This window comes from Coloeus monedula (genome assembly GCF_965178545.1).
Source record: "Coloeus monedula genome assembly, chromosome: 1".
NCBI classification, from domain to species: Eukaryota; Metazoa; Chordata; class Aves; order Passeriformes; family Corvidae; genus Coloeus; species Coloeus monedula.
This window is the reverse complement of record NC_138781.1, coordinates 79,303,444-79,447,622: the sequence shown is the minus strand read 5'-3', so window position 1 is coordinate 79,447,622 and position 144,179 is coordinate 79,303,444. Positions and strand designations below refer to the sequence as shown.

General features: G+C 36.3%; 1 protein-coding gene across 1 annotated transcript; it reads right to left on the bottom strand.

The window, feature by feature from the left end:
- Positions 1-63,491: 63,491 nt before the first annotated feature.
- LOC309572095 (cadherin-10) lies at positions 63,492-124,132 on the bottom strand (the record flags this gene model as incomplete). Its single annotated transcript, XM_082280105.1, has 11 exons — positions 63,492-63,985; positions 64,846-65,097; positions 66,996-67,104; positions 73,446-73,567; positions 75,840-75,976; positions 77,414-77,667; positions 80,563-80,750; positions 85,803-85,970; positions 86,577-86,696; positions 98,539-98,833; positions 123,902-124,132. The coding sequence occupies 11 exons, from the start codon at positions 124,130-124,132 to the stop codon at positions 63,492-63,494; spliced, it is 2,370 nt and encodes a 789-aa protein (XP_082136231.1).
- Between the last annotated feature and the right edge of the window lie 20,047 nt (positions 124,133-144,179).

Here is a 144,179-nt window from a genome sequence, read left to right as displayed (position 1 = left end):
ATGGAGACAAGCGACAGCTTATGAGCTACTTCCACCAGGGCAGCTACTCTCTTCTCTTGCCAGAGACAGGCTGGAGAAGTTACTGCATATAGAGCTACTTCCCTAAAATATTCTCCCTTCTACTAGGAACTTGCAGTCCTTGTTCCAGAGATGGTGCCTTTCTTTAAAGGAATTACTGAAGTGCTCAGAGAGCAGCACATCTATTTATGAAATGCCTTTACCTAGTATTGTTTCATCTCTCTCCCTTCAAATCTCAGATATATGTATAGTTATGTCTTTGGACCAAATGATGCAGCACAAGAGAACAGCAACTTGCAGATTCCCAACTTTATTCTGGACCTGTGAAAAAATAAACTAATTTTGTACTTCTAATGTATTATGGTTTTTTACTCTATTAACTTCAGAATATGTTTTGTTAGTTGGAAATACCTCACCCAGCTTGAAACACTGCCTTCCCTCTTACAGAGCTATAACTGTTGTCTTCTGTATTTCAGCACTGGCTTTTACTACAGTGCCCTTCTGACTGCCGGAGTTTATTCCCTTGCTATGTTGCACTGCCTGTTTCCTTGGTCACTCACTGCTAAGGTGTTGCACAGGACAGCAAGGGTTATTCAACTGAGACAGAAAAAGAAGAATCATACTTATGTGGGACTTGTAACTGAAAGAGAAAGTACAATGCATTTAACTTCATGGAGTACAAAGAAGCTACAGTAGTTATGCAGAATTTGTAGCCTTAAAGGTTAAGTCTGAATGGGATGGGAGTGTGATTGTTTTCCTCTAGATGGCAGTTTTGGCAAGCTTTGTTTTAGCCATATAAGCAAATAGAAGGCTTTTCAGGACAAATTACCCAGTTTAGTCAATACCTTTATCCTACTAAATTCTTCCACTACCCCAGCTGTGCAAGCATGCATGAGAGTGTAGACACCAGTGTCTATGTTTAATCACGAAAATAAGGTAGTAATTAAATATTTTGTAGACAAAGATCTTAAAAGCCTCTACTAAAACTTTATTCTGTGAAATAGATCAGGAATATCTTTCTCGGAAATGTGCATATAACTTATCGTCAAGGGAAAAGTCAGAGGAAATCTTAGTTTTCAATCACTTTCTGAAACTGTTTAGCTGCTTATTAACTTTTGACAGGTAGTTAAGCCATATATCACAATCTTCAAATTAATCTCTTTTTTCAATTGCATCCCAAAGGATGACAGGGTGAAACAGGGTGAAACAACTGCTTTGGAGCCTTCAGTTATTGCTTCTGAATTTACACATTTTTGACATACAAAATTCTTGCTTTTAGGGGTTTGTCTAGTCGAAACATATATTTGCATATATTGGGGACAAAAGGTACTTAATTTCTTAAGCAATGTTAATGTTCTTTTAATAAAATTTAAATGTACTATATATTTACTCCTTTGCTTGCCACTTTTCTTGTGTGTATCTACATTTGCCTGAATAAATGTATGTGTGTGTGAGGAAAAGACAATTAAGTGACGCAAAACTCAGCCTACAGAACAACTGTTTTGGGTTTTTTTTTTCTCAAAGGTGAATAAAACTTGAAATTAAGATTTATCTTTTTGTGAAACTTCTGTGACATTGCCTTTATACATTATTTGTGAATGTGAAATGACGCTGCTAATTTAAGTAATATATTGCCAGCGTTTCAAAATCAGTATTTGGCAATATTCATTCCACACACAGTAATGAAAATTCAATTATATAGTTTGCAATGCTCTTTGAATTAGACATAATAGTCACATCAGCTTTTTATACAGGGCAGCCAGGGAACATATTTTCTAGAATCTCTTCAGCTGCAGAAATGCATCGTGACTGAAATGTTGCTGGAATGGATATTGATTGCTACACTTGCCACCATTTCGTGCAGTAATATCCCATGCACACTCCTTTGTACTTGTGTGTCCAAAGTATAATTTTCCATTCACTGCCAATAACCAAACCCACAGTTCCTGTAATCGCTAAACTCTGGGTCTTTGTGATGGTACAGGAAGCTATTGATGTTGTTTACAGGCTCCCCAAGAATAACTAGTAGAAGTCTAAAGAATATGCTTTGCAATATTGACAGGCTTTTGTGCAAAATTATTGTATTCAAGAATTGCAGACCACTTTTTAGAGGGCAGAAAAAAAGAAACAGCAATGTGTTCAGAGAAAATTCTTAATGGTTTTCAGGGAACAAAGCAGTTACATAATATCTTTACATCATTCAGTGCTCAGTTTGTGTGTTGCCTCCACAGGTGAAACTGCCTTTTCTCAAAGTTAGTTTTTAGTAAAGTGTTCTCTGTTTTTCCAGCTTTTTAGCTTTTTCTCTAAACCCATGTTCCATAATGACAATTACCACAAAGCACGTTGTCGAAAATGGTGTGGAAAGTAATAAATTTGTTGCTTACAGTACCATGTTTAGTCCCTCTAAAATGTGATGAAAATTAGCAAGTTGAAAAAACAAAATTAAATGCTCATGGATTCTCAGTTTCTCCAGTAAAACTTTCTTCTCAGGTATGATTTCTATGTGGTGGTAATGCCTGAATGGGGAAAAAAATAACAGAACTGTAAATAACATAATATCTGTAATTTTGTTCAGCAGGAGTTCTCTTTAACGACTGCTTTTATATGCTGTCCTATAGCATAAGATAAGTACTTTGGCTTATACAAACAAGCACTAAGCTAAAAAAATGGAGAAAAAGAGGATTTATGTCTATTGTTTACTGGTGTGAAACATGTGCAACCTCCTTGTCACTGCAACCACGTCTTTGATTTCTGTCAGAATTATTTCCTGACACTGAGGGTTAATCAAGAGTCTTTTTAGAATACCCAGGTGTATGCCAAGAAGTACTCAAATGTTCAACAAGACATCTCTGTTATGTTTGTGTACTGGGTTTGTGTACACAGTCTATTTTTAGTTTAAAATACTAAAAAGATTTCTTTGGGATATGTTGATTAACTAAACTCTGCTTTGGGAAGAGCTATATTTGAAATTTTTTTCTAAAAAAAATATTTAAATAATTAAATTTTCACCATTGTCCTGTATATAGCATGGTATTTCTGAGTACTTGAGGGCATGGAGTAAAAGCAGGTTTTAATAGTGTCCACTGTGTAATTTTTTACTTTTATGCCATCAAGGAGCAATAGTTTAGCCTGCATTCATGATGACAATATTTTAGTGCCTCAAAAAAGGCATTACCTGTTGCTATCATTGTGTTACCTGTCATCTGTCTATCACAAAAATATAAGCCCTTATCCAGGAGATCTCTCCTCTTAACAATTTCTTACTTCTACCTGTTTGTCATATGCTATCTGTTGCAGTTTTTCTCTTGAAATTTGAGAAATTGCCACTCACTCTGAAGCAGAGTGATTGCTCCCCAGCAACCAGGGTTTTATTCAATTATTTTAAGGCATTATGTCTCATGGTAACTAGATAAAAAATTTACATGTGAAAGAACTCATCTATTCTACAGTATATACTGAGTCAGTCAGTACATGAAACATTATTTTTATTAAAATCACATGGTTTTTTTTTCTCTAAGAAGTGATCTAAAATGTTTTTATTGTGCACACATGGGAAAATGAGTCAGTTCCAGAATACTGCATGAGCAAAAATTGCATTAGCAAGTTCATAAAAGTTGCTGCACTGCACAGAAACAAGTCAGGTGCTTAGGAATAAGAAAGTCCATATGGAAACTAATGTTAGCAGTTAATGTGGAATAGTACTGTTTCTTTGCAGTTTCTGGCTCAACTTCAGTTCTATTGCCTGTTTCATACTGCTTTCAGGGACTTGGCCACTGAACAAGGAGAACTAGGAATTAGGTCACAGGAGGAGGGTGAGGAAAGGATATTCTAGGAGATAGTAAGCAAGGAATTAAGAAAGGTCTGTTGTGTTGCAGCTCTGAAAGAAATGGCATGTTTGCCCATTATCACACAGATGGGTGCTCAAAGTCTTGTAGAAATAACACTGTTGTCACTGCAAAAATACTCCAGTTCCCCAAAGCCTTTACAATGAGAAGATAAATGAAAGGAGGGGTTTGTCATTGTTTTCTTAGCAATATTAATATGCTGGTGGTTTGGGTGATGACTTTTTGTAGTTTATTTTTAATAGAACAAAATTATGCTTTTGAGGACAAATACTGTTGCTGTTACCGCGGAATCTTAAAAGCCCTTTTGCAACAGAAAAAGGAGCGTGATCGGTTAGTTCTTGCATAGGTGTTTGTAAACAAATTAAAGACAAGATTTAGGCAAACACAGGAAAATAGTCTGCCATTGTGGTATTTCTGCTCAAACTGCAGTTTTAAGCCCATATAATTTTTTTATTATTGGATTAGCATGATGTCTGCCAAGCAGTCCAAGTATGTGATGACTATCCATCTTTTCTTGTGTATATACATAATGGTTGACTAATTGAACTTGGAAGTAGGTTTGAACTCAAAGGCAATGTAGTTGTAGAAGCTTGTCTAAGAAAAAAAGCAGCCTAGAATTAAACTTCATTAATACATTTCTCACCAGTGGCCTTATGTAAAGTTGTGTGTGAGGGGCAGTTTAGTTGCTGGCATGAGCAGAAATGCACAGTAATTCTAAGCAATCCATTAAGGCAACTCTATCTGCAGTTCTAGTGAATTTAGACAGCTATGATGTAGTTAGGGGTATTGGGATTTTTATAACCCATTCTAACACCTCTATTTCTTGAATAGGTTGTAAAGGAATCTTTTATGAGCATGAGTGTTTTCAGTCTCAATTTTGTTGTCGCATCCCAAAATTAGAACTTGAATATTGTCAGAAAGTATCTGCATAATATTATCTGCTACCAAAAATATTAGTAAGGTACTCTGTGGGAAGAGCACTGATGTTAATAGTGCTGAGATGTCCTGATTAATGCCTTCAAAGGCTGAAAAAGGGCATAGTCAATGGACTGTAACTTTTTTCTGGTTTTATAAATCTACATGTTCTCATCATATTTGGCATAATAATCAAACTAATAAAGTTTCCAGCTCTGAAGATAATTCTAGTTCATTGCACTGGAATGGCTGAATCCATAAGCTATCCACTAAAACTAAATCATTAAGTAGCAACTAAAATGAAATATGTTTATAAAGCTATTTTCAGGTATTATCTAATGGATGCATATCATCGTACCACATCATCTTATTTTCTCAGCAAATTGTTTTTAGGGGATATGTGCAGAGAGCACTTATAAAATTTAATGCAATTCAGTGTAATGAAGAAATTTGCATTTGAAGCACAGTCATAAATGTTATGGGACAAGCAGCATTCTATTAGAAGGCATTTCAAATGTTTCTGAACAGCAGCTGAGGAGGATATTTCCTGATGTGGTTCTATTACTACAGCACATTTTCTCTTCATCTGTAACTACTTTTTAAAAATAGAAAAGGCAAAACGGAAACTTCAGTTACCAGAAAATACAAAGGACCTCAATTCATCTTTTGAGAGAAGTAATGAGCAGAAGGCTGCAGTTAGTCATCCACTAAAGCTTTACAGTGGAGAGACTCTGATAATTTGATTGCTCATTTTGAAATAGAAGTTCTCCCTGTCCCCAGAAGGTTTTTCTTTGTATTGGTATCTCTGATAGGTAGTTTGTTTCATGAAAAAGAGGAAATGAATAATGACTCATAAAATTTTCTCTGTCAAAATCTCTTCTCCCATCCTCCTCCTGTTGATGCTTCCATATTTTTGCTGGAAAAGGACCCGATACTCTTCCTTTATGATAACTTAAGGAATCGGGATCTATGACCAGTTTATATAAATCTGTCATAAGTCATTCCTAGACAATCAGAATGCCAGTGAAAGTTCCATGTTGCCATTTTTTTTTAATCTCCAGTAGTCTCTAATATTCTCTCTCTTCTTTATGCCCATGCACATGAGCATCTTGAGCTTTATTTTCGGTTTTGTTTTTCTGATCTTCCCCAAGTTGCTTTGTGTCCCAGAGCCATCTTCCAAAGGTGTATTGTGGCATTATGCCACACTTCACCTCTAGAAAACTACTGCCATGCTGCTACTATCAGAGAACTACTTCCACTAATGTTTAGAAATAGAGTAGAAAAATATACATTCTCTATAACTCATTTAGGCACAAGTGTCAACAAACCATCCTATATCACTCAGAGAAAAAAATGGCTTTTTTGATGAGGAGTTGAGCAGAGAGTCAGGCTATGGAATTAGATTAAATGTGCAATGCTATTTGTGGAAACTGGTTACGTCACCTCTCTGATAACAGCCATCTATCTACAGCTGTCTCCCTATTGATGGTTTCAAAACTGAATGTAGAAATTTGTTTGCCTTCTTCACCATTTGGATGACAAACTGCCCTGTGTTGACTATCATAAGTGACAGCTAAAATTTCAACTGCATCCCCACAAAATTTGCAAACATAGAACACTTATTCCTTAATTCCTGCTGGATTCCTCCCTGTTTCTACAATTTACTTAATGGATCTTGAAAGACCAAAGAGGGGAATTACACTTCAGAAACTGAGTTTATCCAGTATATTAAAGGATCAAGATATCACTCAGGATATAGAATGATCAGTCCAAAATGGTTTGGTGCTTCTGAATTTCATCACCTCAGGAGAACTATAAATCAAAGGCATGTAGCTATAAATGTGTGGTATGGAGGGTATAGACTCCACAACAGTGTGCTTCATCAGCTTATTTGGCACTGTGGCTTAGGTGGAGTGACATTACATAATTCGTGATGACTTTGTTCTGACATCTTCCCGTCATAAAGGATTGAGGGACCAAAGTCACAGAAATGTCATCGGTGATAAATTCAAGCTAGACTTTAATCTTCCTCACTTGAAGTAACATCAAAGAGGAATAACACAGCCTGCAAGACACTTTAGACAACTTTAGAGAAAAAATGGTCCACAACTGACAGATTGAGTGAAAATTGCATTGATAATTTAAGGTGCATTTTCCTTCTGAGCTTGTAAGGATTTCACATATAAAGGTTCAAGTTAACCAGAATTTCAGAAAACATTCAAACCTCTGTAATTTTGCAGTGATTGTGTCTGCTGTTTACCTAGCAGACTTAATGTTAAATGTTAAAAGGTCTTTGAGAAAGCAATCTATTCAGTACCTAATTTGAATAATAAAAACATAATTGTTATTGAGAATAATGCTCCTGATTGCTTGTACTTGAGGCTTAGACTCTAAAATTATACATAAGATCTATTCACTTTTTCCAGGAAAACTTCTAAGAGCCTAAAAGAGAAGTGATGTTGTCTTTGGGCCCTATCATAACCAATGGATAAAGACAGGCAACTCCAAGAAATTAATCACTTCATTGCTAGATTCCAGTGAATTTTTAATGCCGTTTAAATTTTTTTTGTCCAGCCTGGTTTTTAGTAGCAGGGGGCCACAGAGGTGGCTTCTGTGAGAAGCTCCTGGAAGCTTCCACCATGTCCAGCAGAGCCAATAGCTGATGGCTCTGAAGATGGACATGCTGCTGGCCAAAACTGGGCCAAGGAGAGAGGTTGGTAACACCTCTGTGATGACATATTTAAGAAGAAAATCAAAACAAAGTCACAAGATTTTGGATTCTAGTCAGAGAAGAGGAGGAGGTGAGAACATGTGAGGGAAAACAACATGGTGACACCAAGGTCAGTGAAGAAGGAGGGGGAGGAGGTGCTCCAGGCACTGGAGCCGAGATGCCTCTGCAGGCCATGGTGAAGGCCATGGTGAAGCAGCTGTGCCCCTGCAGCCCAGGGGTCAATGGGGGATGCAGAGATCAACCCACAGCCCGTGGGGGAGGTGCCCATGCCGGAGTGGGTGGATGCCAGGAGGAGGCTGTGATCCAGTGGGAGACCCAGTGGAAAGACGGAGCCCTTGCTTCCAGGCTGGAGCAGCCTGTCCTTGGAGGACTGAACCCCATGGAAAGAGAGACCCACAGTGCAGCAGTTTTGGGAGGGCTGTGTGCCTGTGGGAGGGGCTCACGCTGCAGCAGGTGCAGTGCGGCTGCTGCTCCTGAGAATGGAGCCACGCCAGGGAAGTTCATGTAGAACTGTCTCCCGTGGGAAGGGACCCCATGGTCTCACAGGGGAAGGACTCCTCTCCCAGAGCAGTGGAAGGAAATCCCAGTGATGAATTGACCAAACCCCCACGCCCTGTCTCCCTGCACTGTCAGTGGGAAGGAAAGAGAGATTGGGGGGAAAAAATGTGTTTTAAGTGCTTATTTTACTTCTCATTATCCTCCTCTGATTTTGTTAGCAATAAATTCATTTTGTAACTTTAAGTTAAGCGTGTTTTACCCTTGGAGTGTTTTCTCCCGGTCCTTATCTCAACTCAAGAAGCCTTCATTAGTTTTTTTTCTTTTTTTCCTCTGCCCAGCTGTGGCAGGGGAGGGCAAGCAAGAAATTCCTGTGAGTGCCTGGCGTTGGGCCAGTGTCAAACCATGACACAGTTGTATTTCACTCCTCCCTTTCTCTATTAGAAATCATCTTACCTTAAAAAATAGGAATTACAATCTGTGTATTCATCAAATTCTGTTTTGATCAGTACCTGGACAAAGTCTGGAGGGTTTATTTTTAAGCCCCCTGCAGTCGTCTGGCATATTTCTGTCTTTCTTGTCTCATTTCAACAACTATGATCTTAAATCCAACAGTGACGAATGCGTTGAATTTAACATCATAGAAATACTGGTGATCAGATGGTGAAGAATTGGGACTAAGTATTGATGCAACACTGTCTCTAAAACAATAACCGCTATAATGTTTTTTTTCCAAAAGCTGATATTTTTAAAACAAAAAGAGAATTACAGTATAGCTGGACCATGGAGTGTTCAAGTCGACTGCATTTTTTTATATATTGCATAAGTCTTTGAGTGAGATGTCTACAGTATATATTGGGCTTTGTGGTTTTGGTTGGTTTGGGGTTTCTTTTGTGTGTGTTTGGAGTTTTTTAAATTATAATATCCAGTAGAAAATAATATGACATTGTTATATCATTTTGCACACAAGTTAAAAAAAGGCCTGTACTTGGCCAGTACTCAATTTGAACTCATGACCTCATAACCCATGCTCTCCAAATCCCATTATTAAACTTGCAATACATGTGCTTTTCTCCAGTGTATGGGGTGTTATTCCACTGTAGAAGTTCTTTTGCTAAATGACCTATATTATATTGCAAAGAAATGGTTAGAGCCAAATTTTAATATTAATATCCCATTTTTATTTCACTAGCACAGTTGCAATTACTTCCTTTTTCAAAAGTCAGTCTCTGCCAGATTGTTTTTCATTACTTTTTTTCTCATGCTAGAAATTTCACTTTTTTTTCAGATTTAGAAGTGTTATTTTAAGAGATATTCTGGAATATATAGCAAAAAACCTTATGGAAACCTTCAATGTTTTTTCCTTCAATTTAATAACAGGCTTGACTGAATTAGAATGCAATAACACAACTACCTCATAATTTCTCGGCTTTTTTTTTTTTTTTTTTTTTTTAAGTACACAATAACAGAGGATATTTTGATTGACATATCAAGCAGCAATTCCTTCAAAAGCGATGACATCTCTGTTTCTGTACAAATAATGCAAGTCCTGAAAGGTTATTGACATTTCAGCAGAAGAAACAGATTTTGAGTTGCTGGCTAGCAATATGTCCTTTAGAATTTTTTTTTAACATTTTATCAAAGGCAGTGTAATTAACCTTCGAGCAATGGATAAAACCCATCATCATCAATTGACAGAATAACTTTGTCATGTAATTGCTACTGGTCATATAGTGCTCTTTCAATAACACTTTGTTCATTTAAAAGCTGTATCAGAACTCTTGACTACCACCTCAGAGAGAATCTTCCCCTTCCCTCTCTTCTTGTTTTAGAAAAGTGGCGGGTGCATTGAAGTTAAAGTAGTGACACAGTAAAAAAGAAGACAACAAAAATAGCTCTATCATGTGGGGAAAACACCAAAAGTACCAGATATCTGTGAGCTTTGTGTAGTAAAGGAAGAGTGGCAAGTTTTTATTTTGCTAATCTGCTTAAAGTCTTGGGAGAAGAGAAGAAATGGAAAAGTCTTTCCTGGTTTAAATATCTGGTAATGTAGTGTGTATCATTCTTATATATTAAAAAACTATGTTTTCCTGTGCTGCATGATTTATGTCTGCAAAGATGTATTGGTGTTAAAAGGAAAAGACATTGATACATTTCAGTAAGGGAAGGCTAATGGAAGAGTAAACGTATTCAAGCAGAAATCATAACATACTTCACACAGGTTAGTCTAGAATGCTAAATCTTTATAGAATAATATGATCACAGATTGGTTTGGGCTGAAAGGGACCTTAAAAATTATAGAATCCTAGAATGGCTTGGGTTAGAGGGGACATTAAAGTCATCTAGTCCCAACCTCCCTGCCATGGACAGGCACAGTTTTAACGAGTCTCGGTTGCTCAAAGCTACAGCCAGCCTGGTCTTGAACACATCCAGGAATCTTGAACACATCCACAGCTTCCCTGGGCAACCTGTTCCAGTTTCTCACTGCCTTCACAGTAAAGAATTAGATTAAAAAAAAAAAAAGTTATATAATAGAAACATCTGATCTAAACCTGCCCTCTCTGCCCTCTTTCTGTTTGAAACCATTTCCCTTCTTGTATGACTACCTGCACTTCCAAAAAGCCCCTCTCCATCTTCCTTTTAGGCTCCCTTCAGTTACTGGGAGGCCACAATTAGGTCACTGAAGACTTCTGTTTTCCAGGCTGGACAAACCCAATTCTCTTAGCCTTTCCCTCTCCAGGGATGTGATGTGACGTATTTCTTTCTTTTGAAATCTTGCATTACTTTTGTTGATTGTTTCCTTTACTGTTAAAAGGTGTCACTGGTGAGAAAAATTCACTTTCTTGTTTTGGTATAAAGCCCAATTTCATTGGTCCAATGCCTTTCATTGTAGAGAATCTATTCTGTCTGTTAACAAAGGCTGAGGTTGAGAACAACAAAGGGAATTACTCTAGGAGACAAATTTTTAGATAGAAAAATGCAAGATGATATTTGAAAATGCTGATATTTAGAAGGAGTTAATAATTTTTCCAGATATATGGAATTTAAAAAACAAATACTTTGTTGTTTTTTCCCATGTTGGGGGTAAATAAAAGTTGTCTCTGAATGCTTTTTCACTCATCTGAAGTATTGGTACATAGCTTTTTTAGTCCTTAGATATCTTTTCTTCAGTGATCCAGTCTATGACTGCCAACAAGACAGTCTTAATAAAAATAATATATACAATAGCTAATGAAATAGTCTCATTCTTCTTTGCAATTCATGTCTTTTGAGTAATTCATTCTTCATATTGTACTAGGTACATCTTGTACTTGGTACATCTTGCCATTAGCTCACTACACAATCCTCCTGAATTGGTTATATTTACTCTATTTTAATTCTGCTTCCCCTCCATTATCTTCTCCCCTAACCTGAGTTGCACACAGGCTGTGCATCCTAACTTGTAATTAATCTCTTCTTTAAGCAAATAGCTTTTCTGTTCAGTACCTGCTTTCCACAATTTCAGTAATTGCAGTAGTTTCTTTTCATGCCCTAGCATATTTTATGACTTCTTGACAATGATTATTTGAACAGGGATGTCTCCTAAGAATTTATCCTCTCCCTGATCCTTCTTGGACTCTCTGTCCCTGGGCTAAATATCTGCATGGTCACAGCAGTTGCCTCATTAACTCATCTCACTCTGACAGATGCTGTTTTCTTTGTTTTTTGTCTACCGTGGTTCTTCAGTTCCCATAGAAACCTGTTCAGATGCACAGTCAACTCAGCTTGATATTTTAGCTTTCTGTTCTATAGGGACAGAAGTGGTACCCCGAGGTGGGAAGACTTCCTCTGCCTGGCTCGCTCAGCCTCATCATGAGGAAAAGCATACGTCTCCCATGAACTCAGAGAGGGGTTGAGTCCGGGGTAACCAAGAAGTCCTTAGGTTCTGTGAAGTTCATTACGTATCTTCATTTCTTAGATGTAAGCCAAATCACAATTTGTATAAACACTAAAATTATGTAGTGATTCCAGGGCTTTCAAGTTTTGACAGCAGCTGCAGCAATAACAGCTAATTTCATGCCTTTACAGGGTTTCTTTACAACCACTATGAATAGAAGCCGTTTTTTCTAAAAAAAAAAAAAAAGGAGAGAACTTTCTCAGAAATCAATGATTTTAGGTCTCTTGCTTGTGAGAACTTCCTATTTGTCTCAGGTGAGAAAGAGTACGCAGATCTTTTTTAACGTGCCAAGTACAGAGGCAAGAAGTGCAGTGGAACATCATATATAATGTGACATATGTGTCTTTGCCAAATTTATGGTTTTTCAGAATCACAACCAATTTCATGAAGTTAAAATAAAACATTTATGAACCTGGAAGTGTAAATTAAAGCATGTAAGGTTTAGTAGTTTCTCTGCCTCAGCTGATGTCCTGGCACACTGAACCTCAGTAACTCTGTGTCTTAATGTGGCACCAAATCCCACATGCCTTTTCTCACATGACTACCCTGCTGAATGTCAGCAGACCTGTCTGTATCTATGAATGACATCATAACACTTGATTAGCTGGTTTTGATTTTCTTGAGATTTTAATGTTGTGTAAGTACTCTGCATATGCATGTTGCTATAAAGTAGTAATAATTTTTATTCTTCAGGAATTTATTTTCAACTGTTGTTAAAATGTTATTGAAATATGATAATTATGAAGGGGAGGAGGGAAAGTGTTGTATCTAGAATAGATTGAAAAACATTTTTCATCTGCTTACTGTTCCATCTCTGGTTAGATTTCTCTATTCAACACACTGTGAAGGGTGGTCCTGAATACAGATAAGCAGTAATGCATTGGCAGTAAATATAAAATGCAACAAAATAAATTTTCAGTGAGTGGTGCTTGATAAGACAGGATACTTGTTCCTATTCAGGTTCCTGTTCCTTTTTTTTGGTTGAGGTGTTTCAAAGGAATTTTTGGATACAGAATACATAATTTGGGCATACACACAAAAGTCCTAATGAATATAATAATCCTGTAGTTTCTTTTGTTGATCATCTTATCAAAGACTTGCATATGAAAAACAAACAAAAAACCTGTACTAATATCTTGTTTCATTTGGCCTCACTGTAGCTGTCAGGTGAACAGTTCTCTCACCTGTGATCAAGGCTTTGTAATTAAAGTTAGTTGTTTTTATAAATCCATTGATCTCCTGAAAAGAGAAAACAAGCGATGCAAGTAGTTCAGTGATGGAAAATAGGAAACAGTAGATGCCTGTGGTGGTTTAAAACCTGTCTGGAAAATTAAACCCACTCAAGATGCTCCCTTGCCTCCACCCCTTCCAATAATGGAGGAACAGTAGGAGAGATTATAAACTGGACTAACTATTTATTGTACAGAAGAGAGAAAAAGTGTTTTACCCACAAAAGGGTATTCACCACTGACTGTTCCCCCAGGCAGCACTCAGTGTGGTCTCCAACAAAGGCAATATGGTGAAAAGAGAAGCTTCAGCAACTTAACTTCTCCCCCTGCCTGTCCAAATACAACAGGAAGCAGGAACAACCCAAAACCTGGAAGCTAGTTTGTCTGAATAATGAGTCATTCTGCTGAACCGTTGCCTCCACACAGTCTGGCAGAGCTCAGGCCCTTCTGCTGCTCTCCAGTGTGGCAGCAGCAGTGTGGTCCCAGATCCACTCCCCAAGAGCCAGGCAAAAACAGTGAGTTTCCTCCTTTCAGCTCTGGCATCTTTTCCTGACACCAGCAACTTCCTGCCAGAACCACACGCCCAGCAGTGATATGGCTGGTATGGAATTAAACAGTGCCAGAAACTCCACCCCATTTTTTAGCTTTACCCAGGACAGCATCTCTATCTTTGATGAACATCTGCAGATCCTGAAAAACTTGCTTATAACTGCTGACTCATTTTCAGAGCATCTGAGAGATAAAATTATAATTTCTTGGTTTTGTCTCCTTTGCAGCATGAGACAAAGCACTTCTGGGGTTTTATTTGTCTGTTGGATTCTTTATGGTGAAATTATTGAAAAAATATTTGCTACTTAGAATTTGTCAGTCTGCATTTTCTTAGTGTAATTTTAAAGGTTTCTTCTTCTTGAAAAACTAAATAAGGGAAACTATTGAATTGGTGAGAATCATCCTACATTAGACTATGGATCCAATTGCAGAGAAAAAAAGTTGGATATTTTTCCTCTTCTAAGTTTATAAATGTTTATGGCCATGAAGAGAACTGGACCAAGGAACAGAAAGATTCTAAGTTCTTGTGCTGGGTTTGACTGGGACAGACCTAATTTATAGCATGTGGCCATGTTTTTGATTTATTCTGAAAACTGTTGATAACACAGGAATGGCTTAGTTACTGCTGAGCATATGCTCTGTATATGAGTTAAGGCCTTTTCTGCCTCTTACCCCACCCACCAGTGAGCAGGCTGTGAGTGCAAAACTTTGAGAGGGCTCACAGCTGGGACAGCTGTCCCCAGCTGACCCAAGGGATACTTCAGACCATATGACATCAATATCAGCATATACAGCTAGAGGAATAAAAAGGAAGGGGGTGATATTCAAAGCAATGGTCTTTGTTATCCCAAATAACTCCTCCATGTGGTGGAACCCTGTTTTCCTGGGAATGGCTGAACAGCTCCCTGCCAGTGGGAGGTATTGTATTAACTCCTTGTTTTGATTTGCTTGCATGCACAACCTTTGCTTTCCCTATTTAACTGTCTTTATGTCAATTAAGACGCTCAAATTATGAGTTTTCTCACTTTTCACTTTCCGAATCTCTCCCTCACCTTACCAGATGGGGAGTGAGTGGCTGTGTGGTGCTTAATTGCCAGCTGTGGCTAAACTATGACAAGTCTTCAGTACTTCAGTACCTTAAATATTTGGGGATTTTCCTTTGCTTTGGGTTTTTGGGGGTTTTTTGAAACTCTTTTCTAAAGAGTTTCATTTTCTCTCTTTTGACAAGATCAAAGGACCAACCAGTTCACTGCCTTTCTGGCTTAGGTTTTTCCTTAAAATTACTAAAAGTGTGTGGAGTGAGAGAAAAAATTCCTCTATTTAATTAAAAAAAAAGTCATGAGAAGCGCACATGTAAAGAAGCAGAGGTCTGAATCTTTGGGGAAAACCACAGGGAGAATATGAAGTGAACATATTTGAGGAAAAAAATAAGAATGGGATTTTTTAGTGGAAAGAAAAGAGGAAAAATTAGGCTAAGTTTAGGGAGAGGAGTAAAAGGTAAAAATAATTTAGAGATTGAAAACTGAAATTTAATCCAAGGGTATGATCAGAAGTGTGTTAAAGCAGAAAGAAGCAATGGAAACACATGCATGGAAGTGAAGTAGCCTGGGAGAAATGTCTGAAGGGAAGAAGATATTAGTGATGTTGGGACACAGCATGAGTTTGTCAGATGTCACAGTAGGAGAGAAATGAAGGAAAGTGTATTTGTACTTGAGGAGCTGGAAAATGAAATATGTGAGCTTTTAGGATTATAAAGAAATCTCTTACACAATGTAATAAGCAAAATTGTTCTATCCTGCTGTATTTTATTGCAAAATTGTTCTATCCTGCTGTATTTTATTAAGGATTATATATATGCTCTAGTGAACACTTTCATCAGTATTGTGATCCTATCAGACTTACTAAAGAAGCAAAGCGATACCACCCTTCCTTGAACAAACAACATGCTGTAGGGTTGTAAAGAAGTTCAAGACAAACTATTAAAAAAACCATTTTTCTTCTGTGATTGTTAAAATAAATCTGAATTATAGTCTAGCCTGTTACAAATCATTGATTCACCTGTCCATCACTTGTCCATTAGTTAAAAATTAAAAGTCAAGGTAGCATTTATTTCTTTTGCTGTTAGAAGTCAGATGTCAGAATGCAACAGAAAAAAAGAAAGTTTTCAATCAAATATGCAAAATAGCTACCTATTTGAATCCAGGAATCCAGTCCTCATACTTTTCATGATGGATACTCCAGGTAGTAGTTTTACAAATTGGGCAGAATCTGCATTTGTTAAAATTTAGATCAATATTTTAGATTCTTTCCTAGTAATTTTTGTTGCCATCGCATTTGATTGCTTTACTTAAAATTCACAAATGTTGCCAAAGTGATAAAATGTCTGAGAATTGTTGGTGATATGTTCTTTTTTATCTTCTTACTAGTAGTAATCACAATGGAATACACTTTTCAGCTCTTGCTTAATTAGATGTCAGTTACATTGGAATTGTTCTTGAATGATTAAATGAAAATAAAATTTCGTTCTAATGGACTAAGATATTCAAATATATTTTGATGATTAAGGAGTACACTGATGGAAATTATACAATCTAACTAGTTCATGCAGATGCTGTGTCCAGAGTGCATGATACATAGCGGTAAGTGACTATGACATCGCTACTACAGCTTTAATTCATGGATAAGGAAAAAATAATCCCCTGTCAGTTTTGCTTACAATAATACAGCATGTACAATATGATTCTTTATTCTGTCCAAAGTTAAAAACTTTTTTAGCATACAGTTCGGCTAGTAATCTCTTAAGCAGCAAATTATTCCAGGTTAAGCATTGACTTTTTAACTCTTCTGGACCAAGTGAAAATAAAAACTTTATATGAAAGTTAAATAAACTAATTTTGGTTGAAAAAGGTGTTTGGGTCTAGACCTTAAAACAACTACTTCAGTATTATATTAGTGAAAGGAAGGTAAAAACTTAAGTTCAGATTAGGATATGACACAGCTTTCAATGAATAAAAACTTTTAAACTGTAGGTTTTGCCACGTCAGATGTAAAAGGTGTTTTCTTAGTAGTAATTATATACATCCAATCCCCTGCCATTCGGTCATATTTTCAAATCCCTGGTTTGCTGGTTTTATGTGGTGTTTATTTCTCCTTGAAATTTGGAGATGTTAAAAAACATGCAACTTCACTTTAAAGATTTTCAGCAGTTTGGGCCACGGCAGCTTAAATCTCAAAGCTTATACACCCCACAAATACTCTTGAAAGGGCTCTTCTAAAATGTCACTTCTGGTGTAGTTTAGAAAAGGCCTCAGAGCTTAAATGTTCCTCCTCCAGCAGTGACTTGAACATAGAAACTTTTCTTTAATATTTTGTTATCTTCATTATCATCTGGAGAAAAAAAAATTCAGCAGATAAGGATAACTATAATATATCCTACTCTGCTATAAGGTGCAAATAAACAATCTCAAGACTGCAATGAAGAACTTGCAAATATCTTTGCAGTTGGAAATTTGAAGCAAGAATAAATGTTTCCATGATAGAGCATTTAAGCTTGTAGTTATGTTCCCTTGTTACCAGCAGGAGGAAAGGAAAAAGTAAAGATTCTGCCCTCATCTTCCAGTTACATGATAAAGATGCTGAAGAAAGCCCTTTGAGGCTTGTTGAATTGCTGCTTAGCCAAAGGCCTAAATGATGTTTTCCAAACTACCACTAAGGCTTTTACCTTTTTTTTTTGAACTAGTGTAATGATTTAGAGGTCAGTTCATATGAGATATGTCATTTTAATTTGATTTAATGACTCTTGATACTCAAAAACGTTACCTCTGTCATATTTAAGAGAAAATAATGCTTTCAGTATCCATTATTAGAGTTAATCCATTTACTTGAACTGTGATGACTCATTTTTCTCTGAATCCTCTCTTCTCAGCAAGAATGTGGTCATTACAGTGTTTACTGCACACTGACAATATACCAGACTATTTGTACTCCTTCAGCTGAGATGTCAGCAAAATGCATCACTCACACACCTGTGTTCCCTCTCAGCTGGCAGGTTTTTAGCTCTCAGCAGAGCTTAATGATACCTGCTTCAGTCTTGTGATTGCTAATGAAATGGCATGAATTCTGCATTTCTTATGTCAAGGCAACTTGATGCAATGCTGATATCCTTCATTCGCTGTAACTTTCATGTGAAGCGTATTTTTTACAAAACAAATATATCAAAGAAGGCAGACAGATTAGCTGCAGAAGGAAAAATTTCCAAGGAGGGAAAATATATACTGTATTATTAACTCTTGTTTTGACAAAGCCAAATGCTTTCCAGTGAGAAGGAGGAAAGTACAATCATTTATCAGAAAAAGTTGTCTTGTAAGGGTGTTGGCGCTTAAAAAGTAAAAACTCTGTTCTGTGTAGGTTTAAAGCTTTTGTTTTCATGTGCTCCTTGTTGACAAACCTTTCTTCCTTTTGATCTTGTTCAGTGATCTTTCATACAGTCATTAAACAGAAAGCATGTAACATTGAAGAATTAGTTTTACAGACAGTAGCTAAAGGCTTGTTGACCTTGCACAAAAGAAAGTCCAAAAATTTTTTTCATTATATGAAAAAATGTATAGTGCTCTGGAAGAATAACTGCAAACATATTCTTACCATTTCTCCAATGACATTTTCAGTAAAAGGAGCACTTAGAAAAGATGGAAAGTGTTTTGCTTCGACTGGGGAAATGAATACGACATAACTAAGCAAAATTGAAATGACTATAGAACTTCTATTACTACTGCAAAAATTTACCTTCCTACATGGTTTGGTACAAACTCAGATGTGATGTGTGAGAGTGAAGGTTTTATTTGTAGATTAAATAACCCACAAATTGTCAATATTAAACAAGATAAAGCTTCTAATAAAAACAAATTATGTGCCATGAAGGTATGAAAATTATTGGTTAAAAACAATCATGATGTTTTTAATAGAAAGAGCATGAGTACCACAAAATCCCTTTGATATTCATGCTTGCAGAAGTACATATGTAGAATATGCTTCACAATAAATATCTGCAAATATTTCCAAATATCTGCAACTTTTTACTCAGGAGCACCATGAGTTATTTGTGCATATAAAACTGAAACATGAATGACCTTATAAGTGTTTGTGACACAATTAGGCTCATAATAAGCCTTAGAGCAGTACAAAAGGTACTATTTATATTGAATAAATACTATCCTGGTAATTAATTCATGGATATCCAGGTGCAGTAAACAATTACTTTTTAATATGATGGTTATAAGCATGCCCCACCATGTAACATACAACAGTTTTGTCTTGACATCTATAATCAAAGGCAATTTCTCATTATTAAATTATAATGCAACTAATATACCTAATATACCTACATGATAAAAATGCATTCATTAGTTATGCCAAGGCTAGAATGTTGATGGAAAAAATATTAAAAAATTCTATCAGACAAATTTTAAAGCAAAAAAATAATGTGGAGGGTTTTTTAATAAATCAGAATTAGATTCATCCTTACGTTATTCATTACTAAATTATTAATGAAGTTACCTCTGCTTGGATGAAAAGGATGCCAACTGATGAGGTAATTATATTCAACAGATATTACTTTAGGATATCTTGTTAGAATTCAATTTCAAATCTTATTCCAGGAGTCAATGACTTTATCTTTTCTGGGAGAATATTATGTACATTTATAACCTCGCATTTTCGACAAAGGATACAAATGCATTGGAAAATAAGGAAAAAAAAAAGTTAGAAACTCTGAAAACTGATATAGGCATGCACTAATTCAAGTTGTTTAGCCTAATAAATAGAAGGCTTGATCAGGAAGAGAACAGCAGGATTTTAAAAGCATGAATGTGGAAAAGTTTGCTTTTTCAGTTTCTGTTGACATATCAACTAGTATGCTGAAGAAATTAATTTCAAAGATAAATGAAAGAAAGATCACAGTTTATTGTATCTTGCATTTAATATTTACATTTGGGACCTAGGAAAATTCCTAGATTTACTACTGGACATACTTCCTTTAAAACCTTGTACAAGCTACTTAAAGACAATGTTAAAGAATGAAAAAATAGATGTGATCTGTGTATCATTCATCCTTGAAACTAATTTTTTCAGGGTACTACTTGACACATAAAGAGAAATTGTTGACAATAAATGTGCATTTAATGGAATGCAGTAGTTTCACAAAAAATTGTTTAAAATCAGTGTTTCTGCCAGGATATAGGTGATGACTCTTATGGCCAACCCTCTTGTCTTTTCATTTCCAAGAGATTAACTACCAAACACAAGGATTTCTTCCTTTCTTTAACCTTGAATGCCGTACAAGAAAAGAGACTTCTGAGTAGCATTAATGCATAATGTTAGAGTATTTTCTCCTTCTTTAAAGGAGTTAAAATATACCATATAACATAAAGAGAGCATGTAATCAACAATTTTTTTCATACAGTAAATCACAGAAGAACACTTCTGGCTAAAGGCTGAATGATTCTGCTCTTAGAACTGAACTTGCACATGACAAAATACTGTGTGTTAGCTGACGGGGCTACACAAGCGAAATTTTATACCAAATTTTGCTAAATTTTATGTTTAACAAATATTGTTGAAATGAGAGTTACTGACTGAAATGAGAGTAACATGTTAAGATTTTTCAGGCAGTCTAGGTTTTCATTTCACAGTGGTACAGTAGGAAAAAGAGCTACTCAGCTCAATTTTATTTAGTCAGAGCTGTTTTATTTCAGTAGTACACTATTGAAAGCAAACCCAAAACCAGCCTGGCCAACGTTATGCCAATCTAAGCAAGCAAATAAGAAAAAGTTAAAATATTGTTCAGTATGACTGTAAATGAATAACTGATGCCTCACTGTTTTCTAGTGTTTGGGGTGCTCTTTTCTGCTCCCTAATAGCAATAACCAGCAGAATTAAAAGGGAGTTTTAAGAACAGATATGCAGAGGAAGATTTGTTTGGTTTTGTCATGTTACTTAAAGCATATCTTTTATAAGCTATGAAGAAAAAAAGAAAAAACAGAAAGAGTACAAGAGTTATTTTGATAATGTTATCCCTGTGAAAACTAATGAAAATAATTGTTGAAATTCAGTATGGAAACCTCAACTGTCTGACTTCAGAAAAAAAATTAAAGCACTAGTTGAAGAACTCTGCAACAGGAATATGAATAATTTACAATATTTTTCAGGAATAAAAGGAGTTATAGGAGAATATAATAGAATGGCAAAACCCTAAAAGCTGAAATTCAGCTGAGACTGAAATCCACACAGCAGCATTGCATCCTGCTAATATCAGTTCAGAATAACATTAGGGATAGAAAAAAGAATAATTCAGTGTTTGAACTTGAAATATCATACACACTCTAGGAATAAGAACTGTAGAGACGTGGACTTACAGCAGAAGTTTTTTCCTAGGGGAAGTGTACATAAAGATTTTAGAGAATGGTTTCATAATGATCTGATAAAACTGAAAGTTTCTAGTGTTGAGGAACATTACTATTTAATGCTCTTATTTAATAGTAAGTTTAAGCACATTTCAGCAGGTAGTCTGAATACTACCATCATTTATTTCAATCTTAAGTGCTTAATGTAAACCTATTTAAAAAGTCAAGACTGTATTAAAAAAAATCAAAAACAAATTGAGAAATCCTAAAATACTTTGAGGTAGGATGTAGCTGGAATTGGCAGAAAAATATTTAAAATTATAAATGTGTTATTTACTTTAGGATAGTGTTACATAAAGATAAATGTTTTGGTTGTGCTGAAAGACTGATATTTGACAGTCTGATTCAGTAAAAGGACCAAAATTTTTGCAGAATTAAGCCATAGTATGTATCTTTTTTTTTTTTTTTGTAGTCTCTCCCTTATTTATCTAATTTCTGTGCACTGTCACTCTTAATATTATCTTTCCTGAAAGACCATTTACTCCTGCCACCCTACCCCTGCTTTAGATTGAAATGTAAATGAACCACGTACTTCTTTTTAGTTTCAAGTTCACCAGTCAAACTTGAGGTAAACTGATTATAAATACAAGTAAATAAATTTTATTGCACTCTTCAGTGTAGTGATCAAAAGACATAATGATCTATATATGCAGATGTGCAGCTTTCCATGCCCACCTCAGTCATGTAAATTTTGAGTCTATTGGATAGGTCACTGATAATTAAGGCATGACAGATTTTAAAACTGCATGTAAAATGCACTCTGGAAAATTATGCTTTTTGACCTAATAATGTTACATTCTGCTTTATAATTTTAAATGTTTTCGTTGTCTAGCAAATGGACATGAATGAGCAATTTAACAATACATTGAAATATTTTGTGCATGAGGGTTTACTTAATCTGTAAATTGAAATGTCAGAAATGCTTCTACTCCACATTTTAAAAAGTCAGAAGTGATTTTTTTTAGCTCTTATTTAAAAAGCTAAAAATCAACAAAATATTTTTGGGAGATATGAGGATACAACAAAATGCCTGTTTAAGCTAAATCAGCAGTTTCATGGATTTGGCAGATCTTTGCAGTCTCCTGCATCTTTCCTGCTTTATTTTATATCTTTATTGATATCGGTGGAATATATTGTGAAAAACTGCAGAATTCTGTCTATGAGTTCTGATTCAGATTATTAATCAAAGGTCATATAATTTCAACTCCCCTGCTGTGGGCAGGTACCCAGGTTGCTCTAAGCCCCATCTAACCTGGCCTTGAACACTTCCAGGAATGGGGCACTGACAACTTCTCTGGGCAACCTGTGCCAGTGTCTCATTGCCCTCACAATGCAGAGCTTCTTTCAAATACCTAACCTAAACCTACTCTCACTCTGAAGCCACTGCCCTTTGTTCTATCACTACATGCCCTTATAAACAGTTCCTCTTCAGAGTTCTTTTAGGCCCTCTGCTGGGGACCCCAGACTGGACCCAGCTGTCTGGGTGGGGTCTCACCAGAGCAGAGTAGAGGGGCAGAATCTCCTCCCTCACCCTGCTGGCCATGATGCTTTTGATGCAGTCCAGGATAAAGCTGGCTTTCTGGGATGGGAGTGCCAGCTCATGTCCAGCCTCTCATCCACCAGCACCCCTAACTCCTTGCAGAGCTGCTCTGGATTCATTCATCACCCAGCCTGTACTGATACTGGAGGTCGCCCTGACCTAGGTACAGCAGCATGCACTTGGCCTTGTTAAACCTCATGAAACTCCCATGGGCACAATTCTCAAGATTGGCCAGATCCCTCTGGATGGAATCCCATGCTTGAGGTGTGTCAACTGCACCACTCAGCTTGCGGTAATCTGCAAGTTTGCTGAGAGTGCACTTTGTCCTTTTGTCTATGTCACTGGAGATATTAAATAAGACTGCTCCCAACACTCACCCCTGCGGGACACCTGTCATCACTGACATCCATTGGGACTCTGAGCCATTGTCATCAATGTTTTGTATGGATGTGCACCGTTAGTATTTGCAGTTAACACATGCAGCCTTTTGCTTCTTTGCTGCCTTTTTTTTTTTTTCTTCAGCCAAATCTTTAGAAGCAGCTCAGAAAGAGGATACTTGAGAGCTAGCAGAAGAGAGCTATTGCTGTAGGGGCTCCATTTCTGACCACCATTGTAACCAACAAGTTGTCTCCATTTAAGGGAAAGCAATTTTGTCAAGGGGACACTGTTGACAAATTGATTAATTCTAGTAGTGATTCAAATCAGGTTGCCAATCAAGCAGAGGAGGAGGAAAGGCAAAAAGGATTGGAAATGGATCTGTTTGTTTGCCAGTCAAATTCAGCATTTAAGGCTGAGGAACACCATCTGTATCCAAAAAGAGAGCTGGGGAAGGACCCCTAGAACAGTCACAACACCAGTGCATGCACTGTTGAGCATGAAGCCCATTGTCCTGGCAGGGTCTTGCATTTTTGCTATCAGGTAAAAAATAAATGTGTTCCTCACTAGTAACCCTTCCAATGGCTACTGCAGGATATTCCACCATATTTACCCTGCTACTCTTGTATCTTCATTCATTAGGTTTCCAGGCAATAGTAGGTAGTTTTTGGTTTGGATCAGAGACAGTGGTACTAGGTATGTTAGAAATATTTTATAATTATGTCCATTTCAGGCTGTCTTAAGATGCTCCCTTCTTTGTTCTAATTCTTACACATAACTTAGATTTTCCCACACACATTTCCTATCCCATCATCCAACTCCTTCTGTTGGCAGTTCTCCCTCTCTATCTCCTTGATAGACTTCAGTCTAGGATCTGTAGGCCAGTATGCACCAAACATGACATCAACTGAATGAGTCATCTCAATCCTGGAATAATATTCTGGTGGATCATAAATAGTGGTATAGCCAGAAAAAGTGCAATTCACATTGATTTGTCATAGAGTGAGTAGTTAAATTGAGTGTATAATAAGTGAGCAAGAGATGTTTTCTCAGGAAATGCAGCTGACAGGAGGAGGTGAAATAATCTTCGGAAGGAAGTGCTAATTTTTTACACACTTATCTCCATTTTTCCATCATCTGCAACTGTAGGATCCAATTTATAGCTGATATTACTGCTTGCCATCCAAGTTTTACTATAAAAATAAGCTATTTCCTTTTTTTCTTAGCTGCTATATTAGACCAACAGTGAATGCAAATGTTTTGTGGACCCATGGAAATATGAAACAGCCACTTTTTCTACACTGATCCCGAAGCCTTTTTTTTTCATTTTAATTCACAGATGTAGCATATTGCTTTTATGTACATTAATTGTTTAACTTAGTTTAATCCCAGGGAGAAATTTTTAGATATAATAAAGAGAGACACTTGCCATTTATGACTGTAGATTTGATCCCTACAAAATTTTCAGTTGAAGATACAGTAGATATAAAAAAAAAGAAGAGGGATAAAAGTATAAGTTTAATTTTTCCTGATTCTTATCTGAGTAGTGAGTTGAACCTGGCCAGTGGCCTAACACCCCCACCACCTCCTGATCACTCTCCTTTCCCTTGGGTTAGGATGAAAATCAAAGGAAAGTGATAAGTCATGGATTGAGAAAATGACAGTTTAATAAAGAAAGAAAAAGCTGTGTTTGCAAGTAAAACAAAATAAGGAATTGATTCACTATTTCCCATCAGCAGGCAGGTGTCCAGCCACTTCTGGGAAGCAGGGACTCTGCACCTGTAAATGTTTCTTGGGAAAACAGCAGAGATGTGAAAATCCTGCCTTCTTTCCCCTTTCCCTGAACTTTTACTGCTGAGCACAACATCTTATGGTTTGGAATATCCCTTTAGACAGTTTGGATCAGCTGTCCTGGCTGTGCTCCTTCCTGACCTCTTGTGCTGGAGTCTGGTTGCTTTGGGGTGAAAAGTGGGAAGACAGAAAGCCTTGATGCTGTGCAAAACTGTTGAGCCAAAATAATGGTGTGTTGTCAACAGTTTTAGCCACAAACCACAGCACCACATGGGCTGCTATGAAGAAATTTAACGCCTTCGCAGATAGACCTGGTACAGTGCATCTTTTTCTGCTGGAATACTGTACCTATATACTTACTCTGCAGTCTATGTCCATGATGACAAAAACAGGATGGCAGTGTTTAAAGGCAGTGGGGAAAACTGCAAATTGTTTACTCCTTCCAAGTAAAGTATTCAGTAATTTTATATAATTTTTTTTTAATGTATTAGTCATGCTCTTGCTATGTGTTTTGAAATGCAGGATTAGATTTTGTAAATAACAGTGTCATTTACTACATAGCTTTATAATGCATTTCCCAATGCATGTTATGTTCTTTTTTGACCTTGCTAGGTATGTTATTATTTGCCTACCAGCTAACATACAAATTGCTCAGGAATCTATTTAAATTCTGAGATTAAAGCATTTGTCTTATGTTCTTGATTTCCAATTATTATTTATCACTTGTTCTCTATTTCAAATATGCAAGAAGAGACATTCTGACTTCTTTTCTTAAAGACCATAACTACTTAGCTAATATTGTATGAGAGTAATGCCCTTAACAAATTGATAGCTTTATTTTACATTAACATTCCCTCATCTGAAACTGTATCTATTTTACAATCATCTTCTAAAAGCAGTCTAGGAGATGTCAGTATTATTTCACAAAAATGTTTCCTTTACTTCTCCCTTGTCTTCATAAATTTGTGAGTGCAAATTTGTTTCTCTAAGAAAAATTAAGTACTGAATATTGCTCTCATGTTCTGTAGCAGGAGGGGGGGTTCTTAAATTTGTACTTCCACTGCAAGTAAAAACCACCATATATAAAAGAAAAAAAAAAAACAAACCAAAAAACATCAAGTGGAGCAGGACATTGTATTACAGACACACTTTCTAATTTTGATGTATTTTGTAGAATCTTTGAATCATTTTATCTAATAAAAATTCTATTTCTTTTAGATAGTGATAATTTGCCATAACTAGCTTTTGTGATGTTTATTTACTTTTTTCAACTTTTACTACCATCAAAAATACTCCCACTGAAAATACCCAGTTTTTACACACAATAGCTTTCAATAACATATCACCCTCCCTCCTTCCCCTTCATGTTTAAGTTGCCAGCATTTTGTGGACTGGGCTTCATAAAGTATCTGTAACTGGACCTGACTGAATAGGAACAGATAGCTGGTGAAGGGAATTTTCAATATCAACTCTGTTGCCAAAGAAAACATATAATTTAACTAGCTCCACAGAATTATTATCTCCAGATAATCTTTTCAAAATGCTTAATTTCAGTTCTTTCTTGTCATACATGAAATCCCTATTTGTGCTTGGTCTTTGCATATTAAGTGCTTTAAATAATTAATTTTGAGTTAATTATTTTTAAATTGAATGTTACAATTAACCCATCAGCCCAGGTACAAAAATCCAGTTCCATTATCAGTGTTTCCATTTGTTTAAAGTTTATTAATAGAGTTGCACCCTTCCCAGTTAAAATTTTCCCAGTTAAAAATCACAAACTTGCCCATTTTCAAGCTACAAACCACTGGTACACCATAAGAGTTACCTTTCCTGTGTTTACTGTATACTTTTACAAGTGTTTTGAGGTGTGTTGGATGTATTTTAATACTTTTTGTAGGTGTTTCACTTGCATTTTGATTCCAAGGCCAAACCCCCCCACCCAGTCTTAATAGCCAGCAGCTATTTTTAGCTACAGAGCCATTACTCTGCAGGCAAGTTCCATGGCAACCTGAATACCTGAATTTTAATGAAGGCATTGTATTCCCTTATCTCTAACTGATACCACCCCCCTTGACAACGATGAGCCATTGGTGGACGGAGATGATCCATCAAAGGGAAAGCACCAATCGCCTTGGACCAAAGGGGCGGGCTGTGGGCGGACTGGGGGCGGATTGGGGGTGGAGCAAAAACTATAAAAAGGACGAAGCCGAGAGGCGGGCTCTCTTCTCTCATCCCCTCTTGCTCTCTCCAGACCAGCTGTGGGAGACATCGGTGCTGGGCATTAAAAGCCTTACCCCTTTTAAGGGGCTTTTAGTAATTTTTTTAAGTCAACCCAGCACTGCAAGTTTTTTTTCTCTACCTGAGGTCTAGTGCTGTCTCAGCCAGAAGATCTCATATCCCTGCGCTCCTGGGGCATACCATCTACCGAGCCATAGGATCCCAAATTTTTATATTTTTTTTAATTTCTGTAATTTTTCAATTTTTCTGTTTTCAATAAATTAATCTTTTTAAGAGTTGTCTCATTTCTCACATTTCTTGAATAGTTAGTATTTTTATCACGTGACATTTTAATTTGCTATATACATAAGTATATATATCAGAGTGCTATATATCTGTTACATGGCAGAAAGCAATATTAATCAGCTTAGAGAAAATTTAGGCAATTATGAGGACAGCGATAAGGTCATAACAGGCAGTATTCAAAAAGATGTTGGTGACTGGGGTTTTTTTTCACTATCATGTATTTTTCACCATTCTCTCTATGACTCTAAGTATGAGCTGTGATAATAATACAGATTTTTTAAGCTGGATTAGTTTTGCTTATAGATTCATACATATACATATCTTTGCATATATGTTTATATGTGGATAGATATGCACAAATCTATTTATAAGCAAATATATATATGTATAAAAGAGTTGGAATTGTTTGACTCATAACTATATGTGTATATTATAAAGACCAATTTTGGGAAAAACACGAAGTTGTTCTTCTGAAGACAGGAAAATGAAAATTATTTTTTCTATGAATTAAAAAAAATGGAATTAGAGAATTGTCAGGGACACTAACTATCTATTTATTATGCATTTGTTAGTTTAAGCAGGATTTGTTTAAATGGTCAAAAGCACAGTAACTCTGAAACATAGTTTAGATGCCTGAAAGTCCAATAGTCACTACTCACCACTTTGATTTAACCATGTCCAGATATTCATGTCAGTTTTCTGTAGTAGTAGTAGTAAGACTGAACATTACTCTATAATAATTTAGTAAGTAATCGTATGTTGGTTAAATTATACTTTGGGAGAGATTTTATTTCATAGGAAGGAGTATCAAAGCACAAAACTCAAAACAGGGTGAGGTCTTGTAAGCCACTGTAACCCACTCTGTTCCATCAGGGGTGTATACTCAGATAGGGCAGATGGGGACATATCTAGAAACATCTGTTGTCCATCATTCTTCTGCTCAGCAACCCAGATGCTGTTGATGAGTTGTGTGTAAATCATGCTGACAATTTGTTCAACATCTTTCCTGCTGTGACTGAGGTTGTTCTGGTCATACCATCTATCAGATATACAGTACACTGTGGTCCTGTGAGAACGTCTCCAACTGTTTTGTTGGTCAATGAGCAATGGTAGTCATTAAATCAGTGAGAAAGTTTCTCCACCTAGGATATGTCTCTATCTTTCGGAAGGAATGGTTACTTCTTTCCCTGATTCTGTGTGAAAATGAACATTAGTTACTGAATGCTATGCACACTAGAAAAATTCTAAATGGCTCTCTATGCCTTTTCCTCTACTTTTTTACTGACATTGGAAGGTATTTCTCTACCCTTGTGTTTTAAAATTATTTTCATCTCAAGCATGTGACATACAAGTGGGAAATTATGTGTATGTTTTTGTATAAATGTCAGGTTTTTTAGTTTGGAAATGCTTCTGTAAAATCTTTACATTCATAGGAAGGTGATATATACCCCTTATCAGGCTTGAATTTACATCTTCCTAATTTTTTACCCTGAAAGAATCAAAAAGATTCATATGTGTCAGGGGCAGGGAAGAAAAGGATGTTTAATGTTTCTTTAAATTATAGGTTCTCCAAATAATGAGCAAAACCACTGGATTTTAATAGATCAATATGGAGTTTCTATACACTGTTTAAAAGTCTCCTCTATGGTGAGTGAAAAGAAAAATGTGTAGAATGTTATCCTACTTAAAGTCGTGGGAATATATTTATGGATTTCTTATGAGATGGGTAATGCACAGTTCTTGTGTGACAATTAAGAAAGCCTTGCACATTAGTTATGATTGATTTTAGTATACCAGGTATTATTGGATTGGTGGTGGGACTCCCATGGTAAGACGTTAATGAACAAAACTTTCATAGGACGGCCAAAAGAATCAGAGAAAAGCATTATATAATGATCTGAGTGCTCCCTGAGAAGTACTGAATATACTCCTAAATTTATGGAACCCTTAATGAATAGATAGTCCGATAAACTTGCAAGAACATGTAGAATAAGAACGACAGAAAACATATAACTGCAGACAGTGTCTGTATATTGAATGAAATCTAGTCTTTATAATTCAGTTAAATTTATATAAATTAGGCTGTACTTTGATTAATGTAAATTTGCAATGCTTCCCATTTAATTATTTGGAAAAATAAGTTTTTGCACCATTCATAAAGATATTCAGAAGGCCAGAAAAAATGTCAATGATAACATAGTCCCTAAAACTTCACCCCAACATCCTTAAAGAATGCACATATATGGGACTAACATTTTTTAACAAATACCCTGTGCTTATTTACAAACTTTATTTTGATTTGTTAAAATCTGTTAAAAAGTTAAAAATTGGTGGGTTTTAGTCCAAATTTATCCCATTTTATTTCCCCATATTTATTTTTGCTACTAAAACTATTTTTATCATCAACATCAGATGTACTATTTCTAAATAAATTTTAATCTGTTCTAAAATCATTCTAATAAGAAAGGTAGAAAATAATGGTACTTATTCTGAAGGCCCACTATATAATTGTTTTCTACCATGATTCTAATGGATTTAAAATGTCACTAAAATTATTTATTTTGAAAATCAAAAATCAATAGTGATTTGGAGTCCAGCTTGCAAGAAGGAGGTGAAAAAGCAGGCACTTTATACTTTGTGACAGACCTTTTTCATAAATTTATCCTTTTAATAGAGTATTTCATTGCATTGAATAATATGTATGTGAAACAAGATACACAACATGAATACGTCTTGAGATGGAAGATTAATGCACAATTATGGTTATACATCTTGGTTCTGTATCTGAATGGTACACATTATCAAGAAACAGGTAGGAGGACTGCATTCTGCAAACTTTTCTGAAATTAAGAAGCCCTGACTTCCTATGCTTCCAGCTCCAGTCAGACATAATATTTAAATTACAATAATAACAATAATAACAATAACAGCTATAAAAAAATTGCAAAGGAGATTGAAAATAAACTGCATGGAGCAGTGAAGCCCTTGTTTATTAGAACTATGTATATCATATAATGTACTTAATTTCTGTTAAATGGTGCAGAATCCCATGCAATAAAAACATTCATTCATTGAAGAAGGTAGAAAGTGCAGTAGGGATACAACACTTTTGTAAACTTATGTCCAGTAATATACCTAAAAATAGGATGTTAGTTATGTCTGGGAAGATAAAAAAACCCCAAACAACAAAAACCTAACCAACAAAAGCAAGAACAAAACAACAATATCTCCCAAACAAACAAAACCAGAAACTGCCCCCTCCCCCCAAAAAAAAGTAGAGTTTATTTCTGTGTGCTTCTAATTCATGAAAAATGACTCTGAAAGTTTTCACATTCTTTTTTTTTTTTTTTTTTCTGTTCCAAAAACTGTAGTTGGCACACTTTATTTCTCTACTGCCACTCATCTGACCTCTTCAAATGACAGGGCTAAGGTATTTTTACAGTCTTTGTAAGAAACCATCAAGCACCTTATGTGTGTATATTGGGCTTGTGTGGCCAGATTTTGGTAGTGGAGGGACTACAGGGGTAGCTTCTCTGAGAATATGCCAGAAGCTTCCCCTGTGTCCAGGAGAGGCAATGCCAGATGACTCCAAGACAGACCTGCAACTGGCCAAGGCAGACCTGAGCACCAACAGTGGTAGCACCTCTGTGATAACATCTTTAAGAATGTTAAGAATCTTTTGCACCAGAATAACTGGAGCCAGAGAGGAGGGGAATGAGAAAATGTGAGGGAAACAATGGCAGACATGAATCTGTTGAAAGAGTAAAGCATGAAACTAAGAGCTCTTTCAAAGATGTTACTGTCACTTCTGTATTCTGGCGAAAGGGTGCTCAACCAATGTTATCAACTGCATACACCGCAGCTATAGACTCTGTTGTAAATGTGGACTAAGTAACACGTTGTGATTTTACTTACCTTAAAACTTTTGTTAACATTTAAACATGGCCATGAACTGTCACTTGCTGAGCTGAACAGCACCAGTGCAGGCACAACCTGCAGTGAAGTAGAGGTGAATTTCACAGCAAACACAGTAAATTTCTAGAGCCAGGGAAACAGTTGCAGGACAGCACCGAGACCCACATGGAGACAGCAGCTTTCCCTAGGGTGATGTTTTAATGTGAGCAGAGCCAACAATGCCAGCAGCTGCTCCCACTCTTCCATAAGGGGCCCGTAGGGAGTGCAAGTGACCAGGAGTGTGGTGAACCTAGCAGGCAAACAGGGCATGGCACAGCAGCTTGCACAAGTTTGTGCTACTGGGAGGTCTCCTCTCTCACCATCTTGGAGCATCGAACAGAGGCAGTAACCAGACACAGAATTTTGTTGCAAAGGGCACACAGAGGTCTTTTCATCCCCAGTCTCATTAGTGTACGCTTTCTCAGCTATGGTTTTGGCAGGCTGCAGAGTTCATTCTCCTGTAGCTGCTGGCGTCACTGCACCAGCCATGTCAGAAGCCTCCAGCCAGATCTTCTGACGGTAGGTGTAGCTCTCTAGATCTCAGGTTGCCCAGCGTACCTGATGTCTCTCCATGAGGCTGGGGCTGATAATCATTTCTTTTGCAGAAGGTCTGCTGTTGTTGCTGACCTGTGTTGTCAGGTGAAGTATCTACAGAAGGAAGTGAGCAGGCTGAGTAGCATTCATGAGAATGATTGAAAAAGGTAGGCTGTCCTGGGAAATGCTACAGTCTCAGGAGTCTCAAACCTCCACTGAAATGGACTTAGACCCCTGTCAAGTTGTTAGTCAGGGGTCTGTTTGAACATGAAGGCTGGAAGCTGGTCACTGCCCATACTGGGAGGAAGGCTCCTACTGCTGAAAACTTAGAATAGAGTAATAGAATCAGTTCCTTGGTATCTGCACAGAACTCTGGAAGTGCGTGTAATTTTTATTTGAAAACTGAAAAAATCCATTGTGATCAGGGACTAAAACCTAGGTTTTCCCCTCAAGGTGAGCAGTGAGTTACAAAGTAAAATCCTTCATTTTAAATCACATAAATCTTCTATTTCTCTCTGTACCATGATCGTTTCACTAGGCAAGGAGAAGAAGGGATTTCATCCCTGACTGGTTCAAAACAAAATCGAGTCTGGTCTTATTTCCTAGACAAGCAGTGCAATGAATGTATTATTTTTGTACTTTTGTATTTTAAAGATTTTATGTATTTTGAGAAAATTCACTCAGTGTTGAGTATTTGCTATAGTTCTAAGACATATTATTGCTCTTTCTTTATAACAAGAATGGTAATTAAAATAAGTCACTGCTTGAAGCTCAAAAATCAACTAAATTTTGTTTGGAAGCTTCAAATTTTGTATTTCAACAATTGTATCTAAATGTGCTCCAACCCTATGTCAATATCTATGCTGTTTCCTCAGAAAGGCTGAAAGGCTCCTATAAATACCCAGACTGGGATGCACTTGTGGAGTAGGTCAGTCTTCAGGTTATTTCCAAAATAAATGCATGGATCCTAAAAGGGATTAATACAAATCATGAAGCTTAATCTGCATCCCTTCTACCATATTGAAAGTAATTTTGGTTTAGAAATCAAAAAAAGGTGATTTAACAATGTTAATATACTACTTAATTTTTTTTGAAAGCAATGACAATTTCCATTTTCTTCGCCCCAAAACATAGGGCAGTTGAATTAAGAAAACTCATCAGATATGCTAATGTCTGAAAAGACGTACTAATGCTGATACAAACTAGAATGTCAGCAAGCTTATAAGGATAATGACTGGCACAAAATAGTTCCAAATAATTATTTAATTTTTAAATTTTTTTACTTTCTTTTTGCTGAATTTCTAGCATTTTCTTTTAAAATTATTTTAAATAGCATTCATATAGAAGTAAGGGTAATTTTATAATCTCAAGTATTAATTTGGTGTTCTTTTGGCATACTTATGTTAGTTCGTGATTCATTTCTTCAATATAGCCACTGTCAAGGATTTTTGTAGGAGTGAGAAGCATTACTTCCTTTCTTAAAATTCTTATTTCTTTTGCCCCATCCTTTTATATTTCTTGCTATAGCCTGTGAATGCCCTTAGTTATTTGATTCTGTATATGACACAGTAAAAATAAAACTACACTGAAAGGGAAAAAAACCAAAGAAAACAGTGTGAATCTATGGAAGATGGATGAAATAAGGTAACTTTTATTTTTTAAACTCATATTTTACAGCTGATCTACACTAAAGCTTTAGAGTATATTCCAGACTTGATTTTGGCATGTTAATTCATTATGCTTATTTTTTTTCTCTACGGTCTTTTACCTTTTAAAATATTCTTACTATAATACCATTTAGTATTTAAAAAATTCGTCTTGCAGCTAAATTTGAACCCAGAGTGCTTCTTATTCTGCAAAGCATTTAGGCCTGGATTTGAATATGATAGGTTTGAATTTGTTTTCCAGGTTAGACCAGGTCCATTACATTCAGATTACTTCATATTTCTGCCGTGACATTAAATTCTTTGCTGTAATGGTGCTCATTACTTGAAACAATTTATATAAGTATCCTTTCAGCAACACTGTTTTTAATTTCAGTAATGTATTTTTTTTTTTCCTAGGGATGAATGCCAAAGTCTTTATTTCGGTTTTATATTTCCCTGTGAAAGAAATGAAAGCATTTGGGAAATCGTTAAAAGTAGCCAGATATTTGTCGTCGCAGGGTGAAAACCGGTAGGGTTTCCATCACTTGTTCTCTTTCTAGAATATTTAGAAGAGTTTTGGGGGAACATTAATATTTTTAGCATAATATAGGACATAAATGATATAGGTCTAGTTAGGAAACACAAAATTGAGGTTATAGATCAGTACTCATGACAGTAATAAGATTCACAAAAGTTACTTATTTTCCTGCTTTGGATATATAACTGGGGGGGGGGGGGGGGGGGGAGGGAAATACTGGTTTTAGAGGCATAAATCTATTTCTACATTTAGTAGGTTCTGGAACATGACTAATTCCTATTTCTATTTGGTCAGGGTCTTTTATATGTTTTCCTCTGAAAAGTTTGATAAAAAGGATTCTCCAAATAAGTTACAATCAGATTGTCACAACTGTTGCTGTTGGGAAATGTACACTGGAGGCAATTTCATGCAGATCTTGTTTCAATTAAAATCAATTTTTTTCCAGGAATAACTCTGAAGGTGAGAAACAGATGGAAATGTCAAAATGGATGGAAATCCATGGACCAATTTAGTTCTGTGAGTTTTACTGCCTGATACACTGGAGTATAATGTACAATACCAAAGTTCTCTAGAAGCTTGTGATATTTCTTGTTGCCCTCTTGATGTAAAAGTGAATTCCTATCATCACGGGTAATTCAAGTTGAGAGAACCCTCCCACCAAACAAGCCACAAGATCAACAGATCTCTTAATAAAGATAACTTTTTGGTTTTTTTCATATTTTACTAAGAAAAGTACAATTATTCTATCAAAATAGAAAAGGTAGAAGCATGGTCTTTCTGAAATATTCTTTGAAAGATAAGCAGAGCAACTGGAATCCAGAAACTGGATACTTTAAACTTAGAGATAATTAAACTTATACTATTTGTTCTAAGTTCTGTTTAAATGGTTTCAAGTTAACTTTTGGTGGGAGATCTCTATTATCAGAAATATTTGATGGTTTTCTAAAGCAACAAGAATTAAGTAATCAGTGTCAGCCTTCTACCTTTCAGTTCCCATTATAGCTTTTGAACCCATGAACACTTACATCCAAATTTCTCAAAGATTCAAAAGTCATAGAATTAACTTCATATAAATTAGACAATTGGAAGACAAATAAAAAAGATGCAGCTTATGTGACCTCCAGAACAATGCCTGGCCTGTTATGTGGTGTCTCTTGATCAGGAAAGAACATGTGGATGCTTTAATAGAAATGAGTGGAAGACATGTTGGAAGAAATACAGGAAATATGAGTAGAAGGGACAAGGTCTATGAGTAATTTTGTCATCTCTAGGAAATTAAGTTTGATTATTTCATATGCTTTTGCAACAGCTTATTTATTGCTAGGAAAAAAATGTACTAGGGCTGCTTTGAAATGTGAAGTCAGTTACAAGGAAGATTTAATAAGACAGGTACCTTCCACTTCATGAGAATTGTTTTATGACCCTGGGCCTCCAACCATGATTGTCAGCAGTGATTACTCATGTTATGATCTTTATTCTTCTAATAGCCAATACAAGATGCAAAGGACCTAATGGTCAGCAATTTTTAAACACAACCTTTGAAATGTAAAATCCTTTTTTTTTTTCCTAAACTGAGAGTTTACAGATAGAATACTTCTTCCTTTCAGCCATTGTCATAAGAAAATTAAAAAGACTGGTGGCTGTCAGATGAACCATGTTGTGCTTTTATGTTCATTCTGCAACTGTCTTGTTTAGTAATTAGGATTCTTTAATTGGTGAAATATTCCCAGGAGATATGGTTGTACATTATACTACCTACAGCTACACTTAATAGTTATCTTCCCTATGTTTTCTACCTGATTATTTATTTTTAATTTAAATAATAAATAAGTAGTAGTGCTCAGATTGCCAGTGTAAGTACTTAATAGTGTAAGCTAGAAGACATAAACTTGAAATGCTGTTTGTAATATAAATGGGAAGAGAAAATAAATTACCTGGGATTTCAATCAGTAAAAAAACCCCAAAGACTGAAAATGTTACTAGTGTCATCATATCTAGTCCCTTAATTTTCTATCAATCTATAAAGCTGCATCATCTTTCATAAATCTCATGAAAAAAAAAACCAAAACAAAGTCATATCAAAAGTAATGCATCATTAAATGTAGTGCAGTACTGTCCTAGTTTTGGCCAGATAAGGGTTAATTTTTTACAGGAGCTGGGAAGGAGGCATGGCCAGATCCAGACATTATTTGATGCCATCTCATGTCACTTGCAAGGGGCAGGAGTAAGGGACTCCACCCAGGTGGGAGAAAGTGGGGTGTGGTGGGGAAGAACCAGTCAGTATTTTGTCACAGTTTTCCTGTGTAAGTAGTTTCTTACTCTTATACCTTTTGTTATTAATACTGTTGCTGTTACTCTTTGTTATCTTATCTCATTGTTGTTTCCAGTAAATTGTTGTTATCTCAGCCCCTAATTTTCACATTTTAGAGCCTCCAGTTCTCAACTCCATTCCTGGAGTGGGAAGGTGGAGGGGAAGGGTGGGGAATGTGCAAGCAGCAGTTGGTTTGGGAGAGTCTCAGTTGCAGGGAGCACTAAGTTGTGAAATGCCACTCCTGAACCATGACAAGTACAAACACTAGAAGTGTCATCTTACAAGTACTGGAGGTCTAAGGTTCATGTCTATTGTTTTCCACTGCAGTGCTTTTGTGTCTGTAGCAATAAATAATGAGGTAGGTTGCTAAAACATGATACTACTGTCCAGTGTCACCCACTTGCCTTCCTTGAGTGTCAGAAAAAGTTTTCACAGATCTTCAATATTTCTGTAGTCTGAGTTTTGTATATTATTTTGTACTATATTTCTGTGTGCACTTAGAGGTTAATACAGAGAGAAGCAAAATATTGTATAAATAGGTATGAAGGGAAATAAAAAAATTTAAAAATCATTGTGACACTTAGATCGATTGCACTTTTTATTAGTTATATAGACTTTGGTCATAATTATGTTGAAGCCAAACTATTCCACGTATATGGTGTTAAAGAAGGTATACTTATAAGATATTTCAGGGAGCTCTGAATATCTCTGTTTTATTCTTACTCTGGTAATTGTGCTTTAATTTTCAAGTAATTTCATTTCAATGTGTCATTGTTGTACATTTGCTGAATGTGTGTGATGGAAATAAATGTATTTCCATCAACAATCTGGTTTTGGAAACAATTACTGGAGTAAAGGGTGCTTTTGGAGGATAACTTTTAATGGAAGTTGCCCTGAATACACATCAGGTAAGTGTTTTGGCCAATCCAAGTGAAGGATATGTGCTACTCTTAGGGAAATCCCTCTCTTCCCACCTTTATAAAAGGAACCTTAGAAAGAAACCCATGTAGGATGTGTGATGAGGAAATCTGTTTAACAAAAAGCCTTGTAACTGTGTACTCATAATTCAATCACCCATTTTGCCTCTAGAGGCACAGGAAACGGTTCCTACACATCCCTTCAGGGAGGATAAAGTTGTCAAGGAGACTCTTGCACTATATGGCACTATATTACCATTTTCTATAAAGAAACGTTGCAAAAGATTGGCTTATTTCTTAGAAACCTGGAATCTAAATCCTTCTAATCTGTAATAAACTAATAGGCTTTATATAACTGTGAAATGTTTCTCAACATTTTCTTTTTAGATTGCTCACACTTAATAAGAATTTGTGTGATTGCAATTTTTGTTGCTTTTATATTCTTCGAATTCATTGTTCTCCATAAGTCTTGTTTTTAAAAGCCTGGTTTTTTCTTTGCTTTTTTTTATTAAAAGCCTGTTTTTTTGGGGGTTTTTTGGTGTGCTTTTTTGGTTTGTTTGGTTTTGGTTTTTTGTTTGTTTGTTGGTTTGGTTTGGTTTTTTGTTTGGTTTTGGTTTTTTTTTATTAAAGGCATATTCTATCATATTATTTTTTCATAGAAAAGAAGTTAGAGCTGTATTTGAGACTGGAAAAAATGTTAAAATATTTTCTTATTATTATGAATAAAACATGAACGAAGGAAATTATTTAAAAATTAATAACCTGAGCTATCTTGTAGTACAAATATTCAACAACTATAAGGATGCAGTATGGTTCTTCTTTATTGCACATAATCACAAACATCTCTATGCTGTGCTGTACAGTGTTCACTATAACAGCCTATTATGTAGTCAGAAAAGTTCATTCTACCCTTCCATCATTTAAAAATCATTTAAATTCAGTAACCATTACAGAAATGTTTTACATATGTTATTAATATTGTGATAATCATGAGAAAGATTATTTATATTATAGATATATAATTAATATGTCCATAATAATGAAAATATTTTAATATTAAGAAAAGTGCTCCAAAAATGCCACTGTAATATACAGTCCTAGCATTTAGTCCTTACATACATATAATATGTATATATTTTATATACATATGGTATAATTACTGCAATGTAAAAATAAAATTTTGGTCCATAAATACAGCAGACACATTTTTATGTAAAGTGAAGAAGAGTTTGAAAGAATTCCTACTATCCAACAAAATTTAAAACTGCATGTTTAATGATCCATGGTATGTTTAGGTACATATCCTTCACATCTAGATTTCTTCATCAGTGAGAAAATTTCCTAGATTAATGGATTTGTTTAGGTTGGAAAAGACCTTTAAGATTATCATGTTCAACAGTTAAGCCAGCACTGACATGTCCACCACTAAACCATGTCCCTGAGTATCACATCTATATGTCTTTTAAATGCCTTTTCTTTTCTGGTCGCTGCCTTGAGGTCCGTCCACTCAATAGATGTGGGAAGAGAGGTTGCCAGTGACGACTGAGGCACAAATGTTATTGAATACCTCAGCCTTCTCCTTGTGCATTGTCTTTGACCTTAATTTTCTGGCTGACATACCTGTAGAATCCATTATTATTATTATTATTATTATTATTATTATTATTATTAGTGTCCTTTCCTGAGCTCTAGCTCTGCCTTGGACTTCCTGACCCCATCTTTACACAACTGGGAAGCATCCCTATAATCCTCCCAACATATCTGTTCCTGCTTCCACTGCTTGTGCTTTTGCTTCTTGCCCTTTAATTTGTTCAGCAGGTCTTTGCTCAGCCATGCTGGGGTTTTGCCTTCCTTTTCTGATTTCCTACATCTGGGCATCAAGAGCTCTTGCACACTATGGAAATGATCTTTTAATATCTGCCATCTCCTGTTCTTCTCCCTAGTTTCTCAGGGCAGTTTCCCTGGGAGTCCCATTGACTAACTCTTTGAACAGCTGGAATCTTGCTTTCCTAAACTTCAGGGTCCTGAATTTACCCTTTCCCCACTACTCCACTAGTGCATGATCACTGCAGCTCAAGATCCCTCAAATCTTGATGTCACTGATCAACTCACTTGCATTGGTGGCCATGAGGTCCAGTATTACATCCAGTCTTGTAGGGTTGTCTACTATCCAACATAAGAAGTTATCTTCAATTCACTTGAGGAATCTCCTGGATTGCCGACAGCACATAGTGTTATTTTCCCAGCAGATGTCAGGATGGTTGAAGTCCCACACCATGACAAGGAGCTGCGAATGTGATGCATCCTACAGCTGGATCAACAAGGCCTTGTTAATAGGCTCTTTTTGATCAGGCAGCCTGTAGTAGACACCAATCACAATGTTCCCTTTCTTGCTTCATTCTCTAGTTCTTACTCATAAGCTTTTCACCTGCTCATGTCTGTTCTTCAGAGACAGCTCCTTGTGCTTCTTTTAATTTTTTGATGTAGAAGGCAGCCCCTCTACCTTTCCTTCCTCTCCTGTCCCTTCTGAACAGCCTGTAGCCTCTGATAGCCAGACTCTTATCTTTGTACTCATATCATCAAGTTTTAGTTATGGTAAGTAGGTCATAGCTTTCTAGCAGCACAGTGGCTTCCAACTCCTGTTTGCTGATGATGCTGCATGCGTAACCGTGGAGGCACTTCAGCTGTCACCTTCTTAGAGGAATGCACCTTAATTTCTCTGAGGTGTTTCATCAGTATTTCCCTGTTGGTTCCTATTACTCCATGAACTCCATGAGCCCCTAGCCCATCTATGCAAGATTTAAAGTGTGCTCCAGTCTACCCACCATGACTCAGAATAGCAGGCTGAGGGCCCTCAACAGCAACCTGTCCCTCTAGCCTTGGCTTTGCTCATTGAGGAATATTTCACAGACATGAAAGAATTGGTAATATCCTGACTTTATATAGTGTAAAGACCTATTTTTTCAACTCTTTCTAGATTTTAACAATGAAAGGGAACATGAAAGGAAACATGGAATGTGAAAACTGGAATACTGGAACAGAATAGATTATTCCAATTGGAAGGAATCTACAATGATCATCTAGTCAAACTGCCTGACCACTTCAGGACTGACCACAAGCTAAACATGTTTTTGAGGACAGTGTCCACATGTGTCTTAAACATTGACAGGCTTTGTGCATCAACCTCATCTCTAGAAAGTGTTTATTTGACCACCCTCATGCTAAAGAAATGCTTTCTAATATCCAGGCTAAACCCCCCCGATGCTTTTTTTTTTTTTTTTCCCCTACACACCCTATCACTGGATCAGGGAGAAGAGATCAGTACCTTCCTTCCACTTTACTTCCCCTCCTCAGGAAACTGCAGAGAGTGTTGAGGTAGGCCTTCAGCCTCCTTTTCTCCAAACTAGGCAAGCCCAAAATGGCCAGCAGAAAGAAGCACTCCAACTAGCCAAATTTGGTTGATTGGTGGCAATTTGTAGGGATAATGTGCCATATTTTACTGGATAGCCCTCCAGTGATGCTGGAAGCCAAGGTAACAGGTTATCTTCCTCAAGCAGCACATTTCAAGCAGCACATTTGGCCGTGGACAGTCCTTCCCCTAGAAGATGGCTGCTGAGAAGACTTTTTCACCTGTTCAGGTGTTATGTAATTAACATAACTTTAGTAGCTGCTGTACATCCAACACCTTCTGTACAGGCAATTTTGTACATGGACTATCAATTCAAAGAATTTCCTTAATATAAAATTTTTGAACATGCACTGAAGAGGTGATAAGTGGAGAAGTATATCCCACATAGAGGAAGAACGAGTAATATTTTGTCCTTGCTTCACATTTCGTACTTCTACAGGTTGACAGAATATAAAGACATATAGAAAAGTGCTTACAGGTAATTGAGAACTACCTGACAGTACTGGGGAGATTAAGTCAGTGAATATTTGATTTTTAATCTAAAATATGAATTTTGTAATAATACTAAAGAAACTGTAATATTCCCACTCATATATACTAATATTCTGAAGATGGCAAACTATGTGAAATATACTTTTGTCATACAAGGGATAGTAGAGATTCTATGAATGGATAGTTGCAGAAACTGCCTTAGAAGATAATAAATGAATCTAATTTTAAAGAGATGCTGAGATGATCCTAAGCAAGGTACAAGCTTAGCCTACTTTTTCTCTCACATTTTACTTAGAATGCTTTGTGCTAGCTAATCAACTGATATTAATCATTCAGGTACCATGAAATACGTACGAGCCCTAGGGGCAGTACTGTTACATTTATCTTATTGTGACAGAACTGGTGCAGAACTGCCTTAAGATATCTGTATTCCTACAGTGTGTATAATGTCACCTGGAGCTACCCCATGAACATGTGGCAGGCTAATCAATTCTGTGAGCTTGCTCCTTCTCTCCTCACTGGTGCAGGGAGTGTAGAATGGAGGCAGGAAGCGAGGAAAAATTATGACTTTAAAGTAAATATCTCTGGAAGGGTGGAAAAACATAGAAAAACTCTCATTTGAGCTGGAACTGTCATATTTCTACCCTACGCCATAAATGAAATTCTAGGGGCTTTCTTTCTTCCTTTCTTCCTTTCTTCCTTTCTTCCTTTCTTCCTTCCTTCCTTCCTTCCTTCCTTTCTTCCTTCCTTCCTTCCTTCCTTCCTTCCTTCCTTCCTTCCTTCCTTCCTTCCTTCCTTCCTTCCTTCCTTCCTTCCTTCCTTCCTTCCTTCCTTTCTTTTTCTTTCTTCCTTTCTTTCTTTCTTTCTTTCTTTCTTTCTTTCTTTCTTTCTTTCTTTCTTTCTTTCTTTCTTTCTTTCTTTCTTTCTTTCTTTCTTTCTTTCTTTCTTTCTTTCTTTCTTTCTTTCTTTCTTTCTTTCTTTCTTTCTTTCTTTCTTTCTTTCTTTCTTTCTTTCTTTCTTTCTTTCTTTCTTTCTTTCTTTCTTTCTTTCTTTCTCTTCTTTCTTTCTTTCTTTCTTTCTTTCTTTCTTTCTTTCTTTCTTTCTTTTTCTTTCTTTCTTTCTTTCTTTCTCTTTCTTTCTTTCTTTCTTTCTTTCTTTCTTTCTTTCTTTCTTTCTTTCTTTCTTTCTTTCTTTCTCTTCTTTCCTTTCTTTCTTTCTTTCTTTCTTTCTTTCTTTCTTTCTTTCTTTCTTTCTTTCTTTCTTTCTTTCTTTCTTTCTTTCTTTCTTTCTTTCTTTCTTTCTTTCTTTCTTTCTTTCTTTCTTTCTTTCTTTCTTTCTTTTTCTTTCTTTCTTTCTTTCTTTCTTTCTCTTTCTTCAATCCTGTCAAAATATTACTTGTTGTGATGTGATTTTCATGGGTTAAAACAGTGTTCTGACCCCTCGTGAAGATTGTATCTTTATTTTGTTCTTCTAGTAGAGTTTCTTGTTTCTAAATGTGTGTTTGTTCATAGATACACATCTTAATAAATTTGCCGTCTTTTTCAATTCTCAATAACATTGGAAAACTAAAGATGGATTAATCTAGAGTCTGATTTTAACATTCTTTGTCCTTCTAAATGGGACTTGAAAATCAGATTGAAAGTACTTACAATACCTTGCTTTGTTCTGTAACCCTGTATTTATCTGTTTGTTGGTCAGAATAATGTGCACTTATTGCAGAAAATTATGAGCCAAAAGAAATCTTCAGATTGCCACTATGAAACCTATGCACCTTCCATTTTTTTTCTGTAGTTCTAGAAATTGCTTTGTACAGTGATAGAAAAATCTTGGTAAGGAAGAAAATTCAGGACCTAGTTCACAAGAATGAAATGAGTAGAAAGAATTGAAAGAAACTGATTTCCCTTGCAATAGGTTTATACTACTCTTCTGATGCTTTTTTTCTCTTTTTTTCTTTTTTTTTTTTTTTTGCTTTAGCAGAATTAATCTTGATATGCAGTAATTTAGGGTAAGCAAAAATGACATTATAAGATATCATTTCAAAGAATAGCCTGATAAAGTTATACTCTGGCACTCTTTGCTTCAAGCAAGTAAAGATCTGGAAACTAAAGTATCACATTCTTTAAAAAAATACATATATTTAATAGGGAAATTAAAATTCCTTCTCATTCAAATAATGCATATCAATCACATGAAAATTCAAAACTCTTTTGACTGTTCTAATTAGGTATATTGTTCCTATTCAGATTAACACTTCAAGAAAATATTTGGATGCCTCTAATTTTAAACTACTGGATTTAAGCGAAAAACTGAAGGTTCTTTGCCATATAATAATCTCATTGCTGTTCTTGGATCTACACTGTATCGGAAGAAGTGGTATGGTTTAGTGAAGACCTGCAGTTAGTGGAGTGGAAAAGAAAGTGCATTAGACCAGAAATAGTAACCTCTAAAGGAATGTGCCATCAACGCAAAAGTATAGATGTTATATACAGCAGAGTATTTGAATCTCTCTTGTACATATATATATATATACAAACATACAAAAAAAAGAAACATTGTGAATGCACACATATAAAATCACTGTTTAAAAATAGAGTATAGCTGTTCATGAAGCGATACTTAAAATAAATTGCATCCAAATAGCTAATACGTGCTACTTTTCTACGCAGCAAAATGAGAGTTGTCCCTACCAGACTTACAAAGGGTAATGACTTGTTTTCTAATGGTTGATTCAGACATATTTGTAGAGAAATGGCTGAGTGAGCAGGGACATGTGTACATGCCCAATCCAAGATATATTAGTGAACTGTCCTTGACTAGGGAAAAAAGAGAGGAGTAATGCTGATGTGGCAAGCCGACAGGATGTTGGGGAGGGGGATGCTGACCATAGAAAGAGGAAGACTTATGTTAGTTAGTTGCATGCATATTAATCTGTAACCAATCACTTGCTATTAAAGGCCATGTGAACAGTAGCTGTAACCCAATACTACGGGGCTTGGTTATGCTTGCTTGAGGAATTAGGGTATAACTATGGGACTGACAATAGAATAAATGGAGTTCCATCATATCTCTATGAGAAGCATGGTTCATCCCGGCAGATCTCTGGCAATTCATATTAACCATCCAAAAATTTCTCTTAATTCTTCTGATGGACCTTGGTCTAAGTCAGAGCATCCTAACCCTGTCTGCCACCTTTTTTGTTGTAATTTCAATTCACCTAGTTTCTTCATGCTTAAATATTTCTGCAAAGTTTTGCTTTATCTACACTTGGAGAGAAAAATTAAATACTCAAAACCATACATCAAGCTCAAGACTAATTTTGAGATTCTTTTTGAAAATCCAGCTTCTCCTCCAAGTAAGTCTCATTCTATTACACATATCTCAAATATTAACTGGATATTTTTGCATTGCATTACATCTTCTGTGAGCTACTAGATTAGGTCCTGAGTTCATCTTAATCTTCATACAACTGTTCTCAGTTACAAGCTTGCGGCCATTAAAGTTGCCCCTCAACAAAAGCAAAGCACATTTGCTTTTCTGCTTGCTACCTTTCCAATTGTTCTACTGATCCTATGATTTTTTTCTGATCCAAATAGGAAAAAAGAGCTTCTGTTGGGTTGCTGAGGTTAATTTACTCTCTGTTTGTTCCATTCCTCAACAGTCAGTTTGAGTGTCAGAGTAGGCATGTTGGCATGTAGGAGGTATCAGAAGGTTGCAGAATTTCAGGAAATGCACAAGAGAACCTTGTGAAAAATAAAACCTCTGGCTGTGGTGTCAGGAAGTTACTAAATGGACCCACCTGTATTTTTTAGCCGTGATCCATTGCCCTGTTTGCTAGGCAATGATTTTAATCATTGTTTAGTCTAACATAAATAAACATCTGTGGTGTGGTTCAGACTTCTTGTCTGTTCTACCTGTGAGTTCAAAAGGCTCTCATAAATACATCTTTGATTTCATCAGACAGAAGAAAACCACACACCAAACAATTGAGTACCTTGCCCATCTTTATAACACAATGAAGATATTTCTATTGACATCTTTCCTATGTTCATTATCACTGTCATTCTCCTGAAAGGTTAAGGTGTTCACAAACTCATTTGGACTCATTTAACACAAAAAAACCCCCATTTTTCACTTCCATCTGTGCAATGATACTAAATCATAATATACTTCAAATTATGAGGTCTGTGTTAAAAAACAAACCAAAACTCAAAGAACCCAACCAACAAACTGAAATTAATTTCCATTTTTTTCAGAGTTCTGATTTCCATTTGTGTCTGGCCATCTTTTGCAGAGAGATAAAAGCAGAAATGTTGAGGGAGTAGGCAGTAGTGAAGGAGAAAGAGGAGTAGAAGCTATTCCTGTCCAAAATCCAAACAAGAGCACACCCACAGGGTTCCAGACCATGAATAAACTTGGGTAAAAGCATTGTTTAAATAAAAGCTGTGGCAAAAAGAGAATACTCTGATTGTGTGTGGTAGCTGGAGCTGTGTGCTTTAATTCACCACGTTAAGGACTGTTCTGGTCCAGTTATTCATTTGTCAAAGAGATACAACAAAGAAGGTACAAAAAAAATGTGTTCATCACCCATCATGTACAACTGCCTGATGTAGTTGTTGTCTAGTGCAAAAATAAATAAATAAATGAATATATAAATATTTTTTATGCAGAGGTGCCTGTATATGAAGAGAAAGTGGAAAAGTAGTCAATGAAATTTTAGCCAGTCCCAGTAGTCAAGGTAGTAATGCTCATCATCCACAAGGCTTTGGATTGACACATTATTTCCAAGCTTAAAACATCTATTAATGCTTTATTTCATATTTTCCAGAGATATTTTTAAGGTTGTTAAGTTGGCATTTGGACAATTTTGAGGATACTTCTTGTATGCCTCTCATCAAGAGGTAGGTACTTTCCAAAGGTAAACAGGAAAGCTGATAAAGTTGACAACAGAAGCAATGTATAATAAGCTAAGAAAATTCATAGGGAATGTCAGGATTGTCTCTAGGACCCTTAAGTAAGATGTTGTTGTCAGCTGAAAGTGAGCTATGACAATTCTTCTAATTGCTGAAGAGATGCTTCAGGGGGTCGCAAGTTATCACCATAATTTCCTTTTCAATCTATGCAAAATGCATGTATGAACCAGCACATGCACTTGCTACGTCTAATAGGAATACCATCACCATACGGCAGTTTTCCATTACTTCTAGCCTTAAATAGCTAAGTACAATTCTATCCCTCTCTGCTGAAAGACTGCTCAAGTTGGAAAAGCAGAATGATGTGGAAAGAAGGGCTGGAGAGACAAGACTCACAGCTGGAACTTGAACAGTTTGAAGAAAACCAAGTTGGACTTGGTCAGTTACTGAGTTACCTATATTTCAGACTTGTAAAAGATATCTTTGTATCAAGAGTGATCAGTGACTTTTTATTCAGTGATAAAAACCAAAAGAAATTAAGAAGATGGTGCATTTTTACTTATAAATAAAACCAAATCATAGAACCGTAGAATCCTTAAGTTTGGAAAAGACCTCCAAGATAATTGAGTTCAACCTTTGACTGAACACCATAACGTCAACTAAACCACAGCACTAAGTGCCATGTCCAGTCTTGAACACCTCCAGGGATGGTGGCTCTACCACTTCCCTGGGAAGACTGTTCCAATGTTTAACCATCCTTTCAGTGAAGAAATTCTTCCTGATGTCCAACCTGAACCTCCCCCTGCCACATCTTAGGACCATTTCCTCTTGTCCTGTTGCTAGTTGTCTTTGAGAAATGGCCAACTCCCACCTGGCTATGACCTCCTTTCAGCAGTCGTAGAGAGGGATAGGGTCTCCCCGAGCCTCTTTTACTCCAGGCTGAACAACCTCAGCTCCCTCAGCTGCTCCTCATAGGACTTCCTCTCCAGACCCTTCATCAGCTCTGTTGCTCTTCCCTGGACATGCTCCAGCACCTCAATGTCTTTCTTTTGGCGAGGGGCCCAGAACTGGACAGGGAACTTGAGGTGTAGCTTCAGCAGTGCTGAGTACAGAATGACAATCACTGTCCTGGTCCTGCTGGCCACGCTATTGCTGATACAGGCCAGGATGCCATTGGCCTTCCTGGCCACCTGGGCACACGCTGGCTCGTGTTCAGCTGGCTGTTGACCAGCACCCCCAGATCCTTTTCTGCTGGGCCCCTTTCCAGACATTCTGTCCCCCAACCTGTAGCACTACATGGGGTTGTTGTGAATCAAGTGTAGGACTGGGCACTTTCCTTACTGAACTTCATACCATTGGTCTCGGCCCATTAATCCAGCATGTCCATATCCCTCTGCAGACCCCTCCTACCTTACAGCAGATTAACACTTCCACCAAGTTAGTGCCATCCTGAATGGATGCACTAGATCCCATCATCCAGATCATTGACTGGCCCCAATACTGAGCCCTGGGGAATACTACTTTTGACTGGTAGCCAGCTGCATGTAACTCCATTCAGCAGGTAGACTAAATCCACAAGTTTTCCTTTATCCAGTAGGCAGGTCATGAAGTTTTGTTTACCTAAAGTCTTCCAAATATTTATTCCAAACTTTGTCAGCTGCAAACAATATATTGCAACGTATATTTGTTTTGCTGTTTTGGTTTGAAATTAAAAAAAAAAAAAAAAAGAGTCTATAATTTAGTGTCTCAAAACATATTTTATGCAGAAATAATAATGGCCCAATTTTCACATTCTTGTCTGGAAATGTTTTTCCACCCTCACCCTGGAAAAAGAGCAAAAAAGTCAGTGTGAATCCCACAGAATAACAGAAATAACAGATAGGTATATGAGGCCTCTGGTCACCAAAATTCCTTGTCCATATATTCAGGAGACGTTGTGTTTAATCACAAGTTAAACAAAACTTCTCACAAGGGTATTGTGGTCTGGCAAAAACAAGTTTGGAGGAAACATTTTGTATCAGCATTTTACATTTTTCTCTATGCTAGCATTGTATGTTAGTAGATTTCACGTGCAGTTGGTCACAACTGTGCAATTCGTAACCAAAATGTCTGAAATTACCTAGAGAAAACAAAACAACATGTGGACAGTCAAGCCCTGCATGACATCATGCACAGCAGTGGGTGTTTCAGAAAGTCAGAACTCAGGTTTTGACTTTTATAGAGTTCTCCCTCACAAGATGATACCATTCACTTTATAGTGCAAACCCTCACACAGTCCCTGGGAAATAAAGACCTGTTAAAAATGTGTGAAATAACTAATTAGCATGAAAGTAAGGAGCAGTTCACAAGGTATAACATCTGCAGAAATAAGGTGTGAAACACTTTTTCAGAAGGGTAAATGAAATAACCATCAGTGGTTTTTAAAGAAAATTGCTGGCTATTTTCCCCCTACACTGAATTTTGCAAACAAAGGATATTTAAAGAAATAAAACCAACTCGATGTTTATCTGAAAAAAGTATGCCAAATTTTGATTATTTCTTGTTAAAAACACAAAGAAATTAATTGAAATGTGCTTGCTTTCCTTCAAAAATTTGCATGGAAGAAAATTAGATCGGTTTCACTGCTGCAAATGTTATGAAGGCAGAAGCTGAATTGCCTAAATCATGTGTTTTATTGCCATGTTTTAGAAAGCATTTTAGGAAAGATGAGATGCTATACAAAATGATATTTTTTCTCAGCCTGAAAAATATGTGTTCCATGTTCTGCAACAGCTGATGTGGTTCCTTAGAGAAATTATATATCCCACCTTTAATACTGCAAGTGCCACAGTAAAGGATGTCTCACATTTAATGAGAAAGGGATAAGGCTTCAGAAAAGCTTTGAACACACTTGCATCTTCATACTTTGATGTTTAAAGAAACAGTACAGGTTCTTTATACATTAAGTGAACCTTCCCAAAGGTTTTCCACGGAAGGAATGAATAGTCATAGCCTCTGGCATCAGACATTGGATTTGGCTGACCAAGAATGAGCAGCCAAATCTTGAGTAGGATGACATGGCCAGCTGAAAAAGAACTAAAACTGTTCTGAGACTTCAACCCAGAAGAGATGCTAAAGAGACACAATTTTTTTGTCATACTTACAATTTATGTAAAGTATATTGAGAGGTTCCTAACAGAATGTCACTGAAAGTTATAGTATGGGGTTGGGACATGACATTTCTTTTCTATGAAGATAGTATTATTTAATATGAACACAAAAAAAATGAAGAACATTCTAACAGATATTTCTTCAGTATGTAGAACCACTAAACAAACCCCTGGATTTGGTCCTTTTTCTAATTCTTCCTGGTGTTTTATATTTTGCATTGATAAAGTTACTACAGGACATCTAGTCTTGATTATATTTTAAATAAAAGTCTTAATAGGGTTGAAACAACAATTATTACGGCAATAAAATCTTTCATGCAGAGTCAGTTAATGCCATCATTATGTGATTGAGTCCAAAACATTAAGGTGAAAGCAGTTTTGCAGCATTTTTGCATAATATGCCTCTGCTTGAAGCGTCAGTCCAGTTGAAAAAAGATAATGTTTGGAGGGGGAGAAATGGGGGAAGGAAGATGAAAGACATATAAATCAAAATAGGAGGATTTGAAGCCCACATAAAAAAACCCCCAAACTTTTAATTTCCAAATATAGAGCATAGATTTGGTTTTGATTTTACTTCTTTTCAGTTTGCACATCAGTTATACTGAAAAGGACTAGAAATGTTTCACCATGTACTGATGCATTATCCTGAAGCAAAACCTCACTAAATTAATAAAACATACAATAACAGTTCTGTATATGCTAACATAAACATGTTTTAATTCTCAATGTAACTCCTCACATGAAACAGTGTTGAAGTAAAATGTTATATTTGGGAAGTTGTTCACTTGAGCATGAGGATTAACTATCATAAATTCAAATAATGGTTAATTTCGTATTTGTAAAATGAGTTTTTCTATAGAGGAGATTTCAAATGCCCTAATTTGTAGTTTGTGAGCCATTTCCTCTATATATATTAGTGAGATAACAGTATATATGTCTTGTGTAGTCAGAAATCTATGTGATATATTTATTGAGATATTCCATCTTTGTGAAATTTATACTTCTAATGATGTTCTGAAATGTGAACCAGATATGTTTCAATAGAGAGACATGATCAGATCTGTCTTATCAGAGAGGGATGATATACCTACACTGTGAAAATGTTATGACATATACTAAAACTTGTGAAAAATAATTTTTTATATTTCTGTACACTTCTAAAATGTGTCTTCCTAAAACACAATATGAGGTTAACACGGGAGTCAGCAGTTCAGTTTTATACAAGTTCTTGGTGACATCACAAGACCTAATTTTAGGTAGCTTTATTTTTTTTTAGGCTGTAAAAATATCATTGTTGCTTGCTGAATATTTGGATTTCTATTTAAGTATACTCAAGATGATATAACTGAAATATGCTGATATTTGCATATCATCAAGAAAACAGATGATATCTTACAGAGACATTAGAAATATAGAGCTTCTTACTGGAAGTCAGAAATATTTGGTCATATAGAATATGTTTTAGACAGCTGTATCTTGAATCCCTCCTGAATGGCTTAGGTGATATTGTTGAAATGTATACATTTCAGGGGGAGCACCAGCAAAGATCAAAAAATGGATGTTGGGGTTTTAAGAAGTCTAGGTTTTTTTCTGTTAAAGGACTTTTCTCTCGTTCTGTTACTTAGATACAAATCGCTGGGTGCTTAAGAGAAGACAAAAGACCTGGCTACTCTTTTGTTTCACCTGGGTGTGGGGTCAGTTTGCTCTCTGTGTTTGGAGAAAGAAGCTGCAGAGAGAAAAGCTGCTGGTTCCTTTCGGCTGCTTTTCTTTCTGTGGAGAAAGATCCCTGGATCCCAAGCCCACCTTCCCTGCCCCGCTAGAGGCCGGACTGTGGCCGCCCTGCCCTGCCGCTGATTCGAGCCTTCGCTGCGTTGTAGCCGTGCTCGCCCTGCCTGCCCAGACCTCCGGGAGGTTCCCCGCTTGGATACATCGAGTCTGCCATCTGGGATTCGTGCTCATCCCTGCCGTTCCAGCCTGCCGTTCCAGCCTGCTGTTCCTGAAAGTCCAGCCGGACACCAGGGCCAGCTGTTCAGGGGGTTTGTGAAGCCCTTGTTCCATCCCTTCCCGGGATCCCAGGGCACGGGTGCCGCGTGTTTCCCGAGCTCGCTCCGGAGCGCCCCCTGCAGCCGCGGGGGAACCATCGCACCTGCCCTGCTCACCGGGAGCCGCCAGCGCCCCTGCCGGCTGCGAGCGGAACTGCACCCGAGGGGAAATAGCCTGACAGCCGAGAAGGCTGGCACTGGGTTTGTGATTGTTCGCTGTTACTGCCAGAGTTATTGTTGTTTGCTTGACTGGTTATATATATAATAGTAAAGAACTGTTATTCCTATTTTCCCACATCTTTGCCTAAAGGCCCTTGATTTCAAAATTATAATAACTTGGAGGGAAAGGGGTTACATCTGCCATTCCAAGGGAGGCTCCTGCCTTCCTTAGCAGACACCTGTCTTTCAAACCGAGACAATGGACCAAGTTTGTATAATTCTTGCCATTCTTCGTAAGTCTTCTGGTTAAGAAGAACCTGTAACCAAATATATTAGAATCAAGTAATAGCTGTGCTTTGCTATTAACACATATATCTGATTCTCAAAGTAATTATGAAATATTAACAATGGAATTTCCCTGAAATATAATAATAATAGGATGAGATGTGGGTCGTCTTCAGTCATAGTAATGCCAGGCAGAGATACAGATAATTTTAGGTCTTGGTATTCTGAAAGTAATAAGTAAAAAAATCTATATATTGCTTCTAGTTGTTTTTTATGAATCAGGCAACGGTCACAGACTTTGCACTTGAAATTTTCTTTTCCCTAGTCTTGTTTTGCTCCTTATCCACCTGGGACTGATGCCTTTAAAATAAATGAATGGTGCTTCTCTTCAGAATTGCACCAGGATATAGTAGTAGACTCTACTACAGCTTTTTTTCAAATGCAGTCCCCCTCATGCTCAGTACGCAGATTAATTTATGCCCATCTCTGATGAAGAAGAGAGTTAAAAATCCACAGCCCACTGTTTGTCTTTTTAAAACTCTGTGACTGCTCTTCTATACTGAAGAACAAATGAGGGCAAGGTAGACTTTCAGAATGAATAAACAAGTTGATTCTACCTTGTACATACTGGTTTCTCAAAACAAATTTATTTTAATAGAAGGTTTTATTTATTCATATGTTTTTATCTTTGCATGTTCTGCTTCCTTGATTGTGCATGACAAACCCCACTATAGTTATGAAAGAGATGAAACACTCAGAAGTCATAAAGTAAATGGTCCTAACTCAAATTGGATGCTGCTGAAATTACATTAAAGTTGTCTTATGACTTAGGGTTCTATTTTCTTCAACATCAGCAGTGGAATATCAAGGTGCCAAAAGGGACAAGGGCCTAAAAATATTCAGTTAAGTGGTGAGTGGCTCGTTTATGGTTATCAGAACTGAACTGAACCCGTTTGAGGTAAATCCACTGGAAGAAATAAAGCTGAGCCAATGATAGAAGCAAACATTGGCCATTTTTTCAATACAATATTTTATTGCTACATTATTTTAATACTTTGTCCTGTTGTGGTGATGCGATGTTTTTATTGTATCTTCATATGTTCTCTGTACCCCAATGATTCATCTGTACCTTCCCCATTTCTATTCCCAGCTGGTCTGTCCCAGATCCAAGCCGCTCCCCTGGTGCTCTCAATATGGTTATCCCCTCCCCTTGTTCTGTCTCTTTCCCTATCAATCACCCAAACCCCTCCCATTGTTCCTGAAATTTTGGTGTCCATCACCTAAGCCCTCCCAGTTTATCCTTATATGGTCCTTGTCAATCCCCTGAGGTTCTGCCCCTTCTGATACCGCCCCTCTGGAAATCCCCGAAACCTTGACGCCCCATTGGGGCATGTGACCCCTTTCCCTCCACCCCTCAAGACTATTGGCCCATGTGGATGTCCATCCCTGTCCACATCTCACCCCTAAAGATCCCTATTGGTCCCCTGTCAAGCTATCCCCGTTGTAACGCCTCCCTTTATAAGTTGTTGCTCAGGTAGGATCTGGGCTTGTCCTCTGTGGATACCCTTCAATAAAGTTGGATTACCTCCCATGGCAAGCCTCCTCGCTACTGTTTATCTCTCCCTTCCTCGAGGGCTGCTGACTGCTACAGTGCCTGGAGCCTGTACTCCCCTGGGTAGAGCAGAGGCTTCAGAGGAGCAGCTTTAAAGCTCCGTGCCTCCAGTTGCTCCCCATTCCTGCTGCACACTGCTGGAGCCAGCCTGGGCAGTGGACAGCAGCAGTCACTGCGACATCCTGTAATAATACTTCAAAAAACAAACAAACAATTGTTCATCTTTCATTACTTTATAAATAAAAATTAATTTATACTCAATGTCTGGTGGCAGCATGAATTGCTGTTAATTCATTTCACAGCATTTTAGTCCTAGACAAAAACTAGACTGCTCCCCTCTCCTGTCTGACATTTTCCTTTTAAACATGAAATGTTTTTCCTTCAATATCTTATGTAAGATAATTGTTTGTGCATTAAATGGCTTAGATATATATAAACAGGTGACAGTGGCCAGGAGTAGTTATTTTTGGTGGGCTTAAAGGGATTTTTATCTGCACCTCTGAATGTTGATTACTGTCGCTTTTACTTACATTAATTAAATTAAGGGATGCAATCACAGAAATACTTTGTTTTCATTGAAATGGACTGAGCTGACAAATAGCTGCAAAGCTGAAACTTAACTGTGCAGATTCCTGTAAGTTCTGTAGGTTGATTTGTTTTTCCTTATATAAAAACTTTGAGAAAATTTCCTCTGATTTTTCAGTTACAGGTCTTCAAAGTTACTCTCAAATTTGGTTTTAGGCACCTTCAATTAAGCTTGCTAACATTAATTTTAATAGTGTTAAGACATGCTTGAGAAATAGATGGGCTTTTGCTTGTAACAATATGTACTTGATGCTGAAAGAAATAACATCCTTCTGTAACGATGCATAATCAGGCAGGTTTTTAGCTCTGGAACTAAAAAGATTTGAATTCAGAAAGCAGATACACAGGACTGTTTGCTTGACTGTCTTAGTCAAAACCCAGTTTCAGTTTGCAAGCATGTGCACATCTGCAAAAATGTGTACTGGACCAAATGTGGAAGACTAGAGCACTTCATGAGAGCAATTTCTCATTAGGTATTTGATTTTATTCTGACAGTTCTCAATAGCAGGGGTAAGGCCTGTGGTATTGGTCAGAGCATGCCTGTGAATAAAATGACAACACTAAGTCATATTCTTATATGAGGGCTTCTTAATGTGTTGTCAGAAAGGAATAAATACTGAAAAATCACTAAATCTACCTTTAAGAATAGTTAAAATTTATTATTCAATTGTTTTTACGCTATGAACTGGAATTTTAGGGAAATAGAATTTGCTTTTATGTCTCTGCTGATAATAAGGCTTTTCTTTTTTAATGTTTTATAGTTGAAGGTTTAGGGTATTTTTTTTATTTTGCTATATCACAGATAAGAACTCTAAAGTTTTACTAAATATTAATGTAAGATTCTATTTTTTTCAGGAAACAATAATCTGGTAGGCCCTTACTTACACTAAACAAAGAAACAAATTTTCCTTGCATTTTAAATAAGCTAAAACTACAAGGAATCTTAGACCAGTCACATTTGAAAATTATATGTATGAAATGGTTCCTTACACTTTACAATACAAGTAAAACTGAATTTGTAAGGAAAAATCTGATTAACTTTATCATATACTAATGGGAATAATACTTAAACCCAACATTAGCAAAATTGAGGTTGTAAAGACAACTCAGAAAACGCTGTTATTGAGGCTGTGCTTATTCCTTTATTTTATGTGTGTGTTATGGGTGAGTTTTAATCATGTGGTGGTTTTTTTCAGGTTTTTTTTCTCTATAGAGGGAAAGCTGGCCTGCACTTCATTGGTAACTACTGACTTTGTCCAATGGGTGGCCAAATATTTAATTTGCCTTATTCTGCTTAGAACTGGCTATCAAGTATTTTGCTTTGTTACGCTTTGTTTGTTTTTTTTTTCCTGGCATTCCTATTGTGCTTGCCACTATAGAAGACCAATGTTAGAAAATTAATTAAGTAATAAAAATCCTCATGGCCTAAAAGGCTTATTTATATGTCTTTTACAAATAAGATCTGAGGAATAACTACTAAAGTAAGAAAATACCTTCTAGCTGAGATATGTAGTGAATTCTTGGTTTGAAGGGCTGATGATTTTGCAACAAGCTTGGAGCTCAGAAATTCAACCTATATAGGTTATATTTACCAATATTTATTTTATTTTAAGACTCTCCAGTAAAAGTAGAAATCGAAAACTGCTTCCTTGGGAAGTGGTATTTTTGTTGGAATATTTTTACTACAAATGACAATCTCTGTATGAAATGAGGCCAATCTCTACAGAAAATAGTCATTATATAGTAGCCTCAAACTATTCCCAAAACAAGTCTACCCAGTGTGGAACTGACGAAAATAGAGCAAGCAAAATAGGGGAGCATAAGAGTTACCATAATACTTGGAGTATATGGAAATTTGCAATAAGGAAGATTTTTCTCTCTCTCCAATGGGCTAGTGTGGAAGAAGGCCAGACTGAGCCCTTAGCTAAAAAGGAACACTTTTTTACATGAACTGTTTTCAGATGATATAATTAAAGGTCAGAAGACAACCTTCATGATTTTCTTTTTTTCTGTCTTCCAGTCTCATTTGTACAAAGGCTGCTCAGGTCACTGTTTTGAGTTGGTGATGCAGGAAAGTTTATATATCTTTGGTGTAATTGTGCATAGCAGTTTTCTAAAGTTTCTCTGCTGGGAGTGTCATCTAGAAAGGTTACTGTGACATTTCCGAAATTGTGTCTTGTTAATAGGAATGAAATGTATTTGTTTCCCTTTTAATGCATCTATATTGTGTACTTGTTTATCTTTATTGTGATATGCTTATTTAGAACATGAATACATACTTGTATATATACATATATATAGAATATTGATTTTAGAAATAGTATTTTCTTTCGGATATATTTTGCTTTGAATGTAACATAAACAGTAGTAAGTAAAACAATACTTCTCAAACATTAATAATTTGGAGGAGAGAAAGAAGTTGGACAACAGTTTCCTTCCAATATTAGTTTTCAGCAGCCTCTGAGTTATGAACAGATTTTGCCAACTGCCATTACTAAACGAAGTGATGGTTATGGCAACTAATTTATCTATGATATCCTTGACTATGTCTGATGGAGGGAAATATTTTAAATTCCAATTTATATATAGTCTTATTAAACCTAGTGTTTGCTAGCTATTATGCTAAAATGTCTTGGAAAAGTACACACTAAATTTTCTTTGAATAAATTTATATTTTGGCCCCACTTATATTAAAGTGCAACTGTAGTGAAGGGAAGATGAGTTTAGCTGAGTAAAGCTAAAATAGAGCTTTTCTGTCAATACCATCTAACATTTTCCTGGTCTACTTCTATTCTGGATACTGTTAAAACATTTTCTGGCATGACAATTCAACAGCTGCTAGAGATACATCGGAAGAATGTCAAGGATTTTTGATCCACTTGCATTGAGAATTATATGGTGGGATTTCATTCTGGGGACAGAGGGAATGTCATATAAATGAGAACATATTAATCATTATACCACAAATCCAAATGTCTAGATCATCAAACCCTGTCTTTGATGGTGGCCATCTGTGGGTGGTTAGGAAGAGTGAAAGCATAAAGTAAGCATGTAGTGATAATTACATATAAAAGTTTCTTCTATGATCACTGACAGCATAAAATTCCAGGGCTTCTTGATTGATTATAACTTACATGGAGGAGCTCTTGAAACATTTCCTTCAAAAATTTTGTAATCCATTTAAGCAAAAATGGATTATATCTACATGTAGATTAAGCGTCTACAAAATCTTGCAGCAAGGAACTCCACAGTCTTAAGTGTGTTTTGTATCTGAAAAATAATCTCCTTTTCTTCTTTTTGAACCTGATATTTGTTGTTATTATTAGAAGATTCCTGATTCTAATATTCACACAGTGAGTATTAGATCCTCCATATAATTCATGTTTTCATAGACGTCTGTCTCCTATCAGCTGCAATATCCCAGCCTGCCTTGTTTTTTATAAAGAAGACATTTACTGACTTTGATCATCCCTTATCCTCTTCTTTATCTTTGCAAGATGGAGAATAACTTTTCTAGGGGAGGACATGCTAATGACAGCAAATAAAACCTTCAATATAAGGACATGACAGTCAGTAGCATAAATTTTCTTTGTTTTTTTCCTGATAATTCTTAATATATTATTTCCTTTATTTACTTAATACTGAGCTAAGATTTTCCCACAATTAGCTATCATAACTACAAGATCTCATTTGTGAATAACCATGTTGTATCACTTCATCAGTTCACATTCTTCTGAATGGCCTTTTTATTTACTCGTCTTAATAACAGTCCTAAATAAGCTCTCATACCCATTATTCATTTTCTTTGCCAGATCAAAAGAACAGATCTAGAAAAATTCCATTTTTGTCCTTCCTCTATTAGGATTATTTAATATTTACTTTAATTGATTTTTCTGTATTTTGTTGAGAAGATTTTCTAGCTTAATTCCTTTAGGAATGTTGGTGATAGAACTTGCCAAATATCTTTTGGAAAGCTAAGCAGACTGTGAAATCTGAAGTTCCCTTCTCTATATGTAAAAACTGTGACTGCCTTAATCCATAGCCTGAAAATGAAATTCCTGTAGGTGGCAAAATCTTAATTTCTGTCCTTGTGAACAAGCAGATTACCATACTAACCAGAAACCGGCCAATATTATGAATGTTCATTACTTCTGTAATTTTTTACAATTTTGAAATTAATGGGATGAGATACATAATAGCCACGTGCAATATGATGGAGATATTTTTTATGCATCTATGTTAAATACACCAAAGTTCCTCTGTAAATTAAAGTTTGTCAACAGTGTCATGACTTCCAACTCTTTTCAGTTGTTACTGATTAATCGATTTGTATTTGCTGTATTTGCTGTACTTTTTGTAATTGCAAAACATCTTACCTGTTTGGAATAAATAAAACATATATATAACATATATAAAACATACTTTCTAGATTAGCTGCTGACTTTCCTCTGACTTTTTAATGAATATAATAAATTAGAACTTGTTCTGCTTCCCTCAAAAAGTTTTGCTAAAAGTTTCCACACACAGTACCTAGACATGGGTGCAAAAATATTTATAAAATGCTTGTCTTCCAAAACTTAATCAATAAACAATGTACTGGTTTGCAAACATTAATGGAAATGTAAAAAATTATTTTGCCAAATGCAAGTTCAAAATTCATACGATTTCTGGTTTGTAGTCAAAAAACAAAGAAATATTTCAGATTTATTTTCAAATTTTTTTTTTCCTTGTTGACTAAGCTTTACATCAATTTAAAGACAATGAATTTTCTCAAAAAGTAAATGTTTGGTTTGATTTTTTTGGGGGGAAAAAAAAAGAAACTGGCATTCAGAAAAAAAATATTGGTTTAAAAACTCATTTTGATTTCATGGTTGACTATATACTTTTAAAATGGAAACAAAAATAGCTGTGAAGAAGAGAAACAAAAAAAAAATTTAGAAAAATTCTCTCTGGCTTATTTTATTTGCGAATTCCCATGTAATTAGTTCTATCTTCTGTCATGTAGAAAGTCACTTTTCATCCAGCTTCACCATGTTAGAATAGAGTTTAAATAAGCTTCTGAAAAACTGGAAAGACAATAGAGAAGCCCAGAATACTTTTTTTGAAAAATAAAAGTTGCATTCACATGTCTCCTTATATTTCCTATTATCTCCTTATGTTTACTATTTATAGGATGGCTTTGAACATAATAGATAACACTGTTAAGAATGAGTGAAATTGTTTTAGCTTGAACATCAATCTGTGCATCTTGCTATGAACAGATTACAGGTGGGTGATTTCTGTGCTGTTCAAGTGAGCCTGATAATGATAACACAGTGTTTGAAGGCTTCTGGTAACTTTTGTTGTCCTATCTCTAATTCAACTTATTTGACAAAAAGTAAGGAAACCTAAGCTCTTGATATTCTTGTATCAGATGTATGTTACTAACTAGCTTCCTGAAAGAGTCATTGTTTTTTCTTTTGAGTAGTTAGTGATGGGCCAAAAGAGAGCATTTACTTTTTTCTCACTGTTGGATAAACTTAGAGGAACACTGTCAAAAATTTTAATGCTGATAGAATAAGGGCAAACCAGTCTGAAGCAACCTGGAGAAATGATTGCATTTAATTTTCTCCATCATTCATGATGATTCTTGTGGGTCCCTTCCAACTCAGAATATTCTGTGATTAGCATAATGAGCAGCTCTGTAGCCATTAACAAGTGTTTATGTAGTTAACCCAGTAGGAGAAAATTGTAAGAACAGGTTTGAAGGGAAATAATGTAGCAAATTTGGTCCTCATTCTTCCAACTTTGTGTGACAGGTGGAGGAATAATTTAAGAAGTAATAGGAACATCTGATTCAGAGGCAATGAGAGTCACACTGGAAAATGAGTGAGAGGAATGAAAGGTAAACTCTTGGCAGACGGTAATGTAATAGATAAATAGTTTGGCCTGGGAATACTATTACATATGATTGAAGGAGAAATGATGGAAATACGATACCTTGTAAGAGTGAATGAGTGAAAAACATCTGCATATACAGAGCTGGAAGCTGGTGGGTATTGACCTGATCATTTGCAATGTGAGGATTTTGTTGGTTTAAGTGCTTTTTTTGTTCTCTAGGTTTTTTACTCTCCTTAGACTGTTCCTACTATCAACCACTTTCCTTAAGGACCTATGAAATATTGCTATTTACATTGCTGTCACTAACATAAGATCTTGTGCACATCTCCTTCCAAAAAATCCTTTTTTTTGCAACAGACTCCAAGAACTCACTGTCCAGGTCCAGTGGCTGCAATAGTTTTTATATGCTTCTGACTTTTTAAACATTCATAAGGTGTGTCTTGTTGTAAGTAACATGTAAGTTCCACCTGAAATGCAATATTAATGCATTTTCTTTGTTTTCTATGGTCCTGCGGCATTTTTGTCTTAAGAACATATAGAAAATTCATTCAGACTAAACAATACCAGGATTTTGTTTACTAAATGTTGTTACATTTTGTTAATTTTCATACCATGTCATGTGGCTGAGCTTAGGAGGTACTACTTAGGAAGCAGGTATCTCGTTTTACATTTTTTCCACTTCGAATTGTCTAAGAGTTTCACTTTCCAATTCCTCACTACTCTGAGGGTGTAAGAAGACATTGTGATAGAGCCCTTGATTCCTTTCTTCTCACTTTCTATGACATAGGATGCTCGTGGAGATGATCTTTTCCTATATGGCCTTACACTTGACCGAGCTGTTGTGATCCATCCATGGTGTGTAAGGCCATGGAGAACATTGTGGACTATTCCTGTAATATTAAGTACCAGAGCCAGTTGTTTGTGATACATACAGGTCCTAAAATAAATCAGATATAACAATGAATTCTGACTTCCAGAATGCTTTTGTAATGATTTGTCTGCACAGATAACCTCATATTCCTGTACCCACTTCCATTAGGCTGAAGCACTGTATAGTAAAATATTGTATATTTGTACAGGGAAATTCTATTGTCAGAGTAGCATCTATAGTGCTGAAATGAAATTTGTCTTTTAACTTTTCCTTAAATGTACTGAGAAATAAATGTCCAAGGATATGGCAACAAACTTTAAAAAAATTCTGTTCATACTATTTATATAATAATGGTAGTAGTATGTTAATATATGGTTATATACTTTCACAATGTATACTAACATTTTATTTAATAACACATACAGGATTAAATTTAAAACATCAGATTCAGATTCTGCTGAACAGTTATAAAATAACTTCCTTCAACACAGTGATAGACAAATATTTCCTTATAGAAATTAGTACTGTAATATAAATCAAAGTTATACAGTCTTATTTGATGTTTGCTGATATGTATGAATAGTGAGGGAGATGTGTGTATTTGTTTTTTTCTTTCTGGAAAAAAACAGAGATTTTTACTGAGTTATATGTAAAAGTGTTGTCTGGACCTTTTTAACTAAATCTTGTTTTTAGCAAAGAGGTAAAAGCCCAGATGTTTTACTTCCATTTTATCTTCTGTCCTAGTACATACTCAGTTAAAAACCTAGGGTGTCACTGATCTCAATGTTGCTGTAGTCAAAATTAGTTTAAGAAGAGTGTCTTTTATCTATGTACTCAATGGATGGATATTATTTGTTTGCTTCTTCCTATTACATGCTGTTGAAGACAAATGTAGATTTGGAAGAAAAAAAATTTGGTCCTGTTCACTAGGTAATCATAAAGAAGATCAACTGTTTGTATCACCTGTAAGACTTTTAAAAAGCTTTGTAATGCTGATTATGTAAGACATTTCTTAATATTCTCAGATTCATGTTCTATTAAAGAATATAAAAAATCTTTAGTTAATAAAAGTATTATTGATTGAAGTGAAGAAAAATCCATAATAGTCACAGTTTCTTAATAGATCAAATAGTTTAACTTGATATCAAGTCAATAAAAATTTTGTCTCTATTGCACCAAAATAGATTGCATAATGGTACTGTATTCAGCTTTCAACTTCATTGGGTTTTATCAACCCATTAAGAAGAAGAAATGTCCAACTAAAAGAGAATGCAACATTCCACTTTTCAGAGGACTAACATATTTCCAATATCTCTTGGTTTTATGCCAATAAGCAGCTAAGAGAAAGAGAGAAGGAATAATCCTTCAGATGTGTTTCTCCCACACTAGCTAATACAGACCTTGTAACATACTGCTTTGGCTCTGAAATTACTTGATCTCAGCAGCATTTCAAAATTGCAGTGCTTGTCTAGTACAAAACTGGTGTAACCTAAAGATTAAAAGAAGATACATTTCAAAATGCTTTTGGGTACCTATTTTGTTTTGTAATATCTAAAGTATAATTTTGGTTACAGTTGGCTAGTTGCTCAGGTTTCTTTTTACTAGACTTGAGAAACCTAAGTAAATTGAGGGGAGGGGAATGCTGGGTTTCGTGACACGTTTTGTCTTCAGATTGACAGCTCTAAAGGTGGTTGAAATACAACACACAGTAGCTTGTCAGCAAATGATATCTCTTTGGAAAAAAAGAGCTTAAAAATGATTGAGCATCTTTTTACGCTGTATCAGTTGCAATTACAGATCACTTCTGATGATGTAATTATGATTCAAAATGGAGAACTATAGAACAAATAAACTGAGATTTGAAACTAATGTTATATGTTTGGATAGATAAATTGTGCCAGCATATTTTTAGAATAAGGCTATTCAAGTTGACTCAAGATAGTAATTCATCTTTCTGGACTAGAATATGATCAGTTTAGTTAAAAAATAATAACAGAAAATTCTCTTAAGCATTGAACTGTAGACAGCACTTTTGAGCAAGTAAGTGCATAGCTTGTTCCTCTCTCAGTAAGCACAAGCACTTCAGTCTGTGTTGTGTGTAGGGAGAATACTTCAGCACAGAAGTAGCAGTTGGTTGTGATGTCACTGGAGAAATTCCATGTTCTCTTCAAGCTTCAAACTCATGGCTAGAACAGGCAGGCAAGCATTAACATAGTTGTAAAAACTGGTTTATTTTTTAAAAATAAATACAAAAATATAAATATAAAACATTGGCAGATAGAATTTGATGAAATGAAGTTGCACAAACTTTTTTTAAACCAGCTGCATATTACACTTATTAACACCACATGTACATTTTGTTTTATTTTAATGTACAGAACAGGACATACTGGATTTTTTTCTTCTTTGCCATCTTAAAAGCTGCACTTGCAGGGATAGGACATGTACCTAACAGAAGCGGCTTGTACATGAGGTTGCTTAAGGGATTATCACCCTGTTCAAATTTCTGAAGGTAAGATATTGTTTATTTTACTTACTAAAATGTACAACACTGAATTTCCATAGCTTTGGCTCTTGGAAGTTGATTAAATAAAATGTTGTATATATTCCAAGTGGCATCCTACTAGAAAGAATGAATGACATTAATGGACAAGTTTAAAACAAATTTTAAAAGGAAACCATTGTGCTGAGTGGCAGGAAAATTTTCCTGAATGTTAAATACTGTTGAGTGCAGAAGGTGTCTGTAAAATTACTTCCGCTTAAAGGAAAAGACAAAAGTAGCCTACTGTAGGTTAAGAAGTGTCTTTGTCACTTTCTCCTCCACCGTACATCTCAGCTAGCTTATTAAACCGAGGGCCCCACTCTCGCAGGTAATCATAGTTTTGGTCTCCTTCGGTAGTACCTGACTCCAAGGAGCTCAAGGATTCAGCTATGGAATCATTTCCTTCATAGGCATAGGTTGCAAGCGAGTCATACGGCGGCGCAGAGGGATCAGTGTCATGCTCTTTTAGCCTTTGGTTAATGAAATCTCGGACATCCGTGTTGTCTGGGGCCGAAGGAGTCCTCCGTGGCACAAATAATGTTTCAGGGATAATGTCTCGTCGAAGCTTCTTATCTTCAATAGCTGCAGGATTCCTCAGTGTGCCGATATCAAAGGCTTGGGTGTCTTCCTCTCCACCGCCTTCGTCATTATAACTCACAATGTTGTCTCTGATGTCCTCTTTAGAGAGGATCAAAGGCTCCTTCTTTCGTTGCCTCTTCAGAGCAGCAAATAGCACCACTATAACTTAAAGAGGGAAACAAAGAATGAGTAAAGATCTCTATTTAACAATTTCGTAGCAGCAAATCCATCAGGTACAAGAACCACATTTCAGCTACATTTCACCAACTCATTTTTTTGATAACTGGATAAACACCTCTATCTGTATAACAGTGGCACAGTAAAGTCTATATCAAAAAGCTATTTTGCTTTGTGTGCTCTGCTTTACAGGACCATGAGCTTGTCTGCATGCTCTTTCTGTAGCTGTAATGAGCCTTAAATAGCCAGGTCTATTCTGAAGATAATTTTCCTCTTTCAAGCTCAAAGGACATTGCTAAAAAGGGGTTTCAGTTGAATTATAGGTCATTGAGAGTTATTCTGAAAACCACAAAATGGAGGTTTTACAAAATTTTCCTTTTTTTTTTTTCATTACAGCCCTGAAACCACTAGATAGGTAGTGCTTTAATATAGTAAAATTACTGCTTACTGTTCTATTAGATGTGAAATATATACTGCATATTGATCTTTAGTAGTTATTTAAATAAAAAAGAGACTTTTCCTCAAAAAAAAAATTAAAATGAAAGACATGAAAGCAATTTTTGGTTATACTATTCTGAACTTTTTTTTGGACAACTTAATGAAAGAACATAAATGAGCTTCTGGTTGCACACTGATAATTTTAACAGTCTGGGCCTTGAATTCTTATTTACAGTGTTCAATTAGCAGATAAACAGGGTTTGCCTTTGTTTTTCCTTTTTATTTTAAACTGCAGTTAAGTTCTTGCAAAATCCATCATCATTAATTTTATCAACCTGCATAATTTTGTGGAATGAGTCAGGCCTGAAGTATTTGTTCCTGGGCAGAGGAAGATGTGTTTCTCTTCTTACCTAGCAGGATAATGATGCAGAGGAGAATGGCCACCAGTGCCCCCGTGCTGAGGCCGGCAGGGAGGAGCAAGGCCTCAGCGCTGCAGGACTGCATGTTCCCCCGGCTGTCACAGGCGCACACCCGGATGGTCAGCGTGCCTGTGCTGCTCTGGATCGGGTAGTCGTTGTCCGATATCACCACTGGTAGAAGGTAAGTACTTATTTCATGTCGACTGAAGCCATTCCTTCTTGTCAAAATCCTGGCAGTGTTATCTAGATTGATTGAAATGTACTGTTGTAGACTATATGAACAGAAACCACATCACTTATAGTAGATGCAAATCGTCATATTTTATATCACTGAAAAATAATTCCTGATATCATAGTGATACCTCTGTTTTTTCTAACAACATTCCCATTTGATCAGAAAGCTATTTATAATTTTTTAGGTACATCTGGCCTGCTCCTCTGTGCCTCTGCACCACTTTTGCGTGTGATTTGAAAAGAGGATTTCTCAAAGCTTAAAATGCTTTATAGATTAATGCATGCAGTGTGTGACACAGTTACAGTTCAGGGCTGAAACCCTGAAATACAGCGGCCAACTGAGGAAAAATAACCTTCCGCTTTGCGCAGTTCAAAAAGCACTCTGTTCTGGAAGATTCTTTCTATGGATCTTCCGTGACAACACCCACGGGAATGCTATCTGTCAACTCAGTATGAGATTTGCTACACCAAACCACTTCCAACACGCTGTAGAACAATGAATATGTACCTCAGCACATGAAGTAGATTTTTTTTTTTTTTAATAGAAATTGACTTAGGAATTCAGAAAATATTAAAGATGGTAAGTATTCCTGCACGGTTTTGAGAAGTGAACTTACTAAACTGAATCTGTAGCAGACAAATCTTAGTTGTATGCAGGATACTTCAGCATCAAAAGCTGTTCACTGAGTAGCCAGAGGAAAGGGAAGGAAGAGAAGGAATGAATAACACAGAGAGACTATTTCTTCTACTGTTAGAGCCACAATGCTAGAGTGTCAGCCAACACCAGAGTTGTTAACTTTGTAGTCCAAAAGAGAGAAAAAACAGGTTTAGTGTGGACTAAAAGCAAAATTTAATTTTCATCATAGTTGTGGATTGCTTGAGCTATGTGGTTAGCTATCTTGACAGCCAAACTTCAGGCAGAACTAAAATAACCCATTTGCAAAAAGAAAGAAAATAATTACAGACAGCAAGGAAATACCAAGATCTATAACTCTCTGAACTCAGGACCTAATTTAAAACATTAAATCATATATTTTTCATAGACTTCAAGATGTGAAACACAAACTTTTATTGCTTCCCTTCACTGGTTTTGTGTATTTTAACACTATTTGTTTTCAATCAACATCAAAAATTATGTGTCTTATGCATCTTTAAATAGCTCTCCCACAAGTGACTTTATAGGGTACCCAAACTATTTGATTTAATTATTTCACTTTCCCTACTGTTAGAATTTTTTTTTATGCTGTTGTTTGTAGTCTATTACTTCCTGAAATCTTCATCAGGCGTAGAGGATTATTCCCGCTGCCTTTATGCTTTTGACACATTTGAAGGCTGATACCATGTCCCCTCTCATTTTTTAATTCTGTAGTTTAGAGTCCTCTCCATTAGTCATACTGATAATGAAGGCCAAAATTCATAGTCTCACTTCCTCAACAGAAGCTTCTGAAAATTTTCTCTGATAAAGACCAATTGAGGAAGGATCAAAAGAAAAGCCAAAGTGTCTCTCAGAACCATTATTTTCATCAGCGGTCAGAAAGAAGCAAAACAGAAGGCCAGGGCAATCAGAACTACGTGACGATAGGCTAAAGTGAAAAATCTCAACTTGTCAGCTGAAGGAATTTTTGAAAGTTTTTTATTCTTTTGCAGTCAAGCATTTCATCTGTCTCTTACCCCAAGCCAGAACTTTTCTGATTTTCTTTATAATTTGTTTTATCACATTTTTGCCTCACTTACACAGATAAAAATGTAGAAGTCCTAAACCTCAAACATTCAGGTAAAGTATTCTTGATAGTAGCAACCTTCACAGCTTCTCTACATATTGACAGACATCAAAAGCAAAGATATTTCAGGAATGTAGCCAGACAGCAAAGATAAAACTCCTTCCTTGGAACAGGCATGAATTTTACCTTCGTTATCCTGAACAGTGAAGTTAGGGTTAACGGCAGCTAAACTGAAGAAAAATTTTTGTCCACCAAGAGGGTCATCTTTGTCTACTGCACTTATGGTTTGAATAAGCTGCAGGAAAAAAAGCAAGCAAACAAACAACAAAAAAACCCAAATACACCTGGGTTTTTGATACAGCTGTCTGATCAAAGAAGATGAAAAGCATTAAAATAACTTAGCATTCAAACATATTGACTTAATATTTAATTGGTAAAATATAAAAACTAAACAAATGTTCAACAAGTATCTTACATAGTTTTTTTCAACAAGAACATCTGTATTTTTCATGTGGTAGTACATGTGCACCTATATTTTTGTAGCTACAGAGTGGACAAAACTTGCCAAAAATAGTTTCAGCTGTAGCCAGTAGTTTTTATGCTTCATTGTTGATTCATCATTTTAAATTCTCATCAACACCTAAGACAGTAATTCACATTACATTTTCTATTTTTGTGATAGAAATGGTATTTTATCAAAGCAGTATTTTTGATGGGGAAGTTAACATTTCAAATTAAATTTCAACATTAAAGCATCTTTTCTTAAACATGATTTTTCTATTTATTAATATAGCAGAACATACCAACATGATTCCTGAGATGAAAAATGCCAGTTAGATTTTACATATATTTCAGCTCTTGTAAAACACTGTAGCACACCCTAGAGATGCACCACCTTGGAGTGGGATGAGAATCTGGTGTCACAATTCTCAGAGAAAGCTGCACCAGGTCAGTCCCATACTCAGACTCAGAGCTTTGTGCAATGCCTACAAAAAATTTTGGGTATTCTTGGGGTAAGTAATGGCAAGCCCTTTGTCAGCACTTATTTATCTTTCAGGTAAGGGAATATGTGGCTTTTTCAGTGAAATGTCTATACCTAACAGTGGCAAAATACTGTTTCCCAAGCAAAATGCATTTTTTAACTTTATTGCTTAATTTCAGACTGGGGCTTTTTTTATACCATAGCATATAAACTAAATTTAGGGCTGGATTTTTGTGCATGCATGCTTGAATTTTCAGTTATGTTCTTAAGTTTAACTTCCAAAAATAGATTAATCTTTAGTCTAGATGATTTTTATTCTTCATTTCTTATCCATCATTTTAAATTGCACTGCTTTTTCAACCATGGAATCACATCTAATTTTTAACACTGCTCCTTCCCTGTGTACTTGTTAAACCCTGTTTGTTTTTCCTCTTCCAGTTTCTCCAAATACAGCCATTTCTCTTCATATCACAGCTTTTGTCAGGTCTGATCATCTTTAACATCAACAGCTGCAATGCACTCCTCTTTGCCTTAACAAATGCATGACCAACTCCCAACTTCTTTCTTGTCCATCCAGAAAATAGCAGTAAATTTCTTGATCAGGCAAGGATGGGATTTCTTTTAATATAGCAGCTTCCTTGCTTTTTCAACAGGAGTTTTGTCTTTCTCTTCTTTCTTACACAATCCTCCAGTAAGTTTCTAAATGAACAAAACTGATAATGCAAGCATAGAATATTATTTCTTTTTAAAGAATGAATATTTTAATTATTTAGCGAGCAATTAGCATATGAGTTTTGACAGCTATTAACAAAATGAAGTCAGAAAAACACTAGCTTATTTTACTTTACAACTAGAGACCATTAATATGGTCAGTTGCAGGTGTTGGGCTGATGAAAATCAACTGATTTGCTGAGTGTCCATACTCATAGTTTAAAAAGAGTATGTAGAAGGAAGCATTAAATTGCAGTTTGAAAACTGTTTCCTGATAATATTGATTACTATGTTAATGTGATATCTCCTGTTTTAGATGTAGTTTCAAACAGTGTTTTTCCTTTTAGACCTGCCAGCCCTGGGAAACCCCAGTTACCTTGTAAATAAGGGTATAAGACTCTTTAAGTTGCTTATTCTTTCTAGAAATGCCACAGAGCAGTAACTGCAGGGAAGACAAGGATGTTACTGTCTAAGATAAATCAGAAAATTAAGGGCCCGGAAGTAGTCATGAGGATTGTTAGCCACTAAAAAATGGATAAACCAGTAGAAACAAGTTTGTTGTATGGTCTTCTTATTCCAACAAAATTCATCTTTCTGCTTGGTAGGACGTCTTCAAGCATCAGTTCTATCAACTGTTTAGGTAGATGTTTTTATCTAAAATATGCTATACAGTTGCTTTTAAATTCAGGTCAAAGAAAGAAAATATAATGTGCTATTAAGGAAATAAAGCAGAACTGTTTAGAAACCCTACATCAATTTGCAGTTCAAAAATTTTCCTTGCCAGTGTGAAAAAAAAGTAAACCTTTGAGAGTTTCTGAAAAAAGTAAGGCAAAGACAAAATTCTGATACCCGTAAAACCACTGGAAGATATAAGATCTATGGCTATATAGTGAAGAAACTAAAGTAAGAATGAATCAGGGGAACTGGAAAAGAAAGAACAAAATTCCAAGTAAATTGACCACAAACTGTCATTGTCAAAAAAAATGAGGGAGATGCAATAAACAAAGATAAAATAACACTTCAGGATTAAAGGATTTAAGAAATTTCTATAAAAACATCTGAAAAATAGGAAGAGAAAATTGAATGCTAGAAAACAACCTTAAGGAATTTAGTTTTTTAATAGATAGGAATTTTAGCTAATTTTAGAGAGATATTTGGTGAATAAAACAAGGAAATTTCTGGATATATAAAGACCCCAAAAGCCATGTTTAACCAAGATTATGGTGAGAAAAACACCTCTGATAAGGATTGTTATATGGGTCAAATGAGCTGCTAGCATGAAGAGCAGCATAAAAGGAACTAGGTTCAAGAAACCTAGTGTGTTTATATAATCTATGCTGAATTAAGTTATAGGGAAAAGGAAAATAGATTACATCATTCATATTTTAAAATGTCTTTGAAAGAGAATCCATTATGAGCTAGACCTATTTACATAACATTGGGCCATGTGAAAAGGGAGTGGGCATGTACGGACTTGGTAAAATGAAGGCTAATAACAGCAAGATAGTAACAAGCCATTTAAACATCACAATGTACTTGTGCCAGGTGGAGGTGTCCGAGTGCTGGCGCTGGGGCAATGCCGGGGCTGCCCGGGCCGGGCCCAGGCGGTGCCAGCGGCTGCAGCGGCCCCAGCGCAGGGCACGGCTGAGCCCCTCAGCCACGGGCGGGCGGGCGAGAGCCCCGGCGAAAGCCTGGCCAAGGGAGGGCAAAACGCTGCCCGGCAGCCAGGGCTGAGCGGGGGAACCGTGCGGGAAACAGCCCTGCGAGCCTGAGGGGACAGCGGGAGCGGGGACGGAGGCGGGAGAGACCCGGCAGGGATGGCCCTGGGCCAGGGAGAGACCCTGGCGGGACAGGGGCTTCCCTGCGGACCTGAAGGTGATCCCATGAAGTAGATTTATGCTGAAGGACTGCACTCCATGGAAAATACTCACACTGAGGCAGAGAAAGTGTGAGGAGGAGTGTCCGAGAAGAAAAAAGTCAGTAGTGAAGGAGTGAAGGTGAACCTGGGAAGAAGGGGCATATTAAGGGAAGGTGCTTTAGTTCTTCTTTGTTTCTCACCATCCTACCCCATTTTAAATGGACAGTGTATTAAATTAATTTTCCCCAAATTGAGTCTGTTTTGCCAGTGATGGTAATTGGTAAGTTTGTCTCAAGGCACTTTCTTTTTCTCTTTCACCCCCTGTACTGTTAAGGAGGGAGGAAGGGGCTGGGTGGCACGTGGCTGCTGACCAAGGTCAACTCCTGCCGCCTTTTGTTTTTGCAGGTCATTTACAAAGACAGAAGGGCCTCTCTTCTGACGATTACTATAGGGAAAATGAATGTATAGAAAATATATACTCAGCTTCCATGCAAAATCTCTCTAAAGCAGAACTGACTTCTGCTTTCTAAACAGATTCTTGTCTTTTACGTTAGAGGATCTTTGGAGACTGGCAGCTGAGCTGCCAGATGTGTGACAGCTGGGAGCTGACAAAACCAGTGGGATTCCATCTGTCCAGATGCCCAGCTCCTGGCTCTTCTCACCTGGGGGTGGAGGACAGCTGAACTTCTTGGGTTCCAGGACTGCAGAGGTCTGAGTATTCTGCTGCTTTCTTTTCCTGAACTTGTACTGAGTCAGCCTTGTGTAGCTCCCATAAATGCCTGTGTCCTCTTTACGCTGTCACACCAAGACTGTCCTCATTTTTGGGGGGGTCAAAACAATGGCAACCACTAAAATAGCAGTCTGCCAGAGGTGCTGCTTGTGTGTAGCTTGAGCTTTTTGAGATAGGATGCCCTCATTGTTTGTAAGGTCACGGTACGATCTGACATCAGCAGTAATAGCAAGCAGGAAAACAATCACAGACTACAAAAGTCACATTTCTCTCCTGCTATATATTTGCATATATGTGTATGTTTGTATACATGTGTATATGTGCACATACCTAGGTATCATATATAGTACATATAAATGTATATATATATACATTTATATGTGTGTATGTATAAAATTTAGGCTTCTGTACAAATCAAATAAATGGAAAAGTATAATATTCATTACAATGTCTGTCTTTAGCAGATGGCAAATACTGAAATGAATACCACAAAATCTGTGACTGATGAAGCATCGTTAGCTTCAGTGGCCTAATAGAAGATATGAATTTCATGGATCAAACCTAATCATGAAAACCTGAAAGGAAAGAAGAATAGCAGAAATGTGGGAGGAATCAAGCTTAAAGAACCATGTTCAGTTTGGATTGATTAGATTGTCTCAGGACAGACTGAATTTGAAAAATAACAAGTCTTATTTATGATCTGCCAGTAAACAAGAAGAATATAATTACATTCAAATAGATTATTCATGTTATCCTGCATTACATTTTTTTTCTCTTTCTGTGAATTGTTTTCTTTAAGCAATCATTTGCAACTCAGATTTCTTAAAAAATGTTTATATTTATGGCCCTCTCAATAAATTTGGCAGGTTTTTTCTGATAAAGACACTATTGAGCTCTATAACAAATAAGCATTTGTGGATGTGTAAACTTATTTAGCATCTCATTCATTAGTTATAAGTGATTAGTGCTATTTTATTCAACTTTTAAACTGATGGCCTATTCTGAAAGTAAACAGAAAAACAGTGCAATGTAGAAATAACTTTTATATTTACTTTCAAGTTATACTGACATCAATAGTCTAGATAGCACAAAACCACCTGTTCCTCAAAATACATTAATCTGGAAATTTAACTGTTCTATTAACATTTCTTGTACCTTCTAGAACCTGCACAGAAAAAATTCTGAAGCCTCAGATGAGTAAAATTTGTGGATTAATGCATTTTTATATATATGACTTTTTTAACACAGGATTTTCTTTTGTGAAACTGGAAGAGGAAAATTCAGTGTTCTTCTTTTACAATTCTTATTCCATATGGCATATTGAAAATGATTAAAATATTATTTTAGCGTTTATAGTAGACACTTGAACTGTCAAAAATTCTACATTTTTAGCCAGTGATTTCTCTTTATCTAACAGCTTGAATTCTCTTACGACTGTCATGGCAGACAAATGCACTTGCTCAGTACCTTTAGATATTTTATGCATTATAAATTTGGGCCTTAAATTCTTTGTTCTAAGTTCCAACTGATGTCACTTTGGAAGGAAGAATGGCAACCTGGATGTGAAATTTGTAATACAACCTGAATGTTATACCTGTGGGACTCCAACAGTTAAGACAAGCTGGCACTTCTACCACATTCTGTTCAAAGGTACTGAAAGGGTTGCACTGAGGTACTACTGCTACCATTTTAAAGGTTTTATTATTGGCTGATTATGCTCTGGGACATGTAATAGGAAAACATTTTTTTAACAGTTCTAATAAGCAACTGCCTGTTGGGATTTAGGTATTAAGAAGTACAGTCATTTCACTTAAATTGAAGTACACATTGTGTAGCCTCTAAGAACCAAAAGAAAATATTATATTACCATTTAAAAATGTATGTTTTCTTTTCAGAAATTTTTAATGTGATAATGAAAGAGAAATTCAACAATTAAAAAAAAAAAAAGTGTGACAGATTTTATAGTTTGTAATCGCAGTCAGTGTGGATTGAAATATATATGAACTTTGCTATTGGAGAATTACTGAAAATATAGATCAAACTTTTTAGTTACATATAGTGTCCTACTTTGTGAAATTAATGGCAGAGTGAATCATGACCATGCCTTGGACATATCTCATCTGGATTTAACAGCAGTACAGGGTTCTGTAAGGAAAAATGGTGATTGAAACACTGATGTGCTTGTAACATATTGAGATTTCACTCTAAGCCTCATTTACAGAGCTACTTCGCTTTCATTTTTAACATTTCAAAAGCTATTTTGGGTATGATTTTTCCCAAGCAATAGGCAAGAATGAGCTACAATTGAGTGCTGTAGCAAAACTGGATAGTGGGAAGTGTTTATCAAAGGCATACCTGTCCAGCTCTTGCATTTTCACAGACAAAAGTGTCGTAGAATACAGCAAACTGTGGGGCATTGTCATTAACATCCAAAATTCTTACATAGACAGGAACACGAGTAGTATCTTTGGGGTTGTCTGGCAGCATAAGAGAGAAGAAAAATGAGATTATTTTCTTATTAAGAGTTTTCTGTTTTCTTCCAAATTTCATGAGCAATACACATGCAAGATGAAGTTTGAATCTTGTCAATATTTAGCATACAAACCAGTAACAGGTCAGAATAAGTCCTTCTGGAAAATAAGGAAATTATTTGTGTAGAGTAAAATAAATGAAGTATTGGGATCTAGTGAGCAATTAAGTTTTTCATGAAGATAGGGGGCTGCAATTGTTACTAATATATTCAAATGCTGTGTATGAAAAGTATGCCCACTACTACAATAAAAAATTTGATCATTTGGTGGGCTCAAGGTCTTGCAAGGTTTTGATTTCTAATTTTAAAATTCTTTGTGATCTAGTTTGTTTTACAGAGAAAGACATGATTGACTTTGTGCATTGTGTTGGTTTTGGCTGGGATAGAGGTCATTTAGTTGATGACATGCATACATATTTTGAAAAATGTTCAAGTCTGACTTTCCTTTCTTGGCCAACAAAAAAATGAAATTCCAACAAAATGAATGAAAGTAACCCTCCAAGTATTTGGTAAAGAATTTGTTAGAATAAGATTTTTTTATGTTTAAATTGACTTTTAAAATATGAATGTAGGTTTTCAGACCTTAGGTTAAGAAACAAGAATAACCTCTCCCTTGCCAAATGCCAAGATCCTACTATTACTCAGAGTGCTCTTTTGTTAGTTTAGGTTAGTTCAGGAATACAAGTGTCCCTGTCCTCACTTGCTGATCTTGCTGCCATACCAAAATATGAAATAATGCCTGGGTGTAAAAGAGTGCAGCTGTTTCTTGTAATTCTGCTGGATGGTTGCTAAACACTATATGATTTTGCAACATTAATGCAATTGGGTAAGTAACAACAGTAACAGATTGTTCCAAATTACTGATTTCCCCCTGCTTTTCTTCTGCTTCAGATAAAACAAAAGACATTTAGGAGCAGCTGGAATTACATTTCCTTGTTATCAGTAACACCTTTGCTAAAGAGCGTGATGTGGATCTTTTTGACATCCTGATTGTTTAAATTTCCAGGTTTAGGACACAGTTTTTCATAGCCTTCTGCATGTTTGTACTAGCTTTTCAAATCAGTTCTAACACTGCTTTCTCATTGTGTCATGCTTCACAGGTAACATTTTAAAATATTTGAAGGCCTAAATCTCACTCTTCACTTCTTTCTCCAAAACTTACCTACCTCTCTGGAGAATGCTAGCTACTCCAGATATGTCCACAATGAAAATTTGCTCTAAGATTCCTGACAAGGAAATAAGTTTAGCACTAAGATATAGTCATACAAGGATGCTAAGTTTCATCATTATATAAATCTGAAAAGGATTTGTACAACATTGGACAGCAATCTGGATGGTTGCAGGCTCAGGACAAAGCATGACAAGAATAAAAAGGGTTTTGAAAAAAACTACAGGTTTTTTGGTTGGTTTTTTTACACAGAATCTTTAATTGGCAGGACACAATGTTCCATTCAGTTCTCTGCAGTGTAGCTCTTGCCAGCCACACTTCACTGCTGGTCAGTATGTTTTCTCTTTTTTTTTTTTTTTTTTTCTGACTGATACAGAACTAGCCCTAAAATAAGTGACTTTGAAAGGAAGTAATTCTTAGTAACTGATTTCAAAGATCAGACCTTTGTCCCTTAGAAAATGTTCTGTCCATTGATTAAAGCTAATCTCAATAATGTAGTAGGTTTAGGGGGATATATGCTTTTCTCTTTATACTGTTAACATTAAAATCTCTACAGAGAGAGAGATATTTTAAATGGTCCAAGAAATGCTACAGCTTTGGGATCAAACTGGATGGAACTTGTAAGATTGATTCTAAGAGCTGTAGGTGTAGATACCATAGGAGGAGATAATGAAAGTATTTCTAAAGAAATGAAGAAAACAATAAAGACAAAAACACAGGTTACCATGCTAAACTCAGCTATTTAACAGCAAAATCATGTTATTGTCCTCCAAGAAAAGGAATAAAACATAATTACTTCAGTCTTATTATTTAATTGGCTAACATTTCAGAAGTAACTTGGACATTAGAGGTCAGCGATGGATGTAGGTGAGAACAAGAGCAATGAGGAAACAGCTGCTGTTAGCTACCCGCAATTCACTTTTCCAGAACATCCAGTAGAAAGGGGCATGGGGCAAGGAAGGGAGGGGTTTTATTTTCATCACAAAGTTCCAGCTGTAACTTTACAGACTAAGGAAAACTGAAAGGAAAAAGAAAAAGCAAATTGGCTTACTAATCTCAGCTGCTATAACACTAAGATTGTGCCATTGTGATATCTCACGGTCAAGTGGCTTAGAAGTATAGATGGATCCATTTCCAGAATGAATGTTAAATATCCTGTCAAGGTCAGTGTGACGATCCAGAGAAAACCTAAATATAATGAAGAAATAAAAAGCATTGTCAAAATCATAGAAAGTCAAAGAAAACATATATTTCACAAGTCAGTATAGGTTTTATGTTCTACAGTACAAAGGTTAGTTTTGAAAAGACATATATTTAGTTTCTATACACATTTCTGAAAATTCTGAAGGTTAGCTCCATAGAATAAGGAATTAAAATTTGAATTTTAAAAATTTGATACAATTGTGTAGTATTTGATAATTGGAGCTTTTACAAGAATATATGAGAATTATTTTAAAAAATCAGAATTTCAAATGTTAATATAAAGATATTAATTAAATAATTATTTTAATCCTGAAAGGAAAATGGTCTTTGATACAATGTTTCTTCAGACAGAGACTGACAGCTAATTTACAAGATCTTCAAAAGTATTGGTATAAGCTCAGCTTCTACTATTTCACTTGAGATCAAGTTAAAAAAACCTGTATAAAAATAAGTTCACATGCAGAACTTTCACTTTCATGCACAGATGTTAAAGGACCTTCTATATAGCTGCCATACTTCTGCAGGCAAGATGTCCACCAACGTGATATGGTGGTGTCAAACTAGTATCAGAAAATTGCTCTTTCCTCCATTTTTTTTTTTTTTGCTAACATTTAACATTGCCTTAAAATTAGAACTGAACCTTTGATGTGGAATTAAATTTAGGATTTTGCCAAATACAGAATGTTTATCAGAATATGTGTCAGAATTGGGCCGCATTTTTTAAAAAGTTATATAGTACACTTGTACAGTACAATAGAAACAAATGTTTATGTTTCTATGAAAATTTATGAGTGATCTAAACTATTCATCAAGTGGTTTCACTTACAGTACTTAACTAAACTGAGCCAAATAAAAAAAAATGCTGTTATATGAAAATAATATCTGTAAGGTTTTGGTGGCTGCAGTTTGCTCTCTCCACCACACACAGTCAAAGTAAATATGTAAGAAAAACAAATAAAACCCCAACAAACAATTCAACACCAAAATGACTACAAAAACAACAACAAAAAAAGGAAATTAGAACAGCCAATTAAAACTTCTGATAGTACTACTTGGCTTGTATGATGAGCATTTCATTTTACTTCACACATGATATTAATTTTATTGAAGACTAGAATTTATTTCATCATCACTCTAGAAGTTTTTCACAGTGCGAAGCAAGAAACAATCCTGAAGGGCCTACTTGAAATCAAGTTTTCTATGAATTGAAGCACTGGAAAACATTTTGTGTGTCTCTTGTGTGCAAATAAATTGCTGTTGCCTGACATGTTTGGAGGTTTACAAACAGCACCATTCTCAATTCTGTCTATCTCTGGGACACTAATAAATATTAGAAAAAGTCTCTACGTGAAATTCATGATTTATTACTATTTATCTTAATTTCTTTAGCAAATAATGTGTTTACAGACACTGAAGCATTACCTTATTGGACTTGAGGCAGAATCAGGGTCCCGTGCCATTACTGTTCCTATTATTGTCCCTAACTCGATATCTTCATGCACCTCAAAAAGGTAAGAAGACCTGCTGAAAACAGGAGGTTCATCTACATCTTCTACAGAGATTTTCACAATAGTTGTGTCTTTGAAAGGCCCAAGGTAGTAGAAACGTGGGTCCACATGGGTATTTTCAGCTTCTACTTTCAAAGTATAAAGTCGTCTTGTCTCATAATCCAGTGGCTAAAAATGAAAATTGTGATAAATTTTATTAAATTATATTTACAGTTTGACAGATATTGATCTATATACAAAATGGAAACAAAAGAGGGCTCAAGCTTTATCAGACCCTGCCCTTCATTGTGGGAGCACTAACACAATTAATGCATTCCCCACCACAGGACTCACTTTGTCTAATAAGAAATTACCATTGTTTTTGGAGGAAGTATCTTTTCCTAAATATTAATTGAATTATCTCATCACGAATGACAAAAATATTTTCAGTGCAAATTAACCAATTATTCAAGGAATTTTGCAGCTGTTTCACAAGAATATGTATTTGAAACAATCATATAATCATTTTAAATGCTTGAGATATTGTCTGGAAATACAAACATTGCAGAACAAGGTATTTAATACCTGTATTTCATAGGATATACTGAGAACTCCTGGATAATAAAAATGGCCAGAGTATTCTTATTGTCAAGCCTATGTAGCTGGCCTTAAATATCAGGAATGTTTTAGGTGTCTTTTGAGGAAGGTGTGTGTGTCAAAGCTCTCTATATCTAGAGGAACAGTAAGGTTTAATCTTGTTCCTTTTCATTTAATTTAATGAATCCAACATCAGAGGGTTTTTTTTTTGAAAATATATTTGACATTTTTGTCAGTAGTTCCTTTTTAAAATGGAAGGAGGAGCAGTTCACAGTTATAATTAGAAATCATATTGGATAGAAAAGAATTCTATTCCTTCAAATTTTTCTAGCTGTCATAGATGAAAAGCGTTAGCTAATTAATGATTCTAAGGAAATGAGCAAGCTGAAAATCTACCTTTCTGACACAAAGAAGATTTTATTAACTCCCACAGAATCTCAGAGAGATATAGAACTGGTGGTTTTCATTCATCAAAATGGGTGGTTGATGACTTATCTTTTTCTGCCTAGCTGCTTTTAAATACTAATTAATGTTCACGAAAGATGCTGAAGTGACAGGTTAGATATTTAAATACACTATTCAAAAGCAGAAGGATGCAGTCCAGTGAAAAAATGAGTTTCCCCACTGACCCAGACTTGTTTTAAGAAAGTAGTCAGAGCAGATGGGAGAGTATCTATGAATACAATTGAGAAATGCAACTATTTAACCTAGATCTGAGGCTATTGCTGTGTCTGTAAAGTGCATCATTCAGCTGTTAAGGGAGGCTGGCTTCAAGCCTAAAAGCATAGAACACATGCTAGTCCTGATTTGTTCTAATTGGTTTAATTTGACAGAATGTGCACCATGAATATGTAAACTTGCTACTACAACATTCACATCCAATTTGGACATCTCGGCCATCTACAATGCAAAACATGGATATGAAACTTGTGGCTTATACAGGAATTCCAGCACATCAACAGTAATGAATAAAACTCTTGCCCAAATATATGAAATTGTGGAAAATCAATTATTTTGCCTGTGAGAAATTGTATAGAAAAATTTGTATAGAAAAATTTCTTTTACAGCAGATAATAGATTCAGACTTAATAACTTACAGGCTCTGTAAAGGAACACAAGCTATTTGTAGTTATTCACCACTGAAAACAGAAATTACAATTGAAGTGGATAAATAATAATAAAAAGAAAGGGAGTATTTTAATAAATCAATGAACTGAGCATTCTCATCTCCTTCCTTGCTTTTTAGTGCTGGTGTCTGTGGTATTGAATAAACTACTTATTCATCACTGAGAAAGCATCATGAAAAATGCAAATTCTGTCAGACTGTTAATGACAAAATCAGAAGATCTTGTTCATTAGTATTTATTGGTGACATTTTTGGAACTGCTATATTATAATTTAGGAAATTTCTTATGTTTGATTCAGCTACTAGACTTTTTTTTTTTTTTTTCCAAGATGCTATTGATTTAATATAATAGTCTGTGTGAAAAATCTGAAGCAAGAAAGAAAAGAGCATCTCCAGAGAAGCCTTCACAGACTTCTAGGAAAAATATTAGATCTCAAACTTTGTTTTTTTCATTTTTTCCCAGATAAACAACTACACTGACTATGAACACCATAAAACACAGAAATTAAAAAGGAACACTCTTGGCAGAACTTACCACTTCCTTGGTTGCCATTATCAAGAGATGCGGAGTTATGTTTTGTATCACTGTTTATTTCATTATCCTGTGTTTAAGAACATTCATTTGGAAAGCTAATATAAACAGTGCTTTATGTTAAAAATTATGCCTGAATATCTTTTCTTTAGAAGCACATCTCAAAATCCCAAAGACAAGGACCAAGGGGACTTCTGAAAGGGAAATTTTTGAGGAGCAGGAGAGTGGCACTTCTGTGTGTGAGATCTTAGACTTCGAAGACAAGCATCTGAAAGTGCTCTGACAATACAAGACAAAAGGTAGAACTAAAGCTAGCTCTGGAACAGGAACACCATAATTACATACACATTGCTCAAGTTGTAACCCTCTCATATGTTGGAAACAGGAACAAAACCATACAGCTTGCAACACAAGTCTGTTCTGGCATACACTGGTCACTTAAGTAGATGAGAATCTCACAGAGAAGGAAAATCTCTGTCTTTCAGTACTGAGTGAGCTGTTGATTGCTTGCTGAGGAAAATAGGTTAGATAAGTACTAAAGAAGTCTGCATTTGAAATCGCAGAGATAATTAGTGCTAACACACTGGGGCTGGTCTACTTTTTCATACTTTGCTGGCAACAATGCTTTAAACCTACGCTGCATCTTAGAGGTGGTCACCACCTTTTATTTCCAGTTAATCTTTAATAGGAAATAGTACCTTTCAGTCACTGATGGGGGATGCTTGCAAATGTTCAGCAGTTAGCACGTGTTATCACATGATCTAAGAAGTGAACATTTGTGACATAACATTGACATCAAAATCATTTAGCAAATGCTGTTAATAGACACCTTTCTCACAGTGATGATGCCTTCCTGCGTGTCCTTCTGTGTCACAATATCAAACATATCGGTCCCATCGCCATCTATAATTCTGTACTCTACTTCTGCATTTTTTCCAGTGTCCGCATCTGTGGCTTTAACGCTGCCAATGGCTGTCCCAACTGGGGAGGACTCAGGAATGCGGAGATGGATGGTACCTGTCAAAGACAAAGAGCCATTCAGGACTCCCACAAGCTGGCATACATGCATGGAGTAACACTGTGTGACACAACAGCTGATAATATAATTTTGTATGTTTTTTATTCTAGAGAACTTGCTATTTAATATTGAGAAGATGGACAAAATATGAGGTAGAGAACTATGCAGAGGAAAGCTTTATATAGAAGATTGAAAACAAAATTGTAGAAAAAACATTAATAGAAAAGTAGGGTTGAGAAGGACCCTTATTCTGTCTCAGAGTAGAATCAACTATATCTGCACCGTTCTTGCCTTTCTTTTCCTTGTAATTTTCATGTCCTCATTTTTCTTTCATTCCTGAAATATCATCTGGAAAGACTGCTTTGTGTTCTTGCCAGGTTTCACTCTTCTTTTTTACCCCATAATATCTAAGGGTAATCTTCGAGATATATTTTACATGTATTTTGTCATGGAAGCAATAACAAGAATAGAATTCCTTGATTTTTCTGGCCAATTCTATGCAGGAGACTGACATTTCAGCTTTCAAAAATAGATAGTAAGATATCATATTAAATAAATTTGAATAACACATTAATACAGGGGGAGGATTTTTAAAAATCTACAAGCAAAAATTGTGCCTATACTTGCTAAAGCAGTTAATTCATACTCAAATAAGCTGGTGAATATTGCAGTTCCTGGTTTGTGCTACTTTTTCTATCTCAGTTATATCCCTTTGTTGTGGTGTCATACAGCTGATAAAATACACAGGAATAAAACTGCCATCATTCAGACATGCTACAGTAAATTGAAATAAGTATCTTGCCATATATTTTAGCATTCTATGTCCTAGTCTTAGTGTGAAAACTGTAAATAAGTGTTGAGATCTTTGGTCCCATCTGTTGGAACATACACTAGAAAAAACATGTTGGGGACATAATGCACTATGGCAAATTCTCAGAAAAATATTTTAAAATTGATTAAAATCTACTGTTGTCACTCCAAAGATGAAAGTGAAGTCATCAACTCTCTCTTGAGCAACATTTTCTTCTCTGGCCTTAGTTAAGTTTTCCAAGGTTTTCTGTTCTACTTAGAGACTACCTAAGTCAAATGAGTTAGAAGTATACTTTAGTTGACAATAACACAGAAGTGGAAGTGGTAAAGGGCAGCAACCTCAACAGTAAAAAGTTGAACAGGGCACCCAAAAAGCAACACATACATACATTGCAACAAATGAGTAGTACAGAAAAGTCCATTATGGGAGTTATCAGCTTTGTGCAATAAAGAAGAATCATGGGGAGAGAGCAATGGCAAGGCTGTATGGGAAGGTCACTGACAACATGACTTTTAAGATATCTTCAGGAAAGCATGAGCCATTTGAGGGTTATTGGTGTATTACAAGCCAGCTACAGAGTGACAGTCACTATAAAAAATGCCTATTATTCATCGGGTCCTTTGAGATCTTTTTCTGTTTCTACAGAGTTATTTTTTTCTGTTTGATTATGTCATTATTTGACAAACCTAAAAAAAAAGCAAAAATTAAAAAATAAATGCATTCACATTTAGTTTACAATTAAATATTGAATGAAAAATATTGAAATATTGAAAGTCAATTTCTTCATTTATTTTTACTTGAGCAGTTTTTAATATGAAACTGACATATAGCAGCAGAATGAATTCTTTATGGCTGTGTACACCCCACATTCTATTTATATGTGGTTTTTTTTGCTCAGCCACATTTTGATGATCAATCTACTACTTTATCCTGCATTTTCTCTAACATTTTCATTACCTTTCTCTAATACATAAACCTGTATGCTTCACTACTAGAGAATCTCTCTGTAATCACCTAATGGTTAAAAAAAAAAAAAAAAAAAAAAAAAAAAAAAAAAAAAAAAAAAAAATTAGCACCAGTTTAGTACTTAAACAGTAGTGTAGGAGACTATGGTGAAAAACTGGGGTTTTTTTTATCCCCCATTAATATTTTTATATGTTATAATTATTTTTATGAGGTGTCAACTATTCCCCATGATTTTTTCTGCAGTGCTTAAAACTACATCTCCAAGCTATGCCTTGTGGACATTACTCTGACTCCCAGTGCAATACCCAAGTCATTAATTTAGTCTACAGTGATAAGAGCTCATATCATGAACTGCTAATAAGGTAGTGGAAACAGAGAGTGAAAATAACCAGAAACTTATAATCTAAAAGATAGTTTTTAATCTACCCTATCCATTTATAGAAATCTCCACCATAGTATGAGACACTTCATTTTATTATTTTTGTCACTGAAGACATTTAATGCTTTGACTAAGTATGGGATGCAGTGCAGCTTTAGACACTGTATCAGAATACAAACTACACCAAAGTAGAATTATCCTTGCAAAACTCTGCTGTCAGTCTTATTTCTCTCTTCTCAAGGAAAATAGTCAACTCTTGCATTTACTCCAGTGAATGATGTCCTTTAATTTGTCTGTCAGGAAAAGAAATGGGAGGATCAAGGAAAGGAACACTTTTCCATATACTAAGGAGAGCAGAAATCAGCTCGAAGATTAAAGTCTACACACTTGGGATTGCAAATACTTCAGTCAGTCATAAAGAATGAAAAAGCAATCTTATTTTGCTGTTTACCCTTCTTCCCATTCACTCTTGAATAGCCATATAATGTAAAGGTAAATATTATAAAGTACTACAGGCTATAGTCTCACAGGAGACATGGGCTGCCATAAATCAGCCAGGACTGAGTTTCATTCAGAATCAGGCTTCTAAGTCCATAAATCACATTTTGTGTTTATGACTGATCAACACTATCTCCTTACTTTTGAGAACACTTGGAAATATTACAGTTGAAACAGAGATCCAGTGTCTGAGGTCTTTGAAGACCTTTCTGTAGGACCTTGAAAAAGTTTTCAATCTCATCACCACCATTATCTATGTGAGTTTTAGTATATTTTAAAGATGAGAAAAATATTCTGAAGAATCTTTGCTTCATAATCTAAACAACAGAGGAATTAGGGGTTCTTATGTTTTTTGTTTTTTGTTTTTTTTTTTGAGAAAGTACAATACAATACAATATGTAGAATTTTCCACAATTTTAATATGAGTTTCTCGTGGGTGACATTTAAGCTGTTATTAAAAATTTTATTGAAACATATAGGTGTAATATGCTGAGTCCTATGGAAATATAATGGGCGTTCTAATACTTAGTCTGGTAATTTATAAATATGATATGAATATTATGGTCTCATGAACCTAATACATCTATTTTTTTATTAATGCAATAGAAGAATAGTTTAACTTAATCAATTTGAATTCTAGAAGTCTTACTGAACTCTGTTAAGACCATGAATCATTATAATGTCTATCTGCATTTTGAGATTAAATATAAAGATTTTTTTTTAAAAAGTCAATAGCTATTTTTACTTTCATATATCTAGTAAAATGTGTCATCTTTGTAAATGTTTTATTTTTCATCTTCAATGAAACATACATTTATATCTAACAAAGAAATTGTCAGAGAGAAAATAGAGAGAAAAAAAAACAACATCATCAAAAGCCCATGAGAGTAAAATTAAGTCTCCTTAAAGCAAATGACAAATCTGATTTAAACTGGCATTAAAGAAAAATGCAGAGATGCTACATCAAATCCTCCTCTCACTCAAACATTATGTTGGACTCTCAGGTAAGTCATGTAAAAATGGTCCAGAAAGTTGATTCCATCATTCTGACTTCTAATTTAGTACACTCTTAAAGAAACAAGAAAAAAGAAAGAAAAACATAAATATGCACTTTTGAGTCTTTTATGCTGTCTTAAGTTTAATCGTTTTTTTTTTCTGTAAGGCTTTGAACATGACACCTCTTTGAGTAGTCTTCTTCAGTATGTCCAGAAAGGAGTAATACAGCATTCCTCTCCTACACACCAATGGAAATACCATAATCTTCTATATACAAAGGGAAACAGTAAAGATAATAAATAAAAAAGTTGAGGGGAAAAAAAGAAAATAAAATTATAAATTAACAATAAATTCTGCTCAGAACAGAACACTTGTAGAAATGCACAAGTTCTAATTATTCAATGGTGCGTGATTTTTTTATTTCAAGTGTGTAAGTGAAATGACGTGCTGCAAAACGTCTTAGCTAAACACATATATATTAACTGCAATATTAAATTGAACAAAATTACATACTCCAGTTGTGCCATAAAGAGCATAATTTGAAACTGATTCTGTTATTTTGATCCAGAAGAGTGCATCGGTAACTACTGGATTGAGTAGAATTATACAGAACGTATAAAATATGTGGTGAGGATACTCTAAATCCTTTACGTATCAAGTAAGTCTAAATCATCCTGTAAGTATTGCAACTTCAATTTATTCAAAAGGCCTCAAATTTATTTAAAATGCTTAACTGTTATAAGTTTGATGTTACATAGTTTAGTATTTCCATATTAGATAGAGACCAAGAACATTTTAACATTTTAGTTTGAGGATAAAAAGTCTTGACAGCTGTATTATCAAAAGGCAAAAAGCATTATAAAAACCTCCACTAAAGCTGTAAAAAACCCTAAAAAAGTTAAATGTAATTTACTTTAATTTGGGAAATTTTCTATTATGTTTTATAGCTCTTATAGCTGAAAAAGTACAAATCTGTTTGATTCCCTTCAAGTAATTTCTTTTCCACGTTCTTCATGATTAAATACTTAAGCAGATACTTCAATTCAAACATTTCTACATATCTAGAATTACAACATGTTTTATTTTCCAGTGGGAGAGCATGTAGGATTTAAGCAATAGGTATGGAAAGAAAAAACCATTGCTCTAATGCTCTTATGAGTCCACCTACTATTGCTCCCCATATTATTGGGAGGTATTCCAGATTTACTGCAGTTATATTTGATCATGTAACTGTTTTCTAACAAACAAATGTTGTAACATTTAATATACTGCTTTAATAATAATAATCAGCACATAAGCCTTTTGTTTATGTGTGCCCCATAATCTAGATTTACTCTAAATTAAACCAGATGGTGATTGCTTAACTCTTATAGCACAAGTCAGCTATTAAATGCAGCTTACTCTGGGGGAAGCGAGGTGGATTGTCGTTGACATCAGTCAAAGTGATGTTCACGGTGGTGGTCCCTGATAATCCACCCATCTGGCCTCCCATGTCCTTTGCCTGGATAACTACTTGGTACTGCTCCCTGTTTTCTCTGTTCATGTTTGGCAACGCAGTTCTGATGATACCTGAAAGAAATACATTGAAAAACAAAACTGCTAATGATGCATCTTTTTTTTGTATTAGTCTTCAAACATATTTCTAAAATATTCATTTAATGTTTCAAGGTACACATTTCTGTCCATAAGTTTTATCATAGTCTACTTATAATTATAGTCTTTAGTCTTTAGTCTATAGTACAGGCTATGTCTTGGTTGAATACTTAGTTTTAGATCACAGGTCCCTTTCCAGTTTCACGCTAAAAATGATTCAAGATATTTATGCATAAGGTTTAGGAGAAAGATCACCTTCTATTAATCCAAGTAGAATCATTAGGAAAAAAAGAACAATATTTTCTAAGAAGAAACCTTTATTCTTGTCTTTATCAGAAATGTTATTTAGATCTTAATCTATAAATAGTACCGCTGTAAAATCACTTATACTTAATAATTTCAGCTGTAATAACTCTTGATTTTTTATATGTATTATAAAAATTATACATCATGAGAAAAAAGCAAGAAATGTTCTTTCATTTCTGTTAGGCTTTAAAAATAAAATTTTTAGGGGACCTAAGGTCTTTTAAATGAAAGAATTTAAAGTTTATGATAAATGAAAATAATCAAAATTTTCATGACCTGTTTCTGGTTCCACAGAGAAATATGGTTGCCCTTGAAGTATGCTGTAAATTATTCTGGCACTGTTTCCATATGAAGGGTCATCAGCATCAGTAGCTGTAACTTGGACCACAGAAGTACCTGAAACATCCAAAGCCAACTTAGTTTCACATGACACTATGTGGAGATCTTAGAGCATCAATTTCCATTCCAACAGACACCAAAGAAAATTTCAGCTAATATTGATTGGATTTTCCAAATATATTTGTGATCTTATAATCAACATCAGGTTAATTTTGCATCTCCTTCTAAATAAATTAAAACTAAACTTCCCTAATCCCACGTGTGATTAAGATTTAATCAGAAAATGTAAACAATAGCTATGTCTGAGATTAATTCTTATCCTTACCTAGTTACAATAATTTCTTGTATTCACATCCTCTTTTCAGAAGATTTTTTTAAATTGCAATAAATACCCGCTTTCCATTGCCTAGAATGGGTTTGGGGTGTTTTGTGGTTTGGTTTTTTTTCCTTTTGCTTTGTTCAGTAATATCAGGATGATATGAAACTATGCATGCAGGAATATGACAGACAAAGATGATTAAACAGGTCAATGGAAGTTGTGAAAAACAAGTCATCAGTTCTCCTCGCTTTCTAAGTGTTACTATAGATAGATACTACCAGAAGAAACATTTTCATATGAACTTTGAAATCTGCTGATTATTTAGGCTACAGAAACTTTCCTAGCCTTAAAAACCTTCTCTAAATTTTAGTAGAATATACCAGTCCTTCAAAACATGAAATGTTTGCCATTACTGCTGACGATTTTTCCTCAAAATATTTTCTACATCCTGTTCAACTCTTCCATCAGAGGAATAAAGTATGGACAAGAATCTCTCCTACTGTGCATCCATAAAGTGCAAATACTATTTTAAGCATATAGGAAAGAACTGGAAAAAAAAAGGGAAAAAAACATCATCATATGCACATGACCAGCTAGCCATAGGCTAATCTGAGGATCAGAAGACTTTAAAACTTGTTTCTCCGTTTATCCCAATTCTTTCAAAATTCTTTTCCCCACCAAATACTGCCAAATATGAAATAAAGCACCTGTAAATCCAAGGCCCGTGGCACAACTATTCTCTCTCATTGTCTTTCTATACTATATATTTATTCTAACATACATAGAAAAATGAGCAGGAACAAATGCTATTTCTCCATTTATTTGGGATTTCATGACATGATGACAAATATGCTTTCAACTAGTAAATTGTTCAATCATAGCACCAGTATCAAGGGAATGAGCATGTGCCTAACTGTTGAAACAGAGATGAGTTCTCAGAAATTTTCAGTTCTCAACTGCTAGAGAATAGAAATACTTGTTTCAGTGAGTCCCCGAAAGTACTGGTATCTCATAAAGAAGGCAAAACAGGCATTTTCGTGGTTATATTATTCCATATTAAAATGAAATTAATCACGTAGTTAAGTGAGAAAAGCCCCAAACACAAAATAAAGTTTTAAAATATAAAAAAAATGCTACACAGGTATAAAGAAAATAAGTTAAAATAACTTTCTATTGTATTAAAGACTGCTTTAGTGACCATCTGAAACATGGATGAACCTGAAAATCTGAATTTTTTTTTTTAATAAGAATATAGGGATGATAGATCTCTTCTAAAAGCTTTGTCTCTTTACCATTCAAAAATGTCTCATGTATTCTGCCGCACCAAACCCCATTTGTAGATATATGTCTATACAACTATTCTGGTTAAAGGTGAATGGCCTTTTTGTTGAATATATTTAAGTTCTGAGGAGCGTTGTCCTGTTTCTGAAATGCACTTTTGGATCATCCTACTATATACCAAACTGCAGTGCTAGAATGTATACTTCTTCCTAAGGAACATTTTCTCTGAAATAGTAGAGTTGTGTAAAAGAAGGATGAGACAAATCATGTTCAGTAACTGGAGTGCTGCAAGTTTAAAAAAAAGGCAAAAAAACCCCAAGCCACTGAGTACACTGACCAACATGGAATTATACACATAAAGTTTACAACTCCATTTCATATCCATAAAAACAGAGAACAGTCATAATCAAGGTCATGTCACAACAGCATGATGTATTAATCAGAAACCTCTACAGTGCAAATCCATGAAAGGAAATACTTTGTCTCTTTTACATGTAACTGAATAACTTCTTTTTCCTAGTTTTCACATTTCCTTCATTTGTGCAAACTAGACATATCTATTAATAGGTCAATTGTATGAGACTTTTATTTCATTTTAGTCTAAAAAAATAAGGAGAATCAACTTTGAAGAAGAATTTGGAAGCAAACCGAAGAACATGTTTAATAACTTTAAAATATATTAAAATAATTCCATTTTAAATGTAATAATATATGTCTAACAGTTACTGCTGCCTTGAGTGTCATAATGAACATATATTAATTATTACTATCTCAGTACACATGCAATGAGACAGAGCAAATCATATCATCTGTGCTTCTCTCTAGCTGCAATGAGCATGGATGCATATGTCCACCCCAAAAAATCTATCAGACGCTTCTGAGAACTGCAGATTTGAACCTATTTCCTTTAAAGTCTGTGGGAAGAGACTCGTGCTCCTTAATTTCATCACTATCACACTGCAATTGGTGGGTTATGATCAGGACAGTAAAGCAGTACTAAAAGCAGTAAGGATGAACTTTACTTTTTAACGTTACCTCAGCTCTTTGGCTTTTATGGGTCAGGTAGTTGGCAGGAGAAGTGCAAGGGCACCACTACACTTCCAAGTGCCATTCAGGATGCAGAACTCTCCTTTGATCTTGGCCCTTGCTATGAGAGGAAAAGAGATGTGTTCTCTAGGCTTCCACAGGGGGATCAGCAATTCCCTATTAAAAACCTGACAGAAGCCATGTCAAGAAGTGAACAGGAGTAGTGCTAGCAGTGTATCAGTTACATTGTGAACATCAGCTGCTAAACCACCAGCTGGTTTTGCTTTGCTTCAGTACACTGAAGACCACTGATTCTCAATAAAACAAATATATTGTTTATTCTGGTCTGAAACCTGGACCAGAAATCCAAAGGCATTGAAGATGATCAGTTGTGCCAGGGCTTAAAAACTACAGTTTAGAGATCACTTAGTGATCATCACTTGGTCTAGACCTTGCTCTTTTACATAGTCACAGGTTACTTCTGATGAAGGTAGTTGACCTTCAGAATTTAAAGCCTGATCTGAACTCTACTGGAGTGCATAAAGGAGACACTGATAACCTACCAGACAGATGGAGATGGACATCTTACAATGGCATGTAGGGATAGGACAAGGGGAAATGGCTTCAAACTGAAAAAGACCAGGTTTAGATTACAATATAAAGAAAAAATTCTTTATTGTGAGGGTGAGAGTGACTGAGACACGGACCCAGACCAGCAGGGAAACTGAATTGTTTATTCAAAGAAACAAGCTGGTTTTATTTACTTTTTGAAGTCACAGTATTTCCTTACATGGTAATTCTCACTACGTGACCTACCCCATGTTGCCACATCAGCAACACACTTTCTAAATGTCCTTCTATGGGGAGATCAAGCGCTGTTCACCCGTCCGTCAGCTCCCGGCAGGCCCCTCTCCGCAGGGGTCTTCCCTGTGACACCTTCTTACCCCAGGGTCCGGTGGAGACAAGCCTCTGTGTGCTGCCATGCGCTCCTTTGTGCTGCCATGTGCTTCTGCAGGCACGTCCCACAGCCCATAACCCAGTTCTATCTTATCTCTCCCCACATGAGGGTGGTGAGACACTGAAACTGTCTTGGGTAACTTTATGATGTGAATCCCCTAGCACCGCTCTATGCCCAGACATGATTCCTGTGCCTTTCTGCGTCTTTAAAACTGGGTGTGAGAGAAAGAAAAAAAGCCAGACAAACTTTTCAAAGCAGTTTGTGCTCCAAGGACACAGAGATAGTTGCTGCTGCTGCTGCGGAGAGGAGGCAAGCACCTTCCTGCTTTTCCTGGCTCTTGGCTCCTTTTCTTGGAAGAGAAAGATGGAGAGTTAAACTCCTTTGTTTTCCTGGTACTTTGGTTTCTTCTTCTTCTCTTCACCTAACACACCAGCAGACCTTACACTGTGTCCTGGAGGGGCCCAGGCCAACCTGGCTCCGAATAGGAGAGAGAGAGAGACCACACCCAAAGAAAGGACTCTAAAATCTTATCAGGTTCTCTCCACAGAGCGAGGTTTTATTATCTGGCATCATTCTTTTCCATTGTGCATTGTGTCTTTTAAATAAATAGTTTTTTCCTTTCACTTTCCTCCGAGGAAAATTTTTCCTGAACCTGGTGGGTGGGGGTGGCTGTAACCTGCCTTCTATCAGAGGACGTTCAAATTTGGACATTCCTCCAAATTTGTCTCAAACTGGGACAAGCAGGTTGCCCAGAGAAGGTCTGGATGCCCCATCCTTGGCAGTGTTCAACGCCTGGCTGGATGGGGCTTTGAACAACCAAGTGGATGTTGGAACGAGAAGATCTTTAAGGTCCATTCCAACTCAAACAGTTCTATGGCTCTATTAATATGGCACCATGTACCTTATTAATAACACACCAGTGAATTCTGTTATTTTCTCCTTGCATAATCGCCGATTTTACGATACCATGAACTAGAATTCAACAGTGGTAAACCTGGCCCAGAAACAAACAGTCTTTTGTCAGATTATTGTAGCTCTCAGAAGGCATATTTTAACATAACTTTAATTATAGTGTTTGACTCTCCCCAGGGTCTAGGACTATAACAGTAATTAATATATTTGGCCCTTGCTGATGTTTGCTGCAAGCATCTTCAAACACAGTACAAGTATTAATTACTTCGACCTCACAATTCATTTTGTGATGCATACATATTAGATAAAAATCACCAGAGATAATTATCTAGGAAAAGGAATACACAAAATATCCACTGTAGAGCTGGATTCTAAACTTAGATTTTGGTTTCTTTACTCCCAGCTGAGTTATGTGATATTTAACTAGAGCAAGTACCCTCCATAGTAAATTATCCATACAAATAACAAGCCAAATTAATAGAAATTTTCTGCTCTTTCTGGTGGAAAAGACAGGAAATAATGACACCTATTTTCCCCAGAAATAATGACACATGTTTTCCCTTGAAATAATCTATTTCAAGCTGTGGAATACAGAAAAGAACTGAAAAGGGCTGCATTTTCAGAGAACTCAATGTCAGAAAGATCTTTGACTACATGGTACTCATGCAACTTAGAAAACAATAAGTTGTAAACAAGCACAGAAGTGGATAATTTCAACTCTTTTAAGATGTCCTTTTAAAGGAAAAATAATGTTTCATCTTAGGTTTTTTTGCTTTACTTTTTTTTTTTTATTATTTTTTGTCCCATCTCCTTTTGGCAGGATTTGTGTGCAGAGTGAAATCAAGCTTTGTAGAAAATCTAAAAATATAGTAATTTGTGTTTTTGAAATATCATAAGTCAGAAGATGCAAAAGGGTTTGCTGAGAGAACTTAATATGAAAAAAAAAAGATTTTAAAATATCTTTGTTAATAGGAAACCAGAAGGAAGTGTTGTAAGATGAACTCTGTGGCAGAGAGGACTAAGCATTGGGAACTGGTGAACTGCACTAATGAGGGAGTGTATAAGAAGCCAAGGTAGAAAGTTAAGGAGCTCTAACTGCTGTCCAAAGAAAAAGCATGTAAAGAGGTAGAGATGACAGGCCAACAGGGCACCCTGTACATCACATGTATACCCAGAAGGAGGTTACATCTTCCGAAGCTTATATTGATAATTTAGAAGTAGAACACTTACAAGATGAAATAAGGATAAGGAATGATTAGAGGATATATAGGCTGTGAAGATATATAAATATATAAAAAGAAGTCTAAATAAAAAGTTCTGGAAACTTTTCTAAAATACTCTAATAGGCAAAATCCACAGGAAAATCCATCTAGAGGAAAATAGACTATCTGCAGTTCTGAAAAGAAATCTCCAAATGAGCAGAAAGAGATAGGTGAAAAATATGATAGACAGAGCAGAAGACTGTTGTCAAAACCTTAAGAATATTCTGGGTCATAAACTCTGAAAGTAAGGAAAGGAAAGAGTGAAAGAAGATGAAATATCCAGTAATCAGTACAAAGACTTCAGGAGAATAAGTTGTCTTCTAGGATATCGATCCGGCTGCAAGATCCTGAAGTTGGCCCATTTATCTCTATTTTCTATGTTTAATGAGCATCAGAAGAAAGATGAACAAGAACAAAGAATTGTTCTTGTTAAGGCACTCTGATAATAGAAATAGCCATATTCTCAGGTACCCATCTGGTACCACAGCCCGAGGAAGAAATCTGCTGTTTGTGGTCTGAAAGAGGCTGGTGTATGGCTACATCACGATTTGCTACCTTAAAGATAGAGGCATATGGAATAGATAAAGGCTTCATAGTGTTCTTCTGACCTCCTGATCATCTTACAGTTCCTTCTAGTACAGGGCACTTCAGGATGGAGCAAATCCTGTACTCCAAGGGTGCACAGATTTCAATCACTTCAAGTTTTTCTACATAAGCATTTAATTATTTTCTTTGTATTATGTGATACCCTGTTTGTCGTCCTTCTGGTGTTCAGGTAAGTGCATACAGGGTTCATATGAACACCTCGCCATTGTGGCTCAAGTATAGATGCATAGAAATAGACAACACAGTGGCAAAACTGCAGAATTGTTGACTTTCTGGGTTTTTAACACTGCTTAAAGTAGAGATAAGATTAAGCCCATTTGAAACATCAGTATTCAGTACCAGGACTGAGAATGCCAGTCACCAGGTGATAGCAGAGGTTTTGAGAACGCAGTCACAGAATAGCATAAATAAAAGGCACAGATACAAGTTGTAAGTTATTAGTCATATTAAAGACTGACATGGGTTTAAAGTATAATAAAGAAAAAAAAAAGAACAAATATTTATTATCTATAAAACATCACTTGTGTGGTAAAAAATACATATAAAAGATGATGACAACATCTACAGGAATTCAAAACAATGAACAAAGAGAATTATTCTAGTGTTGTGTCCTCCAATAAGAGGCATGACATCTAATGTCTGTTACCATTTATCTGCAGTAGGTCCTCTTTCACCTTTGATAATGAAAGTGACATGTCTTTTATTTTGCTTTTCACCCCATTTTACTACTGCCACTCACCCATCCTACTTATATATAAAAGGGTCTTTCTCTATGAAGTCGGTTTGAATAAACTGAAATTTTATAAAATACTGTGTGGCTATGTTTGTGTGTCTTTCTAGTGGTCCAGCCTTTGTATCTGATTGATAGTTGTGCTAGCTTGAAAAGAAACCAGTGGGAGATCACAACTCACGATTATAATTTAATAGGAAAATTAAAATAAATGCAATAGTACAAGAACACAGACAGAGTCAGGATATAACCTGACACCCTGTTGTGGTGAACCATGACCAACCTGAGGGCCGGTCCCAAAAGCCTTAACAGAGCACCCAAGAGGCTGGGATCTGTGCCTTACCTGTAGCTGCAGCTCTCCCTTCCTCCTATTTCTCATATTCGGTTGTATTTCCAAAGAGTTCTGTGTTCTTCAGCAGCTAATTGGCCTGTGTTACTCCTCCCCTCCTACCACTTTCCCCATGGGCTGTAATCCCTTCTCCCCACCCTCGTAACACCCCCTGGCTGATGTATCATTGGTTACTGTGTGTTTTCCATGCTTGCTTGTCGGGATAGAAAACCAGCCTGGCAGGTAGGTGGCTGGGTCTTTCATCGTGGGTTTCTACCCTGCAATGAACTCTGTTCCCCCACGTGGAGTCCCTCCGCTTTATCCTGCCTCCTCTGTGCGCCTAGCCATCAGGGAGCCAGGCGAACACGAGCAGGTGCTTTGCTGGCTTCCCCCATGCCACCATCGGACTCCATCTGTCCCGCTTGGGGCAGGCAGCAGTTTTCTTGGTACCAGGACAGTGTTCTAGCCACAGGACGGTACTGCAGCAACACCCTGTTAGTCAGGGTGGTGGTAGCAGTCCAGATGAAGTGGTCCTGTTGAAGCAGTGATCCTGTAGAAAGGTCTGGTCTTCACCTGAAGGTCCAGTGGTGTAGCTCTTGTCCTCTGGGAGTCCCATAGGTAAGGGCTGCTCCTACTGTTCCAAACCCCAGATTATATCCAGGTAGGAATGCTTGGCTCCTCCCCCTGGGCAGAGCATCTCACAATGGGTTGATGTAATTCTATGAGTCGTGCGGTGGGTCCCTGATTGCCCATTAACAGAGATATCCCCTGGAGGGAGTTATCAGGGATGAATCATGGTAGGAGATAACAAACACTGCCCCACCTGCTTTAACAGCTTGTGAAGATGATAATACAATACTTGCTTTTGGTTACAACTTACATTGTAACCTAGGACAATAGTAAACTATCAAACTTGGTTGTACCAATAGTAGCAGGAGTGCAAGTCATTCTATAAAAATAATGATGTAGATTTTAGTGGATAATTCTATCATAGAAACACCGAATTGGAAAGGACCCATAAGGATCATCAAGTCCAACTTCCTGCTTCTCACAGGACTATCTAAAACTTAACCAAATGACTAAGAAAAGCATTCAATACACTCTGACACTTTCCTGGGGAGCCTGTTCCAGTGACTGACCAATGTCTCAATGAAGAACCTTTTCCTAATGTGAAGTCTGAGCTTCCCTTGACACAGTTTCATTCCGTTTTTTGTGTGTCCTATTGCAAATCAGCAGAGAGGTGAGATCAGCACCTTCCCCGCCTGTTATGCAGGGACACCTGCAACAGCGAGGTAGTCATGGAATAGATGCACCTGCAGGACTGGGCAGGAACTTGTCACTGTTCTCCCCTATCCCTTAAGTCACTGCACTCAGCTAAGTGGAACAGAGTGAGGATAGGGAATCCTTCACATGATGTGCTGTCTGCTTGACAGGTCTGACCCAGGAAAGGCAGGGTGTGGTTCCAGTAATCTCTCTCTCAGACTCCCAATGTATAGCACAGTGCTATACTGTGTTGACTATGCTGGATTAGGTAATGAAAATATTACAGTCCTGATAGTACCATACTTTTTATAGAACCATATAACTCATACATACTCAGGTAAGGGCCATAGTAATTCAGCTTTGTCATTTCTCTATCTGGGACATACCACTGAGAAAATACTTATATCCTAAACTCTGCTCAATGTTTCCAGACACTTATAGAAAGATTAAATGTTTCTACATTCTCACAGAAGTGGGTACTACAGGAGACATTCAATGCAACAATGCAATAACATCCAAGACTGCAATTTCTATCTGCATTCCTTACATCAAGCCTAACACTTTCTTAGCCCATGGCCAACTGTACTGGGCAAGTAATGGGCTGCTCAAAATAATATAACTAAAAAAAAAAAAAAATAATGTGGAGAGACAAAAATAGAGAAATGCAGGAATTTCTTCCTATTTTCCTTTGTATGGGGAAGTGCAATTGTCATAAAAAAATATAATTGTTTCTTCTTTCATAAATTTCTCATGTAGGCTGCTGTACTAAAAATGCTTGAATTGTACAGAAAAATACTAATTTAAAAATATTTTGTAATTAATGATGTGATAGTATATTATTAATGTACAAATATGTGAAGAATTTTAACATGACTTCACAATCTCTAATTAATTTTCTCAATCTTCTAATTAATTTTCTCAAAAGTTTCATGCAGCTTATTCTTTTAGAAGATTTCTCCCCTTCTACATTCAGCCTTTAGTTTTGTGATTACTGAATAGATTTTTTTAAGTTGGATAATTAAATTAGTGTTATTAAGAAATGAATCAACTTTGATGAATACTTTATAAAATCACGTCATTCTCTCATGGACCACAGATGAACATATACCTCTAGGGATCAGCCATAAAGCTAAAATTAATAAAGGTAAAAGAAAATTCTACCTATCGGGTAGTCAGTCAGTCACTCTAGCAGCTGAATGGCCACATTTATGAAATCCAGGAATATGATAGATTTGAACTGAGTTATAATTCTCTAAATTATTTCCATTTTTTTGGCAGAATAAAGTCCATTTGTTTCAGCACAGCTATTTATGCAAGATACAAGGTTAAAACACTAAGTGCACCCAAGCTTTTTTTTGTTGCTCTTTGTTTTTCTATACATTTTTCTTATCATCTTATCTCTTTTTTGTTGTTTCAATGCTGAAATTTTGCAGTTTCAAAATTTTATCATCTATATACAGATGTACAAATACACTGGAATCTTGGAATCTGAATACTTTAGAATCATTGAAATAATGCCGTGAATGTTTGAGCACACTTAAAGAGAAAGATGATGTTTTTGGAATTGAGACTGATAAAATTAGGAATCTATAGATTATAACTGAATATTATATATTTGCATAATATTTAATGAAAACACTGAGTAACTTTTTTAAATGTTTCCAATCACATTTTAAACAATGCATTCTGTAATTTATAGAAAGAACATGAGAAATAAAGTAGAAACTCTAAGCCATATTTTTTCAACCCTACTGTAATCTTGCCATAGGCTTCTCTAGAAAACGCAGCAATGTTCTGTCAGGATGCACTTTCAAGATGCTCTACCTAAAGCTGTATATGTTTATGGAGATTTAGAACTGATCAGTCCATTAGTAACTTTGTATTACATTTTATTAGATTTTGGAACAGTAAAGGTGGAAGACTTTTCAATTCTTCTCTTTACATGGACTGATTTGATGACATTTCAGTGCAGGCCTACATAATCATCTGTCAGATTTTTTTTATCTTTCTTTTTTTAAAATTTATTTTGCTTTATAATAAAAACGACTTGCTGAATGCTGGAACTTTTAAAAATTATTCAACCACAAACTGAAAGCAGATTGAGATATTAAGAATAAAAAACTATTGGTGTTATGCTTCCATACATTGCTGCACAGATTTGCTGAGGCCATTCTCTTTCAATAGTTTATTTTCTCTTTTAGAGTTTTCTAAGGCCCAGGAAGGTAAGTACTAAATCTTCAATATCTGTGTATATAAAATGTCTCAAAAACTAATCATCTCAACAGGCTAATTTAGTAATCTAAAACACCTGTTTGATCTATTCAGGCAGTGGAAGTAATTAAAATCCTAATAATAGCCAAAAGTTCCATTGAATTTATTGTTTGTTCTCTGAATTTTTAGAATTTAACATTATAGTAGCTACAGTTACACAGTGAATAAATTAAAACTAATTTTTAAAATAAACTTCATATATTTTTAAGTTTTTCAAAATTATTCCTAAAGAATTGTATGCACTAATATCAACAATAGCTCATATTCCAAAATGTTATTGTTTATAAAATTCACCAGCTGGCATGATCCAGGCCACAACTTTGTACTTAAGATAAGAACTGAAAATACATTGCAAACAGAAAAAGATTTACTCAAACAACTGTTTAATATTCTTGAAGGCTTCATTCATGGATGGAGTTAAAGGAGGGTGTGAAAGTACAAGAGGATTTGGGTATACAGCAAAAAAGTGAAAAAAAGAAAATAAAGAGGGTGTCTACCTTCAGACAGTGCATCAACATCACATGAGTCAATATATAATTTTCCTCAGCCACAGAGAGAGTGGAGACAGCTCTCCGTTCAGTTCTTATCACCACTGGAAACTTCCAGTGAAAATGAAAGAAAAAAATTTATTGAGCTTTCAACAGGCTAATTTAGTCATCTTATTCTAACAGTTCTTGAGGAGGAGGATGATTCACCATTACCTACTATCTATTAATATTTATATTCCAAAGAACTGTAAAGCTAATAATTTGGATGTTCCAAGTAGAAATAGATCTCAGATAATAGAAATCTGTTTCTGGATGCAATTTCAATATTTGAACAAACAAGTCAAAATGAAAATTACTTAAGTCATCAGGTAGAATTCTACATGACTGACTTTTGAGAGGACAGGGAAATAATTTGTCAAGTAATGGAGAACAGTGCTTCAGTATAGAGAACTCACCTACTACTGACATTTCAGGAACACTAGCAGTATAAATTTCTTCTGGAAATGTTGGTTCATTGTCATTGATGTCATGGATCTTGATGACAAACTCAGATTCAGGTTCCACTGGTCTTAGAGTTCTTCTGTTGATAGCTTGGGCACGCAGGGTATAAAAGGCTTTCTCTTCCCTGTCAATTCTCCGAGTTGCATGAATGTCTCCTGTTTTCTCATCAATTATAAAAAGAGTACCAGCCCCATCTCCTGACAAAATGTATTTGAGGGATCCATCTCCCTTATCCTGGTCAGAATGAAGCTGAAATGGAAGAATACAGAATTTTGTTTAGAAGCAATGAAACGGATGGAGGTTTTAAAAAAAAATTATTATATGTTAAATTATTCTGTATGTAAAAAATGTGGTTAATACCCTTAAGAAAGTAATTTTCATTCACCCTGACTGACAGACAGTGTTTCCTAACTTAGCTCCAAGCATCTTTTCACTTGACTATTCTGGCAGATTTTGCTTTTGCAGCAACACCTGTTCTCTGCTAAGAAACCTTTGCACCACAGTTCTTAAAGTATATTTTTATGTTAATACTGACCTTTTCTTTCCTTGAAGAGATCCTATTAAAAATTCACAACTGCTGTGCTAGTTGTAAATTCACTAAGCAGATAAAGAACATGGCTAAATACAAGACAATTAAGGAAAACAGAACCACTGGTTTCATGAAATAATAATTTTTTAAAATTTCATTTCGTATTATTTATAGTTCTCCTAGATTGGGGAACATTTCATTTTAAGTCATTATCACTTTCACTCCATCAACTAATGTAAATAGCCTAAAGGAAAAAAATCCCCCAAATTTATTAAGCATTCAATACTGATTTAACACCCATTATATAAGTTGTATAAAGCTTGACTTCTCATATATAACTTGCTGCCCTGACTATCTTTATATAAAAAATTATTCAATTATGGTTTTTTGTTCAGTACAGTAGTGTGGATGATGGCTTATTTGATCTTTTGGATACAGTTATCATAATTTGTCTCATCACCTTGTTGGAAAGGTCTTTCCAATCTCATTGATTTTATAATTAACTGAAAGAAACTGGCACTCAGATTTATTTTCACCATGAAATATATTCTGTTTGTAAACTTACTTTTGACTTCAGCAGAAAGATCAAATCAAGCAGAAGCTCTTTCAACAAAAATGAAATGCAAATATAAAAACTTTTTTTAAAGTCACACCCAAGAAATATCAGAATATTCCAAAAAGTTTGACAGAACTAGTGCATTTTTTATTTCTAAAAATAGTTATTTAAACACATAATAACAACATCGATTAGATCTGCAGTAAGATTATATTCAGTCATGTGAAGAGCTTTGGTTAGTTTAAGCTTACATTTCAGATCATGAAAAATGTCATACATGCCTCATAGTATAAATATCCCCCTTGCTATGCAGCCAAGAATATATTTCTCTTTTTCATCTATGATCCCTTTGTATTGTCTTCCATAGCACCCATTTAAAGTATTAGAAGTAAAAATATTCAATTATTATATACTATATTATTTTGAATGTGTCTTTCCTTGTCTTTTGTGCTGAAACCAAACATACAGAGTGGACTGGTAGGATAAGCCGAAGTCAAACAGTAAACTTCTATGTTGTGAAAAATTTTCAAACACTGAACATTTCCCACAGACTTGAAATATGTGGAACAGACAGAAGTCACCAGGAATCTTGGATCAAACCCTTCATGGTAGAAATTTGAATACTGTTATGTTCTGAACTTTGATTTTCTACAAAGTATTTAGAGCTATTAAACTTCGCTTACACTACACACATGTATGTTTACTTTACAAAGTGAGTATCTTCTTACTGTTTCTTTTCATTCTACAATAAATTAAAAAAAATAGGAAACTCCACCAAAAATAAAGAGTAGGAAGGTAGATGTTAAGAAAAATCTTTTGCAAATAAATATATTTCTTTCTTTTGCTTCTATTTCTCTTGATGACTTCAAACTGAAGATTTCAAGCCATTCTCAAGCCTCTTTTGAGGAATGAATTTTTAAAGTGAATTTTAATTCCTCAGTCTCCTCCCTTGATGGTCCACAAAAACTGTGACCTTTCACGCCTCCAATTAACCCTTTCACCCTTCTTTTTAAGGGACTCAACAGTATCTTCCAGGCTGTGTCCCATTTTAAAAGGTCATTTAGTGTAAGTAGTCGTTAAGTGTTTTCTCCTCCATGTCTTCATAGAATATAATTTCATCTTCTAAAACATTTTGGTCCTAGGAACTTGCTGCTGGTCCATGACCACTCTATGAAATATTTTCACAGCAAGAGTGATGAAGAGCATGATAAGAGGCTGCTCTTCCTTAGATGTCTGAAAAAAATATAAAATAAGGTCCTGTTTGAGAGGGATCTTTAAATGGGCACATTGCAGTTTTCCCATATGCTTTCCAAAGCCAGGCCTCGTAAATTCTCACAAAAGTTGACAATAATGTATTGATGCTGCAATATCTGTTCTTTGACTCAGAAACCAGTTAGCAGTCTGGCAAAATCCATTCTAATAAACTATCTCCAGAATAGCATAACTCCATGCAAACAGTTCCCACCAAGAGTGTTTGGACAAATTTAACGTACAAGTGATGCATGGAAATTGTTTTGGAGAGTGATAGTTAACAAAACCATGCCAGGAATTTGTAAAATAATTTAGCAATCCCAATAATCATATTCTGGTGCCTTAAAATGTTGCCTGGCACTACAAGCCTGAACAGAGTAGTGAGGAGAACTAAATCAGAAAACTAAGAAAATCCCTGAACTAAAAACTATTAAGCTTTTGAACGATTGTATTTCGATCCAATTCAGCATGAAAAGATCTTTTAATATACTTATTTGTCTAATATGTAAGGTACTATCATTTTCTATGGCTTTCCACTGCCTCTCCTGTAGCTATGTGTAAATCTTAGTAAGGTAATTTGGAAATTATTTTTTATGCCCACAAAATCATTAACCTATTACCTCTGCCAAATTCAAACTTTATACTTGTGCGGGTTTTTTGGTTTGTGTGGATTGTTCGGGATCTTTTGTCTGTTTGTTTGTTTTTTCCCCCACACATATATTAGCCAAAAGTCTGGAAAGGGAGCTGAGTAAAAGACTGAAACATCCACATAAAGACTTCTAGGGAGATGAGAGTTGAATTTCACAGTAACATGTTTAAAAGGAATACCAACCTTCATAGCTTAGAAGAACACTTAAAGCTATAACACTGTGTTGTTTAAAAAAATGTTAATAATGCCTTTGGCAATCCAATTTAAATTGTATGCATATACATAAGAGTCCAGAGTTCTTGTAGAAAAACTTCAAATTCAGAATAACATTTCCAAAGGTCTTTTTGGGTGATCAGGAAACACAAGCTATAGATACAATGAGCAAGTCTTCCAGATATAATTCAAGGGGTGAAAATGCACAGTATATATAAACAAGGAAAGAGAATGCCTCTCATTTTGGTTTTTTATCTCTTAATTCAAGCTAGATGTTACCAGAGGAATCAAGGTGACTAAAGGCTGCCCAGTGTGCTTCACAGCCCTTTACAGTGAATCATTACCCAGCTCTGAAATTCATGACCAGTGTGTCAATCAGCGCTGCAGAGCTTTTTCATTTTACTCAAGTACTAAAAAAATGTTCTGCGAAAATATTTCTCTGCTACTTTTAGTATAAAGTGTTTCCTATAGTTATTTTGGCTAATGGGCATCTGTGATTCATGTCAGCCAAGCTGAGAAACGGAAAGACATCTGTTTCGTTTAGCAATTTCATTGCACAAAATGATCAGCTGTGAAGATGTGGTTTTGTTTTCATATCTGTCACTGATATTTTGCAAACTCCTATTTCAGTGAATTTCTTGCTGTTCTTCTACAGAAATACTTCCCTTTTCAGCTGCACTGGTATATGTATTTTAGGTACATTTTTTCTCACTTTATAGGAAATCAGAATGTCAGCTGGTATTATTTTATATAGCCCTGTTTCATCATACAGAAATTGCAATTACCATGAAAGACATTTTTACATATCTTCTATCTAAATTGGTTGAACAAACTTTTTAATCCAGAAGGATTTCATATAAATAGAAAAGGAAGGTCTTGTTAAACAGAAGATAATATTTACAGAGGGCCACAAAATGGAGTGTTATGTGAATACTTAAAAATGAAACTGAATTACCGATCCAAGACAGAGATAAAAACTGGTTTTAAGAGACAGATATACTTTTTCTTCAACTGCAGGAAAAAAACCCAGAGTTAATTAACATATTATATTCTTCTTTAGGGTAAGTGCAACCATAAACAAAATGAGTTCATGAAAAGATACCCCAATCAAATTCAGCTCAACAACTTTTTAGATCTGTAAAAGACCTTTGTAAAAATACTTTCAAAGGACTTTAGTTGAACAACATAATTATTCCGCTTTGGAAATTACTTGAAAATTACAACACAGGAAATCCATGTTAATTGGCATCCAGTGATTCAAACTAAACCTGTCCACTCAGGAATTTAGGGTTTCTCCCCACCTTCCTCCATGAATTCCACTAAATTCTGAAATCTCCCAGAATGAATATAAAGTATGTGGACTTTTTTTCTAATAGCATACAAAGTGCTAACCCTATTTTCACCGAAAAGCAACAAGATGCTACTGTGAAAAACAGAGAGAAGATTGGGCTAGTCAGATCTATTTTATCACACAAGCTACTTCTGGAATTCAAAATGATTTATGACAATGCCAGATAAAGACTTTAAGATTTGTCACACCTATTTCTATTTCAATTTCAAATTCAGAAGTCCCTCTATGAGTTTTTAGTGATTGGTATTCAAATAATTAGACAACAGATATGACTGTATTAAGAAACTTCCCTTTAGTTAGAAAACTTACTGTAGGCATTAATACAGTTCAAGTGCTTTTTAAATCTTAATTTAATAGGCTATAATGTATAGGACATTTTCCAATACAGTTTAAAGTTTTTGCAGCCTTTGCAAAATGACAGACTATTTTAATACTAGCCTATTAAATGCACTCTTACTCTCTTACTTTATAGTAGCCATTTTAAATTGTATAATGTAGCAATTTTTTTTCTACTTTCTTCTGCAATGTGTCGACATTTCAATTTTATCCAAGTATCACATTAACAATGAGACCTCAGTACACTCTTAAATTACTCTATCTTTTAGATTTTATTCAAATAAGCCTTGAATGTCTCCTCATTCTGAGGACAAATTGTAACCTATTAGCTTTTTTCTAAGTAATTATATTAGCAATGTGAAGCCAAAACACACCGTGGAAGCATTTGCCATTTCACTCAGTGTTCTAGTGCACATTTAATATTAGCAGCTTGACTGGATATTTAGTTGAATAATAATGATTTTCTCTCTAAACATTGTCACAACAGTTGGCAGATTTGACATGAAGTCAACAAAAAATAATTGATATAGAGTTTCCACAATGGATATATTTATTTTAAGCATCATGAACTGAACTGTTAAATGATGCAGTTGTTTAACATTAGCTGCACTTACTGTAAAAGATTTTCAGTAAGTAAAGCTGTAAAAGACCAGCTCATATCCTGTGTGGTATTCCCTCAGTTGGCAGATTTAACTGGCATGGCTTTAAGCCACATTTTACTCACCAAAGAGGTTCACTTATTTAAATTTATCTGAAAGGTAACCTTTTAAGCAACTTTTTTCAGTGATTCTGTAATTTGCACTAGGTTTTATTGAGACATGTCACACATTAAATTTTCTCACTCAGTTATATTGTCCGTTTGCCAGGGCTATTCTACTGTGTGTTATTTAAGAGAAAATGGGCAGAAAAGGAAAAGACAGATTTCAAAAAATGCTTTGTGAGACTGGGAAAGGTAAGGGGTGAACAAACTAAAATGGAAGCACAACAAGTAATGTAAGATGAGGAGTATTCTGAAATTCTTTTGCAAGAAGCAGAAATGAAAACTCCAGTCTGCAATGCATTTTCAGACTGTATTTGCTTAACTTGATTCACTGTCAGAAGGAAAGATAAAAATATTTTCCACCATTTTTATTGATAAAGATCACAGCAGTTCCTTGTTGTTCAAAATTTGTGTTTGTTCTTACCAATGTTTTAAAATGGTAAGAGATAAATTATAATTAGTAATTTTTTTTAGCATTTCTTTCCACATCCCTGGATGTAATAATATCTATCACATAAATAGAAATATTATTTTCACAGCCCCCTACAATCTTCACTATGGATATAATCTTGAGAGTTCTCAGTTTCCAGAAACTAACCATACAGCAAATAGATTTTTTCATCAGTAGATTTATATCTTTTTCCTATTACTGTAGCTTATTCTAAAGGGAAAAGTCAGAGCAGGTAGATGGTCTTGTCACTGACAAAATATTCTAAGATTTCAGGTGAGAAAGGCAGGAGTTTTTTTAAAGACACATCATATGAGCAGCAGCAAAAGGTCTTTCATAGATGCACTAAGTCAATATACCAATACCCAAACTCCCTCCACAAGCCGAGATCTTTAGCTGATGTTCAGAGAGTTAAAACAAGAAAGTTTCAGCTTCATTAGGTTGTGGCAGCTTCCACTCCAGAAGACACAGAAGCATTGAGCTAAGATGGAAGACTAATTGAATGCCATACACCAAAAAGTTATTTCATAAGCCAATATTCATGTTGTTTCCAAATTTTAATGTAATAAATACAGCCTGTACATCAGGTAAAGACAGAAAGCAGAGAAGTGCCAGTGGACCTGAAGTGCCCTTACTTCCTGGCACCTCCAATAGATGTCCGGGTATGAATAAGCAGAAGGGAATTCTTGTGTTAAAAAGAAAAAAAGAAACCTGACCTATGGCAGTTGTTCAGGTCCCCATTCATTAAAACGCTGGACTGAACAAAGAAACATTGTTTGGTTCTCCTGCTGCTGAAATCAACTTGGCACAAGCCTACATTTCTACTTCTATGAGTAGACTCTGTACACTATCCTGTGGTCTCAGAATGAAAATACATTTGATAAGATTTTCCTCAGACTTGGTTGGAGGTTTTTTTAATATCCATTTTTTTTATGTGTTATGTTTTTTGGCTGTTTTTGACTAAAATAAAAATCTGCACTAAATATTTTATAAGGGATTAAGTAGTTTCCAGAACAATCTCCCTACTCCACCAAGGAACAGCCTAGGAAGGCAAATATGCTAAAACAACACATACTTTTCTTTTACTGAATTCACAATAGCTTCATGTATTTTAAAAATTAGAGGTTTGTCTGTTTAGTTTAAGGGGTTTTTTTTAGGAAAAGTCACCACTTATCCTTATACTCTCTACATTAATCAAAACGAAGTGGTTGTAAGAACCAGTTGTCAGTTTGGAGTTTTTTTGCAAAGAAGAATTATTTTATTAAAACGTATATATGTTTTCCTAAAGTAGCCTAGTTATTAACAAAATAACCATTAAAACAGAGTTATTTTTTATATATCCTAATGTACAGTTTGCACTATACATATAAAGCATTGAATTTTTTAAAGCAAAAGCAGAACATGTTTAAAATATTGATGCTTAGTTTATTTCACCTACTGCTGGAGGCCACTTAAAAATATGTTACACAAGATTGTCTTTGTTTCTGTCTGAAATCATTGTAACATGTAAAATGGTAAGAGTTTGAAGGTTTTCTGCCTTTGTGATGCATTTTCTCCTCATGTATACTCTCTATTTATCACACAGAACTGACTGACAATGTCTGTCAACCCAGGAAGTGGAAAATGTCAACTTCAGCAAAGGCTGTATATCAGAATTAAGGAACAAAAACCATTTTAATCATCTCCAAAACAGTGATATCCATGATAATATAGTAGTATTATTAAACTCAATCCCAAGGAAGGAAAGAGAGGGAAAGAGAGAGAGTTTACGTATTTTTTCATACCTTTCAGGAGACTTCTGATGAATCTGAATTGTTACTATATCTAATCATAGCAATTAAAACAATGAGGGATAAAGATGTCCTGCATCAATCCTGACTTCATTTATATCATGTTGAAATCAGTGAGACTACAGCTGGGAGAGAAATCTTATAACCCTAAACTGGTAGTCAAGGTATTAAATGTGGATTGGTGATAGAAGAGACGGGGAATACCTTTAAACTCTTAAATGCAACTCATATTTTTGTTTTTCTGTCAAGTTTTCCTCTTCTTCTACTAAATTATTAAATCTATTGTTCTAGGGAATAGTATTCTCAAGAAAAATCCTATCTATATATCAGTTACTAAATAAAGAATTGTAATTTAAATCATTACATAAAGTTACATTGCAGAATGGTTGTGCCACTGCTCAGTCACCCTCACAGGGCAAAAGTGTTTGCTGATGTTCAGAGGAACCTCTTGCCTTTTGGTTTGCACCCATTGCCTCTGGTCCTGTCACTGGGCAACTCAGAAAAGAGGCTGGCTCTGTCCTCTTTGCACCCTCCTCTCAGGTGTTTGTGTGCATTGATAAGATCTCCCGGAGCCTTCTCTCCTCTGGTGTCCAGAGTTGTAGCTCTCTCAGCCTTCCCTCGTATGTGAAGTGCTCCACTGCCTTAATCATTCTTTACTGGACTCTCTCCAGAGTGTTCATCTCTTGTGTTGGGATGCCTAGAACTGGACACAGGACTCCAGGCATGGCCTTGCACGTGTTGAGCAGGGAGGAAGGACCCCCTCTCTCAGCCTGCTGTGCATATGAGGCCATTCCTATCTGTTTTTTGAGAGCCTCATCCACTTGTTTTTCTTCATCAAGTGGCCTACAGCAAGCACCCATAATAAAGTCGCCTTTGCCCATCCTCCTTTTAATCCTAATCCATAAACTCTCCATTGGCTCCTCTCCCATCCCCGAGCAGAGTTCCATGTACTGTAGCTGCTCTCTCACATAAAGAGCAACTCCCTCTCTTCGTCTTTCCTTCCCATCCTTCCGAAGGAGTCTGTATCCCACCATTGCCACACTCCAGTCAAGGAAGTCATTTCACCAAATATCCATAATCCCAATGAAACCATGGTACTGCAGCTGTATGCAGATTTTTAACTCACTGTGTTTATTCCCCACACCTCATGCTTTACTATATAGGCATTTAAGAATGGAATTCCAGCATGCTGAGGTCCTGGAGACAGTTTGGGGATTTATCCACAATGGTGCCTTGTAGACATCTTGTGGGCACATCATAGGGAATTACAATCACATGATGAAATTTAATTGAATTCAATCATGTTTCTATTAACACTTTGTAGGTAGCTATAATTACAATTTAAACTTTTCCTACCAAAGCAGCATATTTTATTCCACTATCAGAGTGCAAAATAGCAAAACAACCAGATTTGGATATAAATCCTGGCACAAATGACACAGAGAATTGTATGTTATGTGTGTATACATAAAAGACAGCATCATCAGCCCCAGTGAACTCTATTCCTCAAATACTCTTACTGGGGGACAAAAAGCCCTTCCTGATCTTCAGTGATACAAATTAAGAACTGTACTCCACAGTAATTATTTTCCCTTGCAATGTTAATTGCTGGTTTAAAGAAAATGTGTTCTGTGGACTACATCACTGATGAAAGATTATTTCTAACTTATGTGAACTGTGGTAATCAGCTGATTGGCCCAGCCAGTATTTCCATAAAGCTTCTGTGACATTTACTGACATTTGTAAGACATCAAAAGCACCCTTTACTTAATCTCCCTTTTCCTAATTGCTAATAAAGTACACTATATTCATTATGCTGCTGGTGTTTCATTTTCTTTGTGTGGGGTTTTATATTTTGTCTATAGAACAAAAGAAAATCCTTTACAGTGCCTTTTTTTCCCCCCAGAATTAGTTCATTTTCACAGAGCTTTAGCTCTTGCCTTGTGTATTATTTGCTCCTACTTTCTTCTTTACATAGTAAAAAGAATTCTAAACTATCCCTGGAAAACTTCCTGCTTCTCTTTTATGGTATACAGACTTACATGGCACTTGAAATAGTATTCCTTACTCCTTTAATGACTTTGTTTTCTATAGCATGTCATTATCCTTTCCTAGAATACATCAGTATTACTGAAATCTCTTCCATTATTCTTAAATGATGAGCCTTGATTAATCCTGTGCAGCTCTTTCCAGTGGCACAGCCATCAGCAGTCCTCTATCTATTCTATTTATTTTACTTGGCTTTTAGTAGACAACATGCCACTCCTGACACATAGAGAATGGTCTGTCACATAACCTGACCTAACTAAATAGGTCATTAAGCAGTTTCCATATATTCCAACTGTATTATGTATGCAGCAGTCTCATTATCCTTTTTGAATGAATGACCTAAGATAACCTGCTGATTGCTGGAGGTATTTCTAAGTCCTCTATGGCATCTTCAGTAGCAACACTGTGTAAAAATGTGGCTGTACAGTAGTTCTTACGAGGGACAGGTATTTTAAAAGTACCAGAGGAATGGAGAGTTCTGTTAAAATTTTTAAGTAAAAAAACCCCACATAAATTAACAAAAGGTCTTTTTTTTTCTGTCTCCTCATATATGTATTTATTTGCTGTATGGCTCTACCCAAGTGGCCTCTCCTGCAACTCACATATTCTACTTGCCACATTATTTCACATTTTACAAGTACTTTCACTTAATTAAAACTTTTCTTAAATTTTAGTAACATGGCTTGGAACACTGCCTTATTCTATCTTTCTTTCCTGTTTCCTTTCTCAAAATGGATTTTCATGACATTTCTTTAAATTCCTACTCATTAAAGCAAAATTTTAAAAATAGAACTCTTTTTCTCTCCCTATTAACCTCACCTCTCACAGAGTTGCATTAGTCAATTTTTTCACTGCCAAAACTTAAAATATCAATATAATTTTAATAATTTAGTACTAAGATAGATAATTTCTATCCAAGATTGCCTAGGTAGTAATAGTTGCCTATTATTATATTCACTCCAAAATAACATTTCTTAAATATTTCTAATTCCTAAGGATACCATTTATAATGGAATTTACAATCATCAGCATGGAGCCTCAAAAATTTGAATTTATGCATACTTTACAGCAAATGTCATATCTCAAAATGGATATGCAAACATTGTCATTAGAGGATGGGGTTCTTGATATAGAAAGAAGAAATCTGTATTACTACTTGATGTTTCTGTATATCAAGTATAATTTATTCTATTAATCCCTATATTGTAACATATGTATTTCTAAATTATATATAATTACTAAAAAAAACCTATTAAAACATTTTAGGAATAAAACCAAGAAAAGAACTTTGGTAACATAAACCAGTTTCTAAACTACATGATAGGAAAGAGTACTTGCTTGAGAATTATTAAGAAAGGACAAACATTCTCAACAAAAGAAAACCCAACCAGGACCTAAAAATCCCTCTGATCACCAAAACATTGGCAGTGAAGGACAGTATGATTACTCCTAACTTCACACCAAGGGTAAGCTTCATATGCCTATGTCTTCCCCTGCAACTGCTTTGAGATGCATACTTCAGCAAGTTTAAAGGAACAGCAGGATTGAAGGAATAAAATTTCAGAGGCAGGGAGAGCACCTACACTACTGCCTAAATAAAAATGTCACCAGAAAAGTTCATTTGGGATGGGTCTGCATTGTGTGTAAAACAAAAATTCTAAATCCAGGTAGCATAACTGGACTGTAGGCCGTAGATCTAGGAAACAGAAGAAAGGCACAGAGTATCTGTGCAAGCCAATATGAAGAAGCAAAGGTTTTCTACAACCTTGATAAGGAGGAGATTAACAGAATTGCTGTTGAGCACCAAGGTTTTCTTCAGCTGTTACATGTCCTTGCAAGTATGCAGAATCTTTTCCCACTCAAATTTTTCATGCCCAGTCATCTGAATTTACAGCGCAGCAATTGTTGCAACTTCATAGTTTTAAAAACTACAATACCATGAATATCCCAGAACATTATTTTTCTTTGTTCAGCTTATATTTTCCATCTAGCTCTTTGCATAAATCTCTTCACGCATGCCTTTTTCGCATACCAAGCCTCCTAACTATTCACTAATAATTTTCTAAGCTCTGAAGTGTGTTCAGATGTGTAAGGTACCTTTGTACATGCCTTTCAGGCAACTGGATGGTCTGTGAATTGAATCTTTGAAATAAAAACAAGACAGCTTCTGTTCTCAGGCCTGAAGAGTGTAGGAACTGATCTCGGGTTATACATTTAAAATTGCTACAGACCAAAATATTGTAAAATTAAAGGACAAAGTGGTCTTGTCCTCCTTTAATGCTCTGAAGTAAATAGCCATTGAGAAACTCAGGAAACAAATAATTGTTTGAGAAAGTAACACTGATGAGTTGGACAATGATGTTTATTTACCCCTGCAAGTAAATCCTACTCTGTCTTCAGGGACTTCAGATACTTACTGCCTCAAAAAAGAAGGTATTAGAGGCTTTGGAAGAACTTGCCATTATAGTCTTTTGTCATGGTTTAGCATGCTTCAGCTTATTTTTAGTTCTCTTCAAAGACAAAAACACTCTTATAAATATAACAAAAACCTTCCAGCAGGAAGACATTTTAAAAGGGTAAACATCAACTTCTAACTTCTTAGAACTTTCTCCCTCATGGGTATTTTGTTGCAAGTCACCAATTTTTCCACAGTATTAGTCCCAGATCTTCCTTGTTATCTGTGTATACAGGATATTTAAAAGGTCATCTGCATCTGATTAAAAAAAAAAAATCAAGAGAAGGAAAGAAACCCCAAAACCTAAGGAGAATCAGCCTTTGAATTGCTGCTGAAATTATTGGCTATTTACACATTTATAAGTTCAAACAAGGTCTAGGTCAAACATTTGTAAAGCTCTCTTTTCTACTATGTTTTTTAATTCCTTGAGTGAATGAATGTACTGTGATGAAGTGGACTCTACTTTTTTTGAGTTGTGGCTTTGAATATAAATCATTTCAGTTTTATCAGTTCTTTCCCTTTGGATTATCTTTTTGTGACAAGTAGATACAATTTAAAAACCAAAAGATAAATTGAACTGAAAGGAACTGGAGAGTTCAGATTAAACCATTTCCCAGTTTCTTATACTCTTTTGAAGCATGATGCTGTTTTAAGTACAATGCATAATCAGATACAAACTAAATGAAAACCACCCCAGAGGGCTATAGCTGGTCTTCATAAAGACAGCAAAATGTATCCTATTTGTGATTTTACACCTGCTGGAAGTATGCCCGTAATTTAGACTGTCTTCCTTCTAAATATTCCTAACAACTGATAGATGTTATTTCACTTTGTGCTTACACAGATGAGAATTCTCTATTTAAGAAATCAGTTTCAAAGTGGCAGACTACTGCTACTGGGATTACTACGAGAAAAATTAAAATCTACCATTTTAAAATAGTTTTCTCAGATACTAAGAAAGCCAGTGGCAGGAAACCTCCCTCAGTGACTAGCAGAACCATATTGACCCCTCAGTCTCATTTACCACTTCTCATCAAATTGATAAATGGCTGGGACTCAAGTATCAATGTGCAAAAGAAAAATGGAGAAGTCAAATAATATTCTTCCCTCTTGTATCAAAACTAGATAGTTTTCATTAAATTATTTAGGTAAAGCTAGCCTGCCAGAACTCAAGAAGCATTTGGACAATGCTCTTAGGCACATGGTGTGATTCTTGGGGTAGTTCTGTGCAGGGACAGGAATTGAACTCAATCCTTGTGAGTCCCTTCTAGCTCAGGAGATTCTGTGGTTCTACGATTCATATATTCCCAGTGTTTTCCATTTACCATGCTAGCTCGAAGCACTCAATACCGTTAGATGTGTAGCTTCCATTTACTTGACAGAAGAGGAGGAAACAATATTCAGCTACTTGTCCCTACTCATATTGGTATTAGTTTATGAGTAGACTTGCAAAGTTTTTTGCATAAGGGCAAAGTACTTGAAAGTAATTAGATGGATGGATTTGGAAATACATTAAGTGAAACACCCACACTCTTTTGACAGTGGTATTTGTGAAGCACTCATAGCAGATTGAGTATGATGTAGCATGTAATTCTACAATACTGAGAACTATTGACACATGGTCAAGGAAATAATAAAAAACTGTTTTAATATATGTGAGCTAAGCATGTTATCATATAGAGAGCAGGTGCCTGGGTAGGGGCAGCGGCAGTACTGGGGGCTCTGCCGTGCATTCCCTATGCACAGTGCCAGGGCTGCCCGGGCCGGGCCCAGGCGGTGCCAGCGGCTGCAGCGGCCCCAGCGCAGGGCACGGCTGAGCCCCTCAGCCACGGGCGGGCGGGCGAGAGCCCCGGCGAAAGCCTGGCCAAGGGAGGGCAAAATAATGCCCCTGAAATATGACAGCAAATAAGAAATATTTTTTAGTGCTTTACCTCAAAAGTTAAACATACCAGTTTTAGTATGCAAAAGCTGTGCTTGAAACAGAAAGCTTTAAAATGCCTCCAAAGGGTCATTTTGGTCAGGAAGAACTATTAAATTAATTTAATTTTCAATTGATTCATAACTTTGTTTAGGAGAACTTAAAATTTCCATGAGTATCTTCCTCTACTTTGCACCTCCCACATTCAGTTTTAGTTTGTTTTCCGTAGAGGGAAAAAAATTAAAACCACCTCATTTTTGTCAAGATCTATTGCAGATTCCAATTCAAGTCCATTAAAATTTTAAACTTGTTAAGAATAACACTTATGGTCCTATAGAGGCCAAGGAGATATAAGAACAGATTATAAAATGAGTATTTGCTTGAAAGCTGAGCAAATATAATTTTAGATGTTATATCCCACTTCTTTGATTGTACCTCCTGCAGTTACCACGACCTTTAAAATGATGCAAAGTATGCCTAAAACTACCCATGGAAGTGAAAAAGGTCTTCTACTAAGGTTAGTGTTTAACTGCAAGCTGTTGTCTATAAGCACATTTACATGTGTCTACCTGAGATACAGATATGTCTACCTAAGCAATTCAGTGTCTCACTGTTCTTCTCCTATGTTTTTTGCCTTGCTTCTCTTTTTGGAATTGTAAGGACTTAAGGAGCACAGTTGCCTGTTTTGAACACTGTTAAGGCCATGGAAGGACTTTGCCATGAGATAAGCACAGAAGACAGTGACAGGATGGCGTGAACTCCAGGCCCAGCAGAGGGGAGATCTGGTTAGCTCATCCTGGTTAACACATCTGGACCAAAATCCCCACAGTGGCAAACTGTATAAAGCAACTGCTCGAACACGCATCATTGGTCAAACAAAGACCACCACAAGTTATGGGACAGATGGCATGTGTCACCATCAATGACCACCTAAGCCTACCCAAACATTCTTCCATGAATACCCAAAACTTGGACTGTAAGAGAAGCCCCACAGCAGGAACTTGAGATAAGATAAAGGTGGTACTGTTGTCCAAGCGTTACCTCAGATGTAGGGAGGTTAAAAAAACTGGAAGAGAAGAGGACATCGCTGATATTGAACATAAAGAACACAGAATTTATGGACCACAAGGAAAGAAAAAGCAGCAACTCTGCTGAATCGGCTCTGATTGTGTACAAGGTAATTCTGGCAGGGGGAGATCATGACCCACCAACTCAAAAAAATCACTGATTCAAAAGAAAAGGACTGAGCATGTGGACTAATTGGCATTAGAAGAGAGGGAATAATTTAACCAATAGAATAATAAAACTGTGCAGCCAATGAGCATTAATTCCTTTATTTTGAAAAATGTAGAGATGTTGAAAAGTTTTGAACGAGCTTGGGACCCCACCACCAAGAAGCCCAGGGTAAAGAAGGACCAAGAGGATGTCACTGTGTGGTGACTATATTCTTCTTCTCTCTTTCTCTCTCCCCCTCCCTGCTTCTTTTTTCTATTTCTTTGTATCTTTCTACCTCGCATTATATTGTTAAATAAGATCCACACTGTTGACTTAGGCATATGGTCTCATTTGCACCTTAATTTGACCAGAGATATCTCTCAATAATTGGATCATAACAGGAGCCTTGGAATCTCGGAGCATGGTTTACACCTTGGGTTCACTTTATTCACCAATTAATCACTTGCCATGAGTGTGACACAAGGTCCTCCGGAAATTACCTGTATATGGATATGTGATGTGAGCCTGAAACTGGCACAAACTTCACTGCCTGTGAAGATTTGATGCAGCTGCAACCTGGACCCACAGAACTTCCCTCTTCTCATCATACCAATTGGTAATGAAAACATTCCCATTTGATTAAAACTAGATTTACACTGTTAGCCAGAAAGTCTTTTTCCCTATCAACACCCATACCAGCATTGGCATGCTGTTGGGGTCTCCTCCCCCGCCGTGCAGCCCTGGGAGAGGGGCCCTGAGGGGACAGACACGGGGTTTCCCTGCCCCTGCTCAGCCTCGTTCCGCATTGGTTGGTTTGTGTTCCCTGCGCAGGCAGAAGGACCCTTGGTCCCGTGACTGGAACAGTTCCTCGGCAGATCCCGGCCATGCGGCTGGAGAAATAAACATCTCTGAAACAGCTATCAAGAATCTGTCCGTCCATATATATTTCCTTTCCACGGGACTCCTGGTTTGGTATATGCATGTTGCAGGATCCCCACTGCAACATAATGGTGGAAAATTGAGAGCAGAACGATCCCCGATCCCTAAGCGACTGATTTGTGTGAGTAAACCCTGGAAACTTTGGATTCCTCTTCTTGGTTTTGTTTTGCTATTCCATAGCTAAACTATGGAAGAACTGTGGGAAGACTCTTGGCTTTCAGAGCCGCATATGGACATTTATCTTAAACTTAAAATGATTCTTGAACAAAGATTTGTAAATTTTAGCTTGATTCAAGCTCAAAAAGAACTGAAACACTTCTTGGCATGGTTGTTTAAGAACTTTTTCTATGTTTCTTGGGATTTAATTCTTACCAACGAGTTTTGGAAGGCCGTTTGGACCCAGTTAAATTTTGAGTCAAAATACATGCCGATGGAAGAATATTTTCGTGAATATTATTTAATTTCCGAGACTGTTGAGCAATGTCTTGGCGAAGGAAAGCCTGGCACAGGAACCGTGCGGCCCAGGCCACGTGCACCGAGTGCTCTGCGAGCAGCAGCGAGGCAGTTCCCGCGTGCGGGCGGAGCCAAGCGAGCCGCAGTGTCGGTGGCGGAGCGAGGCGTGGCAGGAGCGGCGGGACCCAGCGGTGCCCGCCCGGCCCCGCGCAGCGCGTGGTGGAGCGAGCCCCGGGAACGCCCGACCGAGAGGGGCAGCATGCGGGCGGCAGTGGCGGTGGAGCGGAGCCGCACCCAGCTGAGACGCGCGCTGGAGCAGGGCACGGGGGAGTCGTTGCTCGGGGGCCCAGCTGAGACGTGGGTACAGCGCCTGGCATCAGCAGCGAAGCTGCGACCAGAGGAGGTGACACACGGAGAACTGAGCGGCGCGGCCCGGCCCGGCCCGCACAGCCCCGAACGCGACCCCGGGAAGAGCACGCAGGCACCAGCAGCCCCGACAATTCCAACATGGGAGCGACCGAAAGAGAGAGCAAAGACGCAGCGAGACAGAAAACAGCAGCCACTCGGAAAAAGGAAAAGATCATAGTACCTAAGATCTTAGGGATAGTAAAATGGTATAATGTTAAGCAAAATTATGGTTTTATAACAAGGTGTGACAACCAGCAAGACATATTCGTGCATAGAACTGCTATTAGAAAGAATAACCCTGAAAAATGCATCCCAAGCTTGGGAGATGGAGAGGTGGTGGAATTCAAAATTATACGAGGTAGAAAAGGGTTACAAGCATTGCAGGTCACTGGGCCTGATGGTGTTCCTGTAAAAGGCAGTATACATGCAAAAAATCGTAGTCATGTTAGACAATATCTCCATTGTAAGCCCCTCCTACAGTCTCCCTTTCCTAATCCCACCTTTCCCTTTTACCCTATGTCTTATTACCCCCAGTGTATTCCCAATCCGTTTTTTCATCCATGGTTTCCCTCACAAAACCATGCCTTTGCCAATTGTTTCCCCAAAAATCCCTTTCCAATGCCGAGTAGGGGATGAAAAGGGGGAGGGAAGAAGTTAAACCCTCTCCTGCCTCAGTTTCCCCACAAAGCATGCTCAGATAGTTCTGTCTCCCTTCTGTCAGCCCTAAGATGTTCCACAGAATCTGTTTGGACATGTAAAGACTCAGGAGGGTAGCTTGTTTTGTTTTGAAACTGTTCTTGTTATGTTTATCCAGTTGTTTTCATTCTCCTTTTATTAAAATAAAACGGGTGAGGTGTTGGGGTCTCCTCCCCCGCCGTGTAGCCCTGGCAGAGGGGCCCTGAGGGGACAGACATGGGGTTTCCCTGCCCCTGCTCAGCCTCATTCCCATTGGTTGGTTTGTGTTCCCTGCGCAGGCAGAAGGACCCTTGGTCCCGTGACTGGAACAGTTCCTGGGCAGAGCTCCGGCCATGCGGCTGGAGAAATAAACATCTCTGAAACATCTATCAAGAATCTGTCCGTCCATATATATTTCCTTTCCACGGGACTCCTGGTTTGATATATGCATGTTGCAGGATCCCCACTGCAACAGCATGCTCTGATGTTTTTCCCTTGCGTCCTAGTCATACAGTATAAAAATATAGGACACACTGCCTTTCAGTTCTGTCAAACCAGATCTTCTCTGCTATGGTAGAGATTAAATGACACCAGTGTTAGTAAGCCTGTTGTTTCACCTTTTTTGTCCTTTTCATTCTAATTTTGGTATCTTTGCCTATCTCCTTCCTTCCTTCCTTCCTTCCTTCCTTCCTTCCTTCCTGCCTTCCTGCCTTCCTGCCTTCCTGCCTGCCTGCCTGCCTTCCTGCCTTCCTTCTTGCCTTCCTTCTTGCCTTCCTTCCTGCCTTCCTTCCTGCCTTCTCGCCTTCATGACTTCCTTCCTTGACAGCATCTGATGAGGCCCTACAGATTTTGTGAACATGGCTCTTGAAATGCTAGGTGGTTCTGGTTGCATAAACAGTCCGACTGACTTTACCATTTTAGAGGAAAAGCACACTGCAAGTAATCTGCCTGTTAGATCTTTAAGGACAAATTTGAAGCAGACATTCAACACATCCAGCATTTCTCACTGAGAAAACAAATACTGACACTGGACTCCCCAAGAAGGGCAAAATTGCTTTGGAACATCTACCTTCAGCTCTGTTGGATGTGGCTTGCACACATGAAACAAAATCTAAAAGGATGGTAATCCATTCTAGCACTATTTCACTGTGAAACACTGGAGTTTCATTGTAGGTCTCTGTGCTTCCTCATGCTTTCCAAAATGTTACCAGTCTTAAGAGGCAACTGGGATTGTTCACTTAGGTCTTTCATTTACAGTATGTGGCACATCTGAGCAAAAACACTGTAAGATAATTTGGACAGTGGGAATCATCCCCTTAAGCAGTTGGTTTAAATATGCCCTCAGTACACCCTACTCAAGTGACTTAATCCCTCTTTCCTTCTGAGCAGACAACACTTTAAAGAAACATACACACAGACATCTGTCCAGGGCTGTGAAGCTACAGTCTTTGAACAAATATATCTGACTTTGAATTCAGGCACACAACAACTGTGGGTCTTTTGGTCATCACTAAAAGACTTAAGGACACTACAAACCCTTTGCATTCTTCAACAACTGTCAGTTCCGTTCTGTGTCATCCAGCAAAACACAATGTCTTGTAGGGGTACATCCAGAACAGTAGCTAACAAACAATTCATTATTTATGAGAATAAAACCTTAGTATTCAGCCTGGTTAGCTCTTTGTCACCACTACCTTCTGCTGCTGTTCCATGAAGCAAGAAATCAGAGCCTCTGGCATACACTGAGGTTTCCAAAGGAATAGTCCTTTTGCAAACAGAAAATGAATCTAAGCAGTTATAGTCATAAACTTCCTACTATACTGAATCCCAACAGACTTTGAGAATGAATCTTTCTCAGCACTCACTAAGAATCAATCAGCCTTCAGGACAATCCTACGGGAAGCTTTTGATGTCTCTGATATTATGGGAAAGCAATATTTCTCTCTGACATTGTTGACCTGTTCTTAAATATCTAGGAGGTCACACATGTACCCCCAAAAGCAATCTTTCATATGCTTGAAATGAATTGGTCCCTTAAGTAACCCTCTTCACAGTCTATGTTTTAAGTCTTGCTGAGAAAGAAATAAATTTCTAAATGTTGTTGTCTCTGAAATGTCAATTTCGCCACACTGAAGTATCTTCAATAAGATAAGGTTTTTGAAGATACACAGCTGTGAAAAACTTGGGCTTTACTTCCAGTAGAGTTACACCAAAAACACCTCACGTGGAAACTACTAAAGGACTAGCTGCCCTTTTTCACCTTGACAGATCACTATTCATTTATTCAGTTTGCAGAATATCTTCCCTCCCTTTCCATACTTTTTTATTGATCTCTGTCACAAGAGTCTGCTCTAGCTGAAAATTCAACCTCTGCAGAACTTGAGTGCCACGGAGCTGATTACCTTCACCTCAAAGGAAAGGCATTTTATATCTCTCAGTCAGATCTTCACACCAAATATTAAGCCTGCACCTTAGCATTTGCAATTCAAAGTCCTACTCTTTAGTCTCTCATAGCAGCAAACGTCTTTACAAAAGAAAGAACTAAGGTAGAAACACTCTTCAGAAACCAAAATGCGGAGATTTTTAAAAGGATTTGGTAAGTCTTCACCTTAGCACTACAGTAGCATCACTTCACTGGGATCTTTTTATTTTTTTGTCACACTGATGATGAATCCTTTGAAATCAAAACATGGTATTTTGTATTACCCTCTCCAAAACCAATGCTTTTGGTAGTTGCTTCCTCAGAAAGAAAAATACAAGCAACATCTGTGGCTTTGCTGCCTTACATGTTTATGACTGTTACGTGGTATATCACCCACAGTGTCAGTAGACAGTTACTAAAGCTGTAACTGCTGTTCTTGAAAATGTGTCATGCACGCACAGCTTGCTAAGTTTTTTCCTCAGAATCATATCTGTTGGGATTCTCAAAGTGAAAAGGAACTAAGTGAGGTTGACATGTTCTTCTCTTTACACCATCAAAGATAATGACTACACTTACAAGCATGTGATAGTTAATACTGCCAGGATAATCCTTTCTGGTAACAGTTCTACTATGACACACACAAATTTTACATACATTTATGTGCAAATATAAGATAAATTATCCTTTGAGATACTAAAAAGCACTTCAGTGTTACTAAGAACTTCAGTCTCTCAAAGTACTGAAATATTTGTGTCAGTTGATCCTTCATGCAATAAAACTACTGTAATGGAAATTGCTAGAAAAAGTCAATATCTGTCTCAGAAAGCTAAGTGGGGAAAATATCTGCAAAACTAAACAATTGACAAGATCTGGAGAGATAATAAGGGGAGAAAATGAACTTCAATGTGGATAAAGAATTTATCTGTGAATCACGCAGTACTAAGATATTATTGATGCACAGTAGTGCTTCCTTTAGGTGGAAACAACTAGAAAGTAAGGTTTAGACTTAAAAGAATTTTTTTCTCTGGATATACTCAAAGTAAATTGAAGGTTTTCAGAAAGTTTTGAAAATGTGTAATACTTTCTAATTGCAGCACTTTATTTGAAAAATAATAAATGGGCCTTTGAACTGTACACTAAGAATAGAAATAAAAATTATGAATCAGCTTTCTGTAATATTAATAAAGTGTATTTTCTGATATGATATTTTTACTTCTTTTTGAACATTCCCGCATTGTTTATCTGAAACTAGGAGGACCACTTTTACTCAGATTTTCTTCTAGTATATTTTTACAAAGATACCTCAAAGACAAATAGTATAATATATATGTATAGGTTTGGTTTTCAACATGGCTCTTTTTTATGACTTCCACTTTTACAAGAAATATAGTTGGAATTATTATTTGAGGTTCTGCATATACAAAAATCAGTTACATAATTTTGATTTCTGCCCTAAGGATGCTGTGTATTACATGAAAGAAAGGATGACCATCCTCTTTCTTGTGATAATAATAAATACTGATCTAAAGAAACCTGGGAATGTCCATAACCAGTCAATATGTATTCTGCCACCATTTCCCAAGGATAGTTGACTTAAATAAGAAATACTTCATTTGTTATGGGATTATGTATCTCATTCATTCATTCATTGAACCTCATTTCCATCGTATTATTCTAGTTGAACATTCTCAAGATGACCCAAACAGTGAATGAATGAATGAATGCCTAAATTGCACTGTGAATTGTAGACACTTGTTTCAAGAGTATTGTGATATTCAGCAGTTCTCAAGTTTCCCTGACAGATATATACATGCAGGTTAAGAAACAAGAAAAATTGTATCAGTTACGAGCTCAGAAACCAAAATATGTAAACCATAAACCCAGATGAATTAGCTTTGAAATTGCTACTGATTCTTCCACTGAAGAAATTACACAAAAATTCTCTCTTAGTCCTTGGCCATGAATCGCTGAGTTCTAGCTTTTGCTCCTATTATCTCCCAAAATTTCCAAACACCATCTTCAAACGTGTCGCAGAGAAATTAACAGGAATGTGGCATTTCATGTCACCCACCAATCGAAATAATTTTGTCTCTGGATAAAATCAGGTGAAAGGAAACATCCAGAAATCTTTCGAGTATAGAACTGAGATGGCTGTTGGAAAGGTAAGTGCAAAAACAAGGGAAAGGAGATAGATACTATAACATTTATGTAGAAAATTTTTAATCAGTAATTATTTATTTACCTAATAATTTGAGAATTTGGATTATCAGACTAAAACATTAATTAATGTAACAATCTATTTTTAATTCCTCTTATAATTATATCTCTTTCCATTAGCTTCCTTTGTGTAAAACTCTCCCTAAGCAAATAGCATGCTATGATACTCTTAATTTTATATGTGTATTTTATTTTTTCATTTTATATGTGTTTTCCCAAACTTGCCAGAAAATTGCTACAGGGCAACTTTGTATACTCAGTTTAATTTTAAATTTTCTTTCTCAAATTAACAACTCTTTTAGTCTAGGCAGAGCAAAATAGATGAAAGGGTTGTCTTAAATGCTCATCAAGTTTCTTCTCAGTTCTGTACTCTTAATCTGTCATGTTACTTATCTTTACTTATCACGTCACATTTGCAAACACTTATTTTCTCTCAGCCAAAATAGTTTGATGTTTATCAACAGCTCTCTTTTTCTAATGCAGGTGAGTTAGTCTAAAAAGTGTTAACCCTTTCCCCTCTAAAGAGTATTCCTTAACTTATGACGGGAAGAAAATTAAGTAACACCACTCCCACTTTGTGATTTGAAATCATAAGTATTCAAAAATAATACAATAGGAAAAAAAAAAAATCAGCGTGCTTCTGAAGGTACTTAAATAATATGAAGTTCAGAGTGCCCTGGAAAGCTGTTTATCTCCTAGGACTTCTGTAAGCAATATATTTTCAATACAATAGTATAGTGTTTTGATACAGTGACCCTTCTTATTTTGTGGGTAACGTCAATTTTTGTAAGCTGTCAATCTGATCCAGACTGAGGAACTGGCCTACTTGCTTCAGAACACTTGGGAGTCCTGACTTTACACTTGAGAACTGTATGAAATAAATATAGGGACTATTTACAAGACTCTCAACATGCTTTGGAAATGGTTGCATTATTTAAATGTTAGTGCTAATATTACAGACTCAAAGCAACAAATAAAAATTGGAAACTTACTCATTTATAAGCCTGCAGTCTTGAATTTTTGCGTAGTGTTTAAATTTCCCAGGTTTTAATAAGGATTTCCTTTCACAAATCCTCCAGTGTCTTTAATTCTTCTGCAAAATGTTTTATAATATAATAATCCCATACACAAGTACATACTGGGGCCCAACTGGCTAGATAGCAGTTTTGCAAAGTGACCTTGGTGTCTTTTTGAGCAGCAAGCTGACCAGAAGCCAGAAATATGCCCTTGCAGCAAAGGTCATCAGCACCCTGGGCTCCATTTGGAAAAGCATCACCTGGAGATCAAGAGAGATGATCCTTCCTCTCTCCTCTGCCTTGGTGAGACATGTCTGTACTTCGGTGTCAAGGTCTGGGCTCCCCACATGACGAGAAGTAAAGAACTACTGGAGGGAGTCCAGCAAATAGCCAGTAATTTGAATAGGGAATTAGGGCATTTTTCATATGAGGAGATTCTGAGAGAGCTGAGATTGTTCAGCCTGGAGAAGGCTCAGCACAGACCTTATAAATGTATATAAATACTTGTTGGGAAGAAGTGAGGGAAACAGGCCCAGTTTATTTTCAGTGGTGCCCAGCGACGTGACAAGTGACAATAGGCACAATGTGATATACAAAAAATTCCCTTTAGGTATAGGAACAAACCTTTTATTGGGTGGGTGGTCAAACACTTGAATAGTTTGCCCAGCAAGATTGTGGAGCCTCTACCTTTGAAGCTACTTAAAATCTGACAGGACACAGACCTGAGGAAGCTCAAGCTTATCCTCCTTTGATCATGGGAGTTTGACTAGGTGATCTCCAAACATGCCTTCCAATCAGCTGCTCTGTGATTCCATGATTTTCAAAAAGTCAGAATTTCACTGTAGTATTTTTCAAGTTCAAAATCACATAAATACTGAAAATCTGCTTTATAGAAAATTGAATTTCTGTGTTTAGAACCAACAATTGATCCTAAGTTGTACCATTACTGCTGACACTAACTTTCATTTTCAAGACAATTACCAGTTTGAATTAATATCTTGTACCTGCTTGAATATTATTGTGGCAGTATACATTATATATTTTTAAATAAATCACATGGGAAAACCTAGACAACAACAGAAAATAATTTAAAGGACACTTCCAGTGTCCTTTATGTACACCTCTAGAAAGCTACGCAGTCACATGTACCATTCTGCTGTCTTCTATTGCAGTTCATTTCCTAATCACGTGATTTGTATCATATGTTTGCTAATGAACTTTATTCCCTGAAGTTAAATGATTTTCATGGATAGGTAAAGAGGAAGAATATTTTTTCTTCAAAATAGGTTGCATTCCTCAAACGTGCATAGAAAGAGATGCAGTATCTTGTATGAAACACGAAATATTCAGAGACAGAGTTGGAAAATTATTTTATAATGATTTATAAAATATTACGCTTTGATAACAAAGACATACTGAGTGGGCTGCTGGCTGGTATGATGTGCTGAAACAAACTAATCTGTCAAAAATAATTTCATTTGTTTCCTTCAAATATTTCTCAATAATTCTAACTAGCAACATTAAGTTAGTGATTCTAGTAGGAGAAACAGTCTATATGTTGCTTGGAAATCTGCTCCTTACACATTAGAATAAAACATAGAAGGTAAGCCTATGTGGAAAGATAAGAACACTTGAAAATTGTACAGAAAACCTTATGAGAAACTCACCTTGCCAACATACTGATAATCGGATCCTGTGTATTCCTCTAAAAGAAAAAACTGATTCCACATCCAGCCTCGCTTCTGGCGGTGAATTGCTTTCCCATCATTCCCTGAAGCACGTCCTCCAAAGGTTTTGGGTTTGAGATCAGGAGTCCTTCTGAACAGCATTTCTGTATGGCAGGGATGTGGCAGCCACATCCAGAGCAGCAGAAGTAATAGGACTTGCTGTATTGTCATAGTTCTCCACTGCTGATGCTCTTCAAGCCAGTCGGCAATGGAGCGTAAAGTTTTGTTTTCCTTGGCTCTTATTTTTTATGTCTCTAGTTTCTGTTGCAGCCAAGCAGTTTCCAGCAGCTCATCTCTGAACTGTATACAATAAACAAATCCTGAAAGTAAATAGAGAAGAGACAATGTAAGTTGAAGTGCATTCAAACACTAGTCTCCAATATCACTGCTACTGTACCCTTCATATAAAAACATAATGACATAGAAAGCAACCTGGTCAGAAATGTAAAGGTTATCCATAAAGGGAGAACACTGAATATATTAGGTAGCTCCTGTCAGAATACTTCCTAAAAAAAAAAAAGTAAGAGTGCCATTTAAAAAATTTCAATTTAGAAACTTACAAGAGTGTTCTTTATTTAGACTGGTGGATTAATATTGCTGAAACTTACACATTAAATACTGCTGCCTTTGCTTCAAATGTTTTCCACCCAATTTCATTTACAAGAATTCCAGTGTTTTATTAATCTTATTATCAAGAGACATGAAACTCTAGCATAAAGTAGTTTTAGAAATTACAAATGGTAAAACACCAGTTCTCCAGGGTATTTTAAATGGTAAGAGGGAATATCATATGCATCAGAAGAACTACAACATGACAAGAAGCAAACTTTTAAACAGAGAAAGTTCTTCAGACGGTCTTGTAATATGGAGTGATGTGAGCTTAGCCTTAAACTGTAGGAAACATTTTTAAAAACATGAGGGCCGGTTTTCCAAATATCCTGAAATACTGAACTTAATCTCATTGTGGGAAATATCACAGGGAGAAGGCAAGCCTCTCCCAGCTCACCTTTTTTTTTTTTTTTTGTCTCCACTTTTGGTTTTTTGATTTGCTTTGCTTTATTTTATTTCTTCCTTCATCTCATGGAACCATGAGATGTTATTTCAGCAAGAGAAATTTAGCCAAGTTCTCTTCACTTTACTTCTATCCCAAAATTTAAATAGTTGCAGTTTTTGTTAGTGAGACCATTTGGTAATTGTTTCCTTCAGTAAATCATAAAAACCTATGATTTTTCATCTAAATAGGGTGTAGTTTCTGCAAACTTTAACCAGGGTCATTTTGCTATTCTTTCTAGCATATCCATAAAAAAACATGGATGGTGGTTGCATTTCCTTGTATATTCTTCCACATGTGGCAAAAAACTCAAGTAGTAATTAGCTTGGGTTGTTTTTTTCTCCTCTTTGCTGATTTAAATAGGTAAGTAACATGCTCTGCAAAACACTATACTATAGTTCACTGTCATCTTAAATATTTTTATTTTTCAAAGAAGGTATATGTAAAAATTCCAGAAATTCTTTGTGTGTTTCAGTTTGACATTAATGTGTTCCTCAAGTTATTTCCAGTAAGCCCGTGTTGATTAAAAGAGCTTATAATAAAATGTCAGGATTTTTAAAGTGGGTAGACTATGAAGTGACATAGTTTAAAAACTCTGTGCCTGTGTGTACAGGCGTGTTAATAACTGAACAGATTCTTTTCAGGAACCAGTTGTTGTCTTCAAGTTATATTCACTCAGGAGAACATTTTCCCCTCTCTCCCAGCATTTGGAAGTCCAAACAACTTCTAAAAGCCACTGCTGTTCAGGATTTTGGCCCCGAGTCAGTTCTTAGTAACGCACAGATACCCATTTCCACTGGTCTAAATAAAAACCAAGTTATGTACCATTTCATTTACCCCTTTTCCCTTTCTCCTAAAATTTTGACATTTACTTGATTTGTGAACTTTGATTACTACACAGAACAATCCGTTCTAATATAAACTACTAATAACATGTGCTGAATTATATCAGCATGTACAAACTGGAGATGTGGTCCTCCACCTTGGAAATTATTTATCTCAACTCATACTTGTGTTCGAGACAAAGGTATACTGAGTGAGAGATGTATTCTAAGATAATTAGAAAAGCTTCTTCTCAAAGACCATAAGAAATTCAAAGTTGAAATCTTCTCTCTCAGTTTCCCTAAAATTTGGAAAACTGTTGGGTCTTTTTGAAAAAGGAATATAGAGTTTACTTTTTTTTTTTTTTTTTTTGGGGGGGGGGGGGCTTTTTTCCTTTTTATTTCCTTTTTTCACTTTCTTGTCCCATCAGTACATATATTCCATTATCCACACATTATTATTTGATGTAGAACTGTTGTTAAATGCCTCTTGGGAAATAATGCTTCAATATTAGGGGTTTTTATTGAATTTCCTTCTTGTTAAATTAGGTCAGCAGAATGAAAGCTCAGATGAAATTTGTTAAACTTACAAAAGTAGCTAATGTACGTGGACTTGGCAAGCACAGCTGCTTAATGGATGTACATACCAGCAAGGCCTTTTCCCTCCTTTGAGACTCCTGTTGGAGTTCAGTTGCCTGCTTTAAATGTGATGAGTTTGATAGTAGTCTACTCTAAAGCAAAACATTTACCTCTAAAAATAAGTTAGCAAAAAAAGTAAAAACAGACCAAACAAATAAAAAGCACTGTATAAAGGAAGTTTGAAGACAACTAGATGAAGGAAACCTTTTGATATATAACTACAGAAATTAAACAGAAATCTGAGTTCTGTACTACATTGCATATCTGGATTCTGTGCTGGAAGAGTCAATGGAGGAAGAAACATTTTTCGTCTGTTTGCTTTTTTGTTGTTTGGGGTTTTTTTGGGTGGTTTTGTTTGGTTCACTTAAGTTTCTTTTTAATTCCCTGGAAAACTAATTGAAAACTGTCTAACTTTTGGCAAAAAAAGTTCTCTTAGGAGAGGGTCTGAGAATTCAGAAGAATTTTAATAGTTTTGCTGGCTTCAAGTATTCCTTTTAAAAAGAATTTAAAGAGTTGAAATACCTTTAAATAGTTCTAAAGGAAATTATTTCACCAATCTTTCTCCTCAAATTTCTCTCTACCTCTTCTTCCTGATGATCACTTCTTGAATTTTTGCCACAATAGAAAAGAAACAAGGGGGGGGGGGGGGGGGGAGGGGAAATAAAGCTTTTAAAAATCTATCAGCTATGTCCAATTTCTGTGTAATATCCTCCTGTGTAATGCCCATATTTCTGTGTAATATCCTTCTAAATTACATTAAAATTACTACAGAAGAGCATTGTGCCCAACTGTGCTCTTGTTTATACAGGTTTTTGTTATCAGTTATTATTTTTAATGAGTTTTCTTGGAACAACTTCCAGTATGCAAGAGATGGATCAATCATCACTGAAGCTGTTAATCACCATTAGCTTTCAGGTAACAATTTAAAAACCATTAGGCAGTACTTTCCACAGATTGATCACTTCTATATCTCTCAAAACCTAGAAGAAAATGCTTTAATGCCACTCCAAATGTATTCATCTGATTTTCAACTTGAAAAATACTATATATTGCTTCATGCAACCCCTCAATCCAATACTAAAACATACTTCATGTCGTTTGAGACTCATGAGATTTAACAGATGTATAAGATGGACCATGAATGCTTTTAACTGATGCACATGTCAAAGTTCCACTTACTGTTTCAAGAGACTGAACTTTTACACCAAGGATGTTATTTCTATATTAAATTATGTCCTCTTTTTGTCTATTTTTTGGCATACATATATATAGTTGCTTCTGGAATTCAGCAGAACTAAATTTAAAATAGTAATTTTAATACAAATTGTTTGTTTAATTTTTTCTAATAAAGAAATTTTAGTAAATTTCTCTTGTGAAAAGCAAATTTGAGCAACAAAAAATTTGCCTGGGATAGCTGCCAACAAGAATTTTGTTGTTTATTTGACCTTGGTCAAACTTGAACTGAATCTTAATTGTGTGACATTTCAAAAAGCTTGTTTAAGGGGAGATATTTATGCAATGCCGTCCCTGTTTTCTCCATTTCTCTTTCAGTTGGGAGATGCTCACAGCTCTAATCTTGTGTTTCAATCCTTTTTGCTATGTTTGTATAAAAGAAAGATATTTTTTGAACTGAAGATGCTTTTTGAAAAATCAGGTTAAACTGTGTTGGAATCTCATGAGGAGAACAATATTTAATTTTATTACACTGGAAGTAAGCAGAGCATATTTTGTTCCTGTTTAGTTCTTGCTCTCAGAGTTGATGCCAATAGAGCTATTCTTATATAGCCATAGTGAGAAACTTTTCTTACTTTCCATCTGATTTCTCCAAATTTTTGGACCCTCTCCAGCCACTTATTAGACTTATTACCACAGTCTGCAGACCTTTTATCATAGTTCCTACAGCCTTCAGCCTACAGCCAAAGTTCCTATGGCCATCGGCCATGAGACATAATTCCTACCATTTTGGTTCTCCCTTGAATTAAGCAGCTTGCTAAGGTGGCTCTCTTCTTTCATTAAAACTCTTGTTCCTGGCTTATGATGTCAGAAATGAAATTCAAACCTCTGGCTACATTTTAAAATAATAGGGACCATTTAACAAGCTAGTAAAAGTAGAAGTAGCAAGACAGCTAAGTGCAGAAAAAGCTGTATTTTCACTGAGCCTCAGAAGACCCTTCAACTCAAATAATTTAGTTGTAGTAATTTATTTCCTATATCTTTATAAAAATCAGAAGTTCTAATGCTTTAGAGCATCATGCGATGAAGCAAGTAGTTTAAAAAGACAGATTTGCAAGAGACTATAACTCAAAACAGAACAAATCTTTCCCTCTGTATGTGTAACCTATTGGTGGAAGCTATTCCTTAAGGGAGAAGAAGACAATACATTTTTATGAAGAATTTTAGTAGTATTTGAAACAAGCAAATTAGCTTTGTCAAATGATCAATTCTTAATTGATTCTAATCTCATCACTCCTTGTATTATAGATTTATGTTCATTACTTTATGTATTATATCCCAGTGAAGTCAACTAAAGTCATTCATAATTTAATTGCTTGGTTCTGAACTAAGAAGATAATTGGTAAATTGTCAATAAGCTGCTTATTTCACAGCCTGCAGCAGAACCCTTGCACACTGCAGTGACCACACTTCAAGTTATTAAATTATAACTGGAATTTGCAGTTATTGTCAGTTATACCTTTGAACTTCATAATCCAGTCTTCTTTATGAAGTCCTGCAACCATTGATCTGGTTAGGAATTTGAGTTGAATATACATAGTTCAATGCTAAATTAAAAAAACCCAACAATTAACATTTTAGGGATCAGGTATTATAATTTGTAATACTAATCATATTTCCCAAACATCAAAACTACTTCACTCAAAGGAGTGTTTTCTGTTATTTTCACAATTCATGTGGAGAAAGGTACTGAAAAAGAAGCAGAGAAAAAAAAGGAAAAAGGAATACTGATCATTACAACTTTTGCTAGAAAAGTTGATTTTTTTGTGCTACAGAGAGACTATATATAAGCATACTTTATGTCTTATTTTTAAGTATATTTATGTATTAAAAATCCTAATTGTTTTTTAAAAAAACTCAAGTGAACATGCACTATACTAAATTTAAAGTGGAAGGTTAAAGATGCAATCTGTGTTCCACTGGTAGTTCAGTAATTGGATATCCAAAACTCTAGTTAAGCAGACAGATATCAAAAACGTGGAAAATATAACTCCAAGCTGATGTTAAAATGAAGAGGAAGAAGGTATCAAAACTCACTCCTCCCAGTTCCCCTGCTGTGAAGAATATAGACCTCCACCATGTAAAAATCTCTGAATGCCTCACCAAAATTTTTCCCTGGTCTTCTTAAAGAAGAGTGAAGCTCTCAGGCTTAAGACAGACTAGAACATTCAAAGGGTGAGTAGAAGACCAGAGAAAAGGCAGAAGATATTAGTAAGTTATCTTGCATAACAATTTTGACTGTTTATTAATGAGGATTTTGTGTATTCATCAGATTACATGGATAGCTAACAATAATTCTTAGTTCTCTACATACAGTGAATACACCTTTTCTCACAGTACGACATTGAGAGTATCGCACTGTTACGGCAGTTCTCTACATAGATAGCTAAATTTACCTCTGTCGCTAAAATTTTGCGGGAGAGGTTATACATGCAGCGGTGAAAAAATGGTAGGTGACTTTGTGAACATGCAGAAGTTATTTGAATCTTTATAATTTCTGTACCTTGTGAGGTACCCTGAGCCTTCCATTACGTGTGGCACCCTACTCTCCCTTCTAGATTACTCTTTCCTACCTGATTATATATACTGAGTTAAGTTTCACAGGGTAGCTACCCAGCATTTTTCTGCATGACATGAATGAACAAGTATAGAGTTAATTTGTTAAATTTATAGAGTGTATAAACCTTCCCTGCTGAATTAAATAAAAAAAAAAATCAAAGTATTTTAAAAAAAAAGTTAAAGAAACTATCTGAAATTTGCAGGATATAGCAAAAAAGTGGACAGATCATAATAGGTTGCACAACATAACAATGAACTACTGTGTTGAGTCAAGACAGGCAGGCAGCCAGAACAACCACAAACCCATGTCTGAAATGCAAAGAGTAAGATTATTTCGTTACTCACTAACCAGAGGATGCTGAAGCAACACTGAGCAGAGACACCCAAAAGGGAATGCAGGCACCATCAGGCTCAGTCCATCCTGATGGACAGCAGCCCTGCTGTTTGCACATATTTATCAAGGGCCTGTGCAAGTTTAGTTTACCACCATGCTCTGATCTTTGTGGTTTTTATGATCTCTGCCTTGTTCTCTCTCCCAAAACAGGGAGAGAAACGTCTCCCAAAGCACATCTGTGAGAGTGTCTCCAAATCTCTCAAAACATGTACATCATCTCTACACGGAAATTCTGCTTCACAAAACTGACAGAGGACAAACAATAGCAGGCGTTATATGGGGGGTTTCCCACACTGTTATTCTCCAGGGCTTGGCATTCCCAGTTGCAAGGTCACTTGAGGGAATTTACCATCCTCCTCACCATTCTTCTGCTTTTAACCCTGTCCTTCCAAGAACTACCTAGGCACAGTTCTGGAGAATATAATGGAGAAAGAGTATAATAGTTCTGAACAATCTCAATATAGTGAACTTTTTTATCACTTATCTTAAAAAAAAGAAAAAAAAAAAAAGAAAAAAAAAAAAAAAAAAAAAGGGGTGTCTTGGGGTGTCTTAATGTTGTATTCCCTATCGCTGCTCTATGCCCAGAAATTAGTTTTATGTCTTTCAATGCCTTTAAGCTGAGCCTGAGAGGGGGGAGAGAAAAAACCCAACAAAACTTTCAAAAGAGTTTTGCAGTTTGTTTCCATGTTTTTTGAGGACACAGAGATAGAGATAGAAATGGCTCTAGGCATTCAGCTGCGGCAGAAGAGTGAGACCGGAGGGAAGCACCCGGCTTGCTTACTTTCCAGCCAGCTTTTGGCCAGTTTTTCAGCTCCTTTTCCTCTGGAGAGTTGAACTTTGTTTTCCTGGGACTCAGACTTTTTTTCCCTTCTTCTCTGCTGGACTGCTTCAATATCAGAGCACATCAGGAGGACTTTCCACGAGCACAGAGGGCCTGGCCCTGGGCCAAGCCCCAGCTCCAAGGAGACCAAAGGGAGGACTCTAACACTTTCCCAGGTTTTTCTCCACAGCGAGAGATTTTATTATTTAGCATTATTATCCATTTCCCATGTGTTTGTTAAATAAATAGTTTTTATCTCTTTTATTTTCCTTCGAGGAAAATGGTTTTTTCCTGAACTTGGTGGGGGAGGGGTGGTTTGTAACCTGCCTTCTCTCAGAGGATATATTCCTAAATTTGGCCAAATCAGCACAAGGGGAAAGAAGATATATGGACAGGAATATTATTCTTAAAAAATATTAAATAATCCTTTCTCTCCATTCAGCCTCATTTTAAATTCAGTGTTCAGGTTTGAGCACACATCTAATTATTTATAGCATGTAAATTATTAGACACCAGGCTAGCAACAAAACCTTTAAGAAAAAAAATTATTATTCTTGAGGAAAGAACAACTATACCTAGTAACCCAGTCTACAGAAAGAAAACAGGAGGAAGAAGGGGCTATGGTTGTAGTTTTTAGAAACATTTCTTGAAATTAAGAAATTATTCTCAATGCACACCACAGGTAAGCAATTGACTTCAATCACAGCCACAGTGATTTAGGTTAAGCACTAAGTAAAACTTCCTATATATTTGCAGGGGTAGTTGGCAGCTGAAATGAGATGTGACTGAAGGATTGGAAGAACAGTCTCAGCAAACCTCTCTCAGAAATGGGCTGCCTGCAGCTGGTATGACCAAAGTATTTCTCAAGATGTTTTCAAGCTCCATCCCATAAAGCTCTATCCCTTCTTTTTCCATGTCATTTTCTCTTCTCATTATATCTTTGTGTGTCTGGTGCCACTGCTGCCAGTGACCACTGCTGCCAGTGGTCACCCTATTCTCCTATATATGAGTATGGGTTGTTCATTCCAGATCAGCCACATCCTTTACCATTTATCTGATTTCATCTCAAAAATGTCTTTAGATTTGCTTTTGTGTGTTGAAAGCACCTGAAATTCTCTTTCTTGCTAGCCAGCTTAACATGCTTTTCCACATCAAATGATGCAGTCCTAGACACATGGTTACCTCCCCTTTAGATAAGGTCTTGCCAGTCCCCTGAGTTTTCCTCTGTAAGATTTTGTAGTTGTATTTATCCCATAAATTGTCTGCTATACTTTCCCAGACAGTGAATTTAGCTCTTTCCTCCTCCATTGTGAATTCATCCCTTGCATTTCTTCCTAAACAATTATCCCCTGTGATTTTAGCCTATAGCCATTCTGTCTTCTAAAACATCCATATTTACTATTAGCAGACTTTTTTCTTTTACAAAGAGGGTAGTCCTCTACTTCATATATTATAAAACCCAACTGAAATCCCAACCCTCTTATAGCTTTTTAGTATTTGATTACGTCTTTCTTTCTCTTTTTTCTTTCTCTTTTTTCTTTCTCTTTTTTCTTTCTCTTTTTCCTTTCTCTTTTTCCTTTCTCTTTTTCCTTTCTCTTTTCCTTTCTCTTTTCCCTTCCCTTCCCTTCCCTTCCCTTCCCTTCCCTTCCCTTCCCTTCCCTTCCCTTCCCTTCCCTTCCCTTCCCTTCCCTTCCCTTCCCTTCCCTTCCCTTCCCTTCCCTTCCCTTCCCTTCCCTTCCCTTCCCTTCCCTTCCCTTCCCTTCCCTTCCCTTCCCTTCCCTTCCCTTCCCTTCCCTTCCCTTCCCTTCCCTTCCCTTCCCTTCCCTTCCCTCCCCTCCCCTCCCCTCCCCTCCCCTCCCCTCCCCTCCCCTCCCCTCCCCTCCCCTCCCCTCCCCTCCCCTCCCCTCCTTTCTGCCTTTCCATTTCCCTTTCCCTTCCTTTCCTTCTTCAAAAACAAAAAAACAAACCAAAACCAACCAACCAAAACAACATAAAGTACTTCTTACAATGAAAAAAAAAAGAAAAACCAAACCCATTTAAATACTGTGGGGTTTTTTGCCCGGCATGGTTTTAGATAGCAGGGGGCCACAGAGGTGACTTCTGTGAGAAGCTGCTGGAAGTTTCCACCATGTCCAGCGGAGCCTATCTCTGATGGCTCTGAAGATGGACATGCTGCTGGCCAAAACTGGGCCAATGAGAGAGGCTGATAATGCCTCTGTGATGACATATTTAAGAAGAAAATCAAAACAAAGTCATAAGATTTTGGATTCTAGTCAGAGACGAGGAGGAGGTGAGAACATGTGAGGGAAAACAACATGGATACACCAAGGTCAGTGAAGAAGGAGAGGGAGTAGGTGCTCCAGGCACTGGAGCTGAGGTTCCTCTGCAGGCCATGGTGAAGGCCATGGTGAAGCAGCTGTGCCCCTGCAGCCCATGGGTCCATGGGGGATGCAGAGATCAACCCACAGCCCATGGGGGAGATGCCCATGCCAGAGTAGGTGGATGCCTGGAGGAGCCTGTGATCCAGTGGGAGACCCAGTGGAGAGAGGGGGCCCTTGCTTCCAGGCTGGAGCAGCCTGTCCTTGGAGGACTGAACCCCGTGGAAAGAGAGACCCACAGTGCAGCAGTTTTGGGAGGGCTGCTGCTCATGAGATTGGAGCCACACTGGAGAAGTTCACGGAGAACTGTCTCCCGTGGGAAGGGACCCCACCGTCTCACAGGGGAAGGACTCCTCTCCCTGAGCGGTGGAAGAAAATCTCAGGTGATGAACTGACCAAATCCCCATGCCCTGTCTCCCTGCACTGTCAGTGGGAAGGAGGGAGGGGTCAGGGGAAGGTGTTTTTAGGGGCTTATTTTACTTCTCATTATCGTCCTCTGATTTTGTTAGTAATACATTTACTTTGTACCTCTAAGTTGAGCCTGTTTTGCCCTTGGAGTGTTTTATCCCAGTCCTTATCACAACTTATGAAACCTTAGCCTTAGCATGGCTGGGTGAAGGGTAGAAGAGAATGATGGTGGAGATGAGGACAATGACCTGTTCTGATGAGTACCAGCAAACAACTTCCAGAATGCTGTTTTCTTCTTTGAAGAGTTATGGAGTAGGATGAGAACAGTGATTTATCAGTGAAAGTAGATCTACTTACATCACTATCACACTGTAATTTAGACACAAAAGAATATGCTGAAAAGGTTTTGGTAAAGCCCTATTTTATTTTTCTTATTCCCTACATTTCATCTTTGAAAGACCATGGCTTTTCTGGAAATAAAAATATTAGAAAATTCCATATGAATTTTGCCAAGAATTAAACCTGAGAGATCACTGAATGTCTAGACCTGGTGACTATTCTTTCTCCCTGTACTGAAGTGTTTGCCTGAACAGGGTGAATTATAATGAATAATGCGGAACAGTTAAGAAAAATACATTCTTTTCCTTCAGTGCAGGTGGAATTTTAAATCTCCTAGCCTTTGCTATCCAATGCTTTCAGTGCCAGCAAACTCTAAGCCTTATTAGGGAAATAGAATAAGCACAGAAGCGTGCCAAATATCTAAAAATTCACTCTAATCTCATCAGGAGTTTATATCTTCAGCTCAGGCTGAAACCTTACAGCTTCAGAGAGCAGAGCCAGTTCACTAAAGCGTAAAGAATTGGGGCATTGAGAGACTGTGCCTGCTTAGAAAACTGTGTAATTTAATAAAGTGTTCATTGATGTCTACACAGTGGCTCCTCAAACTTGTGTTAGTGCCTGTGCCTGCAGCATGGATAGTCACATTCCTGCTAATTAGCTGATAGCAGAAGGATTACATTCTTTCTTAGCAGTCAGGAAGAAATGGAAGTAACCATTTCTTACAAAAAATCACAGCTGAAATTAACAAGAGAATCCCATTTAAAGAAAGTTTGTTAAAGCATATGATTTAATTTCTCACATTTATTCGAATAAAAGTGTAAGTATGGAAAAATTCACTCAACTATTGACAAATGTCATAAAATTCATATTTGGAAGAAAAAAAAATCTTGAATGACAAGAAGGTACATTTAAAGTGCATTTGAAATTTTTCCCTATAAATATTTCTTAAAATGCCTGGAGTTTCACCTTGTGCTCAATTACTTTATAATTATTTTAGCATACTGAAACCCTGCTATGGCTTTTTGCATTGTTCTCAATTTATATAGAAAATAAAAGTTTCCTTACAATAACTGCAGTTTATTGGACCAGGATGACCTGATATTATGAGAAAAAAAAAAAAAAAACAACCAACTGTAGGGAGTGTTAATATTCATTATACTAGTTTTCTGTGGCTGGATGAAATTATCATAATTTTTTCACTTTTAGTGAGTAGGAATTATGGATCCCCCTTTAGAACTTGTCTATAAGCTGTTATAAATGTCACCATGACAAGAAACCTCTTAAGAATACACCAGGTATTCTTAAGAGTATATGTATAAATATATACATGTAAAATGTATAATAGTCTGTAGACTTCTCGGCCTTATGTTAGACTACATGCCTTATGTTACACTACAGTGCATTGCAGCACGATGAAGTGCTTTCAATTTAGGCAGTATAATATTTTCTGTTGCCTATGCAATGTGAAACTGTTGCACGAGGTATGCAAGAAGAGCTCCTTTTTCTCAAATGGTTCTTGCTTTAGAACAGTACACAGCAGGCTGCATCTGACATCTTTTCAAAATTAGTTTTACAGCAGGATTAACTGTAAAAAAGTTCAAATCATATAATAAAATTTATTGTAAAAGGATATCTGCTCTTAAATAGCACATGGGCACGATAAACTGTGATGGACATGGATCAATTAGAAACTTTGGAGGCAAGGAAATTTTCACTTAAGAATTTTTCTGTGTACTGTAAAACTGCACTATAATTACACAGGCATCCAAGAGTGCTTTTCATGCGCAGAAAACATAATTTATACATATACTGACACTGCTGTATAAGAAAATAAAGGTAGACATTGATGAGATAAATTAAATTATGCATAGTCTGACCTTGGGTTCCATACTTGGATCAAGTGTGTTCTGAATGCCTTCTGCAGTATCTGTATAGTACTATGTTTTATACAATCTCTGTGTCTCAGCCTTCAAGGTCCAAGAGGTTAGGCCAATGCAATAGATTCTATTGAACTACCAAGCTGAGCTGGAAAAGTCAGCTGAACATGTGGATTTCAGAAATAGTCACTGGGCAAGTCTGTTGACATTTGCTGGCTTTCTATATGATGGGTTTTATTTTTATGTTGACCACAGCGTCTGAGGAAATCGTAATAATATTAGACTGTTGCAGGGATAGCCGGAGGAGAGCTACTGAATTTGTGATAAAAGCCAAATAAGGACATGCCTACTTTTTCCTGTCCAGGTATCGTCTATGGAGAACACTTCCTGAAAAAACAAATACTTGAAAATTATTTCAGGAAAAAAAACAATGTGCTGAAAAACACTTGCAATACCCACCTCAATAACGTGAAGAGAAACTCTTCCCAACAAGAACAATTCTCTGGAGAACTAAATCACTGAATTCTACTTTTTTTTTTTCATCCCCATAATGTAACACATTTCACACTCTTTGCTGTTTGCTTTACTGAGAAATACATGGGTGGAAATCAGCAACAACTTTGCACTGGAAATGACCTTGCATGGGTAGTTGTTAAGGGCTACATCCAGCTGCCACTAGAGACATTTTATTCAAAACAGTCATCTCATCTCTGATCTTTCTCTCCTGATTTTCAAGGGTAACCAACAACACCTTTCAAAGATAAACCTAGAACAGAACTTCAAAACTCATCTAGAAGACAAAAACAATGAACTCGAATGAATTTCTGTTTTTACTGAGCATTATATTCTCTCTCCCCTTTTAACCTCTACATGTCTGCAGGTTATAAATTGCCTAATCTCTCTTTCCTTTGAGAGTGAAATATCTCTTGTTATTCTCTACAACACTATTTTCATACCAATCTATTTCATTGGTGACAAATATATATGTATATACATTTTTTCTTTACAGAACTAATGCAATGGATAGCTATCTATTTAAAATTAGAGAAATTTCTTCAAATTCTGTATAAACTCCACTTTTTAAAATTTCAAATAGAAAGGGCTTCTATGCTTGAAAGAATGTTTTGGATTATGGTTTCCTTTTTACCAAATACAACCAGATAGGCTAGCAAAATATTTTGACATTATTAAAAGAGTTATACCTTATCTGTAATGTCTTGGATCATTACAGTTACAGCAACACCAGCAATCTTTATGGCATTCATTACTGCTCATCTGTGATGCAGAAAAGGAATATACTCTTTTCTATTGACTCTACAGAACACAATAATAAAATATTATTCTATTATTCTAGATCACCTGAGGTTGCAGAGCAAGTATGTGACAGGCAAGAAAGCAAATTGCACCTTTGAAGTCTCAAGGTACAATACTGAGTGGTCTCTCATTTATCCTCTTCTGAGAGGCTTTTATTCTGTATCCTGTACTTGTGTACCCTCTTCCAAGCCTGCTTGATGAGATCATTAATATAGGAATAGCAATGGATTTACTATTAGTCAAGTGAAATCATTTGCCTTCTCAGAAAGGAGGACGTGTGGTAGACAAGAAAACAATAGCAAGCTCCTGCCTGTAGGATAAAGCTATGCTCTGGAGAGCTATAAATACACTGAAGTTATTATAACTGAAAAACTCAAGTAATAGAGCATTGACATAATTGAGTGTGGACCAATGAGCGTGGACAAAATGGACTGACAAGTGGAATCTTCTTATCCATGGCGGAAATATCTGCTTTGATGAACCAAATGAAGAAACCTATGTGTTAGATGGAGTATTGAGTAAAGTTACGTGGATAAGCACAAGCAGCCCTTTTCTTCAAAACATGGGAGAAATAAGCCAAACTCAGGAGTTTGTCACTAGCTCATGAGGGGTTGCATCCTGAAGTTCTAAGCATGGTTCACAGTGTCTGGAGAATCAATAGTTTAGCAGTGCACATACTGACAAACAGGACAAAGGAGAGAGTGAGAAGAAAAAAAAAGACTGTAGAGAAAATCAGCACCCTGCATCTCCCCAAATCTTGCTTAGCGGCAAGCAATGAAGTATCAACACCCATGGTGCAAGGTGTGAAGATATTCCAAAGTAATGACTTTTGCAAGGAGAGGGACCAAGTAGCAAACAAAAAAGTCTGACTCACGGTATAAATTAAAAGCAATGATTAGCCCATTGTGATATGTGTGCCTACTTTTTTGACTTGAAAAGTAGAGATCTTCCAGAACAACTGAAAATGAATGGACACAGTGATTTTACTTAAGAAAGCCTGGAATAATCCCATGTAATTATAGATAAACTTGTTCTTAAAAGAGCTGTAAGGGTAAGAAAACAAGAGAATGCCTGGGAAGCTACCCAGACCTTGGAATTTATCTGAGATGTTTTCTTGGGGCATGCAGAGATTGCCTGCAGGGTAGATGACAGACAGACAATAAAAGTAATTTTCTACTATTACAGGGGGCTTTTTTGTTAGCTTTGTTTTGGTTTGCTGTTGTTTTTGTGTGCTTGGTGGGTTGGTTTGTTTTGGTTTTGGCATTCATATAACAATGATTTGGAGGTGAGGACTTAGGTAAGGTTTACTTTGACTGCATGTTACTTTTTTGAAACACAACAGTTTTTGGTTAACCAGTCTTTTAAGTTGGAACACTGGAATAAAGTGAATTGCCAATTGGCAGGTAATACACAGCACCTGAAGTGCCTATTGGTGTATTATTTAAAACGAGCATCAGATGGAGAGTTTTCATCCTTTTCAGCCAAGAGAGAGGAGAAATTCTGCTTTTGGATAAAATTGAAGTCTGGATGAAATTAAGTAAATAGTCATACAAGCAAATTAATGGTCCTTAATTAGTTGTTAAAATAATTAGTAACTAGGAGTAACACTATGTCAAGATAAAAAAGCAATGTTTGAGGAGTACAGAGAGAATTAGGCTTTTTGATAGATTTTTCGTGTTAGCTGGTTTCTTTTTCATCTGAATTCTGTGAGATAATTCCATGAATGGTTTTGGAATTTGGATTACAATACTGGAGCTCTTTAGATGGTAAAGGCTTTATTTTGAGTGCCATCTGAGAGGTGGTTAGATAGCTGATAAAATTTAAAGTTTCCAGTTCTGGGTACAGTTGCTTGTTTGTTTTGTTTCTGTGTATGTAAGTGTGTGTGCATGTATAAATTTTGCTGCTACAGGGATGCTTATTCAGCAAAGTGTATATTAGCTGGAATATTATATGAAGATAGAAAAAATATTCTGAAGGGAAACGAAGTGAAAAACTAAAAAAAATCGAAGACTTTGTTTTGCTTTTTAATTTCTATTCTATTGTTAATTCTTTCCAATATTGTGTTTCAACGAAACTCACTTCTATTCAGTTTCTCTGGTAAGTCCCCTCCAATCAACTCTGCTAATTTGTTCTGCGTTTTGGTTGTTTTTTTTTTTTTTTTCCCTCCCTCCCTTCCTTCCTCCCTTCCTTCCTCCCTTCCTTCCTTCCTTCCTTCCTTCCTTCCTTCCTTCCGAATTCCTTCCGAATTCCTTCCGAATTCCTTCCGAATTCCTTCCGAATTCCTTCCTTCCGAATTCCTTCCTTCCTTCCTTCCGAATTCCTTCCTTCCTTCTGAATTCCTTCCGAATTCCTTCCTTCCTTCCGAATTCCTTCCGAATTCCTTCCTTCCTTCCGAATTCCTTCCGAATTCCTTCCTTCTGAATTCCTTCCTTCCTTCTGAATTCCTTCTGAATTCCTTCCGAATTCCTTCCGAATTCCTTCCGAATTCCTTCCTTCCTTCCGAATTCCTTCCTTCCGAATTCCTTCCTTCCGAATTCCTTCCGAATTCCTTCCTTCCGAATTCCTTCCTTCCTTCCTTCCTTCCGAATTCCTTCCTTCCTTCCTTATTCCTTCCAAATTCCTTCCTTCCTTCCGAATTCCTTCCTTCCGAATTCCTTCCTTCCTTCCTTCCGAATTCCTTCCTTCCGAATTCCTTCCAAATTCCTTCCTTCCAAATTCCTTCCTTCCAAATTCCTTCCTTCCAAATTCCTTCCTTCCAAATTCCTTCCTTCCTTCCAAATTCCTTCCTTCCTTCCTTCCTTCCTCCCTCCCTCCCTTCCTTTTTTTTTTTTTCCCTCTATCACTGTAGATTCCTTTTACATGACCACTGGACATTCATAAAGTCGCAACCAATATTAGCTATTCAACCAATATTGACCAGCCCTGCATGTCCCATGTCACATCAAGCAAGACTGTTTTTTTCCTAACAGATCTTTTTAGTCCAAACTGAAAATACAAAGCTGCAAGAGGCTCTGATAGGCAGAGTCTTTGACTGTCCACACCATACCCAAAGTAACAACGAGTCCTGATATTTTGCTCCAATAATTCTCCAACTGCACCCACAACAGCCAGAAAACAAAATCCAAACCGTGCATATGTTCTCACATTTAGCTAGCAAGTTTAGAACAGGCTGCTGACACTTTAAGTATACTGCATTACAATTGCAGGGTAACTCTCATGGTCAAAGGGAAAATGGATTCATTCTTTATAGGTTTATCCAATTACTTCCTTTGTTAAACAAGAAACAGTCAATTAAAATGATACATTTCCACAAATTTGGTTAGCTAGAAAGTCAATATTTTTCCTAACAGATTAGGATTACATTTATCCCAGTAAAAGTCAATGATTTATAGCAATATACCTGTTGTACTGTGAATTCTGTGGTTTTACTTAAGTAATTATTTTATGATGCATGCAGTATTTACAACAGTTTCTAATTACCTCTCTCTGTCTTTTTCTATTTTGGATCTAAGATGAATAAATTACTATTATGATTGGAAACCAAATGTTTATAGTTTAATTGGAATCAGAAGTCAATTAGCATTCAAAACATATTTCTGTGTGAAAAAAGTCCTGTTTATTTGTATTTAATGTGACTGAATAAAAATTGTACAAGAGAAATACAAGGAATTTAGTATATAGGAATAATTTATGCCTGTCAATTACCATCTAGTCTCTGGGTTTTAGGTTTTTGAGGGTTTTTTTTAGAACAAGGGACTGTTTCACTAAAATATGGACAGCTAATAACGTAACTTCGGGGGTTTTTTTAACAGTCTTTTTTTTTAAACTGAAAAGAATTACACGTGATTAATGATGTATTGATCTTTAAAGTTAAAGACTTCTTAAAGTGTTAAAATGTTTTTACAGGGACTTATCCCTACCTTGTGCTATATTATACACAGTATTTTGATATCATTTCTGAATGAGTGATGTTGTCCTAAGCAGTATCTATACATTTTTCTCTACAGAATATTCTTCTGTAAATTTACCAAATCTCTAGAACAGCAAGTGAAATATTCCTTGTAAAGATCAAAAATGAAAAAGACTGCAAAAAATAAGTCTCTAATTCCAATTCTTAGAATCAACAATATTCTCAAAGTGTCTGTTCAGTTATAAATGTATTTCCATCCCAGCCTCATAAATGAAAAGATAATGATGTATATACCACCCAGATACATAAGAAAACTGTCTGGAATAAAGCTATTCTTCGTAGAACAACAGAAATTGGATAATTCTGTGTATTTGAAGGCAAACCCCTTCAAATCTGGATATTTGAAATATACAGAGATATATGCAGCATATACCTGAGGTATTTTACTTATAGTTTCTTGTCACTATAAACTAATAGCTTGGAGAAACATGAAGTATTTCTGTAAAATGATTAATACTTTAAAATTTTTTACTCAGCTATAGGAAAAATCTCACCACTTAATCCCACTGGATGCATAACATACTAGAACCCCTTTGACTCATTTCTTCATTGTACTGATTTTGCCTATTATAATTTTCTTAACAATATCTTTTATTGTGCTGTTTTTGGGATTTTTGCTGGGAACAGTGTGGATAACACCGGAATGTTTTCCATATTGCTAAGGAGCACTTGCATGGTGTTAAGGCCTTTTCTGGTCCTTACCCCACCCCTCCTGTGAGTAGACTGGGGGTGCACAAGAAGATGGGAGGGGACACAAACCAGGACAGGCCACCTTGACTAATCAGAGGGATGTCCCATGTTATGTGACATCATGCTCAGCAATAAATATGGGGGAAGATGAAGGAAGTGGGGGACATCAGGAACAATGTTGTTTGTCTTCCCAAGTCACCACTGCTACATGTGATGGATCCCTGCTTTCCTGGGAATGGCTGAATACCTGTCTGCCCATGGGAAATGGTGAATTAATTACTTTCATTCTCTTTGCTTGTGTGAGCAGCTTTTGCTTTCCCTATTAAACTGTTTCTATGAATTTTCTCACTTTGATCCTTTCCTTTCTCTTCCTTATCCCACAGCAGGGGGAGTGACAGAGAAGCTGTGTGGTGCTTACTGCCTACAATGTTTAAGCCAGAAAATCCATCCCCTTTTTTTTTTTTTTTCCCCTCATAGGAAGTTATCTTCAATAAAGTTACTCTTTAGTAACTTTAGGGTTAGTAAGGGATAGTAAGAACCAGATGATCTGTGCATTTTTACCAGCAGATTTCTTCAAATCACTTGCAGGGAGGAAAACGCCATAGAAGATCACCAAATGTGATAGATGTGTCGGTATATAGTAGACTCTCCTTACAATTCTTGGGTTACAAAGTCATCAGAAAAATCTGAATCTCCCATCTTCTATGAATACTATTGTCTAAAAGCTGGCTAAGAAATAAATCCACAAAGACACCGCTGCAAGAGTACACATACTACAATATATTCACTTTCTGCTCAACAAAATTCTAGGAATTGTCAGTTTAGGAAATGTTGACCACTTGTTATCAAAATCACTCCAGGGAAAGCAAATCCATTTCCATCCAAAGCATACCATGACTTAACTAGTAGATAAAAAATTACTATTTTATCCAATCTGCCTTGATGTTTTACAGGGTGGCACAGCTTCTCACTTCTGAAAGGCTTGCATCAGACTGGATCTCTGTCATATTGCTACAAATATCATTTTTTGCACCTGCCAAGAAAAAAAATGGATCGACCCAATGCTAGTGTCAGCATGGGAAGAAGCAATGCTGAGCACTTTAAATTTCCTATTTTCATTTATAGCTTACTTTACAGTAAGGCAAGCAATTACAAGAAGGTTAGGACTTTATACAAACACAGGAGGAAGGCTACTTGAGGTCCTACATCAATTTATTAAGTTCCAATGGATCAATCGCTCCAAATGGAAAGTAAAAGTGATTCTTAGGGGGGATGTAAATGTCACATAAATTAAATGGCAATACATCCCACTGAATGCTTTTATTCTTATGACTCATTGTGTTGACTTTTCCAATTTCCACCTGGTGTCACTCACGTTACCAGCTCTAGCCTATATGTTGAAAATAGATTTTCATTGCCATGTTGACACCTATCCTTTCTTTTCCCCAAAGTTTCTTTTTATCTCTAGTGTTTCTTTTACTTCTCTTCCAAACAGCTGTTTGAGAAAAGCAGACTAGCAGAAGAATCTAATGTCAGTGACAGTGTTATCCTCATATTACTACAAGAATGTAAAGGATTTTTTTCTCAGTTTCAGCAACAAAAAGTCAGCTACTTCAGTGACTGAAGTGTACTTGCTAAAGATACTCACTGCTGCTACTCAGAGGAAGATGTGATATGTAATTGAAGAGTACATTATGATTTTGAAAGAAACTATGGGGATTTTTT